Source organism: Uloborus diversus, chromosome 2, assembly GCF_026930045.1.
Source record: "Uloborus diversus isolate 005 chromosome 2, Udiv.v.3.1, whole genome shotgun sequence".
Classification (NCBI taxonomy): domain Eukaryota; kingdom Metazoa; phylum Arthropoda; class Arachnida; order Araneae; family Uloboridae; genus Uloborus; species Uloborus diversus.
Genome location: NC_072732.1, coordinates 14123055 through 14234860, shown reverse-complemented (window position 1 = coordinate 14234860; position 111806 = coordinate 14123055). Strand labels below are relative to the sequence as shown.

General features: G+C 36.0%; 2 protein-coding genes across 2 annotated transcripts; both read right to left on the bottom strand.

Annotated features, from left to right (window-relative positions):
- Nucleotides 1-4180: 4180 nt before the first annotated feature.
- Nucleotides 4181-86868, bottom strand: LOC129216873 (organic cation transporter protein-like). Its single transcript, XM_054851089.1, has 12 exons — nt 86746-86868; nt 53697-53939; nt 48471-48689; nt 43991-44094; nt 37672-37826; nt 33057-33225; nt 30388-30535; nt 24955-25046; nt 21791-22005; nt 18569-18750; nt 16744-16883; nt 4181-6835 (listed from the first exon to the last, which is right to left on the bottom strand). The coding sequence occupies exons 2-12, from the start codon at nt 53886-53888 to the stop codon at nt 6763-6765; spliced, it is 1689 nt and encodes a 562-aa protein (XP_054707064.1). The 5' UTR covers nt 53889-53939; nt 86746-86868; the 3' UTR covers nt 4181-6762.
- Nucleotides 86869-94653: 7785 nt separating this feature from the next.
- LOC129217007 (speckle-type POZ protein-like) lies at nt 94654-104267 on the bottom strand. The gene is made up of 2 exons (XM_054851235.1): nt 103559-104267; nt 94654-95305 (listed from the first exon to the last, which is right to left on the bottom strand). Exons 1-2 carry the CDS (start codon nt 104028-104030, stop codon nt 94734-94736), a joined length of 1044 nt encoding a protein of 347 aa, XP_054707210.1. The 5' UTR covers nt 104031-104267; the 3' UTR covers nt 94654-94733.
- Nucleotides 104268-111806: the final 7539 nt, after the last annotated feature.

Sequence of the window (111806 nt, the reverse complement as noted above, 5' to 3'; positions counted from 1 at the left end):
ATATGGGCGCCCATGCTTCCCCGGGTCCCATATCAAGCTGCAGTGAAACCTGTGTATAACGATACTGTCTATAACGATAACCTGTCTATAACAATGTTTTTTTTTGGCCCCAGCAAAATGTCAGCATGAATAATCAAACTGTCTATAACGATAACCTGTATATAACAATATTTTTTTAGGTCCCAACAGTATCGTTGTACACAGGTTTTTAAGCAAAATATCTTGCCTCAGTATTGCATAAAGGTTGACATGCAAGAAAAATCATCTTGCATTAATGCTGCCTCAATGTTGCTATGTTACTCCATTTATGCTGTCAGCAGGCTGCCACAATATTGACTGACAAGGTGTATGCAGCATAATATCAGGAAAATATCAAGGTAGACTACTTTTGTAATATTGCATACGTGTTGATATGACAGGATAATATCAAGATGTTGTCATGACAGCATGAAATCAAGGTCTAGGCAAGATGATCTTGCTTTTGTAATCTTGCATACGTATTGATATGACAGGATAATATCAAGATGTTGTCATGACAGCATGAAATCAAGGTCTAGGCAAGATGATCTTGCTTTTGTAATATTGCATATGTATTGATATGACAGGAAAATGTCAGGATACATTGACATGACAGTATGAAATCAGCACGTTTGCAAGGTGTTTTATCTATTTATTTATTTGTATTATTTTCACTTTAAACTCGAGAATTAAATTTCATTCTTTAATTATTTCTGTTATTCTTCAAGATAGTTTTCTAGCCTAAAAATATTTCCTTAAAGCTGACATCTGCTCGGAAATTCATATAAAGGTATTAATAGTACTTGCAATTTAATTTAAAAAATGAAAGTTTCTTCGTTTTGCGTAATACTTGACTTATTTTTTAAATTCATGCTTCTAATTGTATTATAAAGACATAAAATGCCTAGTTAGGAATAATTGCGGAAGTTTTTATAACACATTTATGAGTAAAGAAAGCAAAATAATAAATAAGTAAATAAGTACTTTTCCAAATAGATGTCAGCATTGAAAATATCCCATGGACAAAACACATGAATTTATCTTAAAGAATAACATAAATAACCATTGAATAAAATTAATCTTACTCATGAGATTGAAGTGATAATACGAAATTCTGGGCTTCATATCCTTTGTTTCAAATTCTAGGGACGAAAAAAGTTATTTTTGGCCATTTCTAACATTGATCGCACATCGTCGGCGATATGACTTGTTTAGTACTATATTAATAAACAAATGCAGTTATCAGTCATTCATAAGTTATTCCTAAAAGAATACTATTCCACACTAATAACTAAGCAACCAACTTAACGAAGCCTAAAGAACGCAACGCCAACGCCACGTGCAGCTCCTCTGAACCGACTGAATAGTAGGTCGAAAGAGGAAGATGTGCCAGCAATGCGAGGGACGCCGGGTAGAAAGAACTGTGCGCATGCGCAAGTATCAACGAAGGTCCACCTGTTCTATTGTGTACTAATTACCTTGACGGCGACAGCATGAAATCAATACATCTTGACGGCATCAACATGTATGCAATGTTGTTATTGTAAGGTAATATCAATATTGATATTTTAAGATGAATGCAATGTTGCATACGTGTTGTTATTGTAATATTGCTTTTTAATCTTTATGCAAGCTTTATGCAGTATGAAACACGTCAATATTGACGCCGTCAGTATAATATCAAGATCTGTCAAGATTGATGCAAGAAATTTTGCTACTGTATATTTTATGAAGAAAACTTTTTTTGTTTCAGCCAAAATACCTGATTTCATACCACACCTCTTGTTGCCCCCTTTCCTCACCTTTGTCACAAACTCACAATTTCATGAACACCTCTTCCCTCCAAAAACGTCCCAACATTTGTGGAAGTTCCCTCAGATCACTCTTCACTCTAGGGTCCCCCGTATCTGCCACTATTGTGGTGAGGTCTAAGGACCTTTAACCTTCAAAATTTTCGATTTTCTGGAAAAAATATATGTTATGCATATATTAATTCTGAACAATTGGATACCTTATTTATTACCATAAGCCAAAAACTTTTCAAGTTATCGTAAAAATGCGTAAACTTTTCCCATAGAGATTTATGTTAACAGCAGCTGTTTAATCTTCTTTTTCTCAGGTGCCGGTTTCTTCGGTTTTCTCGTTTTGCGCGCATGATATCTCAGAAAGTTTCTTATTTATTTCCGTAAAACTTTTCATGCATGTTTGTCTAGTTTAATTTTATGATCTGAACCTGAATTTGAACTAAAAATAAAAGTTAATATTTAAAAAAAATATTTTTGCCCAAAATTTTGGAAATTTTTGGTATTAACTTATAAAATTTCAAAATAAATAAATAAATAAATTTTTAAAAAATAACTAAACTTAGGTTCAGGTCATAAATATACACCAGATAAACATACGTTAAAAGTTTTACGGAAATATATAAGAAACTTTTTGAGATATCGTGCGCGCAAAACGAGAAAACCGAAGAGACCGGCACCTGAGATAAAGACGCTGTTAACATAAATCTTTACGGGGAGAGGTTACGCCTTTTTACGAAAACTTGAAAAGTTTTTGTGTATAGTAATAAATAAGGTATCAAATTGTTCAGAATTAAAATATGCATAGCATAAATCTTTTCCAGAAAGTCGAAAATTTTGTAGGTTAAAGATCCTTAGACCCCTTTTAACCAGTTGGATGATGGGACTCCGAAGACAGCTCTGATTTTTTAACCCAGATTAGAAACCGAGCAATTCCTGTTCCAGCATTCCCAGAGGCATCGTTTCACTTGGAGGACTTTGTGACCACGAGCATATTTAACGTCCTTAAGTCACCATTAATGAAGACGGCGGGTCTTCGACCGGCTAGGATCGAACTCGTCACTCTCCGGTCACAAGTCCAACACCTTACCGATCAGGGGTTCCCAAACTTCAAGGGATCCCCAAAAAAGCAATGTCAGTCAGTTACCGTGTTTTTAATACATATTTAAAACTCATCCAAAATGTATTTCGGGAATTCAACTATGCCATTTAATTCTGTTTAAAAAATACAATATTTCAGTGCAAAAGATCGTTTGCTCAACAAATATTTTGCGTTGAATGTTACAAAACACGTTTTTTTTTTTTTTTTTTGGCTTCAAAAATGTCAGTCAGTAACCCTTGGAATTGCCCAACTTATTGCGGCTCATGTCATGTAGAGAATTTCTTATTATGTAGCGTCAATCATAAATTTGAGTGTTGAAACATGCATATTTTTTAAACGGGAAAGTTTGGTTTGAAATGACTTCAGCCACACTTTTCTTCATCGTTTGTGGTGTCATTTTTTTGGAATAATTGAAATCTACAGGAATACTGAAACTGTCCTTTCTGACCGAGAAACGTTATTTTATCCTTTTGAGTGCATAATGAAAAGTGCTTAGTATTTCTTTTTTTGTTCTGTTATTTTATTCTTTTTAGTGTAAATGTATTTCAGAAGTAGAATAATATCACCATCACGAAACGTCACTTTAAGTTTTCATATAAATGCTCCATACTAAAAGAAAATGATTCCTTTACTTTTCGAAATTTTAAGCAATTGGGCCTAAAAATTTATCTTTGTTCCTCTATAAGATATATTTGTGTGCTAAATTATTACAAACATTTATATATGAAAAGGTTTCCCAGACTATTTTATGTTTCACAGCATACAAGTCACTCACGATAAAGATCTTAATATGTCTCTTACCTTAGCCCCGTCATCGATTATAGTCATAGATGAGGATAAAAATCCTAAGAAAGCAATGGTATTGAATACATTTCATATTTGCTTCAGAGAAGCCTTGATTAAAAATTTCATTATGATTGCTATTAACATTACTGTTGCAAGACAGCAAAATTTGTAACAATGGGTTTTATATTTAATCATTTAATGGGGAAATTATACATGAAATTTGCTGTTTTGCATCCTAACCGAAATAATATTTTTATTTTAGAATTTTAATTTTTCAGCGTTAAGTTGTACCTTAGGATTAAGCAAATCATTTAGTGAAATCCCGAAGTCTCTAAGAGATCTAGATGTTGAGATAAAAGCAAAATCAAGCCTCAGATTACTCCGTGACAATCATGCCAAGTATAATAAAAGTGCTTAAAAAAGAATTCATTTAGTAAGACATTAGAAATAATGTTTTACTGAACAAGGCATCAGAAAGAACAAGACATCGAAAATATAATGGTTTATTCAACAAGGCATCTAAAAGAATGATGAATTCAATAAGACTTCAGAAAGAATGATTTATTCAATAAGACATCAGAAAAAATGTTTTACTCAACAAGGCATCAGAAAGAACAAGACATCGAAAATAATGGTTTATTCAACAAGGCATCTAAAAGAATGATTTATTCAATAAGACTTCAGAAAGAATGATTTATTCAATAAGACATCAGAAAAAATGATTTACTCAACAAGGCATCAGAAAGAACAAGACATCGAAAATAATGGTTTATTCAACAAGGCATCTAAAAGAATGATGAATTCAATAAGACTTCAGAAAGAATGATTTATTCAATAAGACATCAGAAAAAATGTTTTACTCAACAAGGCATCAGAAAGAACAAGACATCGAAAATATAATGGTTTATTCAACAAGGCATCTAAAAGAATGATGAATTCAATAAGACTTCAGAAAGAATGATTTATTCAATAAGACATCAGAAAAAATGTTTTACTCAACAAGGCATCAGAAAGAACAAGACATCGAAAATAATGGTTTATTCAACAAAGGCATCTAAAAGAATGATTTATTCAATAAGACTTCAGAAAGAATGATTTATTCAATAAGACATCAGAAAAAATGATTTACTCAACAAGGCATCAGAAAGAACAAGACATCGAAAATAATGGTTTATTCAACAAGGCATCTAAAAGAATGATGAATTCAATAAGACTTCAGAAAGAATGATTTATTCAATAAGACATCAGAAAAAAATGTTTTACTTAACAAGGCATCAGAAAGAACAAGACATCGAAAATAATGGTTTATTCAACAAGGCATCTAAAAGAATGATGAATTCAATAAGACTTCAGAAAGAATGATTTATTCAATAAGACATCAGAAAAAATGTTTTACTTAACAAGGCATCAGAAAGAACAAGACATCGAAAATAATGGTTTATTCAACAAGGCATCTAAAAGAATGATGAATTCAACAAGACATCAGAAATAATGATTGCTTCAAAAGGCTACTTTAAAAGTGCTGAGTATAAAAAAAAAGTCTGATGATGAAGGAAAGGTCTTCAACGTATATAAAAGAATGTCTATAAATCAACATAAGTAGGCTCTATCGAGTCTCGCACTGATTTTGCATCAGATTCAACAGCGATAAAAACTTTGTTGCAGACTTGCAGCTCACGTCAACGGTTTTAAATAATAAAACGCACTGATGCTGTCAATCTTTTACTCATTGGTCATTTTTATTCCTTTATTAAAAAACTGCGATCACCAGAGACCCATTATTTGTCAATTGCTGTATGATGCCAAACGGAAAACATAAATCCTTGCCGTTAGTGTGGTATTCAATATCCGTAGCAACTCTCTATTGGGACAGACATATTTTGTTTCTGTCACATTCGGGCTGGTATCGCCATGAAGATAATGCTTGTTGGAAATCTGTAGTTTCTGTAAAGATTGCTCATGAATTATGCCACCAGGATGAGATGGCTCTGCTACAGTCAAGAAAATGTATTATTTATACGAGGTAAATAAATATTTAACACGCAATCCTACCTTATAAGATAATGTGGATTGAACTAGAGCCGCTTTATAGATATTTAGGGGCCTTAGATTGAACAAGAGACCTTTTACTTCAAATGTTTAGTCAGTCTTTGGTTGTAAAAACACTATTATCTCCAACTGCACATCTTGACAAGATATGGATTTAATGACAGACCTTTGCTGCATGGTTTCAATTAGTCCTTCAAAGTGAAGACATTGTTAACTGCAACTTTCATGCACATTTTGAAAACACATGGATTTAATGACAGACCTTAACTGCAAGGATTCAATTAGTCTTTGGAAGTGAAGACACTGTTATCTGCAACTTTCATGCACATCTTGAAAACACATGGATTTAATGACAGACCTTTACTGCAAGGATTCAATTAGTCTTTGAAAGTGAAGACTCTGTTAACTGCAACTTTCATGCACATCTTGGCAAGACATGGCTTTGATGACAGACATTTACTTCAAAAATTTAGTCAGTTTACAGAAGTGAAGTTACTATTAACTGCAACTTTCATGCACATCTTGACAAGGCATGGATTTAATGACAGACATTTACTTCAAGAATTTAGTCAGTTTACGGAAATGGAATCATTGTTAACTGCAACTTTCATGCACATCTTGACAAGGCATGGATTTAATGACAGACATTTTTTTCAAGAATTTAGTCGGTTTAAGAAAGTGGAATCGCTGTTTGCTGGATTTTTCTCTCACACTTGTAAAAAATATGGATTTAAGGGTAGACCTTTACTTTAAGGATTTAGTCAGTCTTCGGAAGTAGATTCACTGTTAACTGAAACCTATTCCAATCACACCTTTTATAAATATAAAGGAACTCGGTATTCTGCATATTCAATAATTAAGGAATAAAAATAAACAAATAAGTTTCTATGAAGTGCTCGAGACTCAGCAGGGTCTTCACCACTTTTGAGCTTGGTGCCAAAACTGTCGATGCAACGGGCAACATTCCAGTCATAAGAGTTTGAAATACATCACAATGTTGAGGCGTTATCGCTCATTTAGCTTGAAGTCGTTTTTTGTTCCGTTGCACGTGTCGGACACTTTGTAAGATTTCCATCTTCTAGACAAAGAAAAATTAATTGTTAGTTTTATATACATCTATAACATAGAAAATACAATTCGAAATACAAAAACTGTTTTAAACAAGAAAAAAACTGAACGCTTGTATGCCGAAGAAAGGAGAAGGATATGGCCCTTCTCCCTGATGAAGCACCAGTCCTACTCGTCATTGCACCATCAATTAGTACTTGTTAGTATGCATTGTTGTTCGTAAACACACATGTTTGAATACTTGCATTCGTATATATTGCATGTATAAACAGTGGCGATGCAATAGTGTCGTCATGTGCAAAATGGTTATTTTCGATCTAGACTTACGGCTCTTGAACAATACTCAACACACATACACACACAGACACACATGCAGTGAGCTTACATTTATTTGAAATTAAAATATATATTAAAATGCATAATATACAACCGCAAAAAAAGCTATTGTAAATTGAATGAAGATAGCGGCGACATGGGGATTATTTGTTATCAAAAAGCTGAAATAAAAACTCTAGCCGTTACGCAATGGATTAAAAGAAAATGAATCATCTTTTCTCGCCAGGTAAAATATTTGCATATGCAGGGGGACTCAGTGAGATGGACATAATTTTCAGTTGCTATGCTTCCTGCACTATGCGTTGTACTTGATTTCTGCTCAGGTATATTTGAAAGAGGATGCGATAAAGTTTTGAATTCTAACCAGTAGAGTGCTCCAGAACCGTACTGTGCTGCAGTGTCAGTTCTTATTGAATTACTAACTGCATCAGTTGTAAGCGACAGGGCTTGCATTCGACAAGTCAGTTCTGGTCACGGAGATACCCTCATCTCACACCCAGCGATTTTTTGTTAGGTTCCTGAAAGAGGCTGTTAACATGACACCTCTTTCCACTAATTTGATTGACCTACGAAACCGTATCACAGCCGTGGTGAACTCAGTAAAATATCTATACTATTAGAACCTGTGCGTGTCTGTCTCTGCGTGCGTATGCGTGTCTGTGTGTCTTTGACCCTATCTACTCCGAATAGCAGTGTCTACCATGTCAATACTGGTATCATTAGCCGCGTTCATAACGCACTTTTCTACCCGGTAAATCCCCGCTCTGGCTCCACAAAAAACCGATTGAAAAATTCCCCGTTTCCATCTAAAAAGAGGTTCTCCCATTATACCAGAGAAAGCGGTTTTTACCCAGCACCCTTAGCGGCTAGTAGACGAACTTGTTTCGCGTAATGCATTCTGGGTAAAAACACCGCTTTCACTCCAGAAGCTAGCGGGACTAGAAAGATTCCACATAAACCCCGCAAATAACCGGAATGCGGTGAAAAGCAGATTTTTTCCGGGGTCGAAAGTGTCCATGGAAACGGCCCTATTGGATGCAGGAAGTCTAGGGAAAGTTGTTTCGCCACGTTTCACCCCTTTCACTCTTCTAAACCTTAAGGGGCCTGATATCCTATATTGAGGATATCCTGAGGAGATCCAGGTATGTCAGGATACCCTTAGATGCCCCCAGGACATCCAGGGGAAAAAGCATTAAAATCATCAATTGTCACCCGCCACAGGTGGCGAACTGGGATTAGCGAGAGAAGCGAGCAGGGGGAGGAGAGCCCCCTAATAGCAATATGAAACTGGGTCTATTTTTTTTAAATTATCTTGTATATTTATTACACATGAAGACATATCTATTGTTTGTGTAAAATGCAAAATTCAGCCCTCTTCTACACTGATTTCGAAAATTATGCATGCATGAAGTAAAAAAATGTAGCTTGCGAGGCGTACGTATATTTGATCGTCTTTAACAGAGAGAAATACAGCAGTTTTTTTTTTAATTTTTAACCCACAAAAGAGAATTTTACATATTGCCTCTGCCATGGAGAGAAATTTAGCCCTTTTTCGTGGCAAGTAATGGATATGTATACATGATTCGAACTGTCAGATTAAATACTGTAAGTTAAGGCCATGTATGTACATAGTGCTTTGAATTCCATGCATATACATGCTTATCGCCACCAAGCTCTTGGAGTTAACCCCTTTCATCTAGATTAAAAAATTCGTTTACATGTTTGTTTCGGACATTTATCTCAAAATTGTTAAAGTTTTAATGTTCTTTATTCTAAAACATACTTTCTGTATTTTTTTCCGTCACTCAACTCGATAAAAGTAATCTTTTGGCTTATTGTACTTTATGAAATCTCTGGCGTTATGAAACGCAATACAGTGAACTCCCGATAATCGGTGGTCGGATTATCCGCGGCTCGGCTTATCCGCGGGTCTTTTCACAGTTTATTTTATTAATTTTTTTAACCGTCATTAAATATTTTTTAAACTTATCATTGTGTTACTGTTCGTTTTTAGCTTTAAATGCGTATATATTTTTTTACATTCAATGTTAGTAGATGCAATGTAACAATGTTTTTAACTATAACTTAAATGTATGTCTGAGTTTTATTCATATTTTTTAGCTATTGTATACAGTAGTATTGTTTTTTACCCGTTGTTCGGATTATCCGAGGTTTTCGCTTGTCCGCGGTTATCGTGCCATCCTATTCCGCGGATAATCGGGAGTTTACTGTATAACCAAACAACCGGCGAGTCCGTTTTTTAGCACCATAAAGGAAACCACACGGCTGAGATTAGAGACAGACACTGGTCTATGATCGAGGTTTAGTACTCCGGAGAAAGTTCTACGCTGGGCATTGGCTAGAAGCATACCCCATAATATGTGAACCTGCCACACCATGATGCGTGAAAAAAATCATTTTTCGCTATGCTATGTATATGCAGTAGATACAGGGGGCGGTCCGCCCTGAGTGTCACCCTTTTGGGGGATGTCACCCAAATTGAAATTGCAAGTTTTTGAAAAATATAAAGCTACAATTCAAGACTACAAATTTGAAAATTTTCCCGAGGGGGGAGGGGTCACCACATATTATCGCCCCGGGTGTCATCCATGCTAGATACGCCACTGGTATATTACATACTGATTTGAATTCTGAAAGATTGCTTCAAGCTTTAAGGAAGGGATCAAACAATGTCGAAACACGTGTATGTACTGTACGATCTTTTAACGCGAAACCTTACTCGAATTTGCGCATGCGTCAGGTCTCTTCTGCTTTTATCAAAACAGGGGTGATAGCAAGAAGGAAGTAACGAGCAAGCAAAAACTGAATGCATCGGGAAGTGCGCTTCCTTAAACCATCACCTCTTTTTCAATTGGAACCGTTCGCAGCTGCTAGTCGCGGAGTTCGAGAACAAACAGAAATTACCATTATCTAAGTCGTATCTTTCAACGTTGGGCCTATTCGCCTATAGACATTAATAGACGTTTCGGTTGTAAAGAGGTTCTGCTCTACTCCAACCCTATAGCTGTTTTGGAGAGTTTGAAAGCGCACAGGTTCATGAACTTGGTCTGATATTTTTGTCTACCAGCGGCATAACTACAGTAGAATCTCCATTAAGGGACACCTCTATTTAAGGACATTAATAGGGGTGAGGGACATATTATAATATTATAATAATTTTAGGGACATTTTTTCTGGTCCCAGTCCCTTTGAATAGGGACTTCCATGCATTTACCTCTAATTAAGGGACACTCTGTTTAAGGGAAAATCACAAAACAAAAAAAAAAGCAAGAAATAATGTATAAGCACGTAAGAAATAGTGAATTTACTGGAATTCAAGTTTCACTTTTCCTCTAAAAATTAATTGAGGAGCCATTCCATTTCAGATCAGGCAGGGTCTGTCACATGACCATCACCGATTTTTTTTGAAAAAATTACAGTAGTTACAACTAAGGAACATATGAAATATCCCAAAAGGATTTTGCAAGAAAAAATTTTTTTCTTCAGTTACAGCCTATTAAAATTCTGCACAAAATCCGCCATTTTGGAAAAAACCTGCAAAACACTCCATTTGAAATGGACACTATTTCAGAAGTAATTAACCTATTCGAATAATTCTTTTTTCTAAAAATAAATAAGGACCCATATATCCTCTAGACATTATTTTTGAAAGTTTAGTTAGATTTTTTGATAAAGAAAAAAATTCATTTTTGCAGCGAAAAAACTGCATTTTTACCGATTTTATGATTTTTTTCTCCATGAAAAAAAAGTTTTTTTTACTAAACGGAGATGGCAGTCTAAAGCCCTTATATGATAGTTTCGTAATATATTTTATTAGAATCCTTGAATGCATACAGCCTCGGAAATAAAATTTCAAATTTTGAAAATTTTCAAAAATTAGCGATTTTTGAAGTGATTTTACTCAAAAAACCCATTTTTTAAAAATCTAAAAATTGGCTCATTTGTACCCCATATAATGCTTAACTAGTGGATAGACACCGCATCCGGTATTTTTTCCCATAAAATGTTTTATGATTTTTTGAAAGTGACCTTATCGCCCATGTAAAATAAAAATTTCTAATAATTTCAGTCACTGAAAATCTGATCATATTAATGGATTAATGCTTAATAGCTACACTGATGGTGCACTTTATCAGCAACAAATAAAATTTTACTGACTTTTAATAATGTAGCAATATCAAACCGCTTTTGATGACCCAGTCAATTCGTCTTTTTGTAAGACTCTGTGTATAGCCTTTAGATGGAAGAGCCTTTGGTGATTATATTAATGACTAATTCAGTGGCTCCCAAAAGCGTTCGTACACCTTGAAATTTTGTAGTAAAACCAAAATAACGCAAAACTGAATTCGAATATGAAGTCTAATTTTTTTTCACATCATTCCTATGCCATTCGAATAAAACCCAGCAGTTTTTTTCAAAATATCTGATGACCCAGTCAATTCGCCTTTTTGTATTTCGTTATATAAATATACTTTTCTGTTGATCAGCGCCTAATTGTTATGGGAGTCCTTATTTGTTTCACTCGAATTTTTGTATTTTTGACCGAATTCAGGCCACTTAAGCATTAAAACAAGTTCTGAAGACTATAGGGATCCTGCACTTCTTTTGTTAGAAATTGGATCCCTGGCTATAATAGTCACCTTTAGTGAGATCTGTTTGGTTACCTCAACTTACAACCATGTTCAATTGATTACTTCTCTCATAAAACAGGTGGGCTTTTTGAATTCTTAAACTACAAGTGAGTTTTACGGTTTGAATTTAGTATAAATATTCTTACGTATAAAAGTAATCATACGAGGTAGGATCCAAAAATTATGTGACAACATTCGCCAATGACAACCAAAGCACGAAATTAAAATTAATCGTTTTAAATGCATTGTATTGTTCTTCCCTTTGATGATTTTCCCTGTCGTGTAATTGAGTTGAAGAGAATGACTATTGAAAGAGAAAAAATATGATTTGTTGCTGCATATGAAAGTAACGGTGAATGCATAGCTTTGGAGACGAAATAAACTAATATTTTTTTTTAAAAAAAGGAAAGATTTTAACTGTTACTGATAAAGTACATCATTATCATAGCTAGTCATTAATATAATCACCAAAGGCTCTTCTACCTATAAACTACACACAGAGTCTTACAAAAAGACGAATTGACTGGATCATCAAAAGCAGTTTGTTACTGATATATTATTTAAAGTCAGTAAGATTTTAGTTGTTCCTGATAAAGTGCACCGTTTTTGTAGCTATTAGGCATTAATATAATCAGATTTTCAGTGACTGAAATTATTAGAAATTTTTATTTTACATGCATGTCATGGGCGATAAGGTCACTTTCAAAAAATCATAAAACATTTTATGGGAAAAAATACTGGATGCGGTGTCTATCCACTAGTTAAGCATTATATGGGGTACAAATGAGCCAATTTTTAGATTTTTAAAAAATGGTTTTTTTGAGTAAAATCACTTCAAAAATCGCTAATTTTTGAAAATTTTCAAAATTTCAAATTTTATTTCCGAGGCTGTATGCATTCAAGGATTCTAATAAAATATATTATGAAACTATCATATAAGAGCTTTAGACTGCCATCTCCGTTTAGTAAAAAAAACTTTTTTTTCATGGAGAAAAAAAATAATAAAATCGGTAAAAATGCAGTTTTTTCGCTGCAAAAAGGAATTTTTTTCTTTATCAAAAAATCTAACTAAACTTTCAAAAATGATGTCTAGAGGATATATGGGTCCTTATTTATTTTTAGAAAAAAGAATTATTCGAATAGGTTAAATACTTTTGAAATAGTGTCCATTTCAAATGGAGTGTTTTGCCGGTTTTTTCTAAAATGGCGGATTTTGCGCAGAATTTTAATAGGCTGTAACTGAAGAAAAAAAAATTTTCTTGCAAAATCCTTTTGGGATAGTTCATATGTACCTTAGTTGTAACTACTGTATTTTTTTCAAAAAAATCGGTGATGGTCATATGACACTTTTCATACCTGCCTGCCTGATTTGAAATGGAATGACTCTGAGGTAAGTTTGACATAAACACATGTGAAGGAAACAAGTAATGTATTGTAAAAAACACTTGCTGAAATTAACATGCATAATTTGCCCCATCAACAATTTATTCAATTAGGTTCAGGGCCGACGAAGAGTGCACAGCAACTAATTAGCTTTGCTTATAAAACTTTAAAAATTTGAACATAAATTGTAATTCACATAGTATTACATTGTAAATTACATAACATAAAGCAAATACATGTAATGAATTGCTTCAAAATTATTTCTGTACGCTACAAAACTTTGCCATTACAAGATTTTTGATTAAATTTTAATTAATAAAATAATATATACTTAGAAATTTGAATAATTATGAATTATATTTAACATAATGAGACATTTTCTGCATTTAATCTTAAGCAGTGGCGCACACAGAAATTTTGCAAGGGGAGGGTCCATAGTTCCCATTTTCATATCATACCCCAATATGCCGTCAAACATATTGACTTGATTTTATTGATTCTTGAGAACAAAAACAGTAAAAAATAAATTATTGAATAAATAATTAGCACTAATTATAAAAAAATATTAATAACAGATACTTAAATTACCAGAAAGCAAACAAATTTATGCAATGTATTTACTTTTATCATTGTTCATAAATGAAAACAGATGCCCAAATTCAAGTATAAGAAGCATCAAGTCTGAAGAACAAGAAAAATTTCATTTTAACTTGTAATTACAAAACTAAAAACAATATTATTACTCTATTTTCATTTACAGTCACCCATAGTCTGCCTCTATAGGTTTACAAAACATCATAGAATAAAATTTAGTTTTCTATTTCATTTTTCGATTTTATTTATAACTTCCTCAGTGTGTGATGGTGACATTGCTTGAATTCAGCAGTACAAAAACACATTAAACGTTCATTATACATAGTACTATTTAAGTATGTTTTTAGCCTTCTCAAAGTCGAGAAAGATCTCTCGCTTGTGCAATTTGTTACAAGAAATGTACACATTTTCTAAAAAATCTTTTAACAGGAGGATTTTTTCCCCTATTATTAGAACTGAAATTCTTGTTTTCTTTGTTTGGAAATATTTTGTGTATAAAATACATAGAATCCTAATCAGTTGAAATACGAAAAATGCAAGAACTACTCTCTTAAAAAATTCCAGCGATTTTAACTCAGACTGAGTACATTTTCACTCCTTTCCAGTGTCGAAAACGCACTTTCCTTATAGGAGTGAATTTCATTCCTTTTGCGGAGCGGTTATTTTCACTCCTTTTGGATAAGCTAATTTCACTCCCTTTTGATAAGTGTTTTTCACTCTTTTTAAAGACTAAATTAATATCCTAAATGAGTGGCTGCTTTCCGTTTTGGAAAGCCGCTATTTCACTCTTTTTTAGAATAAAATAGGTAAAATCATTTCACTCTCATTTGGTGAATTTTTTTTAAAACGTGTTTTCATGTGCGAATGCTGTGTATTTGAATTTAAAAATGTTTTTTAAACTGTTATTTCATTTGAAAAAAAAAATTAGTTTTTAAGTTAAAAAAATGAAGAAAAAAAAAACTGTTTTTAGTGTTTCCGAAGAGGATACAGAAAAACTGTATGGTAAGTACGAAGAATTTTCTTTTTTATTAAAACTTTTACTGGTAATATTTCTTGAACTACTCGTATATCGTTACAAATCACCCACGTGCAACATTACGTACATTTCCGAATCTAAAGATTGAAATAAAATTAAAAAACCCACACAGTTCCAAATAAATAGATTTAAAATTTTGAAACTCTATATTTATATTCTCGGTGTGCCTTTTAACATTAATAATGTTTTAAAAGTTACATCAGTCCAAATTAATTTAAAAAGTCACTCATAAATTGTGACAAGATACGTTTGAATTCAATTTTGTTTCTTCGGGGCCATTCATTAATTACGTAAGGACAATTTCGGCAATTCTTGACCTTCCCTTCCCCCTATGTAAGGGTATGTAAGACTCCCCTCCCCCCATCTTACGTAAGATTCTTTTTTTTCTTCACAATAATAAAATAACAAATATTACATCACTGGAATCGTTCTTAAATTAACTATCTTTTTTTTTTTTTTACATTTTCGAGTAAAGAAATGTTTACTGTAAGGAATCTAGACCGAATGTTTTTTCGACAAATAGTTTTTGTATATGATGTGATAATTAAAAATAAGACACGCAAAACACAGTGCGATTTTTTTATTATATTTTACACGTTTCATTCTTTGAAACACAAGTAAAAAACAGCTCATCCTATAATACATACTTTTACCTTCCTGAAGCAAATGAAATACAATATTTCCCAAACCACTTGACCGCGGATTTCTAATATAAAATATCGGCTTGGAAAATATTACGTAAGAATGGATCTACCCCCCCCCCCCTCTCCAAGCAAGGGTATGTAGAGAATTTTCCACCCCCTCCCCGTCAGGACACTTACTTAATGAATTGGATGTTACACATATGAATGAGTGTATTGTACAAAGTTTATGATACTCTTTAAAGTTTATTATACACACAGACAATATTTGATAGATTTAAAATATACGCAGTGGTTGGAGCTCCGACCATCGGGAGCGGATTCGGTATCCGACCTATAGATTTGCGCATGGTCGGGTCTGTAACACCTGCCTAAAATATATATACAGTACACACACACACACACCAAAGATGGTAACGACTGTTTCAAATGTCCTATTTTTAATTCGATGACCGAAACAAAATTGTTGATGAAAGTTTCATTCGTTTGGAAGAAAAAGTTACAAGAAGTTCGCCGTAACATTGCACGTGGATGATTTGTAATGATATACGAGCAGTTCAAGAAATATTAACAGTTACAAGTTTTAATAAAAAAGAAAATTCTTCGCACTTACCATGCAGTTTTTGTGCACTTCCTTCAGAAACCTCATTAGGCAACAAATATTGTTTAAATTCATTAAATGAAGACATTTAGCTAGCGACATCCACTTAGTACTCGCGACCAACGTTGGGTAAGCCTAACGTGGAGGTATAGAAGATTCTCCCTAAACAAAATCACGTGACAGAATCGAACCAATGAAAATGTTTTTGAGTCCTTCTTTTAAAGAATGTTTTTATATTTCGCTCACCAAACGGAGTGTTTCCGATTTCACGCGAATAAGGACGAATTTTAGTCTTGGTTTTTTTCGTAAAGCGTCTTTTTTCGATAAAGCTAGCACTCAGAAAGAATGAATGCACCCGCAATAGATTTCACTCTTTTTAAGAGTTATTTTTTCGTTCTTTTGAATTAAGTGTGTATGGGAGGGGTCCGGACCCCCTGGACCCCTCCCTTGTGTGCGCCACTGATCTTAAGTATTAATAGTTATTGCTTATTGTGATATTATACTACTTAGTACACAGCATGCTTCAATTCATCCACCTCCGAATAAGGGACACTTCTGTTTAAGAGGCAAAATGTCTGGTCCCCTTAGCGTCCCTTATTGAGAGGTTCTACTGTACTACAGTAGTGAGTGGATTAAAAAAAATATGCATGTTACATCAAACCAGTGGCTACGTACTTCGCGAACTGTTCTCCTTCTTCGAGCGTGTCCGGAATCTTGCGTCCTTTCGTCTCCGGAAGGAGTAGGAGAAGGAGACCGCTCAGGACGGACAGACCTCCCGGAACCGCCAGAGGCACCACGGGATGCGTGACGTCAGCCTAAAGAACAGAAGAAAAAATAAGAACAACTTTGAATCTGTTTTTTAGAGGTTCAATACTTCGTAAGGAGTTTTCTTTGCGTTTAGTCTGTTTATTTTCAGAAGTTTAACGAAACCTTCTTCGGCAAATCATCACATCACGTGTTACCTGAGGAAAATTAAGAAATTCGCCAGCTTCTGTAGATTACAGAGCATGCTTATCATTTCCATGCATAGATGTAGTATAAACTAGACGCATAACAGGAAACTGGTTCCATGCACTGTAAAAAAAATCCGTAAAATTTACAGAAAAAAACTGTCAGCCAGGACGCCAGTTTTCTTCCGTTTATTTTACAGAAATCTTCCGTATTTTTATTATTTATTCAAGCTGATTTATTATTTTATAAAGATTAAAAAAATGAAACTATACTTTCATAAATCCATTTCAATATTTACTATACTACTACGAAGTACATGTATACAAAGGTAAATTTCCGAATATGCCTCTGTAACAGATGACAAAAAAACATAATAATAAAATATAGATTAGGATGCAATGAAATGGAAGTTGCAAACGATTTAAGACTTACTCGCTTTAAATAAATATAAGATCAAAAACTCGAGCACGAGAACCAAAATCCAAACACGCGGGCGAAATTTCGAAGATTCGAAGAAAACCAAAATATAACCGGTTACAGATTCAAAAAAACAGAGAAATCCTGTATTTTATTACGAATAGTTTTTTTCTGTAAAAAATACGGATAACTTCTTCAAAATTTAGTTTTTTTTTACAGTGTGGGTAAACGAGATTCTTTATAGTAAACGGGCAAGCGTCTGAAAAAGCTATTTAAGAAAGACAATGACGAGCTAAATTCAAATGAGAAAATGCTTACTGTCAAATTATCAAAACAAACAATTGAAAAATTCAATCGACGATTGCAGGATGTCTTTCTTTCAAGTGATGCAAACTACTTTTGCCCGTTTTCTTTTGAGATTCACTAATCTATTGAATGGCGGCCAGTGGTGGCTGCTACAGAGTTGTGCATCTAGTTATACTACATCTATGTTTTCATGCACTTTATCTGGTACTTTTTTCGCACACAATGGAAGCATGCACAACAGGACCATAACTACCATGTCCAGCAGAAACTAGATAGGTTCTACCAATGAGTCTATGACATCATTCATCCGAAAGAAGTCCATAACCATAAATGGATTGGCAGTAAGCTCCTACTTCGGGAAGTAACAACAATAAAATTCTGTACTTAATGAGTGCAACAACTTTTCCCGTCTTTGTCCTTTAGCGTCTTACCGAGTGTAAATGGTAAGCAAGTTGTTTGCATCTTCTGCTAGTGGATTACAAAAATACATCTTCTGACTAATGCTATTTCTGACTAATGTTCCGTGACTATTTTGTTACGGATATTTTTTAGGCTTGATTACTCTGATCTCAGGACAAAGTCCAAATTACTGAGGATTGAGACAATCATAAGGGATACTTAATTAACAATTAATACTTAGGCTAAACTCTTTTCAAGAGTAACAAAAGCTTGTAAACACCAGTTAATGACCTTTTTTCTATCGAAAGATGATCAGAGCTAAATTGAAAGAAGATTTTAAATCACAATCGCAAATATTTTTCTCTGTAGTTTCTGTGACTCTTTTACGTGATTGAGTAACGACATTGAGGATGTAAAAGTAACTGACCATTTGCCGGATGAACGGCGCAAGCAGCGCCCCCACTCGGGCCCACGTAGAGCTGGATCCGACTCCAACGTTTCTGACGACCGTGGGAAAGATCTCTGCGCTATAGATGTAGATGATGTCAAAAGAGGCCGAATTGAAGAATTTTCCGGCCATGGAGAAAGTGACGGTGAGCCACACCACCTCTGCGAAAGGAAAAGATGAAAGAAACATCAATAAACATGGAACATTTCTGTGACTCCAATTGAAATGCATATTAAACTTGGATTTGCATGATCTTATAAGTGAAATTCCTTCGAGAAACAACTTTCCAGGTTTCAGTTAATGTCAATATATATGGTGACTGCCTCTTTCGACCAGATGGTTGGCAACGATCCAAGAAGGACATAACACGATCGTTAAATCGGGGATTGTCACCCAGCGGCATATACTGTAGAGCACAAGGTTTCCGCCAATTAGGCCATGTTTGAATCTCGGAAATTGATGACACTGATCAGTATAGCATTTCTTCTAATCATATCATTGTGGCTTGCATTTCACTTTACGATTAAATCATAAAATGAGACCCCCGGCAATTTACCTAAGAGTTGCTGGGAGATGGATCAACGCAATCCTTTGGGTCAATTTGTGCCAATCTGGTTCAGACTGAAAAATACAGAAGAGGTTGGTAATCTGGTTACTTCTCAGTAGCGAGCAACAGGAAAAGAAAATTAATAATAATGTATGCCACCATCTGGCTCACTTTTCAAAACTTGTAAGAGTATAATTCACTCACACAATTTGACACAAAGTTGCTCACTAGCAAAAGTTGCTACAGTTTCGCCCTCTCGCAAAGTTGACACAGGTTCACTAAATAAGCGAACGGGTTGAAAATTTATGGGTGAGCAAAACTGCCATATGCGCTTGCACCTGAGTTAAACTCACGCAACGTTAGCAAGGAGAGGGAACTATTGTCAACTTTTACGAGCGAGTTAGCAAACTTGTACCAAGTTTAACAAGCAAGTCATAATAATGTATGCCACCATTTGGCTCACTTTTCAAAACTTGTAACAGTATAATTCACTCACATTTTGACACAAAGTTGCTCACTAGCAAAAGTTGCTAAAGTTTCGCCCTCTCGCAAAGTTGACACAGGTTCGCTAAATAAGCGAACGGGTTGAAAATTTAAGGGCGAGCAAAACTGCCATATACGCTTGCACCTGAGTTAAACTCACGCAACGTTAGCAAGGAGAGGAAACTATTGTCAACTTTTGCGAGCGAGTTAGCAAACTTGTACCAAGTTTAACAAGCAAGTCATTCTGTTCAAGTTTTGAAAATTGAACCAACTGGCGGCATACATACACTGCAAAATACCAGTCCACATAGGAAATGCGTTTGTAACACTTTAGTTCAGAAAAAGTTTTTCAGTTGCCTGAATGTGCACTAAACTGTGTTCCGATTTTGTTACAAAAACATCCCCCTAAGGATATTTGTTAAATTTAAAAATTTGAGCTTGGGAACACATTTGAGATCAGATTGGTAATTAATTTGGGCATACCAGTAAAATCATCGCTTTTTTTTGAGCAATCGCATTGCTTATTGTTCTCACTTGACTGTGCTTGGCGTTACGCTGATTTTATTTTCCTCCTGCCTCCCTCTGCAGCGCCACCGTCGACCGACTCCTCCCGACGCTGCGCCTCTGGCGAAAACAGTCTCCAGATTGCGTCCATATCCTACACATACAAACGCATACATACACACACCTACACACACATACACGCACGAATAAATACACACACAAACACACACACGCAGACACACAAACACACACACGCAGACACACAAACACACACACGCAGACACACAAACACACACACGCAGACACACAAACACACACGCAGACACACAAACACACACACGCACACACACACATACACGCATGCACACACACGCACGCAGACACACAAACACACACACACATACACGCAAACACACACGCACGCATACACACATACACACACACGCACACACACACATACACGCATGCACACACACGCACGCAGACACACAAACACACACACATACACGCATGCACACACACGCACGCAGACACACAAACACACACACATACACGCACACACACACGCACGCATACACACATGCACGCACACATAGACACAAACACACATGCCATTACACACACACACACGCGCCCACACATACACACATGCACACACACATACACACACGCGCACATACACGTATTCACATACTCATGCCTGCACACAGACACAAACACACACAACTACACACACACACACTAGTGATTGCGAAAAACATGTTTTGAATACAAAAGTCAAAATTCAAATTAATTTTTTTTTTTTTTGCACAAACATAATTTCCACAGCATTCTTTAACTACCAGTCAATTGAATCTCTCAGTATGATACCAATAATCATTCTCCTTTGGGAGTGGACATCTTCTATCACTCGGGGGTCGTCCAAATGGATATTTCGGGTGTCGGTACGTTCCTAGGCATATATCCACGTGTGGTCGGGTCGAAAAAAAATCTCAACATTCATTCGGGGTTGAGAAAAATGGAAATTAAGGCCAATTTTTGAATGAAATTTTTTTCGCGAATATAATACTTCCTTTTTTGTAAAAGGAAGTAAAAAGGAAAAAAAAATAATTTGAATTTTGACATCTTGAATTTAAATTATGTTTTTCGCAATCACAAGTGTGTGTATGTAGGCGTGTGTGTTTGTGTGTGGGGTATGTGTGTTTGTGAGTGGGGGTATGTGTGTTTGTGAGTGGGGGTATGTGTGTTTGTGTGCAGTGGTGTGTAGGCATGTGTGTTTGTCTGTGTGCTGGCATAAGTGTGTGGGTAGTTGTGTATATGAATGTGTGTATGTGTGTGTGGGGGGGATGTGTATGTGTGTAGGCATATGTGTTTGTGTCAGTGTGCAGGCATGAATGTGTGTGTATGTGTGTATGTGTGTGTGCGTGTGTAATTGTGTAGGACATGGATGCAACCTGGAGACGGCTTTCGCTATAGGAGCAGCATCGTGAGGAGCCGGTCGACGGTGATGGTGCGGAGGGTGGCGGTGGGAAAATAAAAAGATAGGACATCAAAACAGTCAAATGAGAACAATAAGCAATCGTGATTGCTCAACAAGTGTCCGAGTTCGAAAAGTGTCGGTAGATTTGAAGTGTCCTACTGCTAGAAGGATACCAGAAGTCTCTCACCTGTGGGAACTGCGATCATGAGCAGGAGGCACAGACCGGCCATGATGTTGGACATGAGCAGCGCGATCCGATGGCCGATGGCTTTGCTGATGTACATGAAGATGATGGTCGACGGGAGCTCCACCGCCCCGCTGATGAAGAAGTTGAGGTACGGGTTGCCGCCTAAGTCGTTCGTGTTCCACGAGAGGGCGTAGTAAATGTACGAGATGATGAACCTGTGGGACAAACAGTGGGTCCGGTGAGACAATCGCATCAAAACACTCTTCAATGCATTGTGAAAGAAAAAAAAAAATTTGAATTTTGACATCTTGAATTCAAATTATGTTTTTCGCAATCACGAGTTGCGACAAGACCCTACTCATTAGAGTTATTGGTTCTAGAAATGGCTCCCACCCCCAAGCATGTCCCTCCTCCTGGGTGGTTATGTGTGTATAGTTGTGTGTGTGCAGGCTAAAGTATTGGTTTCCTAGGAGCGAACACGCTTAGCGTCGGCGTCGCTCCCCGCCGAGGCGAAAACTTGATTCTTCTGCACATGCGCGCCCGAGATAATTCGACGTCGTGAGTGGCCACGTCGGAATCAACTCGACTTTGATTCCAGCGTTACGGCGATGAGCGACGTCGAAGATCGGCGATTCTCTCCTAAGAAACCAAGGCTTAAAGTGTGTGCACGTAGGCCTGTGTATGTGTGTAGAGGCGCTCACGCGTTGGCGAGTGTGTATGAGCATGCTTGTGTTTGCATGTTTGTGTTTTTTTTTTCTCTGGAGTCAAACAGTCCAATAATTGTTCTGTGTAAAATTTTTACTACTTGTGTAAAATTAATTTGTAAATATTTCTGTTAATACATATTTGTGTTTGTACTCCATACTAAATCAATTAAAAAACACTGCGGACAGTGCCTTTGGCGCTCTTTAGTGTTGAATTTAATACTAACTCGTGTTGAACTATAGTCAAGATTTTCTTAATGTTTTGTTATGAAGTTTGTAATTTATGTTTTATAATTTGTAAGTTTTTTTAACTTTACTTTTTTTTAATTTTGCTTACTGTTATGTATGTGTATTTTGTTTTTTAATAAATTTTATCTTTTTATCTTATCTTATCCTATGCGTGTGAAGGACATGGACGCCACCACCCAGCAGAAGTGGATTCCGGGGGACAGTGCTCAGGAACAGAGCAGCCGTGGTGCTGCTGGTCCAAGCTGAAAAATAATCCCAACGTCAAGGACTGTCAAATGAGAACAATAAGCAATCGTGATTGCTCAAAAATAATTTGAATTTTGACATCTTGAATTCAAATTAGGTTTTTCGCAATCACGAGTGTGTGTGTGTATGTAGGCGTGTGTGTTTGTGTGTGGGGTATGTGTATGTGTGTGTGGGGGGGTATGTGTATGTGTGTGTAGGCATATGTGTTTGTGTCTGAGTGCAGGCATGAATGTGTGGGTAGTCATGTGTATGTGTGTGAGTGTATGTTTTTGTGTGTGTATGAGTAGGTGTCTGAATGTATGCATGTGTGTATGTGTTTGTGTGTGTGTATGTGTTTGTGTATGTGTGTAGGTGTATGTGTATGTAGGTGTATGTGTGTGTATGTGTTTGTGTGTGTGCAGGTGTGCGTGTGTGTGTATAGTTGTGTATGTATGCGTGTGTGTGTAGGACATGGATGCAACCTGGACACGGTTTTTGCAAGAGGAGCAGCATCGTGAGGAGCCGGTCGACGGTGATGGTGCGGAGGGTGGCGGTGGGAAAACAAAACGATAGGACGCCAAAAAGAGTCAAATGAAAGCAATAAGCAATCGTGATTGCTCAAGAAAAATCCTTTCGAATTTTCAAAATTAATTTGAATTCTGAAATTTTTAATTTAAATTATTTGTTTCGCAATCACGAGTTGCGACAGGACCCTACTCATTGGTTACTACCTCACTCGCTTGTTTCTAGAAATGGCTCCTGTCCCTCCTCTTGGGCGGTTACGTGTGTACAGGCTTGTGTGTATGCACGTTGGCGTGTGCGTATGTGTGTGAGTGTATATGAGCGTGCATGTGTATGTGTAGGACATGAACGCTACCAACCAGGAGCAGTGGCTACCGGGGAACATTGCTCAAGAAAAGACGAGTCACGCCGGAGACGCACCAGCAGAGGGCGGTGGGATTGAAAAAGAAACCGGACATCAAGGACGGTCAAGTGAAAACAATTAGCAATCGTGATTGCTCAACAAGTGAAAAGGTCTGAATTTGCAAGAAACTGCATACCCGTGTTTCGGGGTTATACTGGAGTGAAACAGTAAAACACGTGGATGCAGTTTCCAGCAAATTTGATGCCTATTTACGTTTTTTTATTTCCTTTTACTTGTCAATCCCAAAGATAGTTATTCGATTACTACAATACATCTCCCGCAACAGTAATAGCTTGCGATATGGAACATTCAATCCGATTTTTCCACGTGACGAATGGGCTATCTGATTGGTGATTCAAATGTGATTTCCCCATTTGATTGGTCCAAAAGGACTGGGAACGAAATTCAAGTGGTAATACCATACTCACCAGACGATTCCACCACCGGTCAGATAGTCAAACCGCCTGCCGGTCGAAACCTTCTTCAAACAATATGAGGACTTCAAATCAATAATCGGTTCAAGTGCCTGACGAAGAGTCAAATAGTCTAGTGAATACAGGCGCAAGAGTACCAATGAGCTAGGAAAGAAATTTAAAGGGAGAAGGCAGTATGTACGCGGCAGGTAGACCAGCAATTCCTGCGATACTTTGAGAAGCTATTACACGTCAAAACTTAACAAATATTCATTCGAATTGCAAGATTCTCAAAAGTATCTGGTAAATAACGTATAAAATAGCTGAAGAATACTTGTTTACGATTTTTGAGGAAGGAAAATTTTGTACGTTTTTGGTTCTTCCGTTTTTTGCTTATTACAGAACAAATTTAAACCTGCCAATGTCAAGAACGCTAAACCTGCAACAAGATGTACGTAGATCATTAGTTTTCTTGCGAAGCAAAAAGTTATACTTAGCGAGCTTGGCTAATAACTAGAAAATTTGAATACTGAGGTGTTAAAGAGATGTGTTGAATATGTAGTTGAATATCTGAGTGAACATAAACCATATTTCTTACACTACCAAACGTATTAAATCTGCAGTTTCAAGGTAACAAAATCCACTTACCAGCAGAAGTAGATGTTGATCGTGTTCCTCCTAAGAGCTGGTGTCTTCAGTAGGTCAAGAACTGTTTCGTTTCTCTTCTCCTCTGGTTTAAGCTGTATTTGCAGTCAAAATGTAAAATAAGCAAAAAGAGAATAATACAGAAAGAAAATTTGCATAATCTGAATGAAAGTCTTTTAATAAATTAAACGAGCTGATCAGTGGCGTAGCTAGACCCGACTTTCGGGGGGGGGGGGTTACTTCTTTTATATATATATATATATATATATATACATATATATATATATATATATATATGTATATGTATTATATATATATATATATATATATATATATATATATATAATATATATATATATATATATATATATATATATATATATATATATATATATATATATATATATATATATATATATATATATATATATATATATATGTATAATCGCTTGGAATTTTTTCCTTTTCTTCTTTTCTTTCTTTCTCTTCTCTCTTCTTTTTCTCTTTTTTTTTGAGACTAACTTTTCGGGGGTGGGTGGGGGGGTTGTCCCCAAACCCCCCCCTTAGCTACGCCCCTGGAGCTGATGTGTGTGCATCACATGACTTCCTTGCATCACATGACTTCCTTTTACTCCAATCACATGACTTCCTTGCATCACATGACTTCCTTTTACTCCAATTTAATGTCATTTCCCCATTACTGGCAATTTTAATGTGATTCAATAGTTTACTCTCTAAATATCACCAACGGTGGCCAAATTGAAACAGATTTAAAAAACAAAAATCGCCAAATTTGTCGCGAAGTTGGCGACAAAACTTGGCGATCAAAAGATTGGCGATATATCGCCAAGTGTCCGCCAAATTATAACACCACTTGAGTTTACATCGAAATTAACAATGATTTCCATCCAAAAAGGAGCAAAAGACCCCTTTCGAAACACCCGAATGCAACCAAAAGAAGAGGTGCGCAACTAGACCCCACTAGGAGTCTGCGTACAAAATTTTAACTTTCTACGACTTACCGTTCTTGGGTTATGCGACATACATACGCACATCCACACATACGCACATATACAGTGGTTTGCAAAAGTGTTCGTACACTTCGACATTTTTCAGTAAAACCAAAATAACGCAAAACTGAGTTCGAGTATGAAGTTCAATTTTTTTTTCGCACCATTCCTATGCCATTATGAATAAAACCCCGTAGTTTTTTGCAAAACATTTAAAGATTTTATTTTTGAAATTTGTCAAAAAACGAAGAGACAGAGGAAAAATTCGCCACAAAAGTCATCGTACACTGAAATATTTTCGAATAAATTCATGATTAAAATTATATATGTTTTTTTTATTATCATTTTTGCATTGTAATGACACTGTAAAGTCATTTGCTTTTAATTTTTTGTCATTTATTCCCTAATATTCTGTTTATTAGTTTTAAATGGCTGGTATGCGTAGAAAACAAAAAAAAAAAAAAAAAAAAAAAAACGGTTCGAAATTTGTTTTTTTTCCCCTCACAGTAGCCATAAATTGGTTTGAAATGTCTCTAAATTAGTTAATTTATACCATTCTATAGTGAAGTGCTTGATAAAATGCTTTTAACACAAGAATCGGATCGAAAACAAGGTAAGAAAAGGTCAACTGGCAAAGTGAACAAAGCGTGGTCGGAGGTTTACAGTTAAAAAAATTATGAAAAATACGCATTTGAGTGCTGAAAAAGTTTATGCAGAATTGAATGAAACATTTTACGTTTAATTTTCACCAAAAATTGTTCGCCAAGTTCTCTGATTAGCTGTATTAAAGGGGACCTCTTCCCGCAGAAATGTTCCTGCTCGTGCGAAAAACAATAAGCTTACGCTTTCAGTCGTAAAATCAATGACAAATAAGCTCAAAACGTTTTGGAACAACGTCTTACCTATAGAAGAAAATAAATTCAATATTTTGGCTTAAATTCTTGTCAATAGAAGAAAAAATGAGGAATTTAATCTTAGGAACTTAGCTGGATCAGTTAATCAGGACGGTGAGGTGTTCTGGTGTGAGGGTGCATAACAGCACCAGGACTTGGAAATTTGGAATTTTTTGATGAAAAATTGAATCATGCTGTTCCATTAAATATTTTTAAAAACAGTTTTAAACTATTAGCCCAAAATTTGGTAATCGGAAACAACTTTGTTTTTTATCAAGTTAACGATGAGAGGTACACGTTTGCGTTTGGAGCCTCAAAAATTGTCCTTAAACTTATCTCCTCAATCGCTAGACTCAAACTCAATGGAACATATTTAGAGATATCTGGTGGCTAGATTACGCAAATACACCATTGAAACAAAAAGCGAACTAGAAACAGTAAGACTCGAAGTGCGGCTGAACACTTACTCAGAAACTGCATAAAAAAAGAAAGAAAAAACAATGAAATCTATTCCCAGACGTTTTAAAAGCTGTTGTTGATTCTGCATGATATTCTACTAAATAATAATTTTGTAAAAAGTTAGATCATTTACTAATTTTTTTGACATTTTTTCAAAATGTACGAAGACTTTTGTGAGATAAAATTTCCGGCACTTTTTGTTTTTTGTTTTTTAAAAAATTAAGTTTTAATGTTTTATTAAAAATTTTCGTGTAGTTTTGTTAAAAATAGATCATATATTTTATAATTAAATACCTGTTCCGAAATATCAATTCTAACCAATGGATAATGGCCTATTTCATTGAAAGTCGTAGGTGTACGAACACTTTTGGGAGCCACTGTACATACATACGTACATACAGACGCCACGAGAAAATTCGTTGTAATTAACTCGGGAATCGTCATTATGGATATTTCGCGTGTCTATACGTTCTTAGGCATTTATCTACGTGTGGTCGAGTCGAAAAAAAAAACTCAATATTCATTCGGGGGTGAGTAAAATGGAAATTAATGTCCATTTTTGAGTGAAAATGTTTTCGTGAATACGATACTTTCTTTTTTGTAAAAGGAAGTAAAAAGGCACTTAAAAAGTCAATATAAGGTTGTCTGATTAATAACTCCTGCATTCACCAGACTATTCAACTCTCGATCAGACACCTAAACCTCAGATTGGAAGTGTGCTTATTAGTTAAAGTAAGGCCCCTATAGTGGAGGAGCCGACGCATCCGCCATTTTGGAGGAAACTTGATCCAGTGCTTCGTAGCGATAGCATTGCTGCTGATGTTTGCCTTTCTTTAGGATGTGTGAAATTGAGGCAAATAGGTGGTTGTTCGGCTGTTAATTGTGTAAACATCTCCAAAAAAGGATTTCAGCTCTTCAGATTTCCAGCAGTTGCAGAAAGAAAAAAGATATGGATAAATAATAGCCCGCGAAGCGACTGGCAGCCTGGAAACGACGCCAACTGTATTCAAAATTTCGCCAATGTTCACCTTCGCTCTCCGACTCTCTCGTTCCCTATTTGGCGAATGATTGCCAATAAAGGTAGCTTTCCCTGTTGTACGCTTGCTCCAAAATGGCGGATGCGTCAGCCTCTCCAGTTATAGGGGTTCTAAGTTAAAGAAAGCTTCGATGGCGGCTTTGACTGTCTAACGGAGGAACAAATAGTCTTGTGGAGAGAACACACTGGCGATTGCGTAAGCGATCACTTAAGCGCAGTGTCATTTTCAGTCAATGGTGGATTTACCACGTTGCAACGGCGAGGGGTCCTCACAGCATAAACATGGCCTGATTGTATGAAATGTACCGCCAGCTCAGTCATTCCAGCAGAGGACTGCAGTTTCGTGCTTATTAGCACTCATCAGCCCGGAATAGGAAGTGTCTGAGCAGCAGCAGCAGCAGCACGTAATTTGTAGCGTGCCTACAGAGCATGAAGCCCTTTTACCCGAGTACGTAGAGGATACGTGGAGGGTGGCCGAAGCAATGGTTCGGTTCAACTCGAAGATTGAAGGCAAGGCATGGTAAGCACGAAACTGCAGTCCTCGGCTGGAATTACTGAGCTGGCGGTGTATTTTATGTATTTCTGCCTTAGCCCTAGCTATAGGGCGGTAACATACTGAAAATGGCCTGATTACTGAATTAGCCAAATAGGCTGCTGTCTAGGTCCTCCGCTTTTTTACGAGCCCCCAAATAGTCAAAATTGTTTTAGTCAATGGATAAAATTTTAAGGTTTCATTACAGAGAGACCCAGAAAAATTGTTTGGCCTAAGGCCTCCAATATCTTTATCGGGCACCGAAGAGGATCAATACCTGTTTCTCAAACTCTTATTTAAAATATTATGGAATATATGAACCCTCAAAAATGCATTTTACGGGAATCCCAAACCCGTAAAATAAGCTTTTGTTTTCAGTTAATCATAACACCACAAAAAATGCAGCATTTTACAAATAACATTTAAAACATTTTTATTGATGTATGTACTTATAGTTATTTAGAAAAACTGAGAGATCTTAGATAGATCTGTTTCAAGTTGTTTTGGGGAGTTTAAATGGAAAAACGTGCAGCAATCTAGTAAATGAAGACGTCCAACCAGAGGAGAAACAAAAATTGTGTTGAAGGAAGATACTGTTACCGATTCATGTAAGAAAAATCTTTCGAAACTTTTTTTTTTAACAAATAACGAATTAGATAAATAAATACCTTTTTGCTGAACAGTAAAGTAAGAAAAACAACGGTAAAAAAAGCACAAATTTGCCACTTGACATTCGAAAACAAAAGGGGCTTTTGTCGGATGTCTTTTCATCCATAAGCTCATTACTTTTTGCATTGAAAAAGGCGTTCCCTGGAACGCCGAAACACGTGTGTGCTGTAATTGGCAAATTTGTGCTTTTTTTTAACGTTGTTTTTCTTAAATAACGAATTGTTCATTCACAGCTATTTGCTCATTCACAGTTCAATCTACCCTCTAAATCTAAGTTAAAGGGTCTGAGGTAAAGATTGTTTCCATGTAAATTATACTTCTGAGAGTTTAATTTAAGCTTATATTTCCAATCGCTGTAAAACATTTTTCTTTAAATGATTTTTGGTTGCATTTGGAAGCTCATGGGTCGCAGGTTGAGTATCGAGCTTTGCTCTAGGACTTCTTGTGTCTTTAAACTGAGTTTTTATAGCACAGGACCTGCATCAGTCTCATAGAGAAAGAAAGCACTATTTCAATTTACCTCCCAGTTTCAAAGGTTATGCAAACACGCTGAGGTAAAAGTAAACAGGAATTCAGTCTCTTAAAAATAGCCATGGAGGCAAACTTTTCTTGCCCAGTTCCTCTTAGGAAATATTACAATCTTGGATGCAATGCGTATCATCCGAGAGATGGAAAAGGATTAACAGTTGAAAGGCTAACATTTTGTTTCTAATGTCATTAGATATCTTTATTTCATACGATTATGAATCTATAAACTAATGTCAATAGAAAACGCGTTTTGATCTTTACATCGACTTTCGGTTTCATGCTATCCAAATGGAATGTAACTTCGGTTACCTTGGATTGCTGGTTGATAAAACGTGTAATAGCAAACTTGATTTGCTTCATATCTTTTCCATTTTTCCTGGCAGCTTTGATGAGTATTTCCTCCACCTCAGAAAACTTCCCGTGCGTTAGCAACCACCTAGGAGTTTCTGGAATCACCCTAAAAATGAGCAAAAGAAACTGAAATTTAAATTCATAGTGCAAAATTAATTATGACAGTTCTTCGATTCAAATTCTTTTTTTTTAATAAGAATTTTATTGTATGTAATAAACTGAGTGATTATACAAATTTCTTTTTCTTTAATTCTGATTCAAATATATCTGAAAATTTCAAGAAGTTTTCTTTGAGAATTATGGATCCATCTTTTCAAGTAATCGCTTTGGACGTTTGTTGTTAACAAAAACAATAAGAGAGCTATATTACGACCTAAATTAAAAAAGAATTATTTTTAATTTTTGCCAAGAAAGTCTATCGTCGCCTCAGAGCAACAATAAGATATCTCACTGTAATTCCTGGGCCAATATGTCTTACTGTTACTCTTAGGCGACGATATATAGAGCTCATTATGGCTTGGTTAATACACACTTCTTGAAATACATATTAGGTTACAGTAAAAGCTCTTTTGCCTAGCATCACTTGTTTATAAAACACAACTGATGCTGATGCAATAGACAAGCGGAAACTCACCACCCAGTCAGTGGAGAATTATCCTAAAATATTAGGTTACAGTAAAAGCTCTTTTGCCTAGCATCACTTGTTTAGAAAACACAACTGATGCTGATGCAATAGACAAGCGGAAATTCACCACCCAATCAGTTGAGAATTATCCTAAAATATTAGGTTACAGTAAAAGCTCTTTTGCCTAGCATCACTTGTTTATAAAACACAACTGATGCTGATGCAATAGACAAGCGGAAATTCACCACCCAATCAGTTGAGAATTATCCTAAAATATTAGGTTACAGTAAAAGCTCTTTTGCCTAGCATCACTTGCTTATAAAACACAACTGTAATGTTGATGCAATAGACAAGTGGAAATTCACCACCCAGTCAGTTGAGAATTATCCTAAAATTTAATTGCAAACATGTCGTTTCAATTTCTGTAGTATCATAGTGTTGGATTAATTTTTATATTGTAAATCATTTAAAAGGTGAATAGGCAAATACACCGAAGTAACTTTTAGTTGATATAATAAAAAATTATTAAATAAAAACAAAAAACCCGAATGCGTAAAAACCAAAAAAAAACTAAAAAGAAAAATGTAAAAGCCCAGTAGTTTAGAATGTTATTAAGTACTACTGAATAACTACACCGTTGAACTAGTTTTATAACCGTACACAGATAAGACAAATCATAAATTCAAAAGCAGAATAGAAGGATCAACAGTCGGGACCCATTCAAATTTTACGGGGTTCCTTGAATCAGAAAGGAATGGGCCCCGACTGTTGATCCTTCTATTCTGCTTTTGAATTTATGATTTGTCTTCTCTGTGTACGGTTATAAAACTATTTCAACGGTGTAGTTATTCAGTAGTGCTTAATAACATTCTAAACTACTGGGCTTATACATTTTTCTTTTTAGTTTTTTTGGTTTTTACGCAGTCGGGTTTTTTGTTTTTATTTAATAATTTTTTATTTGACACTTTTTAGTTGATTTTCATTGACTTAGTTATTATGATTATGATACGGTACATTTCGCAATCTTGTCATTTCATTGAGAGAGTTTGTTTGTATCGTGAGGTCTATTAAGTAACTTGCGGTGGTCTAAACTACTGATAATTAGTCCCTCTAGGGACCTAACTCCACTTAAAGCTACATGTGCTTTACCTTCGGCAAAAATGCACGAAATTAAGTCAACACAGCACAGCTATATAAACAGCCTGTATAACTCATGATGACGCGAAATTAAGTCAACACAGCACAGCTATATAAACAGCCTGTATAACTCACGATGACGCGAAATCGGAAACGTCGTCAGTCAAATCTTTCTCGCAAAACTAAAAAAGTCTGTCGAGAAAGAACACGTCGCGAAACTCAGTCCCTCGAACCAAGGCAAAAACAATTGCAACATGTTAGAGATGAAAATCGAATTGGTAGACTTTCTTTGTTTTGGTGCTTATTGCACGGGTTCATTTTGATAAGGACTACAATCTGAGTGTCTTTCTTGCCTTCGCTGCGCATAATATACTTTTTATTACCGTACAGAATACAAATAAAGAACACATGAAAGAGGGGAAAGTACATCCGGAGCGAGGGAGTCTTGACCCACCGCCTCAAGTGGGAGAAGCAATCGCTTAGACCACTTGGCCACTGAGATCCCAATTAGTAGACTTAGTAAACAAAAAACTTCAGGCAGCAAAAACTACCTGCATTTGTCGCACGCAGGTAGCGTGCAACACAGTGTGCAACACCCAACGTACGTCGATCCCGAACTGACAAAATATGGCAACTGGTTGTTGATATGGTGAATTTTGATTACTGTCATGTGTTTAGTGACGCTCCCAAGGTTAAGACAAATTGATTGACGTAAGAATTACCAAAATTGACCAAGGCGTTTAGGCCCTTGATTGCCACATAGGAACAGACATACTTACACAGACTGATAAACACATTACCCCCCTTTGCGTCACCCACGCGCAGTCGGGTAAAAATGAAACGAGAGTTGTTCCGAAATACGTACCAGTAAACGCACAGCAGAGACAACCAGGGGACCGTGATTGCGAACTGCAACCAGAACCAGCTAGGAATGAGCCAGGCGATTCCAGGCAGCAGCATGTAAGCAAACACCCACCCCAACTTGAAAGTGAAGCAGTAGAACGATCGGTACTCCGCACTAATCACTTCGGTCACTGCAGAAGAATGGAAAAGAAATAGTCAATGAAAGGGTGAGAAACACTCCAGAGAACGCGAACTAAAATGGCGCACAGTTGTAGAGATGACAAGGGGTCTTCGTATTTGAAACAAATAAAGAAAAAAAATTAATTTGAATTTTTGGCATCTTGAATTCAAATTATGTTTTTCGCAATCACGAGCGTGTGTGTTTGTGTAGTCGCATGTGTGTGTTTGTGTAGGCGCATGTGTGTGTTTGTGTAGGCGCATGTGTGTGTTTGTGTAGGCGCATGTGTGTGTTTGTGTAGGCGCATGTGTGTGGGTGCGTGTGTGCGTAAGTGTATGTATGCATGTGTGTGAGTGAGTGTTGTGTACGCGCGTGTGCGTGTAGGCGTTTGTGTGTGTGTAGGCGTTCGTGTGTGTGTGTGTATGTAGGCATGTGTGTTTGTGTCTGTGTGCAGGCATGAGTGTGTGTAGGAATGTGTGAAGTCGTGTGCTTGTATGTGTGTGAGCGTGCGTGTGTGTAGGACATGGACGCCTCCGACCAGGAAAAGCTCAGGACCGGGGGACAGCCGCGCCTGGAGGACGGCCGGCGGTGGTGCTGCAGAGGCCCTGGTCCAAGCTGAAAAAGGAACCGGAACATCAAGGACGGTCAAGTGAGAACAATAAGCAATCGTGATTGCTCAAAAAAAAACTCTTAATAAAATAGTGGGGCAATCGGGATTAGCTGATGGGATTTTTCTATGGCTTCAGATGTTTAGCAATTTTTTTCAAGTTCGCAATATGTGTCATGCTTAAAAAAATGTTTGTCTTTCCAAACCTTTCAAATTGACCCATTTCGCACCAATTGATATAGGTCAACAGAATGAGCCACCAAAAATTTCGGTTTGTGAATTATAAACATGATACATGAGCGCCTTAACGTACTTAGATTTGAGACAATGCAGTCGTGATTTCTTCTATTTTTTTAATCTGTCCTTCGCTTAAATATTAGTTCAGTGCTTCCTCACCATCACATGCGCAGGGAATACTTGGCTACCTTAACAGGTTTTCCATCTCCAGCTCAGTCACTTTCCTATGCGGGGCTGATGAGTGCTAATAAGCACGAAGCTGCAGTCCTCGGCTGGAAATGACTGAGCTGGCGGTGTATTTCATGTATTTCTGCTTTAGCCCTGGCTATTGGGCCGGTAATTTACTGAATATACCTTGCCTTCAATCCTCGAGTTGAACCGAACCATCGCTTCGGTCACTAGTCTGGTCTGCGCTAATTCTATATTAGCTACCAGTTTGTTTGGCACTCTTGGCTTCCTTAAGAGGTTTTGCATCTCCAGCTCAGTCACTTTCCTATGCCGGGCTGATGAGTGCTAATAAGCACGAAACTGCAGTCCTCGGCTGGAAATGACTGAGCTGGCGGTGTATTTCATGTTTTTCTGCTTTATCCCTGGCTAACGGGCAGTAATTTACTTTATAGCTATTGTGTTATTAAAAATGCATTTACAAGTTTGTGTATGCCTTTGAGACACTAAGTCATGCTTGGCGTATTCATTAGCCACATGCAGTGGCAAGATTTGTAGCCCACTTCGGGGATTCGGCACCTCACATAATGATAACGGCATATATGCTTGGAGTTCATTGGTTTAGCGAGAAATTGAGGAGATATTGCATAGTTGGCATCAAATTTGGCTAGAAATCACCAAAGTTCCCCTATTTCGGGACTTTCGTGTACGCCGGCTAATTGAATCAGTGGTTAATTGAATCAACCGCTTAAATAAATCAAATTATCAAAAACAGAACAAAAACCAGCTTTATTAAATTTGCCGCTTAATTGAATCAGCCGCTTTATGGACACAAAATTGTTTAGAACAAATGTGATTCATATAAGCGGGCCACTGTATATCATAAAGGTTACGTGACATTTGTGATGATATCATCCACCCTACAACCAAACCGAAGCTACCTTTAGTCAGACATACATACCTAAGGTCGAACTTTAAAATAGTGTGCATTATGGGATAGGGTCTGGTGGGGGAAAGTGGTCAACGGGGGTAAAGTGGTCATAAATCAAATAAAGAGCTATATATTTGAATCAAAAGAAAGAATGAGGGTACATTTTTACTTCCTTTTCCAAAAAGGGAAGTATTGTATTCGCGAAAAAATTTTCACTCAAAATTCGGCCTTAATTTCCATTTTGCTCAACCCCGAATTAATGTTGAGTTTTTTTTTCGACCCAACCACACGTGGATATATGCCTAGAAACGTAGAGACACCCGAAATATCCATTTTGACGACCCCCCAGTTAATTACAACGAATTTTCTCGTGACGTCCGTATGTACGTATGTGCGTATGTGTGTATGTATCTCGCATAACTCAAAAACGGTATGTCCTAGAAAGTTGAAATTTGGCACGTAGACTCCTAGCGAGGTCTAGTTGTGCACCTTCTCTTTTGGTTGCATTCGGATGTTCCAAAGGGGGTCTTTTGCCCCTTTTTGTGGGGAAATCATTGTTAATTTCGTTGTAAACTCGAGTGGTGTTATAATTTGTCGGACAATTGGCGATATATCGCCAGTCTTTTGGTCGCCAAGTTTTGTCGCCAACTTGGCGACAAATTTGACGATTTTTTTTTTAAATTTGGTTTCACTTTGTCCACTATTGGTGATATTTAGAGAGTAAACAATTGAATCACATTAAAATTGCCAAAAATGTGGAGATGACATTAAATTGGAGTAAAAGGAAGTCATGTGATGCACACATCAGCTTGTTTATTTTAGATTTTAACAACTAAGAACTAGATTCTGAGTTCAAAATTTTGTTACTGGCAGTATTTTATTTCGTGAAAAATATTGTTTTGTGTGAACATGAAACATTTTAATATCAGATCACCTATTTTAACTTCCTTGTACAATTTTGTTTATTAAAATTTTTAACAGATTGGTTATACAGGAAGCTTCCCGGATGTCCCTAGAATATGTCTGTATAAGCAGCTAAGCTGGATTCATGTTACGTAATGTTTTAGAACAATTTAAGTACGATGGGGTAAAGTGGTCATAGGTTAAACTTAACATATATCCCTCATCTGAAGTCATTTAATCTTCCTTTATAAGGCAGATATCAGTTAAATAATAAGTTTACTAACCATTTACTATTTTTAAAGTAAACTGGATTAAATATAACTGAGTTAAATTTGATATAGCATATTGATTGAATTAAAGCAAGATTGTAATCCTGTAATATTTGAAAGAAAAAAAAAATCATAGAATTTTTTCTGCAACCACAGCTTTCAATTTATTCTAGTAGAATAATTTATGCCACTACCCTTACCCTCCCCCCCCTAAAAAATCATCGTAAAATATCAGTAAAAAGTAGAAACTTAGAACTAGAAGTGTTTCCCATACATTGAATAAATAGATAAAGCTTGATATTTTTTTCCCTTTTGTTTTTTAATTAAAAAATACTTCTTCGGAACTTGATTTGAATGTAATGTTTTATTATGTAGTTTAGGTAGTTTAGACATTATTCATATACTATTTTAATACATTCCCGAAGAAAAAAAACTTTGCAAATCATCACACCTTTTCTGATTCTATTGATGAAATCAAGGAGTGAAATAAGATTAAAATTCTTGGTGAACCAACATTTGACTACAGTTGACCATCAAAAATCTATTTAAATAAAGTTAAATTCCTCAAAAGTTTTAAATATATTGAGCATTAAAAGAATTACGGTTATTTATGATGATTTTAGATCAATTATTTTAACTATGACAACATTACTCCACCGCAGATTATTAACACACATGAAAAAAAGAAAATGCCATTAAGATATTTAAATCAATTTTTTTCAGCCTAAAATTCAGTGCAGCGTGTTCTTTATTAATGTAATGTAAAATAGAAACCAAAAAATATTGAAGTTTTAAAAGAAATTTGTGTACAGTACACTACCGATTATCCGCGGGGTGGATTATCCGTGAGTCAATCAACAGTCAGGAACATGTATTTTCGCAACAAAAAGCAAATACCAATGTTTGCTTGTTTGTTTTTTTTTTTTTTTTTTTTGAAAAATTGTAAATTTAAACTCAGCTGTTTTTTTTTTATTTGGTTATTTATTTATTTTTTTGAAGGGGAGGGGGGGGGCTTTCTTCATTGTGCATACACTTGTTTGCTATTGACGAAAAGTTCCGTTGTGCAAAAATACAAAATATTTTTACTACAATATATACATTTCAACTCTTTGTAAAAAGTATTATGCATCAGTGCAGCCGAGTTTTAGAGGAAGGACAATTTTCAACCTTATTTGTCCCTCATTTGAGTCTTTTTGTGGTTTATCCGCGATTTTTATTATCCGCGGCAATTGTACCACCCAATTCCGCGGATAATCGGAAGTTCACTGTATTTATTATTCACCAAAGTTGGAAAAACCCGTATTTTATGACTACTTTACCACACCAGACCCTAGTAGTGAGACTTACATATGACGTATGAGACGGTGAAGACGGACGTGAGCCCGAGGGCGACGAAGAAGCGCAGTACAATGAACATGATGAAGTTAGTGCAAAACAAAGTCAGGAAAGCTGCTATCAGGAACACGCTCAGGCACGTGATGACGACTGGTCGCCTGCCGAATCTGCAAGAAATTACATTGTTTTAGTAGGGCTCACTTAGCCATATTTTTAGTTATTTATGAAACACATACTGCCTCACACCATTTCTGCCGTTAATTTTACATCACATTTCTAAATTTGTGTAACTGAATTTTAGAAAAAAAAATAATTTGAATTTTGACATCTTGAATTCAAATTATGTTTTTCGCAATCACGAGTGTGTGTATGTAGGCGTGTGTGTTTGTGTGTGGGGGTATGTGTTTGTGTGTAGGGGTTATGTGTATGTGTGTGTAGGCATGTGTGTTTGTGTCTGTGCGCTGGCATAAGTGTGTGGGCAGTTGTGTGTATGAATGTGTGTGTGGGGGGTATGTGTATGTGTGTGTAGGCATATGTGTTTGTGTCTGTGTGCAGGCATGAATGTGTGGGTTGTTGTGTGTATGTGTGGGTGTCTGTATGTATGCGTATGTGTAGGTGTATGCAGGTGTATGTGTGTGTATGTGCATGTGTGTGCATGTGTTTGTGTGTGTGTGCATGTGTAGTTGTGTATGCATGTGCGTGTGTGTAGGACATGGATGCAACCTGGAGACGGCTTTCGCTATAGGAGCAGCATCGTGAGGAGTCCGTCGACGGTGATGGTGCGGAGGGTGGCAGTGGGAAAAATCAAAAGACGCCAAAAACAGTCAAATGAGAACAATAAGCAATCGTGATTGCTCAAAAAAAATTAAAAATTAATTTGAAATTTGACATCTGGAATTCAAATTATGTTTTTCGCAATCACGAGTGTGTGTGTGTGTGTATGTAGGCGTGTGTGTTTGTGTCTGTGTGTGGTTAGTTGTGTGTATGAGTGTTTGTGGTAGGGGGGAATGTGTATTTGTGTGTAGGCATTTGTGTTTGTGTCTGTGTGCAGGCATGAGTGTGTGGGTAGTTGTGTGTAGGTGCGTGTGTGTGTGTATGTGTAGGTGTCTGTATGTATGTGTGTGTGTATGTATAGGTGTCTGTATGTATGCGTGTGTGTGTATGTGTTTGAGTGTGTGTGTAGATGTATGTATGTGTTTGTACGTGCGTGTATGTATGCGCGTGTGTGTAGGATGTGTGGACGCAACCTCGAGACGGTTTTCGCCATAGCAGCAGCATCGTGAGGAGCCGGTCGACGGTGATGCTGCAGAGGGTGCTGGCGGGAAAATAAAATCATAGCACATCAAAACAGTCAAATAAAAGCAATAAGCAATTGTGATTGCTCAAAAAAAAAAAGTCTCAGAAAATACAAAAATATTTTAAGGGTAGGCGCATGACTATTGAATGTAGGCGTTAGTATCCTAGTTGGTAAAGCGTTGGAGTTGTGACTGTAAAATTCTGTGTTCGATGCCATCTGATCGTAGCGTAGACACTCCACGCATGCCGTGGTTATTACTGTCTGTCTCATTAAGAAATCTATTCATGGTAACTTCACCATGAATAGCTTGAAACTCCTATATACCGAGTTGCGAATGACCATAGACTAATAATAAGAGTAGACCGAGCTATGGCAACCCTTTTACTGCTCATAAACCAAACCATGTGACTGGTGGATATCCTAGCAACAGTGGGCGTTGATCGTAGCAGACGATCAACGCCAGCGAGAAATAAAATAAATAGAATTGATGGAACACGGAAGAATGATCTTTTATGGAGTCCGATTTGTAAATTTGTTATTCTAAGTTGTAAATATTTTGTTAATATAGTGAGTTTTTCGTTTAGATAGTATTGTGCATTTTCTTTAGTCAATGTCAATAACTCTCTAAGCAATTAAAGATGCAAGCGCCCAAAAAGAATCGGCAAACGGTAAGATTTTTACTTACAATTTCAATTTAAGATACCGATTAGTACATTTTTGCGTCAACGCAAAACGTTTACGCCATTATGTTTACACCAACGCTGATGTAGCAGTTCCGAGTGAAATAAAAGTTACTGAAAACTGTGATCAAAAACTAATTACTAATGTCAAAATAATGCATAACTAAAAGAAAAACAGTTCAATCTCTGCACCTGGGGGAAAAAAATTATAATAAAAACACATTACGTCTTAAAATACATGTCGAGTGCCAAACTATAGATAATCCTGCCATCTAGCAACCATGCTGCCAAAGTTTTCGCCAAGCCTCCCACTAGTCACATGATGTATCCATGAACCAATTTTTTCATCAGCAAGTCTGGGAAAGCTCAGTCTACTCTTATTATTAGTCTATGCGAATGACCAAATGTACTCTAACAGATTTTCGTGTAGTTACGGGAATGCGCCACGTTTTCTGTCTGATCGAAGGAATCCGCCAATCCTTCATAGCCACGTGCAGTCATGAACGTAATTGGTCGTCGATTGTTTGAATCATATAAATCAAGTGCTTTCCACGACTCACCCACTTTCTCTCATCTCGTCAAATCCCGAACAATATTAAATAAAATTATATTTATTTCCAAAAAAAAATCAAAATCTATTGACATTGAATAGTTCACACAGACGTCTTACACAAAACGAATAGAAAAATAGATTAGTATTATTGCATTTTTCAGTAAATTGTGGTGGAAGAACTATTTTGCATGTGACCAGATCATAATTCCACTATGAAATAAACATTAATACCCGCTTATATGGGTAATTAACAAAACAAATCCCGAAATGAGCAGACATTTTCTCTTTTCCAGCGACAAAATATTGTTTGCAACAAAATAACGTAGAACTGCAAGCAAATGACGAACAGCTAAGTTAAAGAAGTTTGGTTCTTGCTTGCAATTTTGCCCTCCGACTAGAAGGCTTTTTGTATCTTCTTCTTTATCTTCTTTACTAATAACAAAGCAGAAAGTCTCTCTGTCCGGTGTCCGGAGGATGTCTGGATGTCTGGATGTCTGTAGGATGTCCGTAGGATGTCTGTGACGCGCATAGCGCTTAAACCGTTCGGCCGATTTTCATGAAATTTGGCACAAAGTTAGTATGTAGCATGGGGGTGTGCACCTCGAAGCGATTTTTCGAAAATTCGATGTGGTTCTTTTTTTATTCCAATTTTAAGAAAAAAAAACTATCATAAATTACGAAATTATCATAACGTGGAACTGTAACATGGGCACAAGCCAATTGGCGAGATACGAAATTATCATAACGTGGAACTGTAACGTCGGTACAAGCCAATTGGCGAGAAGATTCACCATACATTATTTGTAAATATACAGGCGAATCAAAAGACCTTTAATTTTTCTATTACGGGCGAAGCCGTGCGGGTGCCACTAGTTACTAATAATAAAGCTGAATGTCTCTGTCTGTCAGGATCTCTGACGTGCATAGCGCCTAGACCGTTCGGCCGATTTTCACGAAATTTGGCACAAAGTTAGTTTGTAGCATAGCGGTGTGCACCTCGAAGCGATTTTTTGAAAATTCGATGGGGTTCCTTTTCTATTCCAATTTTTAGAACAAAAAAGATGGACGAGTAAATTACGAAATAATCTTAACGTGGAACCGTAACATGGGCACAAGACAATTGGCGAGATACGAAATTATCATATCGTGGAACCGTAACATGGGTACAAGCCAATTGGCGAGAAAATTCACCATACATTATTTGTACATATACCGGCGAACCAAAAGACCTTTTAATTTTTCGATTACGGCAAAGCCGTGCGGGTACCACTAGTTATAAATAGAATTGTTTACGAGACATGAAAAAATGTAAAAATACTTTCTGACATCATTACTCAACATTGTAATCCCTTGTCTTCAGTTTCAAACACGTGTGGTGTATGAATGCTTTATTTTTACTTTTCTTTTACATAGTAAAGGAAGTATTGTGATCACGAAAATTCTTTCCCTCAAATGTCTGCCTAAATTTCTATTTTTCTCACCCCCGGATGAATGTTGAGGTACACTGTTAAAACCAGTTTCTTAGAATTGAGACAAAATCGCTTATTTTTGAGAACATCACTTAATCAAAATGGCTCCGAGACAATTTGTCTTAGAATTGAAAAGTAAGAATTCTTACTTTTGAAATACACCCTCTACTCAAAAACGATTCACCATGTTCTCACTTTTATAATACCGCTCTGCTCACGAATAATACAACATGTGGTTATTTTTTTGACATTTGTCGAGAACATATCAATTTGGTTTGAGGATACGAATGTTTTAAAACTAAGCATATGTTATCATTCGTGAGGATGATAATATTCTCGCCTGTAGATCTCGCAAAGCTAAGTAGTCCATGAACGTAATCGCTCCTTTTGGGAGCTTAAACAGTCTGGACGGCTCGTATTCGAATTAAAGTCAATATACTTTATAAATGCGCTCAGTTAATTTTTAAACTGGGAGCTAAAAATATTTTTCACAACAGTGAGAATTCTGCATTCGTGCCCCTTTGTACCAATTCAGGAAACATTTTGACAATGATACCTGATTTTTCCAGGAAGTGGATAAGAATTATTGAGATATTGAAACGTTACCCGGAAATACTCAGTAACGTTTTGGAGTGTTTTTACACTGTAACAGAAAGATGATTCTTGCCCTTCACTCATTGGATGCATTCTCAGTGTTCCAGGTCCAAAGTGCAAAATGCTAATATTTTTACTTCCTTTCACAAAAAAGGAAGTATTGTATTCGCGAAAAAAATTTCACTCAAAAATTGGCCTTAATTTCCATTTTTCTCACCCCCGAATGAATGTTGAGTTTTGTTTTCGACCCGACCACACGTGGATATATGCCTAGGAACGTACAGACACCCGAAATATCCATTTTGACGACCCCCGAGTTAATTACAACGAATTTTCCCGTGATGTCCGTATGTACGTATGTATATGCGTACGTGCGTATGTGTGTATGTATCTCGCATAACTCAAAAACGGTATGTCCTAGAAAGTGGAAATTTGGTACATAGACTCCGAGTGGGGTCTAGTTGTGCACCTTCCCTTTTGGTTGCATTCGGATGTTCCTAAGGGGGTCTTTTGCCCCTTTTTGGGGGGAAATCATTGTTAATTTCGATGTAAACTCAAGTGGTGTTATAATTTGTCGGACACTTGGCAATATATCGCCAGTCTTTTGGTCGCCAAGTTTTGTCGCCAACTTGGCGACAAATTTGGTGGATTTTTTTTTTTAATTTGGTTTCAATTTGACCACTGTTGAATTGAAAAATTGAACAATTGAATCACATTAAAATTGCCAATAATGGGGAAATTACATTAAATTGGAGTTAAAGGAAGTCATGTGATGCACACACATCAGCTCGTCTTGTATTCGTACGCTGAAAGGAGAAATTCAACTCCCGCTTTCCTTTCTGCGCATGCGTTATTTTTGAGATGGTCTGCTTACTTGAATTTAAATTTGACTTTTACTTATTTCTAAGTCAAAACTGCTTGGAAAAATGAGAAGATAAATGTTTTCATTTCTAAACAGATGATTTTAACACTGTAATGTTTTTGGCCAATCCGCACGTCTATATGTACCTAAGAACGTATGGACAGTCAAAACTATCCCCGAGCTAATTATCACGAGTTTTCTCGTGACGTCTGTATGAGTGTATATATGCATAAGCGTACGTATCTCTCATAACTCAAAAAAGTACGCTGTAGAAGGTCGAAATTTTGTATGTAGACTGATAGCTCTTTAGTTGTGCAACTTCCCTTTTGGTTGCATTTGGATGCTCCAAAGGGGCTCTTTTACACATTTCTGGGGGAAATCAGTGTTGATTTCTATGCAGACTCAAGTGATGTTATAAGTTGACTTCTACTTGACGATAGATTGCCAAACTTTTATTCGCCAAGTTTACAAATTTAGCGAAAAATATTTTAATTTTGCGCTGTTGGCAATATTTAATGAGATATTATTTCAACCATGTTCAGATTGTCGATACTTGGAAAATGAATCTCTGTAAAACACTTTGTTTGCATTGATTAGCGAAAAATTAGGGTTGTAATTATTTTAAGTGTTTTCTTGCTACGTCTAAGGCACTATGTATTTTTGTTCTTTATAGACGTTCAGTACAGTTTCTAAGCATGAATACGCCGGATAAACGAGGTTCTGCTGTAAAACATTCAAAAACCAATGATGATTCAATTTTCCATCGCTTTACAACACTCAAAAAAAGAAAAGAAAAAAACATCCTTTAGCAGCTAAAAACCACTGATGCATATATTCCGACAGAAACAGGCAGAGAAAAAAAAAGTTATGTCTCACCTATCCGACACTTGGCCGCACATGGTGACGGAAACCAAGAATCCGACCATGTAGACAGTCTTGGCGAGAGACACCAACCATTCTCTATCACAGACTAAATCCCACTGCGAAAGAAGAGAATTAAAAAAACATGAGACATCAATTTTGACATTGTTTGAAACTCGGCAGGTCCTCGGTTGAAATTTTTTCCTATGATAAAGAGAGCTTTTCGTAATAATAGGTCAACGTAATGGGAGTCTTCCATTTCGTTACAAGGGATTTTTGAAGGTCACAAGGTGTTTTTGAAAAATATAAAGAGATCAGCGAAGAAGCCAGCTTTAGAAGGTCATTAACAACCACCACAGAAGCAAAGTGAGAATTTTCTTCCCTCTTGCAAAATTTCCCATCCCTCTTGTCGTCCCGACATGGCTTCCCTCGATTTCTCCATGTTCATCAGAAAACTAACAAGAAAAGACATCATTTCTATACAGTTTACAAATTCAGATTGGCTTCCCCCAAGACTTAAGCAGAAACTCCGTAAAACATCAACCGTGACGCCTTTAAAGCCCGTAAATCTAATTAGAGGTGATATTAACGCAGGAAAAATCTAATTTGTAACTTTCTTATGCATTGAAACTGCCAAATAAATAAAAAATCTTCTAATTAACTCCCTGACATTATGTTTCCGGACACACATCACATGTTCCAGTATGGATCTACCCGTCTGTAAAATAACTCCCTAATTTTTTAAGCAAATTGTTAAAATAAAAAAATGCGTATATTAGTGAAATTTTATTTCTTCCCTGTCTTTCTTTAAAAAAAAACTAATGAATCATCGCTGTTTAGCATGGACTCTGATGATAAGTGCAATGATTATTAAAAGCACAATATATTTAACACTGAGAGGATAAACCAGTGCCGCATTCAAGGGGTAAGTTTTCATGGTTCACCCCGCTCCCCCCTCCGAAATTTTCAAATGTTTTTTATTACCTTTTCTTTTTTCTTTTTCTTTTATTTTATTTATTTATTTATTTTTTGCTGAAAGCACTATCATTACCATTTTATTTCTTATTTACTTTTAAAAATTTTATTTGATACGTGAAATTATTATTGGAGAATTGTAAATATTCAGCGCTTTATCTACAGTACTTATTTTTAGTGTAGATATTGTTAACAATGCAGTGTTTCCCTTCAAATTTTAAATACCTGACGCAACCAAAAACATCCAAATTCTTTAAAATTGAAAGTACCAAACCCTATATTTAGCATATTTTACAAGTGTCAAAAAATAATCGTTTAAAAAATGTTACTCCCTTTATGAGTACACGCATCTATTCTTTTGAGTTGTTAATAAGACAAAATATTTAACAGGAGTGAAGTTACGAAATGTAGAATACACATCAGGTATTTTTTCCTTCAGTTAAAAGATACGTCATCTTTTACATTTGCTCATCATATGCCCGTATAGCAGCACACTTTATTTAAATAACCTATTGTAACAGAAACAAATACAATAGACAAATGAAATAAATTTTCATTGATCATATATATTTCACACGAGAAATGTGTTTTGTAAAACCGTCCCCGAAGCCAAGGGGGCAACAATGGGCCACTGTTGCTATGGTGATGATTTTGCTCACTGGTCTCTTTTTCGAACTTATATATTTCAAATGGCAGAGAACTTGACAAATTGGCAAAATACAAACAGAACTAAAACGAAGAACAGGGAAGGGGGGGGGGGGGGTCATTGTCTCATTCGGCTTCTTGCCTCCCAGTACCGTTCTATCAATGTGAAGAGGATTTTCGCCCCTTCTTCTTTTTCATATTTTCCATGTATCAACTTTGGAGAGGGAGAGAACTGAAGAGACTACGTTCATTCACAACACACAAACTAATTTATTTTCTATATACGGAAACAGTATACATGATGGGCAGCCAATTTGCCCTTTATCCCGAATAGCGGTCAAGAGATATCCTTAAATTTATCCCGCTATTCGGTCAGGAGATTTTTTTTGGCAGTCATGCCTTCATAGCTGCCTATAGCCATATGAACTCAGGCGCTCTCATGCATCTGCGCAGAAGTCAATCGCGTAAAGCCCCATTGCGCAATTATGGAGATCCCGAGTTATTAATCTTGGGATCCCTGTCAAGTTTTACGCAATGTAACCACGTGGAGCATATAATTTCTTACAATCAAGGAGTTCGCTCGGAGTGCTCTGCAGTGGGAAGTGTGGTGGCCATTCATATGAAGGTGAGAGTCCTCACCTTCATGAATGGCGTCTACAACAATAATGTTGTAAGTTCCCAAATTTCTAAATCAAGGATGTACACGGAATTTTCGTTGAAAACATCGAAAAATGGACCATAGTTGGACCATTTTACGGTATACTGTGATTTGTATAGAGAAATTTCAGACTGAAGGCAGAAAATTTTGGATTTTTTAAATTTGATTTTGGGGACCGCACAGTAGACCATCGACTTCAGATGCAGAACAATCTCCAGAATTTTAAATGCGCAAATCAAAACCTCAAGTATTTTCTGAACAAGCGATTTTTGGTTTTATCACGTGTGCGTGTGTGTGTGGATTCAATTTCAGAAAACTTGAGAAAAGTTTACAACCTTTTCTTTTAGTAATTTTTTTTTCTTGAATGTACTGTAACTTTGAAAAACCGAAGTTTGGTAAATGTCAAGTGTTTCCACCGGTGAATAACAACATTCACATAGCAAAGGTATCGGCGAATATTTCTATTGAATCACCAGTAAGGCTACATTCGGAAACAGGCACCAGTCGCACCGGTGCCATCGCAAGCAGTCGAAACGGTTTATCTATATATATAAAAATGAATGTTTGTCTGTATGTCATCCATGAACTCAAAAACTACCCGGCAGATTTGGCTGAAACTTTCACCGTTTGTTATTTTTGGTACTGGGAATGTTTATAGACCAGTTCGAAAAAAATCCGATCGATAGCTCCTTTTTTATTCCAATTTAAGTCACAATCCATTGGATAAATACGAATAAAATGATCGGCTGCAGAAATTAATTCGCGTGAAAGATCTCATTGATAAGAAGTTAGCTGTTGCCATTTTTCTTGACTTTGAACAAATAAATTCTTTCTTTATTGTTTTATGGCTTTTCATGCAACGGGGGGATTTAAAACTTTTTCTATTTGATATTTTTAGCGATGGATTGATCTTGCAAACTGCGTGAGTACAAAATTTGAGTAGAGTCACGGCTTCACTTGATACCTGGACCGATTATTATGAAAATTGCTATATATATGTATTTTTCCACGGAGAAGGTGCATAATATGCTCATTGAAGCCACTCACCACCAGGTGGCACTGCAGAGTAGCAACTTCTGCCCCGTTCAACCGATTGTCATGAAAATCAGTATAATGATGTATTTTTTGTTGACGTAGCAACGCGCGTCGGGTACAGTCAGTTCTCAATATAAAACGTATTAGGACTCGATCATTTCCGGAAGCTTGCGGTGCCTGTTTCCAAATGCAGCCTTAATGTTGACATCTTCCGACTTCGATCTTACTCCGTAACGCACATTACGTAGTTGCTTAAAAAGTAGATTCCTCGGTTGAAAACAAAAATGAATGATTATAACACAGAATTGACGCTCAATATCCTGAGAGAGAAGAAATTTCGAGAAAAGGCAAATTCGTTGCATATATAGGAGAGAATGACTCTCCGTTATAGTTAGTTCAGTAATACAGTCGAGCCTTCATATATCGAACTTCCAAATATCGAAATTTTCTATATGTCGAAATCTCAGCAAATTTCAAGGTTCATTACATAGAAAAATTGTTTCTATTTATCGAAAAAATCTCTATGTATCGAAATTTTTTTCGAGACATTCGTATATATTTTTTTTCCACTTTCGACTGTTTGTCTCATGAAAAATGCAGGTTAGGGGAGAAAATTATGTTTACTAAAGGTTGCTAAGAAACTCATGAGAAATCTTTGAGAAGTGTCTAGATCGTTCTGGAGTTCTTAAATTCCCTCAAGTTTATTTCAAATCTTATTTGTAATAAGTAACACTGTAAAATCAGTTTCAAGTTATCCTTTTTGTCTGTTGATTATCATTTCCAGTCTTCTTAGCTTTAGTAAAAATCAGTTAAGTAGATTGATTTTTTACTTTTCCCTCGATTACATTGTCAAAACGAAAATCCTCTCATGTTGCGAATCAAGTTGAACTGCCGAAGAAGGAAGATGTATGAAGGCACAAAAATGTAATTTCTATTAATTTTTCAGTTATTAACTTTCGTTTAATCCGATGCTCGTCTAAATTAGAAATTGGGTTTCATGCACGACAATTAACTTTAATTTTAATGTTTTAGGAGATTTTTATGGTAAAATAAGACCGTTTCTATATTTGAAATTTCTATACATCGAATTTTTCCCGGCAATTTGCTACTTCGATATATGGAGATCCGACTGTAATTTGCGATCAGCGAAGAAATATAATGAGCATACAAAGATAGACATACCTCATCTACCATTGTTGATTCATAGAACGTGACGTCATACTCCCAAGAACTGCAGGCCGTAGCGTCTTCGTCCACCGACAGAACGCTATAGTGTGTTCCATTTACAAACGATTTGTTGAACATCGTGCAATGACTGAGTTCCCAACCGCCACCACGCTTTGATACTATTGGCAAGCTTGTGTTTTTCCACAGCTCTGTTGATACGTTTGCTCGTAGGATCTAAAACCAGAAAAATTTACACTCGATGTTACGTCCAAGGAACGAAACTTTATTGTGTATTTCAGCCACAGTAAAATATTTTTTTTTACACTTCTACAATTGTGAGAATTACATACATGTATGCACCCCAGACTCTCTAACTACCTGTCACGATCAGTACTTAAATGGTTTGATGAGTCTCTGAGGAGAGATTTATTTAAAATTTTTAAGATTTATACAAAGTATAAAAATACAAATACAAAAGTGACGACCAGCAACAGGCTCTGGGACCAGCTAGGCTGGTCCTAGTCAATTTACAATCCCCAGTGAAGATCAATGACCCTCTTAAAACTATCTACTCCCTTGCTCATTACCACTTCTTCCGGTAAGCTGTTCCAAGGTTCCACTACCCTGCTAAAATAATAATTTTTCCTAATATCCGTGTTAGCCTGAGATTTAAATAGCTTAAAACAATGACCCCTTGTCCTGTTTTCAGTGCTAAACTTCAGCCCCGTAACATCTTTCATTTTAATAAATTTAAACAACTGAATCATGTCCCCTCGGTGTCTTGTTTGCTCAAGACTGTACATTTTTAACCTTCTAAGCCTGGAATCGTAGTCTAAGTGAGAAAGTCCATTTATTAGCCTTGTAGCCCGCCTTTGGACCCTTTCCAATCTTACTAATATTATATATGCGAAAGTTTGTCTGTATGGATGTATGGATGTATGGATGTTTGTTACTCTTTCACGCAAAAACTACTGAACGGATTTTGATGAAACTTTACAATAATATAGCTTATGCATCAGAATAACACATAGGGTAGTTTTCGTCCCGTTATGGGGGCAAAACCCCCTTAGGGGGGCAATAAAACACAATTTTTGTATAAATTCTCTAATATTGGGATGAAAAAATACTTGCACATATTTACATTATATGTCCATCGAAAGCTCTGATTTTTCTGCTGAAGATGGCACCTGTTCGAAATTTCTAAGTAGAATAAAAAACGAGTTATGAGCTTTTTAGATCCATGTTCGAAGGCTTTCCTCAACTCAATACAGTATTTAGTGTATCATCTCAACTCCCTGTCGACAGCGACAATTGTTGTATTGTTGACTTTCTTTGCTTTTCGTGATTGTTCAAGGCTTTTCTCAAGTCAAATCTTGAAGTAAGATTTTTGCACAAGATTGGCAAATAATACATGATTTGGCTGATGATTTTCCATTTAAACGGAACTTTAATGTAATCAATGGTTTTTATTATTATTTATGCTGATTGAACACTTACTCATTATCCAAACAACCAGCAGATCGCCAAAATTTTTGCAGAAAGATTTCCGTAGCTGATGCATTTGGCAGTTTTTTCAACGTTGCTGTTTTTGAAGCCGAAGACTACGTCATAATGTTTCTCAGCTTTCACCATGTAAACAAAACATCGCCAATCAAAGAATTTTCAAAAGACTTTTTTTACTGTGTTAAATAATCCAGCAACTAAATTAGGCAAATCCATAAACAGCACAAAAACTTCCATTAATTTTCCTTTTTGCACAATTTCAAACAATCACCTAATTTTATTACTTATTTTGGTAACATTTCGGATGAAACTGTTCAGCGCCATTTTATGGTGACCAAAAATATCTCAGCATCTGGCGACGATATCTCTGTAACGAAAATTAATATCATATCGTTTTACAAAGTAAGGAAAGAATGGGGGAGCATCATTGAAGGTACCCCGAAACGACTTTCGCAAATTCGGTAAAATCGCACCAAGAGCCATAATGATTAAAATTTCCCGAAATAACTAAAGCAAATATAAGGGGATTACGAGCGCAGCTACTTTTTTTTAATCACTTCGTACTTCAATAGCCATACAGAGAAGGTTTTAGACTCCATGTTAAAAAAAAGTATCAACAGATTAATCTTTTTAAACATGAGAAGATTAATTTCATGTTTTTTAAATTTGTATATGCTTAAATATAGTGCTTTCGTTTCTAAATCAATACTACTTTGTTCTTTATACTTATTGCTATTTTAGTTTTATGGGTAAGGAAGAAACTCGATTTTTAATCACGTCAAAAAGATGTGTTTTAAATTCTTTCACTTAAAACAGAAAACAAAAGCAAGTAACGATTTTTTCTAATAATTATTACTGACCCAGGCAACGCCGGGTATTTTTGCTAGTACATTAATATCTTTCTTAAGATAAGGAGACCAAAACTGAACAGCATACTCCAAAGGGAACCAAAAGGGTACTCCAAATGGTTCTACCACTCAGGATAGGACGAAAAAAATTGATAAATAAGAATAATAACAGTTACAAAATATACTATTAAACAGTCACAATGCATTGATACAGCTAACTTGAATAATAAACTTGTCACAGATGAACAGTAGTTTAACTGCAGGGTAGATAAGTGTAGGAATTACAAAACGTCTATGGCAGAAGAACGACATCGAACAATCTTGGAAGTTGTACAGTCAAAATTCCCGTAAAGAGGCAACGACAAAACGTTGGCTGCAGACCGCTCATTCTGCACAGCAGAATATTTGTTTAAAATTTTCGTACTTTCTCCCAACGTATACCTAATCTACAGAACAGGTACGATGAGTTCGAACCATCTTGTGAGTTGTACTGCTCTTTACAGAGGTTCTCGTCAGAATATAAACAACTTTTTTTGAAAATTCATTTATCAAAAATCTGGCTCCATCGTTGAAAAACTGCATCAAAATGCCAAATTTCATTTTTTCATATTTTACTGCTTTCCAGAGAAGCGCGTAACGTATACACACACATACAAACGTCTTATTTTATTATATATATATATATAGACTTTTACTTGTGTATTTATGTAAAACTCAAAGAACAAAAAATAAAATTAACTGCAATATGAATACTACAATATTGATTCGAGTTTTCTATGTTATCATTTCGTATTCTGATTCGTGTGACATCTAAATGCGCGTAAAAATAAATTTCTCTAAAATTTATCACATAAAATTGAAATAATTCACTTATGATTGCTTTCCGACGAGAATTCCAGAGGGCTTTCTTTACTAATAATAAAGCTGAAAGTCTCTCTGTCTGGATGTCTCTCTGTCTAAATATCTGACGCGCATAGCGCCTAGACCGTTCGGCCCGATTTTCATAAAACTTGGCACAAAGTTAGTTGTAGCATGGAAGGTGTGCACCTCGAAGCGATTTTTTGAAAATTCGATTCTGTTCTTTTTCTATTCCAATTTTAAGAGCATTTTCCGGAGCAAAATTATCGTAAGATGGACGAGTAAATTACGAAATTATCATGACGTGGAATGGGTTAGCGAATAAACGTAGCCAATTGACGAGAAATTCATCATCCATTATTTGTAAATATACAGGTGAACCAAATGACCTTTTAATTTTTCTACTACGGGCAAAGCCGTGCGGGTACCACGAGTTGTCTATAAAATAAGAGGAAAATAAATTTCAAAAATGTGTTGCCACATAAAAAATTTAAAAAAAAAAATCGTGGTATTTGTGACGGAGATAAAACTAAGAATAGCAAGGTTTTGAAAGGATCTCGTGTTCTAAGCATTATTTTTTTTACATTAATCAAGTTGTCCACAACTAAAAATAGTTATAAAGGTTGATATTAAACGAAATTGCATCAAGCGACGTAGGATAGATATTTTGGTAAAAGTAGGGATTGACTGATCTAAATCATTTTAACTGAACCGAGAAAGTGGTGCATCCTGTTAGAGGTCCATGAATTATCCAAAATCTTAGTGAAACGTTCAACCTGTACTTTTAACGGTGTGAGCGATAACAGAGTCAAAATGTTTATTTTTACCACAATGTTACCTAGGGCACTTTTCCTAAAAACAAAAGCGATTGATTAAGTCAACTTTGCAAAAAAAAATGTCACTTTAATTTAGGAGCTGTAGTCAAATGCTAAAAATTTTGCTCACTGAAAAAAGGACGCCATTTCTTAAACCGATGTATACCAACTTCGAGCGTAATGTGGGGCCCGATTTTGACCTTCTGCCCCACATGCCTGGAAAGGGACATCCTCCCCCATTCTGCTAACAGTTGCATCTCATAAAATAGAGAATTAGAAGTAAACACATTTTGGCGGGAAAGTTTTCCCATCGCTTGTTTTGAGTAAACGACACTTGGAATTCAGAAGGGCATTTTCCTCTCTCTGCGACACCCGCATTGGGTCAAAAGGGGTTAGCTTCTTTCGGACATTCAAACATTTTCCCGTCCCCGAGTCACAGCTGCAGGATATAACTTCTGAAGTTCTGACATTTTCGAGCCCATAAAATAGAAGACTTGGGAATAATAAAATTCCGTTCTGACACTTTGCGACACTCCGTACTCCATAAAACATAGGGTTTTCCTAGAAGCTGGCTCTCCAGATGTTGATCTATGATCCTCAGAGAATGTGTCCCGCTCAGGGAACTGCAACCCCCGGTATAAAATGGGGAGTTAGGATTTTTAGAGAGAGGAGATAGTTTTGAGGAAGAGAAGATAGAGTTTTGAGGGCAGAAGAGCTTTTCCGAGCTCTGGTGTTTCTCCGAGACGTTTGTCCGGAGTGATAATAGAAACGCGCTGTGCCTTTGGATTACTTAATGGAGAAAGGACCGAAATCTTGGTACGTACTATACTAGCTCCCACTTCCCACTACTTAATTTAAACCAGTAGATTAAAGTTTAATTTCTTTGGAGAGCAGAATTATGATACGTTTAATTTTTGAAATCCTTAATGTTTTGAGTATTAATGTTTTACTCCTGACTAAATATCTAAACTTAGGTTAGAATTGTATATGTACTATTTTATTTAATAAATATTCAATGTGCTATAATGAATCCAACTATTATTTCCTCTATATTCTACAGTTCAAAAGTCCACCAAATCAAACACAACGCTTTGTACTTACTCCACTATGGGGTATCGGCCCAGCAGTAAGACTCTCTAAACTCACTGATACACATAACATTAGCCGCGACCAGAGCATTAGGCAACAAAAGCAGCGATTTTTCAAGGGCTTCTTACCTCTGACGGTCTGGCGCACCAATGGTCAATGTTGGGGGCGAAGAAGGTCATGATGAGGTTGTGCATGCAGTGCGGGGCCGCAGCGAACAGGCAAAAGGTGAAGATGCCCAACTGCCAGCGACCGTGTCCACCGATGATGTCCGTGAATTCCACAGGACTCGCGCCATTTTCTTTTGCTTTAGTGACGGACATTCTATCCACAGAAGCGTTAGATGTTGTGCGCTGTAAAGTTACCGAAAGTACCTGCAAAAAATACAACGGATTAAAAATTAAAAAAAAAAAAACCATAATCAATCGCTGATATTGTTTTGCAACACGATAAGATATCTTTCTGGAAGAGGATGGCAAACTAACATCTCGAAAGGTTTCCAAGAAAATGCAAAATCTTGCCTTCCCCTCAAAGCAAGGTCTAAGTGGATCTTTAGCCGTGAACTTCCGAGCACACCATGATATTAAATCAATAACTGAAAAACTTAATTTAATCCATTTCTAAATGCGAAATTTGGCAGAACTGACGTGAATATTTATGTACACAATTTAGCTATTATGTCCCGTTATCAACTCACAGAGTTGAAACTAAATACAGGATTTCTTACAGTCATGAGTAAAGTCTGAGATATGTTCCGATTCTTATGCAGTTTTACGTTCGCACTAAACCAAAACATCTTGATTCGTAGTTTTACTGGGCTCAAGATTTGGGAATAGACGATGGAGAAGGTAGAGTAAGCGGGAAAAAAAAGTTAAAAAAAAATCCGTTGAAACTTGGTATCGGTCGCCTTAAATTTCTCTCTGCTAACTAATCGTTGATGCCGGATCCTTTCAAAAATGTGAAAAGAGAACACCCCATGCTTTTACTTTCTTAAAATAAAGAAAAGAAAAATAAAAGAAACTCCCAGAAAAGTATGGAATAATTTGTTTACAGCTGCAGCTTTGATAGTGTCAATAATAGTACAAGGTAACTTTAGTGGACAGTCAAGGGTAATAAAAATATAGAAACAAATTTCAATGAGTTTTCGAAAAAACAGTTACATTCATAGTCATAGTAGGTAAGTCCATAAACAATTAAACTGAGAAAAAAAGCAATTGGTCTAACCGGAAAAAAAAAAGTAAAATGGAGTATTTAAGACTGTATAAATACTTGACGTTAAATCCCGGTTATCACAAATTTGCCATTTCAACTGCGCTTGCGCGCGGACTTGGCTTTTTGGACTTTCTCTTTTAAGATTTCGTGTTGCTTGTTTATATTTAAGCTGAGCGAGAGTCCCACCAAATTAATGAATGCGATTAGAATATTTTCACAGCGACTTCGTGATATATTATATGAAACTACGGATATGAATGACTGATAATCTTAAGAGAAAAATGACACTTCAATATTTATTAGTTTGGAAATATTTATCTTTACTAATAATAAAGCTGAAAGTCTCTCTGTCCGGAGGATGTCCGTGACGCGCATAGCGCCTAGACCGTTCGGCCGATTTTCATGAAATTTGGCACAAAGTTAGTTTGTAGCATGGGGTTGTGCACCTCGAAGCGATTTTTCGAAAGTTCGATGTGGTTCTTTTTCTATTCCAATTTTAAGAAAAAAACTATCATAAATTACGAAATTATCATAACGTGGAACCGTAACATGGGCGCAAGCCAATTGGCGAGAAAATTCACCATACATTATTTGTAAATATACAGGCGAACCAAAAGACCTTTTAATTTTTCTATTACGGGCAAAGCCGTGCGGGTGCCATTAGTTTAACATAAATGTAAAACACGTTGTGTACTTCAAAAATGATTGGAATATTAGTACAGAAATCCGTCTTTTGCGGATATTTTACGTTAGGCGTAAACAACTTAGTATTATACATTTTTATTTAGGTTGAGGGTTCGGCTTTGTATTAGAAGTGATGCTGAAATTCTAGTACGTTCTTCTGAGGTTAAAAATTTGGTCCTGAAAAAGGACAGACGATTCAGACACCGAATCCATTAATAATTAAGACGCAAAATTCAATCTTTACGGAGGCCTAAAAACTAAATCAGAAAAAACTTTGTGATTTCTAATTTTTATCTCTTGCCATCTCATATTTATTACTAAATTTAAAATGTTTGTAATTAATTTAGCAAGAGTTTTGAAATCAGCTAAGTCCGCGCGCAAGCGCAGTTGAAATGGCAAATTTGTGATAACCGGGATTTAACGTCGAGTTGTATAAATGCACCAGACTTCTTCAGAAATTGTGCAAGCCTTGGAAGCTCAAAAAAGAAGGAAAAAAGAAAACAATGACCTACAATTGAAAAGAAGTCACTGCCAAATGTCAACTCAATGCCAGATTGTTCAAAAGGGAGCGAGGTTTGTGTTGAGTTCTTTTCGGCGGCTTCTGTAAACAACTGCAAGAGCGACCCTCCGTCAGTCTCTCCTGCCACCAATGAGTGATTCACTGAAACGGTCGCTCGTTAAACACTTAAGCGACTGGCTAATTTTTTTACTCAATGATCTTTCGCTTTCATATCTCGTTAAAATCACTGGACTAATACTTAAAAACTATATTTTGAATCAAGTAATGGTTTACGGTTAAAAATAATTTCGACAACATTGGGATGTAGTCAGGGTTGCCAGACGTCCCGGATTTCAAGGGAAAGTCCCGTATTTTGAAAAATTGTCCCGCGTCCCGGGGAACATCCATACGGGACGGCTAAAGTCCCGTATTCTGGCTAATAACAGTATTTTAAAAAACGAGTCTTTTTTTAAGGGAAAAAAATAATAAAACAGGTGAAAAAAAGAGCAAAAAGAAAATAATTTGGTAGTAAATGCAAAAATTGTTATCGTTTTTATTTGGTTCGTTCAATTTTGCTTTCGCGGCAGGCCATGAGGCTTACTCATTCAAATTTCTACATTGACTGATTTGGCATTAAAAAATAATTTTTGCTCCACGATTCCTTCCATTACTATTTTTGATAAATTAGTCACATTTAACAAAAAATGTTTTCGATTGCACTGTTTCTCTTAAAGCAAACGCAAGTAAAAAACTGATTAGCACCTGTTCCTATCAACGTCGATCCGTACACTGAACATCGTTCTATTGCTTGCTTTATTCTCTGAGATATAGTTCCTCCAAAATTGTGCTCACCCATAAACATACTGAAAGGAATCTTAGGAAAGCTATAAAACCATTGTTATTTATCGCTCCTTTAAAAATACACCATAACCAGTAATTGCACTCAATTTCAAAAATCCCCCCCCCCCCCCTTCACTCTTAGAAGCCTGTCCCGTATTTACTGTTCTTTAATCTGGCAACCCTGGATGTAGTTGAAAAGCAACTAAGTTTTTACAGATACGAAATCCGAGTTGGCCGATTAAATGGATGATCAAATCAGTTTACTCATTTTTTTAAGGAATAGACTCACGTTCCACGTTAATTTTTGCTTATTTTGCAACTGTATGTATGAAAAATTTATCTCAAATCGGTGCAATATGTATTTTTAATACCATTGCAGAATATATATACAGTAAAACCTGTGAAGTTGACCATCCTTGTAAGTTGACCACTTGTCTAAATTGACCGCTTTTTTCAGGCACGTAATTAGTCCTTATCATATAAATCAACCTCTGTAAAAGTTTCAGTAAGTTGACCACCTGTTTAAGTTGAACACTAATGTAATGCACAACCACATATTGGCTAACCATAATAACAAAGCGGTACAAGTAACAACATGAAAACGAGTCATACGTCAGTCACTTCGACACTTCGAAATCGAGCTACGTCTCCTAACTTCGTGTCAAGAAAAATCTGGATTGCAAATCTTTACTAATAATAAAGCTGAAAGTCTCTCTGTCCGGAGGATGTTTGTAGGATGTCAGGATGTCTGTGACGCGCATAGCGCCTAGACCGTTCGGACGATTTTCATGAAATTTGGCACAAAGTTAGTTTGTAGCAAGGGACTGTGCCCCTCGAAGCGATTTTTCGAAAATTCGATGTGGTTCTTTTTCTATTCCAATTTTAAGAACAAAAATATCATAAGATGGACGAGTAAATTACGAAATTATCATAACGTGGAACCGTAAGATGGGTAGATTGGCGAGAAAATTCACCATACATTATTTGTAAATATACAGGTGAACCAAAAGACCTTTTAATTTTTCTATTACGGGCAAAGTCGTGCGGGTACCACTAATGAATGAATAAAGCGAACACTACCGATGACAGGTGGAGAAAAAGTAGTGCATACAATTAAGCAAGGCACGCTTGAGATACCGAGTGACTTTACGATTACGTCATCGTTCACTTCAATCTCACTGCAATGTTGAGTTGCGAAATACTGCGGACATCTACTATTGTCTCGCTCCAAATTCTGTAATAATATTCCAACGAAAAGTGGCCGACTCCGGCCTTCCCGACACCAACTCCTACTCCAAAACCACTCCGACTCCGACTCCGCCAACAGGGGGCGAGCACAAAAAATTTGTGGCACATCACAAATGACTTTTACAAGCCCCATCCTCCCTCCATATTGTTTGCCCCTACGTCTAGTGGCGAACCAAAAAAAAAAAAAAAAATTGACAGGGACGGGGGGACACAAAGTAAATTTTTTAAAGGATTTATATAGTGTAAGCACATATTAACTATTTATAATGATAAAACTAATTACAATAATCAATAATAATAATAATAATGATAATGTGCAAATAAAATAAAAACATGTGTACAGAAAATGAAAAAACAGTTTATTTAAAGGACGCAAATAAATTGTAATTAAAATTTTCAAAGGTGACAAACAAATTAAATTATTCTTCAGCATTTACTTTCTTATTTTTGTAAGCGAAAATATGAAAGTTAGAATATTCAATTTCTTTCTGACCCATGATGGATCATAAAAATGTCTCCGTTCTTTTCAAAGCGGGAACCTTTTCAAATTTTTTTTTTACACACCTAGAGGTTTGGAAATACTGAAAGTTTTAACTTAACGTTAAATCCCGGTTATCACAAATTTGCCATTTCAACTGCGCTTGCGCGCGGACTTAGCTTTTTGGGCTTTCTGTTTTAAGATTTCGTGTTGCTTGTTTATATTTAAGCTGAGCGAGAGTCCCACCAAATTAATGAATGCGATTAGAATATTTTCACAGCGACTTCGTGATATATTATATGAAACTACGGATATGAATAATTGATAATCTTAAGAGAAAAATGACACTTCAATATTTATTAGTTTGGAAATATTTATTTAACATAAGTGTAAAACACGTTGTGTACTTCAAAAATAATTGGAATATTAGTACAGAAATCCGTCTTTTGCGGATCTTTTACGTTAGGCGTAAACAACTTAGTATTATACATTTTTATTTAGGTTGAGGGTTCGGCTTCGTATTAGAAGTGATGCTGAAATTCTAGTACGCTCTTCTGAGGTTAAAAATTTGGTCCTGAAAAAGGACAGACGATTCAAACACCGAATCCATTAATAATTAAGACGCAAAATTCAATCTTTACCGAGGCCTAAAAACTAAATCAGAAAAAACTTTGTGATTTCTAATTTTTATCTCTTGCCATCTCATATTTATTACTAAATTTAAAATGTTTGTAATTAATTTAGCAAGAGTTTTGAAATCAGCTAAGTCCGCGCGCTAGCGCAGTTGAAATGGCAAATTTGTGATAACCGGGATTTAACGTCGAGTAAAGTTTTAAGGCTTCCAGTGGATTCTCAACTTTTTGTTTTTTGGCACAAGCTCTTTCTACAAACTTAACTATCCAGATGAATCGATTACTTTAGAAAGGGCGTAAGTCCGATGGATTCCCGTAGGACTTACGCCCTTTCTGAAATAATCGATTCAGATAGGACTGCAATGCTTGAGGGTAAGTCACGCCATATTTTCAAGGAATATCAATGTCCCCACCAAGAAAGATGAATGTTTGACGAAAAGTGATAACAGAGGTTAACATACAGGATTGACATTTTTATTTATTTATTTATTTTTATTTATTTATTTATTTATTTATTTGCAAATTTTTTCCACATTTATGGCTTTTCCGCTGAAAGGGCGATTCTGTTCAAATTGAACATATGTTAGTTGACCAAATTTTTTGGTTTCTTAAATTTTAATTAAGCGTTATCCAAAGCATAAATGAATGTGATGAATGAAAAACCTAGAATAATATTACCATGTTATAAAATACATTATGATTAAGAATCTTTACTAATAATAAAGCTGAAAGTCTCTCTGTCCGGAGGATGTCTGGATGTCTGTAGGATATTTGTAGGATGTCTGTAGGATGTCTGTGACGCGCATAGCGCCTAGACCGTTCGGCCGATTTTCATGAAATTTGGCACAAAGTTAGTATGTAGCATGGGGGTGTGCACCTCGAAGCTATTTTTCGAAAATTCGATTTTGTTCTTTTTCTATTCCAATTTTAAGAAAAAAAATATCATAAGATGAACGAATAAATTACGAAATTATCATAACGTGGAACCGTAACATGGGCGCAAGCCAATTGGCGAGATACGAAATTATCATAACGTGGAACCGTAAATGGGTACAAGCCAACTGGCGAGAAAATTCACCATACATTATTTGTAAACATACAGGCGAACCAAAAGACCTTTTGATTTTTCTATTACGGACAAAGCCGTGCGGGTATCACTAGTGATAAATAAAAATATAATAGGGAAGACTGGGTACATTTCATCCTCTACTCGTTGAAGCTTATAACTTTCATTTGATTCAAATGAACTTAACGGTCTCACGTTACAAATTTTGAACAGTCTTTGCCCCGTCAGAATGCCTTAACGTTTTAAAAATGTACACGAATTAGGATGCTGTTGTTGTTTGCCAGCTAGGCTGGCAATTCGGGGTGCGCTGCTTCACTTTTCCAACTGTACCGTCATTTGGTGTGGAGTCTGACTTCCACAGTACACACATGCCATAAGGACCCGTTTATAGGGTAGGCAACCATTCACAGCACAACAACATATTCTCACAAAGAAAGGACAAGAGAGAGAAAGTACGTCCATGCCCGAGCCGGGATTCGAACCCCGACCTTCCTGTCGCAATCAGACATCTCTGACCACTAAACAAGGTAGTGGGCACACGAATTAGAATAAAATATTTTAAAGAAAAACCAAAAGTTAGTGAAAGGATCAAGTCTCTTTTTCCTTAAAAGTATCCTTGTAAGTGTTTTAAATACTAAGTCAACCATTTAATATTGCTACATGGTTATTATTTTTTACTCATAAAAGACAAGACAAAATTGATCATGTCAAATTTAAAAAAATGAAACAAAGCAAAAACAAAACCTATTAAAGCTAGCATTTAACAAACAAAATCAGCTCTGTAATAAGAAATAACTAACATTGCAAAAGAAACATACTTTTTCATCGGTCTTGAAAAAGTGAAAACAAAACAAAAAAAAAAAAAAATTATTATTAAAAAGATATTTAAACGTTGACTCATATCCTATTTGCAACAAACAAAATTAGTGTTTTAACGTCATAAGCTATAAGCAAATAAATGTTTACCAAAAGTGACATCAAAAATCAGCTGAAATTAGTAGTCTAAATGGAAAGGGGGAAAAAACATTAATTTTTTAATATCAAGAATGATTTTGAGAAATGAAAGCAACGGAAAAGCTTAAAAGTAGATTAATAGTTAGTGTGGGTATTTTTTATATAATGTGGTAACACAAGTATCTCCACTCTCCCCCATTATAAACAATAAGTTTGTAAACAAAAACTCTAGCTTATTATAAACATGGGCTTTTTGTATAATGCGTCCTCTTTTCGCTTTATAAACCGTAAATAGGCCTCAAAAGTTGAGGAAAGCATTCATGAAGGCTTTTTCATGCTTTGAGTTTTAAATAAAACTTTAGCATCGCAGTAAAAGGTGGAAAATAAGTAAATCATTTTCTACATTTTGTATGCAAAACCCCCTTTCCCTGCCATGTTCCATTTCATCTTTAGAAAATTATTTTTTTCTGTTATCAATCGCACAATAGTTTTTACTGTTACCGTATAATTCACTCCTTCGAAATGAGTTTCCCGCCTTAAAAAAAAAGTCAAGTGCCGCAAAGAGAGGCGAAGGGGGCCGCGAAGTCTTCATACTATCAATATGTTACCGCAAATGATCGAAATTGGAGAGTGCCGACTTTTATCGATAATTCATCTGAATTAATCGGTCTTTTGCCGATGTCTTTACACGTTAATGTTGATATTGCCCCATTTAACAAATTTTATACTTTCACAGAAACAAAAATACACAGTAGAGATGAACCAGGGTCTGTGAGAAAATTCTATTTTTTCATAGGGTGCCACGAATTGGAAAAGTTTGGGAATCCCTGTAAACAAAAATACACAAAAGAGATGAACCAGGGTGCTGTGAAAAAATTCTATTTCTTCATAGGGTGCCACGAATTGGAAAAGTTTGGGAATCCCTGTAAACAAAAATACACAATAGAGATGAACCAGGGTGCTGTGAGAAAATTCTATTTCTTCATAGGGTGCCACGAATTGGAAAAGTTTGGGAATCCCTGTAAACAAAAATACACAATAGAGATGAACCAGGGTGCTGTGAGAAAATTCTATTTCTTCATAGGGTGCCACGAATTGGAAAAGTTTGGGAATCCCTGTAAACAAAAATACACAATAGAGATGAACCAGGGTCTGTGAGAAAATTCTATTTTTTCATAGGGTGCCACGAATTGGAAAAGTTTGGGAATCCCTGTAAACAAAAATACACAAAAGAGATGAACCAGGGTGCTGTGAGAAAATTCTATTTCTTCATAGGGTGCCACGAATTGGAAAAGTTTGGGAATCCCTGTAAACAAAAATACACAATAGAGATGAACCAGGGTGCTGTGAGAAAATTCTATTTCTTCATAGGGTGCCACGAATTGGAAAAGTTTGGGAATCCCTGTAAACAAAAATACACAATAGAGATGAACCAGGGTGCTGTGAGAAAATTCTATTTCTTCATAGGGTGCCACGAATTGGAAAAGTTTGGGAATCCCTGTAAACAAAAATACACAAAAGAGATGAACCAGGGTGATGTGAGAAAATTCTATTTCTTCATAGGGTGCCACGAATTGGAAAAGTTTGGGAATCCCTGTAAACAAAAATACACAATAGAGATGAACCAGGGTGCTGTGAGAAAATTCTATTTCTTCATAGGGTGCCACGAATTGGAAAAGTTTGGGAATCCCTGTAAACAAAAATACACAATAGAGATGAACCAGGGTGCTGTGAGAAAATTCTATTTCTTCATAGGGTGCCACGAATTGGAAAAGTTTGGGAATCCCTGTAAACAAAAATACACAAAAGAGATGAACCAGGGTGATGTGAGAAAATTCTATTTCTTCATAGGGTGCCACGAATTGGAAAAGTTTGGGAATCCCTGTAAACAAAAATACACAATAGAGATGAACCAGGGTGATGTGAGAAAATTCTATTTCTTCATAGGGTGCCACGAATTGGAAAAGTTTGGGAATCCCTGTAAACAAAAATACACAATAGAGATGAACCAGGGTGCTGTGAGAAAATTCTATTTCTTCATAGGGTGCCACGAATTGGAAAAGCTTGGGAACCCCTGTCTTACAACATTGCATTTTGATTTTCAGCAAAAGAAGAAAAAAAAACTTATCATGATTAAACAAAACGCTTCTTACACTTTGGTGGAGTTTACTCCATGGCGGAGAGATTCCAATACCACAAACAGTGGACTCACTGCGACGCGACGTCGATCCCTCCACAATCACCAGAAATGTCCTGAATAGAGTGGCGATGATTTCAAGGCTGGTATCACGAGGATAAATCAATCCGAGCTCTCGCCCAGTTCTGGTCTTCCGCATTATTTACTTTTCTTTCGTCTCTCCCACTGCGCGGAAATTTAATGACACTTCAGTGACACTGGGTTAGTATCGATACAGTGGGGCCAAAACACTATGCGATTAGCGAAGTTAGCCAGTGCTGCCTATTGTATTCCTCAATTTTTTTTTTTTTTCTTTTGAGCAATCACGATTGCTTATTGCTTTCATTTGACTGTTTTGATGTCCTATCATTTTATTTTCCCACCGCCACCCTCCGCACCATCACCGTTGACCGGGTCCTCACGATGCTGCTCCTACAGCGAAAGCCGTCTCCAGGTGGCATCCATGTCCTACACACACGCGCATACATACACAACTACGCACATACGCACGCACATACACAAACACACGTACACAAACACTTACACACAACTACCCACACATTCATGACTGCACACAGACACAAACACATATGCTTACACACACATACACATACCCCCCCCCCGCACTCACACACATTCATAAACACAACTACCCACACATTCATGCCTGCACACAGACACAAACACACATGCCTACACACACATACACATACCCCTACACATAAACACACAAACACACACACGCCTACATACACACACTCGTGATTGCGAAAAACATAATTTGAATTCAAAATGTCAAAATTCAAATTATTTTTTTTTTTTTTTTTGGAAAACAGAATTAATGAAATTAGCTACAAGTAATGATACCAACAATTCTTATGAACTTACAAACACTATTAACACTTAAGAAGAAATGATTTTCATTTTTCATACACAATTAATCAAATTCACACTTAATGATTTTTTAAATTTTTTATTATTTTATTAATTACTAGTGGTACCCGCACGGCTTTGCCCGTAATAGAAAAATTAAAAGGTCTTTTGGTTCGCCTGTATATTTACAAATAATGTATGGTGAATCTTCTCGCCAATTGGCTTGTACCCATGTTACAGTTCCACGTTATGATAATTTCGTATCTCGCCAATTGGCTTGTGCCCATGTTACGGTTCCACGTTATGTTAATTTCGTAATTTACTCTTCCTTCTTATATTTTTGTTCTTAAAATTGGAATATAAAAAGAACCGCATCGAATTTTCAAAAAATCGCTTCGAGGTGCACACCCCCATGCTACAAACTAACTTTGTGCCAAATTTCATGAAAATCGGCCCGAACGGTCTAGGCGCTATGCAAGTCACAGACATCCTACAGAGATCCAGACATCCTCCGGACAGAGAGACTTTCAGCTTTATTATTAGTAAAAGAAGATAATTGAGTTAAAAATTTGGTAAGTCCAAAGTTTTTCCCTATAAAGCAATCATTCTGAAGTAATTCTATTCATGAATTTGTTTCATGTCATGTAATTTACAATGCGAGACATTATGAATTACAATTAGTGTTCACATTTCAATTTTTATATAAAAAGCTAGTCAGTTTCTGTGCCCTCTCCTTTGGCCTTGACCCTACTTGAATAAATATCTGCGGTGGGCAAATTATGCATGTAACTTTCAGCAAGATTTTTACAATGTGTAATACTTGTCTCTTCAACTCGTTAATGTTCAACTCTCCTCAATTAATTTTTAAATCAAAAGTGAAACTTGAATTCCAGTAAATTCACTCTTTCTTATGCACTTGTACATATTTTTTTTTTGTAATTTTGTTTTTTCTATGATTGTCCCTTAAATAGAGTGTCCCTTACTTAGAGGCAAAGACATGGAAGTCCCTATTTAAATGGACTGGGACCAGAAAAAATGTCCCTTAAATAGAGGTGTCCCTAATTCGGAGGTGTCCCTTAAGGGAGGTTCTACTGCATTTTTCTATATTTGTCTCTCTTTTTCCACGTTTTAAGGAGTTATTTTGAATTTTTTTTGAGCAATCACGATTGCTTATTGCTTTCATTTGACTGTTTTTGAGGTCCTTTGATTTTTCCCACCGCCACCCTCTGCACCATCACCGTGGACAGGCGGGCTCCTCACGCTGCTGCTCCTATAGCGAAAGCCGTCTCCAGGTTGCATCCATGTCCTACACACACGCGCATACATACACAACTACACACACACAAACATACAGACACTTACACATATACACACACAAAAACCTACACACACACACACACACACAAAACTACCCACACTTTCATGCCTGCACACAGACACAAACACACATGCCTACACACACATACCCTATACACACAAACACACATATCCCCCCCCCCCCACACACACTCGTGATTGCGAAAAACATAATTTGAATTCAAGATGTCAAAATTCAAATTATTTTATTTTATTTTTTTAAAATATTTTGGCATTTTGTGTGTGTTTTGGCCCGCGAGAATCATTTTAGTAGGAGGTGCGGTCTTCGAGTGAAAAAAAGGTTGGACTTCACTGACTAGAATGACCACATGTCTGAACATGGAAGATGTCCCCGAATCTAGGGATGATTTAGGGAGGCTTGGAAATATTTTTTAGCTATAGCAAAGTTTTGTAATTTAGAGAAATTATTTTGGAGTATTTTTTTACATGGACCTGCTCAATGTTATGTAATTTACAATTCGCATTTTTCCGGAGGAGGGGGACTAAGGGTGTAATAACACACTCAATGTAACAATCACTCAATGTACACTCAATGCAATTTTTACCAAAAAAACAAACAAACAGAGAAAACTACACCCACTTACATGTAGATTCATTAATTTCCCGAACCAGGGAATTCGCCCCCCCCCCCACCCCTCTCCTTCCGCAACTCCCCAAAATGGCGGGACTGATGACTTCGATGTTGATTGGAAGGGAAAATCGACGATAAGACTGTTTGAACTTTCTGAAAAAATTGCAATGCAATACATTCGATTAAAAAAAACTAAAATAGCTATATTTAATGATTTCTAAATGGATAAAAGGAATTCTCTATCAAACTAAATTAGAAACTTATAGTACACAATATCCGTAAATGCTTGAAACAAAAGCAAGAATTTTGTCAATTTTACACATTTAAATAAATGGCGCGAGGCTCAGAAATATTTCTGACAATTTCACATTTAATTGCATTATTGTTGCCATTTACTTACAACGAAAACATAATCCGGTCTATTATGCGATATACGTACGTTGTAAAAGATATGACTGTCACACAGAACGAATATTGTTAACTTTGCACAATAAATAAAAATATTATGGTATTAAAACATCATTTAAAAAGTAATAATAGTTTGAAATTTAAAAAAATACCTACTTGATTTGTTGAAGAGTAGTGCTTACAGTCGCTGAAAGAAACCGAACTCGGAAATCAAGTTCTTCCTTGGCAAAGAAATTTTGGAAATAGTCCATAGACAACAGAAAATCCGGTCGAAAAAAAGAAGCGCCCTCTCTCTTAAGTTTTTTTTTTAATTTTTACTATGAATGAGGTTGGAAAAAGAGATATGTTTTTAAAAATGATTTACGTATTTAAAACTATTTAATTTCGCAGTAAGTTACCAGTTTATTACTTCTTAGACAATTAAATTTTGTCTAAGAAGTAATAAACATTGAGAGGTAATGTTCCTCTCATCAAAATAATCTGTACATATTTTATTGAGTTAGAAATTTAGATCAAGAGTGTATTCTCATTTGAAAGTATAATTAGTAATGACCAAAAAAAAAGAAGGGGGGGGGGGGGTGAGGAGTTTAAAAATTACCTGTTATTCATAAATATCCTTTTGCATTGCTGAACCTCCCCTCCAAAACAGATCGAAAAGATGGTGCCAAAATGCGATAGGTTGAGTGAACTCGTATTTTTACGATGCACCCAAACCTCTTTTTGTGCGGTAGATAAGGACCGCATTAAAAAAAAAAAAAAAAAAAAAAAAAAAATCACATAAAAAAAAAAGTTCGTTCGTTATATAAATAACTTCGTCCGTTTTATAAATTCTATCATCAATTGAGTCCCAATCTGATTGAAATTTTCATACACTGCACAGAAGAGTTCTCACAAAAAAAGTCGCACAAAAAAAAAAAGATAAAAATTATATTAATTTGAATTTTTGGCATCTTGAATTCAAATTATGTTTTTCGCAATCACGAGCGTGTGTGTGTATGAATGCGCGCGTGTGTTTGTGTAGGCGCACGTGTGTGGGTGCGTGTGTGTATGCATGTGTGTGCGTGGTGTGTATGCAGTGTTGTGTGTGTACGCGCGCGTGTGTGTAGGCCTTCGTGTGTGTGTGTGTATGTAGGCATATGTGTTTGTGTCTGTGTGCAGGCATGAGTGTGTGTATGTGTGTGTGTGTGTAGGAGTGTGTGTTTGTGTCTGTGTGCAGGCATGAGTGTGTGTATGTGTATGTGTGTGTGTGTGTAGGATATGGACGCAACTTGGAGACGGTTTTCGCAAGAGGAGCAGCATCGTGAGGCCGGTCGACGCGACGGTGGTGCTGGCAGAGGGAGGCGGTGGGAAAATAAAATCATAGGAATTCAAAACAGTCAAATGAGAACAATAAACAATCGTGATTGCTCAAAAAAAACAAAACAAAAATCGCACATAAAAAGACCGTACAAAAAGAGGTTTCGGTGTACTGTTTTTTTTATGATTGGTGCCCGCTGACGCACACCTGCAAGATTCGAGCTACTCAGATTTGTTTGAAACCTTTTAAAATTTTGGGAGGAGGCAAACTATTAGTTTGACGAATGAAAATTTAACCGAAAAACAAAACATGTGTTTGCATCATTTTATTATTATTATTATTATTATTATTGAAATGGTAATTTTACAATGGCTGAGTCTAATTTCTGAATCCTAGGGCAAAATTTGCGGCATAAGTAAATTTTTGGAAGCTTAAAGTGACCTCCCATCGGGATGTCCCTGCATGCAACGTTAAAAATAGTTGCCATGAATGCTACTTTTTTTTTATCGCACTACTCACTATACAACTTTTTTCTTGAAAAGAAGCACATAAACTACAAAACAAATGTAGCTACTACTGTAGTGTTTCACTACTTGCAGCGCGCAGCTTCCGACCACTGTTTGTAGTGTGGAGATATTGCAAGGAATATTTTCGTGGCTTGACATTTTTTAGAGGCTCGAAATTCACCTTGGAGGGGTGAGAAATGCGAAAACAGCTTCCGACCACTGTTTGAATGTGGAGATATTGCAAGGAATATTTTCGAGGCTTGAAAGTACTCTTTGACATCTTTTAGAGGCTCGAAATTCAACTTGGAGGGGTGAGAAATGCGAAAACAGCTTCCAACCACTGTTTGGAATGTGGAGATGTTGCAAGGAATATTTTCGAGGCTTGAAAGTACTCTTTGACATCTTTTAGAGGCTCGAAATTCAACTTGGAGGGGTGAGAAATGCGAAAACAGCTTCCAACCACTGTCTGGAATGTGGAGATGTTGCAAGGAATATTTTCGAGGCTTGAAAGTACTCTTTGACATCTTTTAGAGGCTCGAAATTCAACTTGGAGGGGTGAGAAATGCGAAAACAGCTTCCAACCACTGTTTGGAATGTGGAGATGTTGCAAGGAATATTTTCGAGGCTTGATAGTACTCTTTGATATCTTTTAGAGGCTCGAAATTCAACTTGGAGGGGTGAGAAATGCGAAAACAGCTTCTGACCACTGTTTGGAATGTGGAGATGTTGCAAGGAATATTTTCGAAGCTTGAAAGTATTCTTTGACATCTTTTAGAGGCTCGAAATTCAACTTGGAGGGGTGAGAAATGCGAAAACAGCTTCCGACCACTGTTTGGAATGTGGAGATGTTGCAAGGAATATTTTCGAGGCTTGAAAGTACTCTTTGACATCTTTTAGAGGCTCGAAATTCAACTTGGAGGGGTGAGAAATGCGAAAACAGCTTCCAACCACTGTTTGGAATGTGGAGATGTTGCAAGGAATATTTTCGAGGCTTGATAGTACTCTTTGACATCTTTTAGAGGCTCGAAATTCAACTTGGAGGGGTGAGAAATGCGAAAACAGCTTCCGACCACTGTTTGGAATGTGGAGATGTTGCAAGGAATATTTTCGAGGCTTGAAAGTATTCTTTGACATCTTTTAGAGGCTCGAAATTCAACTTGGAGGGGTGAGAAATGCGAAAACAGCTTCCAACCACTGTTTGGAATGTGGAGATGTTGCAAGGAATATTTTCGAGGCTTGAAAGTACTCTTTGACATCTTTTAGAGGCTCGAAATTCAACTTGGAGGGGTGAGAAATGCGAAAACAGCTTCCAACCACTGTTTGGAATGTGGAGATGTTGCAAGGAATATTTTCGAGGCTTGATAGTACTCTTTGACATCTTTTAGAGGCTCGAAATTCAACTTGGAGGGGTGAGAAATGCGAAAACAGCTTCCGACCACTGTTTGGAATGTGGAGATGTTGCAAGGAATATTTTCGAGGCTTGAAAGTATTCTTTGACATCTTTTAGAGGCTCGAAATTCAACTTGGAGGGGTGAGAAATGCGAAAAACAGCTTCCAACCACTGTTTGGAATGTGGAGATGTTGCAAGGAATATTTTCAAGGCTTGAAAGTACTCTTTGACATCATTTAGAGGCTCGAAATTCAACTTGGAGGGGTGAGAAATGCGAAAACAGCTTCCGACCACTGTTTGGAATGTTGAGATGTTGCAAGGAATATTTTCGAGGCTTGAAAGTACTCTATGACATCTTTTAGAGGCTCGAAAATCAACTTTTAGGGGTGAGAAATGCGAAAACTGTAAAGCCATCGTGTGATCAACTTTAGAAAAAAAAATACTAAGGAGTGAATAGAAAATGACAGGGAAACTACTTTGAGATTTAACATTTAGAATGTTTGAGACTGGGGATTAAAAAAAAATCAAATATAATATTTTGCGAGGGACTATTACATTTTTATTTTTAGTTTCTTCGACACTAGATTTTTATTAAAATACGAAGCGTGGACATACGCTAAACAAAACTTTTGACGCGTATTTCCAATTTTCAGTGCGTGCACTACTCATTTAGAGGTAGCAAATGTATCTGTGATCATAGACATTCAATAGTAAGAAAGAATTATTGTCAGACCATTCAAGGTGAATTATTAACTCTGATTGGTCTGATTCTAAATGGTACTAATGATTATGTGTTCTAATATGGGTTCTAAATGATTTTGATTTCATGCCAATAGCGTTGCATCCCTCGTAGGCTACGCTCTTCCCCGTTTACCTTCAAGTTTCACGTGTTCAATGGCGGCCAGTGTCTGTTACCAGGTGTCTGTTACCAGTCGGAGTCGGAGTCGGACTGATTTTGGGGTAATGGAGTCGGAGTCGAAGTAGTTTGAAAACATACCGACTCCGACTCCGGATTTTTTTTTATTTTTATTTTCTTTAATTTTCACTGCCTTGCATTTTTTAAAAACTGACTACCTATTAATTTGATTACATGTTACTAAAAAGAAAATGCTTGTCCTTGTGGCAACCAGCTGGCTTGATTGTTTATTGAGCTTTCTGTAATAGCTACCTACTCATCTCCTAGTTTACTTATTTTTTAACTTTATTTAAGTGATAGCAACTGTCAGCAAATAGTTTTGTTGCCTAACATTTCCTAAGTAATCACTTTAAAAATAAAAATAATAATATATTTTCACGTCGATCCCAGTTATAAAATAGTAAAAGGAATGTATGAATTGCTTGAGCAAGTCGGGAAACTTCTGAGAGTGCTTGATAAATTCAAATAACTGTTGGCTAGGCCTGAAAGCGCAAATTCAAAAGATCTGATAAAATATAAACGTTTTTTTTTTTTTTTAATCTAAAGACTTTAGATTAGAAAAAAGCTTGGTTATCACTAAAAAGTTCAAAATAAAATCAGTACATGACTTTTTGGTTACAACACTCAATAATTGTAGTTCATCCTAAAATTTTCTTATTAAGGTTAATTCTAAAGCTGCCAATAAAACTAAAATTAAAAATTGAGCCAAGAAATGTAGCTATAGTAAAAGCTATTCGTAAAAAGGTGTATACCCGCCGCACTTTGGGGAAAATTTGCTCCAGATGTTTTCGATGAAATTTTTAAGATGAAATTTAAAACTTAGGGGAATATTATTGGGGAAAGTTTTCAAAATTAACGTATGTCAGTTTTCATAAAAACTCTGAGATTAAGTTGAGGTGGTACCCACCAGATGGGTGCCACCCGGGAGGGGGAGGACAACCCCTTGTCAAGAAAAGATTTTTGACTAAGCAACCAAAAAAAAAAAAAAAAAACCCTCAAGTTACAGCTTTCAAAAATTGGAGGCACAGGATTTGATCAACATCTGTTAGTTAACATTAAAGGGGAGCAAATTAATCCTATTCAATTTTTTTTAAAAATGGAATTTTTAAGTAATCTTACTCTAGAAATCACAACCTTTAGATAATTTGATTTTCAAATTGAATTTCTAACGTTGTATACATCTTAGGTTTACAATAAAATACAACGCGAAAATTTCATAAAAAGCAATTAATATTTCAATCTCTGTTTAGGGGTTTTTCCCCCTTCCCATGAGGAACGGGGATTTGGAAAAAATAATAATAATAATAATAAGGCTGGAGTCGGAGCCGGACGTTTCAAAATCCAGGAGTCGGAGTCGGTAATTTTTCTTCCGACTCCGCAGCCCTGTCTGTTACTACGAAGTTGTACATCTAGTTGAACAACATCTATGGTTCGACAATCGACTATCATCCAAACGAATCCATGCGTATACTGTCCAGCTCCGACAAATTAACCTATGGCCTTGAACAAGTCCATTTCTTTCAAGGGATAGTAATCAGTAAGAAGAGGCATTGTAAGGCGTGGTTAGGCTACCATTGCAACCCTTTTATTGGCAAGAAAATCATGTACCGCTTGCTAATAGTTAGGTATAGTAATATTGTTCACCCCAAATGGGCCAACTAAATCCGCATGTTCTAAAGCCGTTTTTTCTCACCCCCAATTTCATGTAATGGAATCGTTGAATCGGTCGGGCAGCGGAGCCCAACTTGCCAGGGGTGGACAGTGCGTTTCATGAGTATATACAGTAGAACCTCTCAATAAGGGACACTAAGGGGACTAGAATTTGTGTCCCTTAATTAGAAGCGTCCCTTATTCGGAGGTGGATGAATTGATGTATTAATTAAACTAACTGAGTATAATTTAATAATTAACTAACGGACTATCAAAACTTAAGTTTTAAAAATAAAAATGTTAATACGAATATGTCACTAAAAAATTTTCAGAGTTATTTAAGTTTCAAAATGTATACCTTAATGATTAAATTTTGATCACAAATTTGTTAAGGTTAGGTTATGAAACATACAAAAAATATTTTTAAGTTATTCCTTAAGTGAATTTCTTTGATTTCTTGTAATTTTCGATGTAATACAATGAAAACTAAAGTTTTAATTAGTGTGCACATTTCAAGTATTCTACATAAAGTTTGTTATGGGCGGTACGTAAAAGCTGAGTCTAAGTAAATAAATTGCTGAAATTGAAAAGCATGCATGCAAATTTCATCAAGAATTTTACAATATATAGTTGCTTTATTGTACATGTTGAAGAGAAAAAAGTTTGAAAAAAAGTTAATTTTTAGACTAAAGGTTAACTTTGAATTCAAGTAAATTCAACACTTCTTACTCATTTGTACATGAATTTTTGTAATTTTTCTCTGAGACTGTCCCTTAAATGCAGTGTTCCTTAATCGGGGGTAAATACATGGAGGTCCCTATTCAAAGGGACTGGGACCAGAAAAAATGTGCCTTAAATAGTGGTGTCCCTTATTCGGAGGTGTCCCTTAAAGGAGGTACTACTGTAGTTTTGTTACGTAAATAAACCTTTGTTTTTATTAATCAAGCTCATCAGTGACGATCGACAACATCAATAAGTAAGAAATATATATAATGGAAAATAAGAGAATCTCAAAAGCAAAGCCCCAATTTCCATTGTATTGATGTCAAGGAAAGTATCCAAACGCCACTTTTAGTAAGCGTCCATGACCTCTATAGTCAAGAACGATAAAAATGCAAATGTTCACACACCAAGAGTGAAACCGAAAACAGGGTGCAATTTTGGTTCCAAAGAAAAATCACAATCAGTGCTAGATTTCCGAAACTCGATCGTCATCAAGAATGAAAACATATCCTTCGGATGTAACATTGAAGCAATCCCAAATCCATGGGTCGCATTTGACTGAATGTAAATATTCTCTTTTATGTATTTAAAAAAAAAAAAACTCTTATCGTCGCCCATTGAAACCGTTGTCACTCGTCCTCCACTTTATCGCCACTCCTCTCTGGTTCATTAATTAAATGTGAATGGCAACTTCGCAGCGTCGTAATGATTTATACAGTGTTATCTGCGGTTCTACCCGGTCTGGGATAATCGGGGTCATGGAAATTTCACTCACAGCCACTCTCAAACGATAATAAACATCGGCATTTTTCCTGTGCGCATCTTTGGCACTAGCGACAGGGAGACGGGATTTGCGTAACTTTTGCTGTCGGAATAACAATTTTAAATAAGAAATTTCAGAATAACAACTACAGGGTTGTTTAGTTCGCAGGCGGCAACTGTCCAAAATGCAGAGGAGCACCATTATGGCTTACCCTAGCATTGAATTATTTATTCAAAAGAAACAAGTATATGCGGGGGAGGGAGCTTCTGAAAAGTTTTAAACTAATGGTTTGAGCAAAGGAAAACTTCGAAAACTTGTATTATGGAGTCTAAGGACTTTTAATCTTCAAAATTTTCGACTTTCTGGAAAAAATATATGTTATGCATATTTTAATTCTGAACAATTTGATACCTTATTTATTACCATACGCCAAAAACTTTTCAAGTTATTGTAAAAATGCGTAAACTTTCCCCATAGAGATTTATGTTAACAGCAGCTGTTTAAGCCTCTTTTTCTCAGGTGCCGGTTTCTTCGGTTTTCTCGTTTTGCGCGCATAATATCTCAAAAAGTTTCTTATATATTTCCGTAATACTTTTCATACTTGTTTGTCTGGTTTATATTTATGACCTGAACCTAAATTTGTTTAATTTTTTAAAAATTATTTATTTATTTTTTAAAATTTTACAAGTCATAATCAAAAATTTCCAAAATTTTGGGCAAAAAAAGAAATATTTTATTTTAATATTACCTTTCATTTTTAGTTAAAATTTAGGTAAAAATTAGGTTAAATGAAGTGGTTGCTTGGTGAGCAAAAAGCTTCCCGCCGAACAAGATAAACAATTAAAAAGATCTATCCATATTTCTGAGGAATTGAAGGTGGGATTCTAATGGAAGTAGCTGTGATGAAAAAGGAGAAGAGGGAGGATGATAGTTTGGCAGATACTTGACGAGCAAACTAGATATCATAACTTTTTATGGCTGAGGGTTTTTGGGTTTAGGATGCAGGTTTTCTTTTTTGTGCGGAAAAGTTAAAGGTTTTCTTGGCGGGGAAATTTTTACAACAGGGTTGTTTTTGATGAGATATAGATAAGCCGACGCATCAGCTTAAGTTCAGCCATTTTGGATCGGATTTTTCATTGTTGCGCTGCTAGGGTTACCACAGCAAAGTTTCAGGTTTCGCCAAATTTGCCGAAAATAATACTTTGTTTAATAAATAATTCACGTGCCGCTAATAATTGCTCGCAGTGAAAAATCACCAAACGCGATAACTTGCCAGAAAAGACAACCACTCTAACACGCGCTCTGACCCAAAATGGCTAATCTTAAGCTGATTCGTCGGCTCGTATATATAGGGGCCTTATTATACCCGACCCTGTGTCAACTTTACACAATCCTCTTTGGACAAAAACAGCATCCAGCACACAGCAAACCTTCGAGAGTATTGTGAGGCTCGGAGAAGTTGAGCTCCGATTCTGACACTGTTTACCTCTGCTTTGGAAAATAGGGAGGAGTAATTGGCGCAAAGTTGAGTTGAGAACTTTCTTAGTAGTTTTTCAAAAATATTCCAACTAAAATCCGAGCCAATAACGCGTCTATTTTCCACAAAACTCACCTAAAACAGGTAAACATAGTCAAGGTCACAGCTCAACTAACCAGAGCTGCACCATATGTAACTCTTCCTGGGTGGTGGCGTGTGTCTAAAGAAAGAAACCCCAGAGCTTTAAATTAGAATTTAGAGTCATAAAATTGCATAAATTTGCCGTTTTCCTTACAAACGAATTCCCGCATCGTTTAGAACTTTATACCACGTTTAAGTCAGTAAAATATAACATCCGATGAATTTCAGCGATAACCGCTATATTCGGTAACTTTTGCTGCAAATTATCGAAACGTTCTTCCGATTTATAAACATCACTAAACACTTTATAAACGCAATCGCAGAAACACTTATGATTATAAAAGTTGGCTCTTGTATATATCGGCAGTTATCTTAAAACGATTTTGATAAACGAGCCTTAAAAATAGGAAGCGTAGAAGAGAAGCATTCCTTAAATTGCGTTCCGTGGAAACACATGGTAAGATAGAACTACATCAAGGTTTCCGCGAAACTTGCCGTTCTTTGCTTTAAGTCAAAATAACCTCTTAGAACACATTGGTAAAAAACGATTTGAGTGAAACTTTTAATTGAGTGAAATTTTTATATTAGAAATTGAAAGTCTTATTCTAACAGGAATTTTTAGAAACAGATGTCCTAATCAGAATAGGGAATTGTAAGGAATTTATTTCCTTTTCTAATGGAAAGTTTGGAGAACTAATGGGAATTATCAGGGGCTGTTGTCTTTACTCTGATAGGGCTGATACTGCTCACTGCTCCCTCACTTTCAAAAGTAAAGGGGCATTGTCCCACCACTTTTCTAATCCCAAAATTATCGATCGATCGAAGAATGATAGCATTTATCGCTTTCAAGTTTAAGGAAAATATAATTGGCTTAATAAGTGTGAGTTTTATATTTTCACATGGTCATTTCATAAAAATTAAAATGGAACTTTGAATTGGAGGGGAGGATTGAGTCTACTGTCGGCATCTGTCCCAATTTTTGAGTTAATGCCGTGATTTACTTAAGAATGTTTTTTACTTGGTAATGACCTCACTGTTAAAAATTCAGGATGATTTTCTGGTAATTGTTACTGTAAAATTGCATCGCCGACGCATCGCTGATTTTTACGGTAATTTATACCGGAGAAATAAGCGATCCCAGCGCCAACTGGTTGCTGTGGCCTACCGAAGAAACCGTAAAATTTTACAGTAACATTTGATTTTTACGGTAATAGTTACTGGCAACATGGATGCCAGTAACAATTACCGTAAATATTCCGGAAAATTTTTAACAGTGCTGACAATTCAATAATATTACTCAATTTTCCACGAAACGTCGTTTTTAGGGGGCGCCGCTCAATGACCTCCTCTCCCTTTCGGAATCTCCTCTGACCTCCCCTTTTTTTGGTGCACCAGACTTGCCACCGTTCTGTAAGGCAATGCAGATTCCCTGTAAGTCTTTTTTGACTTTTTTTTGCAAGACTTGTTTTTGACGACACTGTCGTGCTGACGACCTCTAGCACATTCAATCTTTTTCCAACATCCGTTTTTCTCGTTTTGTGGACAGCTTGACAACACTTAATTTAGACCGCAAGCTAATACTAAGGCCCTTGTAGTGGAGAAGCGGGCGCATCCGCCATTTTGGAGCAAACTTGATCCAGTGCTTCGCAGTGATAGCATTGCTGCTGATGTTTACATTTCTTTAGCCTAAGTTAACTTGAGTCAAATGGGTGGTTGTTCAGCTGTTAATTGTGCAAACAGCTCCAAAAAAGGACTTCAGCTCTCCAGATCTCCAGCAGATGCAGAAAGAAAAAAGAGTTGGATAAATAATAGTCGACGAAGTGACTGGCAGCCTGGAAATGGAGCTCGCGTGTGTGAGGTTAATATCAATTTATTTCTCATGATTTTACCATCATTGCGTAAAAAATGCTCTGTAACCTTTGCTAACATGTTGCAGCGTTCTATGGAATGTCTTTTATTCTGTACTAGTGGTACCCGCACGGCTTTGCCCGTAACAGAAAAATTAAAAGGTCTTTTGGTTCACCTGTATATTAACAAATAATGTATGGTGAATTTTCTCGCCAGTTGACTTGTGCCCATGTTACGGTTCCACGTTATGATAATTTCGTAAATAATGTATGGTGAATTTTCTCGCCAGTTGGCTTGTACCCGTGTTACAGTTCCATGTTATGATAATTTCGTATCTCTCCAATTGGCTTGTGCCCATGTTACGGTTCCACGGGTGATAATTTCGTAATTTACTCGTCATCTTATGATAGTTTTGCTCCGGAAAATGTTCTTAAAATTGGAGTAGAAAAAGAACCACATTTTCGAAAAATCGCTTCGAGGTGCACACCTCCATGCTACAAACTAACTTTGTGCCAAATTTCATGAAAATCGGCCGAACGGTCTTGGCGCTATGCGCGTCACAGAGATCCAGACATCCAGACATCCTGACATCCAGACAGAGAGACTTTCAGCTTTATTATTGGTAATGATAAAGATAAAGATTTCCCTGTTATGCGATAAGTACGCATGCTCCAATATGGCGGATGCGGCGACCTCTTCAGTTATAGGGGTTCTAGCTAATACAAGGCTCAGTTCTTTGCGTCATTCCGCACCAGGGACCGATTTACACACCTGGGTGCCCCGGGCACTGACAGATATGGTTCCCCCCCCCCCCCCCCCCACAAAAAAATATGAAGGTAAGTGTTGGATATTATTTTGATAGAAAGGAAACTTTAAAATACTGATTTCATATGAAAGAAGTTAATAATCAAGATGTTTTGCAAAGAAATCATTTAATATAAATCTAAAATAATTTTATGATTTTCATGTTAAAATTTTTTTTACAGTTGCAGATGGAAAAACTATGATACAAATGGTAAAGGTAAATCATAATGTGCTTTCTGCGCATCAATGATTCTTTATATATTTTCTCCTTTGTTTTCTCGTAGTAAATTCATCTATAATGTCCTCGTAATCAGAGCATTTTTTAAGGAATTTTTACTAGGCGACACAAGTTTTTATCATAAAGGCTGTAACATTCCCAATAATTTTCTTATTTTTTTAACAAACCATATATCGGCGCCTCAAAGTAGCATTTCTGTAAGTACTTTTTGTTCTGACGTGACTCCATGGGACTTCTGATTTAAGAGGAAGCCGATATGAATCTAACGTAAGTATAATATTAACTCCGAAGTAAAGGGGGTCCGGGGGTTTATCCTCCGGAAAATTTTCGAATTCGTAGTCTTAAAAACGCATTTTAGACGATCTTTGGTAGTGTTATGGGGAGAAGAGGTTTGATGGCGCTCACTTGTATATTTTTCGAAATTGTAGCTCTAAGAATGCAGTTTTAGACGCTCTTTTTGATGTTAGAGGGAGGAGAGATTTGAGGGCCCATCCAAGATAGTTTTTCTGATTTGGAATCTTTGAAATGCATTTAACTGTCTTTCGTAATATTAAGCGCTAGGGGGGTGCGACCCCCTCCCCCCTGCCCATTTTTCGAAATTGAAACCTCAAAAACGCAAATATGTCGAATAACGTTCAGGAGAGGGAGGTTCGCGTGGTTCTCTATCCGATTTTTTTTTTTTTTTTTTTGCAATTGTAGTACTAAAAACGCAGTTTAATACGATCTTTTCGTGATGTTACGTGGAGGAGAGATTCAAGGGCCCACACGAAGAATTTTTTTTAATTTGCAGTCTTAAAGATGCATTCTAATTATCTTTTATAATGGTAGGGCAAAAGAAGTTTGGAGCGCTCCCCAGGAAATTGTTTGATATTGTAAAATTGTAGCTCTAACAAGGCTGTTTTAGACGATTTTTGGTGATGTTAAGGGGAGGAAAGATGAAAAAGCCCATCCCAAGGAAATTTTTCTAATTTATAGACTTAAAAACGCATTCTAGACTATCTTTGGTAAGGTTAGGGATTGAAGAGGTTCTGAGGTCTACTCCCAAATTTTTAACAAATTGCAAATGTGGGCAATCCACAGGGGTGCTCACCCTCCTGAGCAAGGGTGCACTCCCTTAAATATCGTGAAGACCCCCACAAAAGCAAGAGCCCCCAATGAGAAAAATACCTGTCACAACACAAACACCCCCTAAAAACTTCAATGGCGCAATCTGCGCCATGACCCTCCCGACATTAATGGGCACCACTGCAATCGATGATTCATGAGCAGATTTTAGAGGACCATCAATTTTTCGAAATTGAACTCCAAAAACGTAGATCTTGAAGACTTTTAATGTTGTTAGAGAGCGAGGAGTTCTCCCCGGAAACATTTTGAAACTCAAGCGCCTAAAACAAAATTTAGGCTGATCTTTAACTATATTGGCGAAAAGTGGAGGGGGGACCCTCCCCTGGAAACTTTTACAAGTTATTTTTAAAACGCAGTTTTTTGACGATCTTTGGCAATATTAACAAGAAGAGGGGTTTGGAGGGTCCCATATTAAAAAGGGAATGAAGAATAATTACATAGCACTCACAGCATAAAGCCAGTTTTGCAGGGCCCAATTTCCCAATAGGCAGAGTTGGCAGCTGCCTAGGGCGGCAAAATTTTCAGGGGCGGCAAATTTTGCTTTAACCACACATTTTTAAAATTAATTTTTTATTCTTGAAAGTAAAATATTTGCATTCTTTTATTTTCCACAGAGACCAATTTCCTTGAAATTTAATAATGATTACTTTCACACACCTATAATGATATATATTTTTTTAATTTTTAAACGTGATATATATTTTTCAAGTGGACAGTTTTCAAAAGCGGAAACTTGGGACTCTTTACAATGTAATCCAGTAACAATTACTAATAAAATACTAAGTGAGTGAACGTAATAACAGAGGAAATTATTCAAATCGTTGATTTGTAGATGAAAAAAAAATCATTGTAAAGATGCTGTTATAAAAAAAGATAACAACTGATAAAATGGTTAACACACAAGACATCAAAGTTTTTTGCTCATCAAAGATTCAGCTATATCGATGTTAAATATCTAAGGTAGAGTTTTGACATCAAAACACAGTTGCGATCACAAGAGCACTAATACGTAACTTTTTTTTTTAAACAAACAGAATTAATTCGGAAAGTCATCGTTTTTTCCCCCTGTTCTTTTTTTTCTCTAAAATCAAAAAGTCTTTTTAAGCAAACGATGACAAATAATGAAACAACAAAGAAGTTTGTTAATTAATTCCGAAAACAAATATGCTGTCCTATGTGAAACATATTAACATGCTTAGCAATTCAAGACAAATCTCGCTTTCTGTTTACTTCCCCCATTTTCTATCATTATATTTACCCTTATAGGTTTAACTCATGTCTATATCATTTTTCAGTATTCGTTGTAATTATAAGGAAATGTTTTAAAATTTCAAAGAATAAAAGAAAACATGTTTTATGAAACTATATTACCATGCGAAAATAATAACCATGCTCTATCAGTTGTTAATTGTAAATAAATATACATATTGTAAATAATATTGAAATTGGTCTTAGATGAATCGTTTAATAACCTGCCCAAGAGCAGTACTTGAGCCATGAACGATGTACAAAATTAAATAATATAAACAAAGGCGCGTCGAACTAAAATTTTTGGGTTTAGGAAAACTTGAATTTTACCGATTTCTATGTTGCAATATCATCTCCAAATTTGCCGAATCGTCAGCAAAATTTGAGGAACACGGAATTTTTGGGAAGATCACTGTGACATCCCATCGGGGCGCCCCTGAATGTGAAACGTCACCATTTCTTAATAAGCTTGACAGTTTAAATTTATATAACTCTTTTTTTCGTGTTTTTGAGTGAAAGAATTTTTTCTTCTTTTAGGGGGGAGGGGGCGGCAAATTTCAAATCTGCCTTGGGGTGGCATGGAGCTAAATTCGGCTCTGCAGTTTTGTTAATATTTCTAAAACATATGATCAGGGCCATAGGCAAGTAGCTAGAATTTTGTTAAGGGGGCGGGGGGTCCAAGACGGAATGAACTTTAAAAATGGGGGAGTACTGAACAAGAAGCTTTAGCTGTTAACTATGTTAATTAGTACTATTTCAATTAAAACTACAGTTATTAATGCATGATAACTAGCTTCAAATTAATTAGCTAATCAAAATTTTAAGGCATTTATAAAAAGTACTTAATCAAAAAAAGAATTTTTAATCACCTCTAGATAGTATGAAATGAAGTCCCCAAAAAGCGTCTCACATAAATTGCCGAATATGGGGGTGAAAAATTACCCGCTAATTTTAACAGTTTTTATCGTTGGGAAATGCAGATTTTTTTGCTCTCTGTGCATTTTTTTCCAATTCTCTAACTTAACTATGGTGTGAATTATTTGCGTTAAAAACCCGAATTTTTCAAGGCTTCGACGAAGTGGTGCCCGCAGGTGCAGTGGTTCCGCAGGTGCAGTGCCTGCACTTCAGGCACTCCTTCGTTTCTTTCTTTCTTTTTTATTTCAATTTCTTAAAAATATTTTATTTTGTTGTGATCCATAATCCTGTTTAAGAGTTGTGAGTTTCCGGGACACAGCGGACAAATTCGTGACAATTCGTGATTGTGAAAAAATGATATAGTTCGCAATCACGAATTGCGATAGTACCCTACTCGTTGGGTTTCATGTTTATTCAAATGGAATGGAAATGGTCCAGAAATTGGCACCCGTGATGGTATTGGTGATTTTTTACAATAGGTAGCAAGAGGCATATCCATAAAAAAAGAAATGGTAATTAGGTTCTGGTAATAAAGATTATGATTTTTATGGCCGATATCCACCATTAAATATGCGCTAAGCATAAAGATTATTTACAGCGTGTAACGTAATGCATTTTAATTTCTTATCAAACTTAAAGATAGGTATTAGTAATCTGTAAATATTAAAGACGATTAGATGACGTTTCACTGTTTAATGAAAAAACATTTTACACACACACACAAAAAAAAAAACTTTTTTTTAAATATAAAGTTTGCTTGAGTTAAGGCCTGAAATAAATATGAATAAAATCAAACCACAGAAGATTTGTAACTATGACGAAGAAAATTTCACTCTCTAAATAAATATTAAAAACAATTGTCGTCACAGAAATCGGAAAAATCAGAGCAGCATCAGTTTTGTTGAAATGAGGATAATAAGCAATTCGTGATTGCTCAATAACCCTATGACAAACTACAGGACTACTGCAAACACAAGGAGTGTGCAGAATGACAATATGTTATTTATTCGATGCTATTTTTGTCTAAACGCAATATTTAGATGGGATACCAAAATGAAGTGTAAGGCACAAAACTGTAAAAATAAAACACAATTCAAAAAAATGCAATACAACTTACGTATCATTTTTGGAGTGCGTTGAAGTTTTTTCTTCTGTATTTCGATTTTTTTCAAAGATTTTTTCCCTAATTTCAGGAAGAAAAAGTTTGCTATGGACACCAATAATAGATATGCGTTGTGCAACCTCAGAGACTCACAAGCCTCCTGTAGGTTGTAGGAGCCCCTGGCACCTTCTAAAAATGTGGTGCTGTCTACAATGGCTCCGATGCCGACAGCCCCTTCCCTGATTATCCCAATGTGTCATTTTCCTTTCGCTATATGGCCCAGGGCTTTGATATGGTCTTCCCTGAAAACACAAACGAGAGTGGGACGATTTCAAGAAAGTTTTATAATGGCTACTCATCATTGTTGACGAATGAAACTTTCCCGAGGTTCCCTCTGGTGTTGCATGGCTTTCTCCCAGTCTTGGCTTTCTCCGATACAGTCTGATCGGAGAAAGCCATGGGTGTTGAGAAAAAGATAAGCAAACCAAACCACGGCCTGAAACCAAACTACTTTTGCTGTCCCAAGTCAGCGTTCTTGTACACAGGCGCGAAAAGCTTATCGGCTTTCATCAAGGGATGCGCTAATGAGGTGGGGTGCTAATCGATTGTTTAATCTGTCGCCGAGTGCGAGGTGACCCGTGACCCTGGGTGGCCCGTCTACGGGCAAGGCCTTTCCACAAGGAAAAAAAGCTTTCTTTCGGCAAGTACGAGTCAGCGGTTTTAAAGAAGACGAGGGGCTTCCTAAGGTTTTACAAAGATTTGAAAACCGTTTACAAAAATGAGTGAACCAATCTGGGATTTTCCTTTGTCACCCAGTGGTTTGATTTTGCATCTTCTAGGCGACAGAATTTTTTCACTACGCGACATTGGTGTCGCGTAGTCCCTATGTTAAAAAATGCTCTGCTCGTAATCAAGTTTTAGGTCAAACTTTCTTCTATTGATAACAGAGCTAATAAAGATAATTTACCATCAGAAATGAGAGTACGCAAAGGACACTTAATTCTCTTCAATTACGAAAATGATCGTTCTCCTGGCTAATATGCTTTCATTTAATTTTAAAAAAAAATGTCAAATGACAAAATTTTTTTGTTCCCTTTAGTTAGAGGCCCCAAACACTGGTCACTAAAAAAAATTTGATGACAAAAATTAGATGCCCCCTTTTCTTTGGTGCCCCGGGCCCGGGCCCCGAATGTCCTGTCGTAAATCAGTCCATGCTCCGCACGTGCGTGACGTAGGAAGGAAGGACGAGTCTCTTTGCTGAGGGATCAAGTATGCATGTAACTAACATGTGGTTCCTATTCCTATTCAGAGTCACAACTGACTACAACTGTATTTATGTCGAGGACTGCATACTAAGTGCCTTGCCTCCATTATTTTATATACCGATAGATGGCAGCACCATCACCGGATACATGTGGTTTAGAGCCCCTATAACTGGAGAGGCCGATGCATCCGCCATATTGGAGCAAGCGTACGACAGGGAATGCTACCTTTATTGGCAATCATTCGCCAAACAGGGAACGAGAGAGTCGGAGAGCGAAGGTGAACATTGGCGACGTTTTGGGAACAGTTGGCGTCGTTTCCAAGCTGCTAGTCACTTCGCGGGCTATTAATTATCCATTTCCTTTTTCTTTCTGCATCTGCTGGAAATCTGAAGCGCTGAAATCCCTTTTTGGAGATGTTTGCACAATTTACAGCCGAACAACCACCCATTTGACTCAATTTAACACATGCTAAAGAAATACAAACACCAGCAGCAATGCTATCGCTACGAAGCACTGGATCACGTTTGCTCCAAAATGGCGGATGCGTCGGCTCCTCCTCTATAGGGGCCTTAATGTGGTTAACGCAACATTCTTTACCTCAGTTGCGTGGCGTCTTTACAGCAGTGTTGCCACTATTCAAGATCAAACCCTCGTGTAACCGTCAGGTCGCAATTGTTAATCCTGAACATGCAGTGAGCAAGTAACACTCCTCGAACAATTGAATCCAGTATGAAGTGTGAATTCCTTGCCTTGTTCTGTCATTTGTTTTTTGCATGCTGAGAGATGCAATGAACCAGAAGTTTAATAGCAAATGAGTAATGTGTGCGATAAAACTTTCAGGAGAAACAGGAATGTGCGGAAGTGGTGTTGAAATTTGTGAAGAAGGACCTAAGCTCATGATGCGTTGACTCATCACTTTCACGACATTTGTAGTCTGGATTTATCTCCTTCCGATTTCCATCTTTTGCCTCTTATGTACATCTGACTCAAAGGACAAATGCTTGGATTGCTTAGACTAACGTAAAGAATTGGTCCGGAAACAAAGTTTGCTGCCTGGCTTTCGCGTCGATGGTTGGAAAAGTTGTCCCCATTTTGCGACAAATGTTTCAATTAGAAAGGTAACTAAGCAGAGAAGTAGCTGTAGCTGGACGCAAGTTTTCATTTTCACAGATTTTATTTTGCGTCTGATCGGACCTTGGAAAAAAATAGCCCTCGTACCATCAAGATAGTTGCTCTATTTCACGTGTCTAAGTCAACAAAATTGGGGTTAAATAGAAATGAGTAATTGTTAAGAGCTGACCAGTGATGAGTCCTGATCTAAGCCTGATAGCGGGTATCTGGGAAATATTACATAAAGACGAAAATGCTAACGAAAGATGATTTGCAGCAGTTTCAGAGCTAACTCTGGAAAAGATCGAGGTTCGTTTTTTAAGCCAAAATTTCATCAAGCTCTTGTTTTGAGAATTCTTGATTGCCTTTTTTAAGTGATTAATAAAAACAGCTTAAAAATATTAAGATTAGAGGAAGAATTGTGACTACAAACGTTTGGGACAATAAAACGTGAATTTTTCTCACTGTGCCTCTGATTCTATGATATTACTTTTGTCATGTTTTATTATCGCCTTGATATTATCTATAATAATTTTGTTTTTTGAAATTGCTTTTCCTCTTTTTAATTCATAATGAAAGAAGAAAATATATAATAATGTATACAATATGTCTATGTGTAAGCGTTTTGAACGCACTGTATGTGGCTCAACTTATGTGTTAGCAAAGATGAAAAAACTATCGTAACAGGCTTGCTAAACCTGGTATGAGAATTCAACATTCATCCCTAAAGCCTGCTATTAAGTATCGATACAATAATAGAATAAGTAACATTCACACCATTAAAATGTCAACGCTAATTGTTGTTGTTAGTGAGTTAATTTTCGAAGTTATACTATTTGAAGACAATAAATAATTTGAATTTTTTCGTTTGCAAAAGTAAACCATTTTCAGAATTCAATATTCAAAACGACAACAGGGTGTTCATAAAAGAGCTACTGGGGTTTTGAAGCTAAATTCTTAAATACAATCACGAAATTAGGTAAATGTTATAAATATACGTACTAAAAAGGTTAATTAGTCAGGATTTTAAATATTTAGCAGATTTCAAAGGGTGGGCTGTTTGTGGCGTAGCACTCATTCAAACGGTAACCAACCCCTTCCCACGTCATGGCCAGACTGTCTGGAGTGGTTTCTGCTACACAAGCAATTATTCTTTGCCTGAGATGGTTTACATCCTGAAGGTTTTTGCCGTAAACATTATTTTTGACGTGTAAGAAAATGAAAAAGTCTTACGGTGTCAAATAAAGGCTTCTTAGAGATTTAGAAATAGGCCCTGACCTTCCAATACCCTAATTTCCGAATCGATTATCCAATGCTTCCTGTCTACCTAGCGTTGAAAAACAGAACTGAAATTGGTGTGCATGAAATTTGATGAGCCACTGATTTCTTCACAATTAACTGATTTGACCTTACTCATATTGTGAACTCTATATGATTTTTTAAAATCCAGTAGTTTTTTTTGTGGGCACCATGTATTGAAGAAAAACCTGGGATTCCATGAAGAAAAAGTGGACACTCTGGACACTAAGAAGAAAGAGCGGAAGAAACCTGCTGCAGTGTGCGTTGTGGGCGGAGTCATAAACATCCATTTGCTACGCCATTGTATTAAACTGTTAGAGAAATTATTAAATCAATGAAACTTACCTAAAAGAGAATATTCTATGCTTGTAAGCAGTAGAATGATGTGTCATCGAACGAACTGCGCCAAAAAATGAACCGATCGGGTCGCGTTATCAACCGCCTTCCTTTTCCCAAAAAGAACGAAATTTCTTCGAACTCCTGCTTGGATGCGAGGGGTCATCTGATACCCAGCCCAGCACGCTCAAAGTCTCTGAACCGATCTGAAGTAAAATAAATAAACGAAAGGGCGCTGCTCTTATCTCGTCGACTCCCAGACGAGGGCCAACAACTTTTAGCACTTTTTTTTTCCTATTTAGCATTTCGAAATATCCACAGAAGTTATTAAAAAGTTTTTCATCTTCTCTTTCGAACGCCGTATTTTGCAACTTGAGCAAAATGGTGATGCGTATTTTCAGATGTCATGAGAGAAGGATTTCATTGTATTGTTAAACGTATATGTTGTGGCACACGTAACCATGGAATTCAGAAAGAAACAGGAAGATGTTAAACATAACTATGCTAAACAGCTATGCATTTTTCCAGGCGAAGTTTTGCTTATCGCGGAATTTTCCCCAACACGTTATGAAATATGTTGTTGTAAAGCGCGCATGCATACAATAATGTCACCTCCTTACAAAATGAAAGATAGCTCTGGTTACGCATCAAACATCGCCTGAATTGGGAACACTTTGTTTTTCGTGTGACTCTGGGATGTCGCATGCGTTCTATTCAATACGGAACGCATGGAATTTTACCAACTTTAGGGAACTTCTTTCTCGGACTTGCTGTATTTTAGATTACGTTCATGTGATTTCGTTAATATTGGCAAGTCGCATAAAAAAGCAAAATAAACTACACTGTACCTTTGCCAAGTTTAAAACTTCTTCGCCGTAAGAAAGTAATATTTAATCGGGGTAAGTTTTGGAACATAAAGGGAAAAAAAAGGGCTTTTGTTCTCCTTCCACTTTTTTATTAGTCAACCATATTGTTCCTCCTACGATTTATTGATTTTCGAATTTCTTCATTAAGTCGTTCTCATGATCAATTTCTCCTATTGCATCACAAACTATTTTTAAAAAATGACTATTAGAAATACTTCTCTTTTTTAACATTATAACTTTAGATGGGTCTTAGCCGCAATCTAAATCTTCATCCCGATGACTGTCTTTGGCTTTTTATTCCCAGTTGATTATCTTTTATATTTACAGGTCCTTGAGGACTTCCTCAACTTTTCCCCTTTTTGCTCTTCATCTCGATCTTTGTCCATCGGCTTCCTATACAGATGTTTAGCCATTCGATTGTCAGTCTGTCTGTTGATGTGACAGTGCCAGGATATTCGTTGTGTCTAGATAAAATTCCCCTATATCTTTGTTTTTCTTATCAGTATTTCTACTTCACTCTTATTCTGCATAATTCATTGTACCTGGATGGGTCCATATATCTTTCTCATTATTTTACGATGTAATATGCTTAAGCCCTGGTGTTCTTAGCACGGGTGTCACCCAGGATGGTAATTATGGACACTTGTTAAATATCAAAACGATTATTAAATTTCACACAAAGAAAAAAAAATCATATTTGTGTATCAAACTAATGAATCACAGGCACTGTACTAACAGCCTCAGCACATGGACCATTACAACTAAAGCTCCAGATTAGCGGTCGCCTGTCGCCAATGGGCGAAAATTAGGGTGAAGTGAGCAAAACGAAATTGAGAAATATGTAAAGCCTGTATGCCGAAAGTTGCCTCTTACCAAGTCTATTTATCATACAAAATTTCAGCTAAATCAAATAATATCTTTAGCTGCCCATTTGACTTTGAATTTTAAGTAATTTGCCTGATTTTTCACCAAACTATCGAAAATGGAATGATAAAATAAAATTACCTCTCATTTGAAACTTTGAACGTTTGTAATGAAACTCTTGATTCATTAATGCTAAATATATAGTTATTACCTATATATTTAGCATTATCACTCTTGATTCATTAATGCTAAATATATAGTTATTATATATAGTTAGTTGAATGACTTAGGCTATGGCGAAATTGCTTTCAAACGTGCATCAAGCGCGCTAATCGCAAATTCTCTGCCACACACTTTCTTTGCGTTCACTGCTATCAACTGCGTTCTTTGTTCAAGTTGGCTCTCTCTCTCTCTTTTGAAGTAGTAGTACATTTTGTTTAAATTATTTCAAAGCATTTATAGTCCAGTCATATTATACAAAAAAAAAAAAAAAAAAAGGGCGGGGGGGGGGGGGCTAAAATCGCAAAGCACGATGTAGTTCTAATTTTTTATATGTTGTTTGGATCAGTTAGGGTAGCGTAAATCTAAGTTTGCAGTTTTCAAAAACCTGTGCTCGCTGCGTAGCTCGCAAAAAAAATGCGAAATTTTAGGATGGTTTTTAGTTTTTCCTTTATAACTCCTAAATTATCCAACTTTTGACTATAAATGTGGATGCCTGTTTTAAAGCGCATTAAATTTTGCATAACGTAAGCTCAAGTGGCTTTCTGTACGACCAATAGTTTAGGAGATAATAGAGTGGAGATATCGTGCTTCAAAAATTGGTTATTTTTGGCGAAAAATAAAAAAATTATGCTTCGATCACATTCCACTCCAAATATGGACATGAAGTCAAAGTCTAATTGAAAAAAACTGAGCATACTGTTACAGTACATTTAATTGACTTTCATTTAAGCCGAAAACGAAGTCTGTAGATTCAATAGTTCTTTCACAATTGCAAAACCGACAAATAATCGTAAAATTCGATTTTTGATGAAATGACACGACGTCTTAAACTTTCTTTAAATTTTTATTTCAAAATAAAACCTTGTATCAATCATCCGTTACACCTCCATATTTTTCACCCATCTAATGTTTTTTTATTTTTACATCGTCCTTCGATGACCCCAACATTTGGGATCCGAATGCGTCGGGTACTGTCAGACCTGCAGCTACCAGATTTAAAAACTGCCAGCACAGTAAAAGTAATTGAACCATGGTGCGAAGTAATACCCTCCATAATCAGTGACTTCTATATATTCTCCAAACAAACTACTGCCGATACAGTCTATCAACAAATATTTTATGACATAAAAAGCAAGTATTCTGAATACAATTCCATTTTCACCGACGGGTCAAAAGCAAGCGATCACGTCGGCTTTGCTACAGTAATTAACGATCAAGCTACCGCAAAAAAAACTAAACCCATCTTGCTCAGTATTTACCTCAGAAATAAAAGCTATATTTAAATCTCTTCAATCAATAGCCCAATCTAATCAACAAAAATGGGTAATATACACTGACTCGAAGAGTTCAGTGGAAGCCATTACACACTGCAATAATAATAGCCACCCCATAGTCATTCAGTCATATCATTTATAAAAAACTCTTATCCAAAATAATTTTCACGTACTCTTTTATTGAATCCCTGGTAGAGATGTAAAATTTCCGGAAATTTTGAAATGGTGGAAAAAAACCGGTTTTTTTCGGGAAAAATTTGAAAAATATGGAAAATTTGATTTTTTTATGAATAAAATTAGGGTTTCTTAATAGCTCTGTGTTTCTTGGAACATATAAAGGGTTAAGCATTAAGAAATATATACTATCGACACATCTGCTTGACAGAAATACACATAAAGGTAAGATTAATTAGAAAAAAAAACTCTTTGTTTTATAACTGAGAGCTTGCATGATCAAACAACAGAAATAAGTCAAGTCGTCATTCAACCAATAATATTGGGTAATGTGTGTCTAACCGTAACAATTACATTTTCTATTTTAGATTGCCTTTGAAACTTGAAGTATTAATTGAAATTTTCAACTTTCAAACATGATTGTTTTTTTTTTTTTTTTTTTTTTTTTTTGAAAGAAAAATAATACAATGTAACTTTACTGTCTGAAAATGAAAGCTATTGAGTTTTTATTTTTTCCAATCCAGTCTCAGACCAAATCAAAACTAAATTGGTGTTTCTTAAGCTGAACCAAAACTTAAACTACAGTTTCAGTTTATTCATACGGCCGTGCTAAGCACAGTAGTAAAAGTAATTATACCAGCACTTTTGAACAAATTTGAGTTATTATAACCAAGTTTTCTCTGTTTCTTATTTTATTTAATAAATAAAATGTTTTAGGCGTCATTTGATCAAGAACTATTGTTTTGAAAAATTCTTTAAAAAAAAAAAAAAAAAAAAAAGACATCTGAATCAAATATGTGGAAGAGTCACACTTTAAAATACAGCTTGAGCCCAACTGCAAATTCTCCTTTTTAGCTCAGCACAGCAGTAGACACGGTGCGGCAAAAAAAAAAATCGGACAAAAATTGTATCATCGAATGGAAGAAAGGTAATTTCATCTTAATGAGTGCCCAATTTATTTTTGTTTCTCACTTTATTAGAAAATAATTTACAATATATTACCTAGTTTATGTATTTTTTTTCGGTTTTCTTGCAATTTTAAGCAAAACACCTGCTATTTTAAGTTATTTAACCAAGTAGAACGACAGTTCGTTTGCTTGTTTTCCCTTGACAAACAGTATTTGAAATGGCATGTCGTTTTAAGTGGCTTGGAAATGATAGTCGGGAATGTGTACAAAAACGAAGTGAACATTTCAGTTAATCGTCAAGTCATCCAAAAGTGAGTTCAATGAAATCTTTGGGTTTCCACGAGAGCAATCGTTTGTGGGAATTTGTGCCCGATAAGTGGGACTAAGGGAAAAAACAGCTCAAACAGAAGTTTTACGAGTTCCAAAAAGTTCAGGCATTCGTATGACTCCAAAGATGCCAGAAACGCTAGAGACGGGTCGCAAGTCCACGCTGAAAGAGATATATTTCACTGATTACCATTCAACCGGCTCACATCCCCCAGAACCATAGGATTTGGTCTGTAGACACTCCAAGCACCTTAAAAAGTGTTAGATATCGCCAAAACCCGAAGTCAGGCTTGGTCTGAGATGGAATCAGCACAAGCGACAAAAAATCTCTAGTTTTTTGTGGATGAGGGCCGTAAAATGAATCAAAAAGTGAACCAGAAGGACATTTTAGAAGCTGTTTTACTTCTGTGGACATAAGAGCACTTCATCATTGTAGACTGGACATTTTCCTTAAATTCCACACCAATTCATATGGCCAAAAAGAAAAGAGTGGTGCAAGGCGCATTGTTTTTGACATGATATCATCTTTAGAGTGGACTTTCTACTCGCTCGACCTCAATCCCATTTACTACACTGTATGGCCTGTTTCAGAGTCAAAGGTCTACCCTAAACTACACATAAGTTTGGACTTTCTAAACCAATTGCTTTATGAAGAATAGGATTGATTAAAGGACTTGCTGCCCTTGAATGAAAATTTCAATAAACAGTTGCATCTCTGTTTTTCTGCAAAAGGCTGCTAGTTTGAAACCAATTAAATTTATTGATTGCTAAAGGTCTTCTCATATTATTATTTTTTGTGTTTTGTTAATTTAATTGTTTTTAATGGAGTTTCTTGGGAAATTGCTTGCCCGTTTTTTTTTTTTTTTTTGCCGCACCCTGTACATTTGGTTTGCCCAGTCAGCAGAAACATAGTTTTGTGATGAAAGTTATACTTGTTTGTTTTATGAAGAAGGAAAATAAATTCTTCACTAAGGTTATTGGTTTAAGCTTTTTTGCAAAAAGTATTATTAAACATTTTTTGATCTATATGCAAATTATATTGTTATACAACGACTTGCATTAATGTCAGACAGTATTTTAACATAAAACAGGGGGGGGGGGGATTGCATCAGAATTTAAGCGTGAGAAATTTATAATCACTTTTTGTTTAAAATTTCAATTAAAACCCTGAACAGTTGAAAAAATTCATTTTTTTTTCCAGTTTTTCCGAAGTGGACATTTATTCCTTCGGGGAAAAAAACGATTTTTTTTCCGTTTTTTCGGAAATTTTCCGGTTTTTTTCCGACTGTTTTCATCTCTAATCCCGGGTCACGTGGGCATTGCCGGCAATGAAGCAGCCGACTTGGCTGCCAGAGCTGCAAGTATCCAAACCGATGACAGTGTCACTTTTGAGGATATGAAAAAAGCCATTTGTGAATGTCTTAACACACATTGGCAGCAGAACTGGAATCTTGAAACACAAAACAAATTACATTCGATCCAGCCCTCGACTACAGGTTTCAAATCAATGCAGCTTACCAGGAGAGAACAAGTTTTATTAACTCGACTACGCATCGGTCATACCAGATTCACCCATAAGTACCTCCTTTGTCGTGAACCAGTTCCAACATGCATTACATGTAATGTAAATCAGACAGTGTTGCACATTTTAAGTAACTGCCCAAATTTTAACCAAGTTCGTTTTAAATATTCAGTCCATCTTTGAAGGAGTTGCTGGGGGACCCACCCCATCGCAATTTGTTCTCCTTCCTCCAGGAGATAGGTTTCTCCTTTTTAATTTAGTGTTTTTGTCGTCAAAATGTGATTTTGTCCTTTTCTTGTTAAGCAAGGTTATTGTCAACCTATTGTTTTATCCATTTAAATGCTTTTAATATTTACATGTTCTTCACTACTTATTTTAAAGTAGTGAAGTTTTATACCTTTTACCTCAAAACAAGTTTACTTTTACAATGTCATGACTTCATATAAATAATATTAAATAAAAAAAACGTTTGGCGCAGTATAGCCCTTAAGGGCTCTTGTGCCATTAAAATTAAATAAACCAAACCAACCAAACCAAAATATTTCTGCGGAAGGACATCACAGCAGGTAAAAAAGGTTCGCTATTATTTAAACTGAGTCACGCTGGCTTTGGCAGGAAACAGGTAGCAAAGTTGCGTCAAAAACTGAGTCATTCCATCTCCAAAGACCTCGTCGTCTCCACCCGACAATCTCCGATTTGAACGAAATTTTATAGAGGTGCAGACATGCCTTTGAAACTCACCCGTACAAATTTTCAGCTTCCAAGACCCAAATCCTGAAGATCCTAGGATCAATAAAAAAAAGGGCCTTAAAATGGCGATAAATTTTGAGAAACGAATTGCCCTGTTTAGCACGGTTCCTTCATTGGAGGCCATTTTGGAGCCCATTCTTTTTTCTTTTGAAGGTATCCTAGATCCTTATGATTTGTGTCTTGGAAACAGAAAATTTGCATAAAATAGTTTCAAAGGTATGTATACATCTTTGTAGAATGTCCTCCAAATCGGAGATGGTTGGACGGGGACCACCAGGACACGTGACATGGAATGCATCTATGATGTTTAGCTTTTTGCAGCAATTTTACGCACCTTTGGTACCTGTTTCCTGTCAAAGCCAACGCCACTCAGCTTAACTAATAGCGAGCCTTTCTTACTTTCTTACCTGCTGTGATGTCCTTACGCAGAAAAAAATTTGGGCCTTTACACTATAACGTAGGATTGGCACTCATGGACTCTTGGACTATAATCCCTATAGGCTACTATTCTTCGTGGGTTGAAATCAGAAACTAGTTTCAAAAACGTTCGATGTCTTCCACGAGGCATAAGTAAATAACTTACGCAATAAATTTAATTTAAAAAAAATGCTCAAAGAAAGTTACCGTTGTTCAAATCGCCAAACTGTTCTCCCCTTATATACGTCTGCGCTGCAATGCTAATGGTTGGCATAGTTCATCGCCCTAAACGCATGCTTCCTTCAGGGTGTTGCATTTTGTGAGGTCAGCAGTGTAGAAGAAAAGAGTTTGAAATGAATCGAGGCTCTCATGTATCTAAATAAATAGTGTTTTCTGTTTACTACTTGCAAGTGAGTAAAACTGGTATGTCATTCAAGATTGTCTTATTGTATAGCCTATAGCGTGAAATTAATCGGTCAGCATTGGGTTATGGACCAACAAATTTTATGAAAACCATACAAAAGACACACTCACATTCAGAAAAAGTTAACTCAGGACACAACATTTAATTAGGTAAACAATTACACTTAGATTTCTTTCAAAGATACAGAGGGTACAAATATTTGGCTCAGGAGAAAAGCGCGTAACATAAGCTTGAGTTATTTTAACTAAATCAATCATTGCTGGTAATAGCATAGGTCAGTAATTCTACCGAAGAAGAGGGCTTCTGCGCAGAATACTCCTTCCACTCCTTCGATTTAAGGATACTCTTAACATTCTGGGCAAAGAAGTTTTTAGCTGCTTCCGATAACACAACATCCGAATGCAACTTTGCTATTTCAAAGGTGTCTCCGACGTTTTGGGAAGTCACGTTTTTCGACACATATTCCCGGCATTCCTCCTTCAGTTCAGTCAGCATGTATCTGTCTGCAGCGACGTATAGTTCGAGGGTCTTTTCTGTGGAGAGTTCTTCTACTTCCCTGGTATAGATGTAGAGCAACATCGCCTTGGCTACGGTCAAATCCATGTCGATCAAGTCGACGACGTTATCTTGATTTTCCTTAAAGTTGCTTTCGAACATGGCTCGGAAAACTCCGGAATGCGTGGACAGGATCACTTTATGCGCTGGGATTTTCTCTTCTCCCACACGGAGTACAACGTCAGAAAGCTTACCACTGTCCAATGGCTGACGAAACTTTCTCAGGAAGAAGGAATCTCTTTTGGACTTCGCTATATCTTCTGTAACTACAGTGAAAGATTAAAAAAAACTTAAATTAATGAATGAATTTCGACATATAATGCATAATAAACGCGTAAAAGTTTAAACATCAAATTCGTGCAGATCAATTAACCCATTAACACCCAGTGTCCTCGTTTGAGGACAGCCAATAAATCATTATTTAAAAGCTCTATAACTAACTTAAAACTGTAATTTCATTATTCTGAGGGTAGATGACAGCACTATAGATATTCTATTCCAGTTCCACATTTTTGCGGTTATTTTTTAGTGTTGTTATTTGGATCGTCATTTTTCGATTTTTCTAAAGCTACATGTGCCTGTTTTTTCTGAATTTTTACACCGAAAATTATTAAGGTAAGTTTCAACATTATTTATAGTTGCCTTCCTTTAGATTTGTATTGAATCTTACTACTATTATATATGCAAAAGTTTGTTTGTATGGATGTATGGATGTTTGGATGTTACTACTATTATATATGCGAAAGTTTGTCTGTATGGATTTATGGATGTATGGATGTTTGGATGTATGGATGTATGGATGTTTGTTACTCTTTCACACAAAAACTACTGAACGGATTTTGATGAAACTTTACAATAATATAGCTTATGCATCAGAATAACACATAGGGTAGTTTTCGTCCCGTTATGGGGGGCAAAACCCCCCTTAGGGGAGCAATAAAATACAATTTTCGTATAAATTCTCTAATATAGGGATGAAAAAATACTTGCACATATTTATATTATATATCCTTCGAAAGCTCTGTTTTTTCTGCTGAAGATGGCACTTATTCGAAATTTCTAAGTAGAATAAAAAACGAGTTATGAGCTTTTTAGTTCCGTGTTCGAAGGCTTTCCTAAACTCAATAAAGTATTTAGTGTATCATCTCAACTCCCTGTCGATAGCGACCATTGCTGTATTGTTGACTATCTTTGCTTTTCGTGACTGTTCAAGGCTTTTCTCAATTCAAATCTTGAAGTAAGATTTTTGCACAAGATTGGCAAATAATACGTTATTTGGCTGATCATTTTCCATTTAAACGGAACTTTAATGTAATTAATGGTTTTTATTATTATTTATGCTGATTGAACACTTACTCATTATCCAATCAACCAGCAGATAGCCAAAATTTTTGCGGAAATATTTCCGTAGCTGATGCATTTGGCAGTTTTTTTCAATGTCGCTGTTTTTGAAGCCGAAGACTACGTCATAATGTTTCTCAGTTTTCACCATGTAAACAAAATATCACCAATCAAAGAATCTTTAAAAAACTTTTTTTACTGTGTTAAATAATCCAGCAACTAAATTAGGCAAATCCATAAACAGCACAAAAACTTCCATTAATTTTTCCTTTTTGCACAATTTCAAACAATCGCCAAATTTTACTACTTATTTTGGAAACATTTCGGAGGAAACTCTTTAGCGCCATTTTATGGTGACCAAAAGTATCTCAGCACCTGGCGATAATATCTTTGTAACGAAAATTAATAGACCGTTTTACAAAGTAAGGAAAGAAGGAGGGAGCATCATCGAAGGTATCCCAAAACGATTCCCGCAAATTCGGTAAAATCGCACCAAGAGCCCACATTGATTGAAATTTCCCAAAATAACTAAATCAAGTATAAGGGGATTACGAGCAACGTCAATAACAATACAGAGAAGGTTTTAGACTCCATGTTAAAAAAAAAGAGTATCAACAGATTAATCTTTTTAAACATGAGAAGAATAATTTCATGTTTTGGAAATTTGTATATGCTTAAATATAGTGCTTTCGTTTCTAAATCAATACTATTTTGTTCTTTATACTTATTGCTATTTTACTTTTATGGGTAAGGAAGAAACTCTACTTTTAATCATGTCAAAAAGATGTGTTTTAAATTCTTTCACTTAAACCAGAAAAAAAGCAAGTAACGATTTTTTCTCATAATTATTACTGACCCAGGCAACGCCGGGTATTTTTGCTAGTATATAAAATATAATTAAATCTTTTCCCGCTAATTTTTTGTTTTATATATTACATAACATATTGCTGTCCTCAATTGAGGACGCTGGGCGTTGAAGGCAAAATCAGAGGAATTTTTTCGACGCTAATTATTCTTCTTTGATTGGAGGTTTAAAGCACATATTTGCATTCTGTTTAGATTTAAAACACCTTAGACATCAAAAATAAGTTTTCATTTTATTTTCAGATTGTTATCCCAATTACTCGCGAATGTTATAAAATAGTATGTTTCAAAAAATTTCTTACAATTGAAGAAGCTCACGAATATTTGTTCTCAGAACAAATTGAAGCAGACATAATTTCAGTTCCCCCTGAAGTTGATGAGCTCACAGATAAAGGGGATATTGATGATGAAGGCACAAATTTACCGGAAATACCTGATATCACTGTGGAGATTGAAATTGCAGATAATGACGACAGTGATGTAGAAGAGAACTATGATATGCCTCCATCAACCAAAAAAAAAAAAAAAAAAGGAAAAGAAGAAAAAAGTTAAGTTGATAAAAAGTCAACCACAGTACACAAAATTGAAAGAAGAAATAAAAGCAAATGAATTTTTAGGTGACGACACAGACATATGGCAACTAAGTTAGAAACATTTGAAAAATTTTTTACTCCAGAAGTTTGACCTCATTCTAAGGGAAACCCTTACGTATGCTGCTGAAATAAAAAATATTCCGGACTATGCTCTATCTAAAAATGATTTGATGATATTTATAGGATTTTTAATATTTTCTGGATACCACGTAGTGCCTAGTAAAAGAGATTACTGGTCCGACCATGAGGACTTGGGGATTGACTTAGTAAAAAAAAGCATGAGCCGTAATTCTTACATCCTTTAAAAAGAAAGAGTGTCTGTCCCTCAACCAAAGATAATACGAGAATACAATATGTTTATGGGAGGTGTTCATCAGCATGTCTCTGGTACTTGGAAAAACACACAATATCCATAAGGGGAAAGAAATGGTATTGATGTTTGTTTACCCGAATGACTGACATGGCAGATGTAAATGCTTATATTTTGTATAAGACTCTGCACAAAAAGGACACTAAGAAACAAATGTCGATCAAGGACTTTCGAGGTAAAATCGCTGTGGCTTATCTGAAAAAGGGTCAAAGCAATCGTGTAAAAAGAGGTCAACCAGCTAAAAATTCTTTGTTATCTGGTGCAGTTTTTGAGGATGAATTAATTTTGCGATTTCTAATTTTTATTTAGAGTGCATGTTTCATAGCTATTTAAATATTATTTTAAGAAATTCTTTAAAAAAAATTAAAATAAACGGGCAAATCACACATTTTTACATGTTAAAACAAAGTTCATTTACTTCTTCTACGAAGAAGATTTTATATCCCTGAATGCCCAGCGTCCTCAAATGAGGACAGGCTGTAATTTTAAAATAAATTTGAAATATGTTTTAATTTCAGGTTATATACTCTCAAGAGACAATAATAAGTCAAATTTATTAGATTCGTTAAAATATATTCGGCAGAAATAATTTGGGAGTTAATGGGTCAAGCTGCTTCAAATTACTTTCGAAGAGCTCTCTACCCCTCTGTTTCCCTTTCTTTTTGATAGCGTATACGGTGTTAAGTAGGCTTTACTACAAGCTGTTCTGAATTACAAATGCAGTACAAGGCGGCCCCTAAAAAAAGGTCTAGACTAGGAATTCTGAAATAGTAGCCACTGGCTTATTGGCTACTGGAATCACAAAAAACGGTAGCTATTTTTGACTTTTGGTAGCCATTTTGTAAAACCATATATATATTCAGGGCAAAAAAAATAAATAACCTTAAGGGAGTTAGTTGCCATGGAGAAGTTCACTGATGCGCTGAACCTCTCAGAATTGAAAACGTTCTGTTATAGCGCAATGTGCAATATGAATTTTGCAATAAAGAAACATATGGTAGTCACTTTTGGTGACTAAGACTGGAGCCATTTTTAATAAAATAGTCGCCCGTTGGCTACTGGCGAGCGCAAATCCTACGCAAATCTAGAGCTTTACCCTAACCAAATTTTACATTCCGCAACAGATACTCAATACCGAGACGACAAAAGTCATGAGATATCTTCTAATATCGTATCCGACCTTTTTTTGCTCGAGGAAATGCGCGGCAAAGAACTCAACAAGTTGTTGGAAACTCCTAATAATAAGCTGCCGCCATAGTTGTGGAACACTGTAAAATTCTTGCTATCGCAAGTTTTTTCCCACGAACTGATCTTTCGATTGTCCCATAAATGATTGATGGAATTTCCGTTCAGTAATCTAGAGGGACAAATCATCTTCTGTTACTATCCAGATTGTTTTCCTTACCAATTACAATTGTTTGTGGTCGAAGAATAAGGCTCATTGCCCTCCCTAAAAACCCAATCAATGGCTGAAAGTGGTCTTAATCACGGGACGCGGGAGCGTCCCAGCCCGCCAAGGAAACCAAACGTCAGCAGTCAGCAAAAGCAAATCCACCGCCAAAGACGAAAGAAAATAAAAGCGACCAAGAATAGTTTACACGACAGAACAAGTTGGGGTTTTTCACCCCTCTGTATCTCAGCCCCATGAAGACCCCCGGAGTTGATTTATGGTACACTCAATCTCCAGTGGCCCCTGACGACATAAACCGAAATACAATCCCCAGGACCATCAGGGGGAGGAGGAATTCAAGTTAGAAAATCGCTGTTCAAAAAAGCTTTCGCTTTCTTTGACAGGGCTACAGCCCAGACGAAAAAAGGAACCAAGCTGAAATTTCGCACACACATTCCTTGTGCCCTACTGATGTACCTTTTGTGCCATTTGACCCCCCTCCCCCTCACCCCTCGTTTTATTCCCCCAAATTGTACCTTCCCGGGGTTATCTATTGCCATAGACCCCCGGGGGGCTATGGCAATGATTTTTTGTATACATATTCTTGGGGGGCCATTGAGTACGTATACGAAAATTCAACCCCCAGGGACATCATGGGCTGGAGTAATTTAAGTTTGAAAATCACTAATTTCCTCTAAATTCTTATGTACTGACCCTCAGCTCATAGGGTTGGCTAATCTCTGACTGCAATTGCAAGGTTAGAACAGATCTAAGATCTACTACTTATTCAAAAGTTCTCTTAGGAAATGAAATTCAATCAAAACTAATAAAACAGATCCAACAGTTGCAAGTAGACGTTAAATCGTGGATATCACAAATTTGCCACAGTATTTGCGCATGCGCGCGGACTTAGATCATTGGGCTTTCTGTTTTAAGATTCGATGTTTGTTTATATTTAAGCACAGAAACAAACTAATGAATGAGATTAGAATACAGTCCCCACCCCCGCCCAAATTTGTAATACGAAATTTCTTTTCTTCCTGTTTTTCAGTTTTGATATATTTCAGGGAGAAGAAATTTTAAATGTCAGTGAAACTGGGAGAATATTTTGCGTTGCATATTATATGAAACTATACGCATATGAATGTGATACATCTTAACTTTAAAATTGAAAGCGAAAAATAGCACTTATTTATTGGTTTGCTTATTTTCTAAATTAATGCCTTTTTCACAAACATAACACATTATGAATTGAAAATATATGAAATATGTGTGTGGGTATCCGTGTTTTGCAGTAATTTGTTAACAGACAAAATTTTTGCAATTAATTTAAGCAAGACTTTTGAAATGATCTAAGTTCGCGTTCATGCGCAGTCGCTGTGGCAAATTTGTGATATCAGCGATGTGGCAAATTTGTGATGTCTACGATTTGACGTCGAGTACAGTTGCACACATACCCCTTCCCCCTGTAACAGCCCCCCAGGACATCTACAAAATTTCAACCCCCAGGGACATCATGGACTGGAGTAAATACAGTTTGAAAATCACTAATTTCCCCTATCGAGGATGCGTAAGCGAATCAAGTGTGGCCATGCATAGCTCTTCTGACACATCTAAAATAGGGAATTTAAAGCAGGGTAAGTGCTCCAGTAGTCGGCTAGTCTCCGGTAGTTGGCCGCAAGGACATAAAACTACTTATAAATATATATAACTCAAAATCAGATTTGATGCACTCCCACACATTCATTTACGTACTCCCAATTATCATTCAATAACAGTTAAGTTAATCAAATAGTAATTAAAATAAAGTATCGAAATACAGAGACAACTTAGCAGTGTTGCGTAAAAATTCCTTTTCTAACTTGTGTTATTTCTTCTAAAAAAAATTTCAAATTTTCTGCCATATCGTTTTTTTGACAAATATAGTCATTTCGTCATTTTATTGCTTCTAATGCTGATTTTAATTTAGAATTCTCGAAAACAGGTGCGGTAAATTCCGTCCATCGTTGCGTTTAAAAAAATAAGTTCTAATAGTCAACATGCCATTACTTAATGGCGAATTATCGTTTTTCTTATCAAACTTATCATACGTTAATGAAATTCATAAAACAAATGATTTGATTCAATTAGTATTCATTCAGCAATAAACATTCTAATTGTAAGGTATTAAGATACGATACTGCAATAGTTCCGTAAGTTATTTCAATGAGTTAAACCTGTGGTTTTTCTTTCTGTTGCTCAATATGCTAAACTATTAGCTTCACCAAAAGGTTCAAGAAGCCTGTTTTTATTAAAGTTAATTATTTCAAATGTTGGTACCACTCCTTATTACTGCTTCTACAACGAAAAATTTAATTTCTTGGGTTTTCTATTCGAGGAAACCAATATTTATTGCTTGTTTAAAGTGATGCTGACTTTTTTCAAAATTGCATTACGTAGCTACAAATTCCATTTCAGTTTATTCATCGTTTACTAATAACTTTGTTGAAAGCTGTAATATTATCTTCATGACACCCCCTATTTCACAATTTCAATATACCTACATACAGACCCGTCATTTGGGCAATCACGGGAGGGAGGGGGGGGGGGGGGGAATTGACCTCTCAGGTTTTCTAAAAAAAATAATGCAATTATATATTTTAATACTTTTTTCCTATAAAATGCATTGAATTTCAAATCCTATCAATTCAAGTTAACGGTCAACACAGGCAGAGGTCAAATAGTTACCAAAAAAAATGGTTTGTCTCCAGTTTCGCCGACATTTCAAATTGCCTGCCTCCTTAAATGTATCAAAAGGTATGATTAAAACTGAAAATCAGGGGGAAGGGGGTAAATGAAATTTCGGCGAAACCGGGAAGACACCCAAAAATCACACAAAATAAATCACGAAAACGTTCAGGAGTTGTAAAGAAGTTAGTTTATGTAATTCTCGAAAAATCCAATTCGAGTGAGGCTGCAGCGGCAGCCCTGTACTATCTCTTGCCATAAGGCAGAGCAGAGATTCACCAACCATTTGTACTCTTTACCTCCAAATTTTAATTTCGCCACTTACCTCTCTTTGCTTCTCACTGCATCAATCAATGGAGTCGTCTCCTATATTTTAAAAGTATTTTTTTTTTCTGAAAGAACATAGGATCTAACCATTTTTTAAATAATTTGTTTAAATTTAATATTAAAAAAAAAACTTAAATCGGTGATCTTTCATTGTTGACATTTCTTGCCGATGACATCACAATTGATGAAACGCTATTCCGTGTTGCCATTCTCAGAGCAAAATATTTAATTCGCATCTTTACTCACGTGTTTGGCAACGATATGGTTGACAGCAAGCGTAGAGGGCAATGTTAAATTCGCTTCTTGATTATCATAACGTGAAAACGCGGTACAAAGATGCGCCAAAAAGCATCATTTGTGAAGTAATCAAGACCACGCCTTGCTTGAAAAATCGGACATTTTAAAAAAATTATTAAAAAATAACTGTTGGGCAAATGAAAGAATTTTCTGGGACCCCCCCCCCCCCCAAAAAAAAAAAAAAAACAAAGAAGGTGGTTCAAAACCAATTCACATTACATTTGCATTATTTTTATAATAAAAACAAGGGCGCCGATATGCAAAATTGTAAGGGGGGAGGGCTCAGATATTTTCCCCATGGAAACTGATTTCAGTGCAGATTAGAGTTATTAAAATTTGACATTTTTAATAACTTATTCATTAACGGCTAAAGAATTGTTTTTACATTTTTTCCAAGAAAAGAGTACTAAAAGCAAGAAAGTTCTAAATTCTGGGGGGGGGGGTGCGGGCTTGAGCCCCCTTGCCCCCCATATGGGCGCCCTAGAATAAAAAACCAAATATTTCGGAGGGGGGAGGGTGAAGTCCTCCCCCTCCCCTCCAACCCTGCGTAATGAGTCAAAAACACCTTTGCCTGTAGAAATTTCAGTTATAGAACAAGAAAGTACTTTACCTCTTAAAGTTTCAGCCTCCACATTTTCGATGATCTTTATTTTACAGTAAATGGTTAAAACGTCGTTCGGCAAAAAATCTCCTAAGTCTCCGTCAAGAAGATCTTGCCTGTCAAAAAGCTGGGGAAACCCCCAACCTTGAACAACTGCGAAATTATGTCTTACCTCTTCACAAACTTTATCCGCGTCTGTTTCATTTCTAATGAAGACTTGAAATTTTACTTCCAAAGGAAAGGATGAGTGAGGTGTCAAATACAAACTAACATATCCTAAATTTTCAACTTTATTCCCAAATGGATAAAGCGACAAATGCCATTTGACCTTCTTGAGTATGAATTCTGGAGATGCGTAAATATTCGGTTCTTTTTTCAGAGTGGAAAAATCTTTGACTTTCCAAATAACACAAGCACTGCTGTCTGACAGGTGAAATGAAAAAATCTCGTTCGATAAGCAATAACTTGAAATGACTTCCATATTATAGAACTGATTGAAATGGCCAATTGAAAATTAAACGCTTTTTGAAGAATGGAGTTTTGGAAAGGGAGAAAGTCACTGACTATGAATTCACACCTTTCACACCGACTGGGCCCACGCCCATCCCATATACTGCGGCGGGAAGCTAACGTTACGGACCGCCGCTAAGAGAAGGGGAAAAAATCTAGTAAGCCTTATCCAAACCGGTTAAACGCCATCGCTTCTAAACGAACACGTTGGACACACGAAGCGAAATATAAAGCGAAGCGTTCAGACTTCGCCGCGTGCGCAATATTTTTTTTGCAACGCGCGAAGTTTGCTCAGCTTGGTTCACTCGACGTTAAATTCCGGTTATCTCAAATTTGCCATTTCAACTGCGCTTGCGCGCGGACTTAGCTGATTTCGAAACTCTTGCTCAAACTAATGAAAAGCATTTAAATTTGTTAATATGAGATGAGAACAGATAAAAATTAGAAATTACAAAGCTGCCTTTGATTTAGTTTTTACGCCTCGGTAAAGATTGAGTTTTGCGTCTTAATTATTAATGGATTCGGAGCCTGATTTTTCTATCAAACAAAGGCCCTTTTCAAGGCCAAATTTTTAACCTCAGAAGAGCGTACTCGATCTGCAGCATCACTTCCAATACAAAGCGGAACCCTCAACCTAAATACAAATGTATAATACTAAGCTGTTTACGCCTAACGTAAAATATCCGCAAAAGACGGATATTTGTAATATTCCGATCATTTTTGAAGTACATAACGTGTTTTACGTTTACGTTAAATAAATATTTCCGAACCAATAAATATTGAAGTGTAATTTTTCTCTTTTCTTTATAAAGATTATCAGTTATTCATATCCGTAGTTTCATATAATGTATCCCGAAATCGCTGTGAAAATACTCTAATCGCATTCATTAATTTATTGAGACTCTAGCACAACCTAAATATAAACAAGCAACACGAAATCTTAAAACAGAAAGCCCAAAAAGCTAAGTCCGTGCGCAAGCGCAGTTGAAATGGCAAATTTGTGATAACCGGGATTTAACGTCGAGTGCTTGGTTCTGAGTAGGGAGTGACATCGATGCCGATGCTCGGCTCGATGCGTTGTAAACCTCGTTGTTTTTGTCAAAATATCGATGTTTCCAAAGCTAAAACATCCAAGGCATGTTTCCAAAACATGTTTCTGCTAAAACATCAATGTTTTACTTCCGATGTTGATGTTTTTGTATTTTAATTGAAAATTATAATAAAAATTTGCTCCAATTTGTTTGCTAGGTAATTGAGTTTACTTATGGCATTGCTTCTTATGGGTATCACGGCCGTCCGCGGGAGAAAGGGGGGGGGGGACAATCGCCCCTCATTTCGCATATCATAGTTACACAGTCATAGACACACAAAATATGTAGTGAATCATTGCAACGATGCTCTACTTTTTCCTAGCGTACAAAAATACTCTAAGTCTCCAAAACATTCGTTTCCTTTGCATCATTGAAGCAGATACAAAGTCTGAGAACATAACTGTTTAGAATCAAACAGAGGCGTAGGAACTTTGTAAAAGTAGGAGGAGCTGGGGCACATTTTTTCTCCGATGAAATTAGCTTCTATGCTCATGCTTCCATCTCTCTCTCTCTCTTTCCCAGCAATTTTGTCAATCATATTTAATACATACATTGTATATGGAGAAAATATGATAAAAGTAGGGGTTCGGTCAATATTTGATGATGAACACGTAGAGAAAGGGGGGCCCGGGGGTCCTCCCCCGTAAATTTTTTGAAATTCTAGTTCTTTAACAGTTTTAGGCGATATTTGGTAACGTTAAGGGGCGAAAAGGTCTGAGTACCTTCCTTGAAAATTTTTGATTTTGAAAAAAATCAAATCATTCTAAAAATGCGATTATAAATCATATTTGCTGACGTTAGTGAAAATGATACTATTTCAGTGGTTTTGTCCTCGAACGATTTTTCCGGGGGAGCTGAGCCGGTCTGAAATTTTTCAGGGGGAGCTCAAGCTCCCCCAGCTCTCCTGCCTCTGGAATCAAACAAAAAAGGCACTTCTCCTTTGTCTAGTCCCCACCAAATTTCTTGGAATTCTGCCTCTCCGTGCGGTGACGTAACCAGTCTTGCATAATATAGACGAATGCAGAAAATTTTTGGCTCTGCAGAAATTTTTTTAAACTGCTAACATTAATTTAAAAAAGATTTTTTTTTTAAATTATAAATCCCTGTAAATTTTTGTTGAAGCCCTTTTTCGAAAACCTTTTAAAGCACATGTGTGAAAAAAATAATAATGGTTTTGGCAGTTTTCTCCTGTTGGTGAAAAATAAAGCATAAACAATATATTATTGTAAAAAATAATAATAAAAAATGATTTAAAGCACTTTTTTTTTGTCTTTTTCATATTTGAATATAAATTTAGTTCTTTATTCAAGGGTGAACTAGACAAAATACTTATTTGCAGAAAATTTTCCAGTTAGGATTTGTGTTCGCAAAAAGCTTTTCATTTTATCTAAGTCTGGACGTAACCAGAAAAAGTTTTAGGGGACCACATTGAAAAAAAAAATAAATAAATAAATAAAAAATGATTTGATAGGAAAGTGGGATCTGGGACTTTTAGTTTTAAAAACGCAATTTTAGACTCTCTTTGCAGATGCTACGGGCAGAGACGGCCTTAACGAATGCAGGGCCCAATTAGAGAATTCTGGCGTGGCACTTCACAGAATGATTGCATTTAATTTGAGACACAAAAATGAATGAGATTGAATTTTGAAAAGTTTAAGAAATTTAACACTGAGAAATTCATGATGCGCAATGTAGTGCTTTGACCGAAAAGATATACACCAAATGCTGCAAGACCTAAAACAAACGAGCGTTTTTAAAACTAAAAGCAACCAGGACGCATATAAGACCTCCCGGACGCATACAAGCTACCTTAACTCCTTTTCGGACCAAGGTACATTTCTAGCTCTCTGATTGGCTCTTTGGATTAACACTCAATGTTGTGAGCGCCTTCTTAAGGGACTGGGTTATATGTCAATTAACAAATGATTTTAATTTTAAGTTCCAATGCTGCTTCCTCCAAAAGGCGTTATTCTTTGCTTAAAAATAGTGCCACTTATTTAGTTATACATAATTTTTTAAGTATATATATTAAGTAAGCATATGTACATTTTTTACAAAATATTGTAAGTTGAACATTAGTTTATTTTATGAATCACGAAATTTATTCGAAACAATAAGGATATTTTCACCAGATGCACCCAATATTCAATCAAAGGTCTTATTCTTAGATCCTAATTGGCATTCATTAGAAATCAACAGGACTGAAACTCGTAAAAGCGTGAATAATATCTAAACCAGTGTCTATAAATCATTCACATATGAGAAATATTGGTTATTATCGAAAAGGCAATGATTTCATTACAAAGATATATTTAAGTTTCGTTAAGCATCATTAAGAAAATGAAAAACTGTAGAATTTGCTGATAAATTTACAATAACATTTAAATTGAGAATTATTTGAAAAGCGATTTCAATCAAAAGTACAATGGTGTATTGAAACATGCATCTTTTTGCTTAAAGATAAACCACCTATTTTTATTTTGAAGCATAGTTTACCAAAGGCAGCATTCATTTCTTTTGCAAAAGTTGAAATTGTTTGGAATTAAAATAGCTGTACCATCACCGCACTAGAGTCAATGCCTGTGAACTGGAAAATGACATCATCATGCATCGGTCATTGAGAAGGAAATTATGTAAAAGATGTAAAATAAAAAAATGTTTGGCGCAAAATAGCCCCCAAGGGCTCTTGCGCCATTATAACTGAATAAACCAATCAACCTAACCATCAGTTCTTTTTTTTTATGGATATGCCTTGTATTACATATTTTAGAAAACCATCACCAGGGTGGCGACAGGAACTGTGAAAAAAAGTTCCCTGACTTTTCCCTGATTAAGTTCACCAAATTTCCCTGATTTACGTTACCAATGATAATGATTTTCTTTCTTTGCTCTACTTGAAATCCATTGTATGTTTGTATAAAATGCAGTATTTTAAAGGTTTTAAGTTGTGTAAAGTTGTTGAACTAAAGATATATTTTTTAAAAATGCTACTTTTTAAATAAAATTGTTAAAAAAAAAAAGTCAATTTTTTGGGGAAAAAACAAAACATACAAAAAAGTATATTAAATTTTTCTACATGGAAAGATTACAGAAAATTAAAAAAAAACTTTACTTCCAGAAACCACTTAGCATAAGAATTTTAAGAAACTATTAAAATTACTCTTAAAAACATGTGTATTTATGATAGAACTAAAAAGTAATTGAAATTATTTTGAACTAAGTTTTTAAACCGTATAATAATTGTTGCAAGAATAACAAGTAATAGTGAAAGAATAGAAGTAATGCAGTTATTCTTATATAACTAATTGACATATTTATGCAAAACAGATGAAACCATTTGACATCCATTCATAGGGAGCTTTTCTCTAATCAAGAACATAGGTTTTAATGAATGAATACAGCATTTTAACAATAAAAAAAATTAAGATATTTACTTAAGTACCATAGGCGGATTTAGGACTGAGTTCCTGGGGGGGGGGGGCAGGATTTTTTTTAGCAACATTTTTATTGTCCCCCCCCCCCACTCTCATGTTTTTGTCTTTTACCTGTGATGCATAAGTCCGTGCTTTACTTTTTTGTGTGTCGTTTTCATTAATGTGTGTTTTCATGCTGTCCTTTCTGAATTGACCTTAAGAGAGGGAGCCGGTATCAAGAGAGTGATGCAGGGCTCCCTTTAAAGTGGGAAATAGAATATCTCCAATTTTAGGGGGCTGGGGGGGGGGGTTCTCCTCCGCAGGAAATTTTGTAAAATGGATATAAAATTCTGCATTTTGAAGCCTTTTAGAGGTTAATTGGATAGACATAGAAATTGATAACTAGATTATACAGTTGTACAGTTTAGTTCAAACTTTGTAAGAAACAGCCATTTTAAGTTTGTAAGAAAAAATAAACTATAGATTTCTCATTATAACAACTTTTTTTTTAATTATAAGTAGAGTGCAGAAAATGAAAAGGAATAGAGGTAGTGTATCATTCTTTTTTCCTGGCTAAAAAGATTAGCAATCTGCAGTAGAATTGGAGCCCATTTTGCTTAGGATTTTCAAAGTCTTATCTAATTATTTTCAAGGACTCTTTGAGTAAGTAAAATAAATAAAATTATTTAACGCACTTCATTTGTACTTTCCAGTCTCTGATATTTTAGTACTTGATTGTAAATTTTTACAATCCTATTCTAACTTTGATAAATAGCTATTTTAAATTTAAAAGAAAAAGTAACCATAGATTTCTCATGACAGCAACTTTTCTTCTGTTGCAAGTGGGGCAGAAAACGAAAAGAAATAGAAGTAGTGTATTGTATTTTTTTCTCCCCGTGCTAAACAGATAGACAATATGCAGAAGTAAGATAAAAACAATCAATACAAAAGAATTTCCAAATTACTGCATTCGGGATTGAATAACTAGCAAGATATGAAACATATGAGTCACAAAAATTTATTTCAAATATAGTTACAAACGTGAGAACCATTATTTTTACATTTTTAATACAGGATGTGGCAAGGAGCTGAATTTGACATATTTTGGCATTCCTCCCCCCTCTACCATTTGTTAGACATTTTAAAATTTAAGGTTTGTAGTCACACGTTTTGAAGTATTCAAGGTTTTCAAGCACTTAAAAATGAAATTAGTTTTTTCAAGCAATTTCTATTTTTTAAGGAACGAATCATGAATTTTTTTTTGGGGAGTTAGGGACCCACTTCAAAGCAGGGGCCCTAAGCAATAGCTTGTTTATCTTATAGGCAAATTTGGCCCTGTTTGTAATTCACTCTTACCTGCAAATTTTTGTTTGATTTATTGTTATTTTTAAGAAAATTTGTCAGCTTTTACGGTTAAAGGATTTTTACAATTTTATCAATCTTTGTTAGGTTTTTATAGACTTTTATGAAATCTCAGCAAAATTTTCCAAAAATTTTGATGACTCAATTATATAGATTTCAATAATGGCAAGGATTTTTTGTTTTAAAATTTTGGAAGATATGTTGTTACTTTATAAAATCCTCCCAAAACTGGGGTTCATTGCCCCCTATGCCCCCCCCTTATAAATCCACCCATACCCTTCTGAAATATTCAAAAAAGAAAAAAATTTTTTTTAATTTTTGGAAGATGTGTTACTACATAAAGCCCTCCCAAAACTAGGGGGGCATTGCCCCCCTCTGACCCCCCATAAATCCGCCCATGTTAAGTACACAAGTTAACTCTATTTCAAATGATTTCAGTATGTAACGAAAAAAAATCTTAGATTGCTTTTGTAACAAACAACTTTGAAATGCAAGGGGAAAAAAAATTAATTAATTTCAAAATATATAAAAGAAGAATACAACTTGGTTATAAACTTAAAGAATCACTTAAGTCTGAAGAAAAGAAAACCTTTATAATCTGCGGTGACAACAAATAGTATAACGGCAAAAAACAAAGTTTTCTTTATTGAAAGTTTAATTTTAGCAATTAAATTAAAAACGCGAAGAAGTAATAACTTTTAAGTGTTTATAGTATCAATTCAAAAACGAAAGATTTCTTCTTGAAATCGTGATTACAGTACGCTAATTACTTCGAGACAGGGGAATCAAGGCAAAGTAGCTAAGGCATTAATGAAGGCTTCCTCTTTGCCTGTATGGTTGTTTATTTTACGTAGCATTCAAAGCGTAAAAGGAAATTTCAAGCTAGGTAAAATAAACAACCTAACAGACACAGAAGCAATCTGAGGAAGTTCATCCTGTGGTTAATAAGTCAGATTCAATACTTCGACGTTGAGGAAAGAAGATGCACAAATATGCAGCAATGTATAATCGCACCTCATTCATTTTACTTTTTTTTTTTTTGAACAGATAATTGGCGGGAAATGCGTAGGGAATTAGAGTACTTAATTTGGTAAAGGAAAAAAAAATTTTTTTTCTTCATAAAATCAATTTTCCCTGATTTTTTGTTATTTTTTCAAAATTCCCTGATATTTCCCTGACTTTTCCCTGATTGATAAAGTTCCCTGACTTTTCCCTGATTTCCCAGATCTGTCGCCACCCTGATCACGTATAATATGACGGGTGCAAATTTCTTAACCATTTGCATTCCATTGTAGAAACAAGAAACCCAACATGTGGGGTCCTATTGCAATTCACGATTGCAAAGAGCATAATTTGAATTTAAGTCGTAAAAAATTCAAATGAACTTTATTACTTCTACTTATTATCATAATTTCACCTAAACGAATCAACATTTAAAAGGAGCAAAAAAGTAATTATCAGCTTGTGAGAGAAAAGAAAACGTTATGACTTAAACTTGAAAAGGAAAAGAACCCAAGGGGAAGGGCGGCGTGGGGGGGGGAGATATAAGTAAAAAACTTAGTCAAACAGTCGATGTTCGTTATATCGACCCTAGTCGTCCAAATAAAATTAGTAGTTGTAACGAGAAGACACTATAACATAAATGTTCTACAAGATACAGAGAAAATGTTTAGCCGTATCTTTAGAATTACTGGAGTAACTTTTACTTATTATATTTCATTTTAAAAGAGAACTAAAAAAACTAACAAAATAATAAATGATTGCACTCAAAATTATTTTTTATTTTTTAATATTTATGTTTGAATACTATTTCACATTTGTTCGAATACATTTAGCAAAATGTACACAGAAAATAATTGCCAAAAATTTTTAACTTAGAGA

Coding starts and splice junctions, on each gene's coding strand:
- LOC129216873 (XM_054851089.1), bottom strand. CDS start 53,888: ATGTCCGTCACTAAAGCAAAAGAAAATGGCGCGAGTCCTGTGGAATTC. Junction 48,690..53,696: donor GGTGCGCCAGACCGTCAGAG/GTAAGAAGCCCT, acceptor TTCTGGTTTTAG/ATCCTACGAGCAAACGTATC. Junction 30,536..33,056: donor TCTCTGCTGTGCGTTTACTG/GTACGTATTTCG, acceptor GCTCATTTTTAG/GGTGATTCCAGAAACTCCTA.
- LOC129217007 (XM_054851235.1), bottom strand. CDS start 104,030: ATGGAAGTCATTTCAAGTTATTGCTTATCGAACGAGATTTTTTCATTT. Junction 95,306..103,558: donor GGAGGCTGAAACTTTAAGAG/GTAAAGTACTTT, acceptor CTTTCACTGTAG/TTACAGAAGATATAGCGAAG.